The sequence below is a fragment of the Euphorbia lathyris genome, chromosome 7, assembly GCF_963576675.1.
Source record: "Euphorbia lathyris chromosome 7, ddEupLath1.1, whole genome shotgun sequence".
NCBI classification, from domain to species: domain Eukaryota; kingdom Viridiplantae; phylum Streptophyta; class Magnoliopsida; order Malpighiales; family Euphorbiaceae; genus Euphorbia; species Euphorbia lathyris.
Window position 1 is genome coordinate 4,203,209 of NC_088916.1, and position 144,179 is coordinate 4,347,387.

The 144,179-nt window shown below is 36.3% G+C and overlaps 5 protein-coding genes and 1 pseudogene across 30 annotated transcripts; 5 read left to right on the plus strand and 1 right to left on the minus strand.

Annotated features, from left to right (window-relative positions):
* Positions 1 to 14,992: 14,992 nt before the first annotated feature.
* LOC136235979 (uncharacterized) lies at positions 14,993 to 39,732 on the minus strand (annotated as a pseudogene).
* A 10,473-nt stretch (positions 39,733 to 50,205) lies between these two features.
* Positions 50,206 to 53,421, plus strand: LOC136201544 (UPF0426 protein At1g28150, chloroplastic). The gene is made up of 3 exons (XM_065992234.1): positions 50,206 to 50,347; positions 50,449 to 50,625; positions 53,158 to 53,421. The coding sequence occupies exons 1-3, from the start codon at positions 50,312 to 50,314 to the stop codon at positions 53,335 to 53,337; spliced, it is 393 nt and encodes a 130-aa protein (XP_065848306.1). The 5' UTR covers positions 50,206 to 50,311; the 3' UTR covers positions 53,338 to 53,421.
* Positions 53,422 to 64,324: 10,903 nt separating this feature from the next.
* LOC136235902 (pentatricopeptide repeat-containing protein At5g27460) lies at positions 64,325 to 68,354 on the plus strand. 6 transcript variants are annotated; one of them, XR_010691977.1, is made up of 5 exons: positions 64,325 to 64,457; positions 64,544 to 64,817; positions 65,200 to 66,471; positions 66,579 to 66,776; positions 68,217 to 68,267. XR_010691977.1 is itself a non-coding variant. In XM_066025984.1 (4 exons), the coding sequence occupies exons 1-3, from the start codon at positions 64,423 to 64,425 to the stop codon at positions 66,439 to 66,441; spliced, it is 1,551 nt and encodes a 516-aa protein (XP_065882056.1). In that variant the 5' UTR covers positions 64,325 to 64,422; the 3' UTR covers positions 66,442 to 66,471; positions 66,579 to 68,354. The 6 variants fall into 6 exon arrangements, 2 of the variants coding, with proteins under 2 accessions (XP_065882056.1, XP_065882055.1); XR_010691976.1 differs by having other exon boundaries at positions 65,200 to 66,776; positions 66,886 to 68,354; XR_010691974.1 differs by having other exon boundaries at positions 65,200 to 67,457; positions 68,217 to 68,353.
* An 818-nt stretch (positions 68,355 to 69,172) lies between these two features.
* LOC136234957 (disease resistance protein At4g27190-like) lies at positions 69,173 to 91,604 on the plus strand. Of its 18 annotated transcripts, XM_066024449.1 has the most exons (13): positions 69,173 to 69,789; positions 73,454 to 73,500; positions 73,588 to 73,629; positions 73,723 to 73,780; positions 76,990 to 77,068; positions 77,213 to 77,234; positions 77,385 to 77,566; positions 80,669 to 83,425; positions 84,794 to 85,201; positions 86,318 to 86,812; positions 87,876 to 88,319; positions 89,374 to 90,288; positions 90,978 to 91,604. In XM_066024449.1, the coding sequence occupies exons 5-12, from the start codon at positions 77,012 to 77,014 to the stop codon at positions 90,280 to 90,282; spliced, it is 5,274 nt and encodes a 1,757-aa protein (XP_065880521.1). In that variant the 5' UTR covers positions 69,173 to 69,789; positions 73,454 to 73,500; positions 73,588 to 73,629; positions 73,723 to 73,780; positions 76,990 to 77,011; the 3' UTR covers positions 90,283 to 90,288; positions 90,978 to 91,604. The 18 variants fall into 18 exon arrangements, with proteins under 18 accessions (XP_065880521.1, XP_065880529.1, XP_065880533.1 ...); XM_066024450.1 differs by lacking the exons at positions 69,173 to 69,789; positions 73,454 to 73,500; positions 73,588 to 73,629; positions 73,723 to 73,780 and adding exons at positions 73,901 to 75,626; positions 75,714 to 76,112; positions 76,342 to 76,391; XM_066024448.1 differs by lacking the exons at positions 69,173 to 69,789; positions 73,454 to 73,500; positions 73,588 to 73,629; positions 73,723 to 73,780 and adding exons at positions 73,901 to 75,626; positions 75,728 to 76,112; positions 76,342 to 76,391.
* An 11,484-nt stretch (positions 91,605 to 103,088) lies between these two features.
* On the plus strand, positions 103,089 to 113,936 carry LOC136235946 (histidinol dehydrogenase, chloroplastic). Of its 4 annotated transcripts, none has more exons than XM_066026049.1 (15): positions 103,089 to 103,328; positions 104,458 to 104,589; positions 105,390 to 105,511; positions 105,594 to 105,646; positions 106,275 to 106,347; positions 106,478 to 106,579; positions 106,664 to 106,765; positions 106,892 to 106,963; positions 107,085 to 107,147; positions 107,241 to 107,282; positions 108,428 to 108,487; positions 108,796 to 108,906; positions 109,832 to 110,002; positions 110,124 to 110,214; positions 113,338 to 113,936. In XM_066026049.1, exons 2-15 carry the CDS (start codon positions 104,463 to 104,465, stop codon positions 113,619 to 113,621), a joined length of 1,473 nt encoding a protein of 490 aa, XP_065882121.1. In that variant the 5' UTR covers positions 103,089 to 103,328; positions 104,458 to 104,462; the 3' UTR covers positions 113,622 to 113,936. The 4 variants fall into 4 exon arrangements, with proteins under 4 accessions (XP_065882121.1, XP_065882122.1, XP_065882123.1 ...); XM_066026050.1 differs by having other exon boundaries at positions 103,090 to 103,328; positions 104,475 to 104,589; XM_066026051.1 differs by having other exon boundaries at positions 103,090 to 103,328; positions 104,542 to 104,589.
* Positions 113,937 to 121,804: 7,868 nt separating this feature from the next.
* On the plus strand, positions 121,805 to 129,405 carry LOC136235559 (bifunctional aspartate aminotransferase and glutamate/aspartate-prephenate aminotransferase). The gene is made up of 10 exons (XM_066025295.1): positions 121,805 to 122,163; positions 123,922 to 124,159; positions 124,280 to 124,373; positions 124,483 to 124,586; positions 125,100 to 125,348; positions 125,429 to 125,542; positions 125,681 to 125,764; positions 127,087 to 127,257; positions 127,343 to 127,456; positions 129,070 to 129,405. The coding sequence occupies exons 1-10, from the start codon at positions 122,024 to 122,026 to the stop codon at positions 129,214 to 129,216; spliced, it is 1,455 nt and encodes a 484-aa protein (XP_065881367.1). The 5' UTR covers positions 121,805 to 122,023; the 3' UTR covers positions 129,217 to 129,405.
* The last annotated feature ends 14,774 nt before the right edge of the window (positions 129,406 to 144,179 follow it).

Here is a 144,179-nt window from a genome sequence, read left to right on the forward strand (position 1 = left end):
ACGGTTTGCATTGTCTTGGGCAAGCAAGCACCCAATTGACTCGTCGGTTGCTGATATATAGAGCTTGAGTGGAGTACCCTCCCTTGGTGGCATCAACACAGGTGGGTTGCTCAAGTAAGTTTTGATCTCTTCGAACGCCGCTTGATGCTTGTCGTTCCACTTGAAGCTTTCTTCATCTTTGAGTCTTAACAGATCTGAGAATGCTCTGGATTTTCCAGCCAAGTTTGATATGAATCGTCTCAGGTAGTTTACTTGGCCCAAGAACCGCTGCAACTCCTTCTTGTTCTTCGGAGGTTGTGCTTCTTTGATTGCTTTTGCCTTATTATCGTCAATCTCGATCCCTCTTTGATGGACTAAAAATCCGAGGAAGTTTCCTGCTTTGACCCCGAAGGCGCACTTTAGAGGATTGAGTTTCAAATTGTACTTACGCATCCGCTCGAAGCTCTTCCTCAAATGGCCGACGTGTTCTGCCTCTCGCTTGGATTTGACAACGATGTCGTCTACGTATACTTCCATGGAGGTGCCGAGTAAATCCTGAAAAATGGCATTCATTGCTCTTTGGTATGTGGCGCCGGCATTTTTCAAACCGAATGGCATGACGACCCATTCGAACGTACCAATTGACCCTGGGCATTGAAATACCGTTTTTGCAATGTCTTCTTCGGCAATGGGGATTTGGTTATATCCCGCATAGCAATCGCAAAGAGATATTAATTCATTTTTAGACACGGCATCTACTAGCATATCGGCAATAGGCATCACATAGATGTCTTTTGGCGTAACTAGATTTAGATCGCGAAAATCTACGCATACGCGTAATTTACCGTTCTTTTTTACTACAGGCACGGAGTTAGATAGCCATACTGCGTATTTTGCTGGTCTGATGAATTTAGCCTTGAACAGCTTTTCTATTTCTTCCTTCACCTTGCCTTCAACCTCTTTGCTCATCCTTCTTGTTGGTTGTTTGAAGGGTTTGAACTCCGCTTTGATTGGCAATCTATGTTCCACTACGTTTTTGCTCAACCCGGGCATTTCATCATAATTCCAAGCGAAACAGTCTTTGAACTCCTGAAGCAAAACGATGATGGCTTCCTTTAAAGTTGGTCGTAGTAAGCTACTGACGAACGTAACCCGAGGCTCCTCTTCTGTCCCTAGGTTCACTTCGTCTAGAGGGTCGACTGCCATGGAACCTTCATCTTCTAACTTCGGGTTCGCCCTTTTCAGATCTTGTAATTGGATTTCTTCTCCTTGAGGATCTAGTTCTTCTATTCCTTTGGGTGCTTCGATTTCTGAGACCCTCATGTCGTTCTCCTGGTATAGTTTCTCCGCTAGTTGTTGTGCATTCAGTTTTGATATAGCGGTTGAAGCCACCGCTTCTTTTCCGGATATTGTCTTAATCATGGAATCTCTTCAATTATCGGTTCATCACGGAATGGCCTTCGACGTGGCACGATTGCCGTTGGCCTTAGGATATTCTTAATCTCTTCGCCACATGATTGCTCTTTGTAATTGGATCCCACTCGGATTGGGCCTACAGATTCCTCGTAGAGTCTAGCCTCGACCACATCTGAGTAGGTTTCGAATGGTTTCTCGTTTTCCCGAATGACTTCCACCTCGTCTCCCTTCCAGAACAGAAGAAGTTGGTGCAAAGACGAAGGGATGCATGAGTTGGAGTGAATCCAATCTCTCCCTAACAGTGCCTGATAGCTCGCGGTTGAATTTACCACGAAGAAAGCGGCCATGGTGGTGTGAGAGCCAACGGTGAGTTCTAATGGTAGGACGTCGTATGTCTTTGCAATTTCTCCCGTGAAGGCTGAAACTGACACCTCTGATGAGATTATATCTTCCTCTGATTTCCCTAAGGCTAGGACCATCTTCATAGGCATGATGTTAACGGCTGATCCATTGTCGATGAGCACTCTGGAGATTGGTTTTCCATCTACATGAGCCTTGACGTATAGAGGTTTGATATGGCGAGTCATCCTTGGAGTGGGCTTGTCAAAGTAAACCCTCTTCATGCCCTCTTCACCCGGTGCCTTCGGTGCTGCGTCTTCTTGCTCCTTGTACTCAGGCTTGGGGAATTCTTTCTTGATGTCTTCGCTTCTAAAATCCGAAGGTAAGATTAAAGAGGTAGCTGCACAATCTACCCGTATGATGAAATCTCCAACCCGGATCTGGAGGTTCTTCTCTTGGTTTCGCATCGTTGGAGTTGACGCTGGATGACTCCTTTTGACTATTTCTCTTTTCTGCCTCTCTTTTCCTTAATCTTCTCTTTGCATTCCTGGAGAGAGGCCTTGGGAATTTCTTGTGGCTATTCAATTTCCATTGATCGACGGGGGACGTACTCGAAGGTGTCACGAAACGCGGCCGTTGTTGTTGCACGTCTCTTTTCTTTGCGTTTTGTGACTGCTTTGAGCTGTCCTCCAATTTAGATGGCGTCGCTTTTGGTACCCATATCTGTTGGGTCCTCACGTCGCCCTGTTGCTTTCATTTGCCCCCCCACACTAGTGAAGTGGCATTGATCATATTGGCTACCGGGAATGGGTCCTCGTCGATCAGCATGCTTTCCTTCTTTTCCGAGAATTGGAGTATCCCGCGGTTAATCCTATCCTGCACGGCGTTTCTAAAACCAAAACATGCTTGAGTGTTGTGGCTCCAGTTGTCGTGATACTTATAGTAGTTTCGTCCGTGTATTTCTTCTTTGGATGGGATCACATGTCTGGGAGGCAATGTGATGAACTGCTCCTTTAGCAGGTAGTCAAAGATCTCTTCCGTCTTCGAGACGTCAAACGTATATTGGGTGGTTGGGATCCTTTTAACTACCTCTGGTGCTTTGGGATTTTTTACCAACACGGGACATGTTCGAGATCCGGTGTTCGTTAAGTCGGTAATGGCTACCTCATGCGTTTGTACCTCCCCTTGGTAGCTTCCCACAGAGTTCTTCTTGCGTCGATGATCTTCCCTCATCAACTCCTCGTACTCTGAAACCTTGGCCACCAACTCGTAGTAGTCGCGGAAATCTATCCCCTGAAATTTCTTCCGATTTTCGAATTCCAACCCACGTTGGGCAATCTTCACGAACTCGACCTCGGGGATGTTGATTCGACAACGATGTCGCATCTTTTTGAATCGGTTGATAAAATTTTCAACCGGTTCTCCATGTTGTTGCGTCATTCGGGACAGCTCCGCAACACAGATCTCGGGCTCCGTTCGATAGAACTGGTTGTGGAACAGTCTTTCCATTTGTTCCCATCCATGAATGGATCCGGATGGTAAGGTGGTGTACCAAGAAAAAACTGGTCCCGTTAGTGAACCTGGGAATAGCCGCAAGCGTATCATGTCGAAGTTTGTGTCCATGCTCAAACCGCTGCACTGGAAGGTGAAGCGTGCCACGTGCTCCACAGTGGATTGCCCTTCTTCTCCTGAAAATAAAGAGCAATCGGGTACTCTAAAATTGTGGGGTAAAGGGTATAGCTGATCATAGTGCCGTGGATAGGGTTTCTGGAACTCGGGTCGGTATACTTCCCTCACGGCTGGCCCATAGATCTCTTGGACGATGTTTCTTATGCGTTGGGCCTCTCCCAAGTTGTTGGTGGGCTCCATGCGTGTGTGCGTCGTCCGTTGTGGGTGAAAGTTGGTTTGTCTCACATTGCCCCCCGCATTACGAGCATGGCTTTCCTCGTAATGTTCGGCATGGTTACTAGGTCCGGTATGAGATCTAAACTGTTGTTGAGGTGGCGGGACTTGAATGGGTTCTGGGCTGATCCTGTCACCGCGCTCATTGAACCTGAGATTCTCTTCTCGAGCTGGTGGCGGGGTATACCTTTCCCCAGCTCCTGATGTCGGCGTTTTCGTCCCACCGTCTACCGGTCCTTGAGATGTCGACCTTTGTGTGAACAGCTCGGTGCACTTTTTCAGGATTTTACTGATCTCTCCGGTTAAATCAACGATCCTTTCCTCGAGAGCCAGTCCCTTGTTGGAATTGTTCACCGTCTCGTTGTTGGCTTGCATTGCCTTGCACATATCCTCATAACTTTCTCTCATGGATTGCGAAAATCCATGTAGAAATTGGTTGATCTGCTTCTCTAGTTTTGCTAAAAATGGTGCCATGTCGAATATGGGTGGGCCTTGAGGTGGTTGTTGGTTTGCACCTCCGCTATTGTTCACGGTCTCAGCCGCACAACCTTCAAGCATGCCGGGTTCGTTGCTCTGATCCCGGTTCTGATTTTGACTCTCTTCGAAGTCCGATGGGATAGGATCTTTCCCCGTGTTCTTCCTAGGAGGCATTCTTCGTGAGTACTTATGGGTGAAAATTATAAAATTATGTTAGTAATCTAGTGCTGAAAAAGAAAGAACAAGGAAATAAATAAATGCTTATTAATGGAATAAAAGCAAGGCATAAAAACAGATGATAAAAAAAATGAGCGTGAAGAATATATACGTGGTATGAAAAACAAGTCTTACAAATTTTTGGCTAAGCCAAAAAAAAAATAAAAGGTACCACTGGGCGTGCCAAAAATTGTTAGCGATATTTTGCGAATATGCTAATTTCAACCTTGTCACGTGTGGTTAGGGTGCGGGCGTGCCAGAGAAGATTACTTCTCAATTGAAATGGTTAAGTTTATGAAATGTGCGCGCCAAAACTTGAATTCTAAACGAAACGATTGGCGAGGGAAGCAAGGATTGAAAAAGTCCCTCTTGGGTCTCTAGCGCCGTTATAGAAACTTTGCTAGATAAATTGTTTTATTTAAGCTAATGCGGGTAAATTGAAGATGAGAAAATAAAGGAATTTAAAGTGCGAAATTGACACGAAATTTGGTAAAAAATCGGTATTTTATTGATGTAAATCAAGGTTTGAATACATGTGTTTGAGGTAAGCATAAAATTAAAAATGAATTACAATTGAAGAACTTCTATACTAAACATATAGCTAATTCAATTGAAATGGAAGAACAAATCAAATACAAAGAATTGAAATGTAATTAAAATAAATTGGAATTCAACAACAAACTCGGAGCCACAATAGCTATCTCGGATTGATGTTGAATTTTGGTGTCGGCTGGAAGTTCTTGGAGAGCTGCAACCGGTCGGGCCCGTACGGTATATGATCTTGGCAATAGCAAAACGTTGGTAGGCAAATGGGGCAGATTTAATCTTCAACTTTGGGAGGCTCGTTTGGGCGTTTAAGAACACGGAATTGGACGAGTAAACAGGCTAAATTTAATTTCGGAATGTCAGGAACAAACTTCTATAAGGGATCGAAGGCTAAAACGGAATTTAAATAGACGTAATTGAGGATTGAAAATGACTAGTTGAATCTGGAAAAATCTGGAAACAGAATGTCTAAAATGATTTGAGGTGCAAAGATCAGCTTGTAAATAGAGTTTCTAGGAACAGAATTGGGAAAGTAAATACACTAGATCAAACTTCAGAACGTTAGGAACAACTTTGTCGAAGGGATTGAAAGCAAAAAATGACTTTAAATGGACAGAATTGAGCTTTGAAAAAGGATGGACGAACCTGGAAAATTACTTTAGAAAGGAAATTCTAATTGAAACTTGAACAGAGTAACGACTTAAAAACACTAATTTGAGTCGAGAAACTTGAAAAGAGGCTTTGGGACTTGAATTGAAGCTAAAGGAAGCTAAATGAGGGATTAAAACTAAGAAAAACGAAGAACGAAAAGAAGAACTTAGAAGAACCTGAAGAAATAGGAGCTAAGAGCTAAGAACTAAAAAGAGAGCATTGAGAGTAACCTTTAGAGAGGGGTTTTGTTGTGTGTTGAGTGTGTGTTTTAGTGTAGGGGAGGGGATCTATTTATAGTTTTTTTGAGTGGTATTTTGGTAATTATTGAGTGATATTTGGGTATTTTGATTTTTTCATCATCAACTAACTCAACTAACTCCAACTAACTCTAACTAACTAACTTAACTTCCTCAACTGCCGTTGACTGCTTCCGGAAGAGACGATACGCCCCGCGTATGTCCTACTACGCCCTGCGTGTTGTGGCTCCTGGGCCTTGTGCGTTTCATTGATGATTTTTACGCGTGGCGTCTCTGGTGTCACGTCCCGCGTAAAGGAGTACGCCCTGCGTATTGGCAGATACGCCCTGCGTATCCGTGCTTCTGATCTTGGAACACTCTGCGGATGCGTCTTACGCATGACGTATTGGCAAGTACGTCCCGCGTAATAAAGTACGCCCCGCGTAAAGTGAAGGACGCGCTGCGTATTTGAGTCTCTGACGTTTGATTTCTCCGGACGCCTTGTTTACGCGCTGCGTATGGAGGACACGCCCTGCGTGGTGCCGGACTCTCTCGTGGGTTGAAGGTTAGTTTACACGTGTATTATTTTCTAGAAAATATAAACTATATCCTAAAAACATGACCCAAGCATTTTATATACATAAAAAATAATTATTTTATTTTTGGGCCAACAGATATAAATCAATTTCTTTTTCTACCGTAGCTCGTCGAGCTACTATGTGCAGCTCGCCTAGCTACCTAAGTTTTTCTTGGTTTTTCGAAGGTTGACTTTTTATTCTTGGTTGACTCTAGCTTATTGCTCTTCACCGAGTTAGTGTTGCAGCTCGCCGAGTTACTTCTGTAGCTTGACGAGTTGCATGTTCGGGCCGTTTGTTTGAAGGGATAAAGGCATGGGAATAGGGATAAAAAAAATTAAAATTAGTTATCCCTTGTTTGTTTATGAGATAGAGGGTGAGATAATGAGAGGGATAAGAATTTTATCCCATCAAACTTATACCTGGAGGGGGGTGGTATTAGATCTGGGATAAGAAGAGTTAGTTAGACTAAGTTATCCCTACAAGATAGTTCAATTTAATGTATTTAAAATTGGATAAGGGTAATATAGTAAAATGCATTATTTTATCCTTGTTTCTATCCCACATAACAAACATGAGATAATTAATTTCAGCATCTTATTTTTATCCTTATCCCAATCATTTATCCGTATCCCTATCCCAACCTTTATCCCTACCCCTATCTCTATCCCCCTCAAATGCCAAACGACTCGGTTCTGTTTTATCCTTTTTGCTCCGTTTAAGGCCCGATTATACCTGAAATGACTCGAAACTCTTATCAGACCAATATGAGGTCGAAGACACTATATATCAGAGTAGATGAAAGAGAAGAGCATATAAATAGGACTAAACTAGTCTCTAAGACTATATAATACGACAAAAATAGCTTGTGAACCATGTAAAACACATATAACATTAACCAAAAAAATATTTTGAAAACATGACAAAATATTATATGTTAATAGTTATGGTGTAACAACTTGAGTATACAACTTCCTATTCATGTACATGCGATAACAAATAGCATTTTATGAGTTGAACCAGTGCTGACGGGCTACATGATGCATGAAGATGAACTCAATTTTCATACAAACCCTCTCCATATACTAAACACCACGAAAGTCCAGATGTGACCCCCATGGGTAACACCATTAGATCCAGAATATCATGTGGTCGCTCTTGTTGGGGTTGGAATCATAGGGTATAATTATGTCAATCCAATGGGCAATTATTTTATATTTCAAAATTCAATGGGGTCTGAATTTGGATCAAACGGTTATAGGAGGGAGAATATGGCCGGAATGTCTGACCGAGCCTATCGCATTCACAAACATACATCAAATGTATTGGTAGGTATTAAAAGTTCACCAGCAAAATACCTAAAACATCTAAAATCCAATATCATTTCAATTACACACATACAATGAACCATCAAAATTCCTACAAATGTTGTTGATGTATGTTTGTGAATGCGATAGGTTCGATCAGACATTCCGGCCATATTCTCCCGTTGATCTAAACCAAGATCCCATTGAATTTTGAAAAATAAAATAATTCCTCATTAGACTGACGTAATTATATTCAATGATCCCAACCCCAACAAGAGCATGTACATGATATTCTGAACCAAATCATGTTAGTTGTGGGGTCGCACTTGAACTCTCGTGGTGTCCAATATGTACGGGGGCTTATACGAAAATCGAGTTCGTCCCTATGAATTATGTAGTCTGTCATATTGGGTCCTTTTAGATAGAAAAAAAATTAATGGAAATCTATATATAATATAAAACAGTAACGATGGAACTGAGGTGTCACTTCCTCCTTTTTTAGTGATAAAAAATTTAATATATTAATTTTAATTTTATTATATATATTTATCTATAAAAAGATTATTGTATCCGTACTATATCTAAGAGTTCTACAGAATTTAAATTAATCCCTAAAATCTCTCTAATTCTCTACACATCTATATATAATATAAAATAGTAACGATGGAACTGAGGTGTCACTTCCTCCTTTTTTAGTGATAAAAAATTTAATATATTAATTTTAATTTTATTATATATATTTATCTATAAAAAGATTATTGTATCCGTACTATATCTAAGAGTTCTGCAGAATTTAAATTAATCCTTAAAATCACTCTAATTCTCTACACATCTATATATAATATAAAACAATAACGATGGAACTGAGGTGTCACTTCTTCCTTTTTTAGTGATAAAAAATTTAATATATTAATTTTAATTTTATTATATATATTTATCTATAAAAAGATTATTTTATCCGTACTATATCTAAGAGTTCTACAGAATTTAAATTAATCCCTAAAATCTCTCTAATTCTCTACACATCTATATATCTATATATAATATAAAACCGTAACGATGGAACTGATGTGTCACTTCCTCCTTTTTTAGTGATAAAAAATTTAATATATTAATTTTAATTTTATTATATATATTGATCTATAAAAAGATTATTTTATCCGTACTATATCTAAGAGTTCTGCAGAATTTAAATTAATCCTTAAAATCACTCTAATTCTCTACACATCTATATATAATATAAAACAATAACGATGGAACTGAGGTGTCACTTCTTCCTTTTTTAGTGATAAAAAATTTAATATATTAATTTTAATTTTATTATATATATTTATCTATAAAAAGATTATTTTATCCGTACTATATCTAAGAGTTCTACAGAATTTAAATTAATCCCTAAAATCTCTCTAATTCTCTACACATCTATATATCTATATATAATATAAAACCGTAACGATGGAACTGATGTGTCACTTCCTCCTTTTTTAGTGATAAAAAATTTAATATATTAATTTTAATTTTATTATATATATTGATCTATAAAAAGATTATTTTATCCGTACTATATCTAAGAGTTCTACAGAATTTAAATTAATCCCTAAAATCTCTCTAATTCTCTACACATCTATATATAATATAAAACAGTAACGATGGAACTGAGGTGTCACTTCCTCCTTTTTTAGTGATAAAAAATTTAATATATTAATTTTAATTTTATTATGTATATTTATCTATAAAAAGATTATTTTATCCCATGTATCTAAGATTACTACAGAATTTAAATTAATCCCTAAAATCTCTCTAATTCTCTACATATCTATATATTATATAATATAAAACAGTAACGATGGAACTGAGGTGTCACTTCCTCCTTTTTTACTGATAAAAAATATAATATAATATTAATATATTAGTTTTTATTTTATTATTATATTTATCTATAAAAATATTATTTAAAGTAAATGTGAAAATCAAATAATAATATTTAATTTATATAACACATTTATGTCATTAATTGTAATTATTAGATTGTATTTTTATTAATATTTATATATTAAGATGAATCTGTGCATCGCACGGGCCCAAAAACTAGTAATAAAATAAAAGAATCAACATATTCGGTTTCTGTTTTTTATTATTTGGTTTAAACTCCACCTATATATAGACCAATAAAGAAACATAAGTATAGAATATCTAGTAGCCATTAACTTATTTATTAGTTATTAATTTAGTAACCCCTAATTTATTTATTAACTATTAACTTTAATAACTCCACTCATTAAAACATATTAAATATTTTTTCATAATTCTTACTAAACTTTGAACCAAACCTAACATGTCACCAAATAAGCAATCAATTAACATTAATTAATAATCAATATAATAATTAAGTTTCTTACCCAAAAAAATATAATAATTAAGTTGAAAATTAATGAATAACTTATCGAAAGTGAGAGTTAGAGAGGTAGTCGATAGGGAGAAACGATAATTAGAGTAGCAGATAATGAATACAATGTGTCAAAAGACACTTTTTACTTTATTTTTCCAAAACACATGGCCTTTTTCTTTTTATCTTTAATAAAAGATTAAAAAATTTTAATTTTTAATTAAATAGTATATTCTATCTCACTAGATAAAGAATTCTCACTAAACGCTCAATCAGTATATATTCTATCTCTGGATGATATAGTCCTACAATATATCATATACAGTATTTTTTTTTGGTAGAAAAGGAAAAGAAAAACGAACAACAACAAACTATCCAGGAATTAGCCTAGGGAAGCTAACCCCAATCCTATCTTCTAAGAGAAGAGGAGAGATGAAACTAGGGGAAACAGGAAGGGTAGTAACGCCTAACGTCCCTTCATGGCCCGCCGCCGCCAAGCGATCAGCAACACGATTCTGCTCTCTAAAAATGTGTCTGAACTCTACGAACTCAAAGGAGGAGCAAAGCCTTTTAATAGCTTTGATGAGGTTGCGACTGTTAAGACCCATAGAATGATTTTCAGAAATCATTTTGATTGCTTCCAAATTATCAGACTCCACAGAGAGCCTCTTAACACCCAGCCTTTTAGCAAGATTGATTCCAGTAAGAATAGCCCAGAGCTCCGCAGAAAAGGAAGAACCCAACCCTAAATTCTGGGAGAACCCAGAAAGCCAGGCGCCCCCTGCATCTCTAAGCACACCTCCAGCCGCAATCTTACCGTTACTGAGGCAGGAACCATCAGTATTCAGCTTCACAACCCCCTCTCTTGGCCTGCTCCATCCCACGAGATGGACATCACAACACTGAGAGGCTCTGGCAAGGGACTCTCCTTTGAAACTATCGATAATAGAGAAAAGTTTTCTCGAGAAGAAATCAGCTAAGTTTGTCATAAAAACAGTTTTATCTCCAAAAATCTCCTCGTTTCTCCATTTCCAAACTTGGTGACAGATAATAGCAAAAATCTCCTCGTTTCTCAAAGTTGAGTGATTTTATTGAGACAACTTGAAGTTGAGTGACCATTTTGAGACAACCATATAAGTTCAGTGACCAATGGTACATTTAACTCCTCAGAAGATATTAACAATAAAAAAACTAGGGTAAATAATTTATTAGTCCCCTAGTTTTTACCTAACACACTATTTAGTCCCCCTATTTTGAAAAACACATTTTAAGGTCCCTATCTTTTACCAATATTAACCATGTGGTCCTTTTATCTTTTTTTTTTATATTTTTAACCGAACATATATTAGCTTTTAGGACACCCACAGTACAATACAAGTTGACCATGTTACTCTGTTATTTTATATATGTCTATTTATGCTAAAATATAACGGTTACAAGTCTAAAAAAACTAGACAAAAGGACCAAAGAGTTAATATTAGCAAAAATTCGGGACTTTATAATGTGTTTTTCAAAATATGACTAAACAGTGTATTAGGTAAAAACTAGGGGACTAATAAATTATTTACCCAAAAATATATAACCCATAATATTAGAAACCAAACAACAGATTAATTTAGCTGTTATGAACACGGGTTTGGGATCTTGTTATGGGACTTTGCAAGTAAAATTCTCTAGGAAATAATGCCTAAAAGTCTTTCTTCCCTTACCTATCTTGTTGAAAACGGTTAGGAGCTCGTTAAGAGAGAACCATCTATCTCAAAATTGTTAGGAGCTCGTTAAAAGAGAAATCCTTGATCTAATTGGATTTTCAACTGATGTCATTTTATTAATAATCTACCCTTTAAGTAGAAGAGACAAAATTATAAAATAGGAATATTGCTAGCTAGGGCTGCATAAGGCAGCAATTGATTAGGAATAGGAAAAAGCAACTAATTAGGAAAAGAGGATAACCAATATTAATACATGAATCCTAAATAGACAGAAACTACTGTATAACTGAAACAAATGCTAGATGGAAATTAATTAATGCACGACTCCTAATTAGGACTCTAAAACATAAATACCAATTAGGACTGTTCAAAAGCGTAGTTGTTATTGTCATACCAGGCTTGGCGCCTCGGGCAGGCGCACATCAGGTGTGCCTAGGCACGGTGATCAAAGGCACGCCATGGTGGAGTTGAATCTCTGCTTGTCAGGTTTGAGGTTCGATTCCCCACTCTGTTAAAATTTAGTCCTTATTAGTAGGTGATCTGTAAATTCCATTTTAAATCCTCATCAAGGTTTACGGTGAGAGTTAATATTCAATGTTGGATTAGACACATTAAATAAAAACAACACAACAACAACAAAGCCTTAGTCCCGAAATGATTCGGGGTCGGCTAACATGAACCATATATTTTGGTTCATGTCATAAGATGTGGCTAAGTTTTACGCTGGCCGCCACAAACCTACCGCAACCCTTCTCCTTTGTCCGGGCTTGGGACCGGCTGTAAATGCCACCAAGTGACCCTCACAGGCGGAGTTTAAATAAAAACAACACAAAAAAAAAAAAAAGATACACTTGAATTTGAAGAGACAAGCACACAACATACAGATACATAGTTCGATAAATTTTATTTTGTTAACGCGCTTTGTGTCACTCAAGCACGGCCCGGCGCTATCAAGGCTCCAGACCCTTGCGCTTTAGTGTGCCATACATACGCCTTCAATAACTAAGGGTTAAAGTTGACGTATCAAGAGATCAAAGGTTTCAAGCTCACGTCTTTTTTTCATTGTCCAGGTTACAGAAATCTAGGCATAAGCAAAAGACACTAAGACTAGCCCATTTCCCACAAAAGACGTAATATGAAATTGAAAACTCCAACATGAGTTGTTTATAATGAAATAGACAATCAGTCTCACTCCCACTTAAGAATAAGAAACACTAAACTGTGGGTTTCTCGTGAATCGTAAGATTCGGTTCAAATTTATAATCTTATCAAATATCAGTCTAGAAATGCAAATTTAATATTAAAGAAGAAATCATACCAACCAAGTACTTAAAATTCAAATCTAATGCAAATGCAATCCTAATAAAACTAATTCAAAAATCTGACTCTATTTAATAACTTAGAGGAGATGGAGAGTTTGAGCTTCTGACTCTTTTTTTTTTCCTTGTCGTCAACTTTATAATGATAGAATGGAGCTAGTTTGAGTTGATAACTTGATAAATAACAATCGAAGTAGAGGAGAGTGAGTTTAGCAGTTAGTGTTGTTGAGGTTTTTGACAAAGGGTGATGAAGATCCGGCTCGAAATAGAGCTGGTATGATTCGAATCGCGAATCAGAAGATTTGCCCTATAGATTCAGCAAGAAATAGAGCTGAATCGAATTGTACAAATACGTAAAATTCTAATAATAACAGTGGTTTCAATATAGAACCCTCAAAGTTAGTAAGGTACTATGATTAGGTAGATAGTTCAAATGTTGACAAATCAAGAGATCAAATGTTTCGAGCTCGCATCTTGTTTTCATTGTCCAGATTATAGAAATCGAGGCCTAAGCAAAAGACAATAAGAAACACTAAATTACTAATCATATAGACATCTAAAATACCATACAAAGAAAAAAGAAAGCCAAGATAGGGTACACTTGGAATCAATGTATACTGCTGATAGTTGTGAAGGGCGCAAGGTTCAGGCGTGCGTCCGAGCGACACGTAACGCACCAAAACAAAATAATGTATCAAATTACAAATAACAACACTTAATATTTCTAAAATGACACAAATAGACCAATAACAACAATTTTAATCATCAAGCAAGATTAGTAAACTCTTTAGTCTTTATAGTCCCTATTTAACATCAAAGTCACCATCGTCTCCTCCATCATCATATTCTTCTTCAAGGTTCTCAATCTCATCATCATCTTTTTCTTTCTTTTTCTAATTTAATTCGAGCCCCTTAATCCTAAAGATTTCCTATGGCCGTGATTAGAAGCTGAAACAACCCCTAAAAACCTCTACAACAGCGCCTAGGTGCACCTTGAGCCAAGGCACACAAAGGTGCGCGCCTGGCTGACATCGCCCTCCTCATACCTAAAAAAGCCCTAACCTCTACGCCTTGCATCAGGCGTGCCTTTGACAACTATGATACTGCCAGTTGCACTTGTTATTAAGTGCAGATGATGATTGCCAATTACACATGAGAATTTGCTACAAATGTAAGATTACTACACTACACCATGACCTGAAGGTTAAAAATTTAAATCATGAAACAGCCTCCTAATGATGCAAACAAAAGAGCCTATAAATAGCTCTCTCTCTCTCTAGAATAGCAGCATAGAAAAACGGTCCTTACATAACTATCATAGTCTTCAAACACACACATCATAAACAAATGACACATGAAGGAAATTGAATTTATTGAATAACAGAAACAAACCTACAATGTAGAAATCCTCATGAAAGCATAACAACCACATTAGATGGTCAACTAATCATCACAAGTATAATTGCATCTGTCCTCTAATAAACATCTCTCATACAAGCTTGGTCATAATAGGGAGTCTTTATAAATCCAGCCCTCCCAAAAACCCACAAAATATATAGCCATCAGTTACTTAAAACTTGGGGCACTTACCCCCAATGACTTTCTTTCCTTTCTTCTAGAAAAAATATAATCAGAAATTTTCAGAAATTTTGAACAATATGGGAAAATTACACATTGATTTTGATTTAATTCCCTTTCTAAAATTTTACCCCACATATACAATTTTTTCCATTGGTAACATTAAATTCTTCAACTCAGAAAACCCAGTGTAATTGACTGATTACTAAATACAAAAGAAACCAATCAAATGCTGCATCTTGTCAAAAAAAACAAAATCAGATAAACAGAGCAGAATCATGAAAATAACACAAAATCAGATAAACATAGAGAGCAAAATCATGAAAATAACACGAGAGGGGAAGTTCATAAATATTAAAGAAGGAAAAAAGGAGTGAACTGTCATATTTTGCTCTCTAAACTCAAGTCTTTTTTTCAAATTCATTAGAAAATCAATAGGGGTTAATTTACAATCAGATTTCTATATTATGACAACAATCCTATTGAAAAATCAAAACTCAGAGATCTTTCTACTTTATGCCAATACAGAACCTTAAATATTGAGGAGTATGAGCACATAACGGCAGAAAAGGGAAGTGAGCTAACCACTGAACTCTGAATAGCAGGAGGAGCGATGATCATGAATGAGTAGCAGAAGTAGCATAGACAGTTGACAAGGGTGTTCCGGTCGAATTTGGGAGAAACAATCTTCAAATTGGAATGAGTCTCAGCATTAAAACAAGCATGGCAGATCTCTATTGAAGTTGCTTCTAATGCTGATTGCAATTTCGTTTTCATTCTCTGTGCCCTTGACATCAACGTGTTTGCTCCTCGAGAACCCATTTCCTCAATCTCTCTTTAGTTCCACTTTTCAATCCGGAAGTTATTGGAGGATTTGAAGATGAAACAAGATTAAGCTACAATATCTTTTTGTGACGACCAATCTGGAATGACAATTGCAAAAGATTAAGTTTTTTTCATGATATGACAAAGCATATAAAGATCAAATTTCATTTTATGAAAGGAGCTGAAAGTGATGGGATAGTCAATTTGGTGCATTGTAACTCAAGATTTCAGATTGCATGCATATTCACTAAAGCTTTGCCAACTGAGAGGTTTGAGCAGCTAAGGGAAAAACTTGGAATTTGCAGCCAAAGAGCCAGATTTTAGATTAACGTCACTTTTTAGGATTAAACCCATATTTGCCCCTGTGCTATTCAAAATTTTGTCATTTGGCTCATGTGTATCATTTCATAACATTTGTCCCTCGAAGTGACATATATACTTGGCAATTTATTTATTTTTTTTTTCCGTATAGATTTAATATGTGGATAAATAAACTAATTTTTTTTCTTATTTATCTACATATTAAGTCTATAGAGAAAAAAAAATTGTTATATTTATGTCACGTGTCATAAATTGTGTCACGTGTCAAAAATTGTATCATGTGGCAAAAAATTGTACTCCCGGAGCATTTAGTCACGTCCCGAATGTTTTCATCCAGAAGTGCACAGTTAACACTGGTAGTGAAAGACTGTGTCCATGACAATATGCTCCCATCCAATGGGAGATCTTATTGGATGGAAGCACATGCTCCCAAAAGTATGTTAGAATTTTGGTAGAAAACATCTGGAGGCCTCTGATTCTTATTTTGGTGGATTGAGCACTTGATGTTTCATTTTAATAGCTCATTTTTTTCCATTTTTGGTCACATTAAGCCTCTAATAACCAGAAAAATGAGCTTTAAACATAAAACTTGGTTAACAGAGCATTATTCACTTCATCTACATTCGAAATTTGCATTTTTTAGCATATTGAAAGCAGTTTTTTTAACGTGTGATGTGGCTATAGAGAAACTGTAAAAACCTTATTTCGAATTGTAAAAAATACAGTTTCAGACACAAATAAAATGAGAACAAACTATATTTAAATAATAGAGTGTACCTTCTTCTACTTGCTTGATAAGGCTGCATTAAGGTCTCCATTACAAGGGTGATCCATAAAACCAGTTACTATTTTATGCAGATTTGGAGTGCTCAATAATCCATTTGAGAAAGTCTGAATAGCATTACAGCTGAAAATGCTCAAGCTTTTCAGTACTGGCAATTCAATGGCACATTTCCCACTGTAAAAGCATTCAAGTTTAGGAGAAGATAAAAAATTAATACTCCTCAGTTTTGGGAACACAATAGCTTCATCTTCCTCTTCTTCTTTTTCCTGTTTTGCAACTATTTCCTCCAACCTCATACAAAACGCTACCTCTAGTTCTTGGAGCTGTACAAGACCCTTTACCGACGATACCGAGAATACGTTTCTCAAGTTGTTGCAATTTTCAACATGTAACTTCCTTAGCTTTTGGAACCCAACAATGTTGTCTGGAATTTTAGTGAATATATGCTTGAGATTATCCAGATATTCCAGAATAATAGTGTCCAGATGAGAAAATGTTGTGACACTTTCTTCTTCTTCGAACTCGAATAGCTCATGCACTGAAGCACATCTCTTCACAACAAGTTTTTCTAACTTTCGAAACCCGTCAATTCTTTTTGGAATCTTGTTGAATATATGCTTGAGATTTTTCAGATCTTCCAGAGTGATTTCTTGAAGATGAGAGAATATTGTAATGGTTGCTTGATCTTCAGTATTTACTCTTTCATAGTCGAATATTCTCTCTACCGAATCACACTTCTTCACAACAAGCTTTTCTAACTTTTGAAACCCGTCAATTCTTTTTGGAATCTTGTTGAATATATGCTTGAGATTTTTCAGATCTTCCAGAGTGATTTCTTGAAGATGAGAGAATATTGTAATGGTTGCTTGATCTTCAGTATTTACTCTTTCATACTCAAATATTTTCTCTACCGAATCACACTTCTTCACAACGAGCTTTTCTAACTTTTGAAGACTTGTAATCAAATTCCAAGGAATGACATCCAACAATTTCTCACACTTTGAAAAGAGTAAATCTCGAATACTACTTAAGTCTTCGTGTGGCAGTTGACACATAATCATGAAATGCTCAATGCAGCACATGCTTACTTTGTTCAACATCTTCAAAAACGAAAACAAAATGTAAAACATATTTTAAAGACTGAACTTCATAAATTTGTGCTATAAAGAGCCGTAAACGTTGTTGTCGTGTGACCAAGAGGTCACGGGTTCGAGTCTTAGGAGCGGCCTCTTGCCAAATAAATTGGTAGGGGAAGGCTTGCCCCCAGTACACCCTTGTGGTGGGACCCCTCCCCGGACCCTCGCTCAGCGGGGAGGCGTAGTGCGACCGGGCCGCCCAATGAGCCGGTCCAAAGTAAGTGGCACCGGGTACAAGGCATGAGCAAGGAGAGGCTCTAAGGGATGGGGGTGGAAGAAAGAATGAACATGTCTCATTCCCTCGCTTTAAAACATGTCTAAGTGTATTGGAAACACATCTTACCAATATACCCCAGTAACTCTCTTCATTTCCAAGGTGGGATTCAGTTCATTCCTATATCATCGATATCCTTTAAGGTGTTCCTTGCGTAGGCCTTCTACCCAGAAAACACCCACTTAGGACCGGGTCGTTACACACTCAAAATTAAATATTTTTTGTCAAGTCCTTAATCTTTAAGGGTCGGGATTATTGAGCCCTTGAACTTTATAACTAGAATCTATTGAGCCTATTCGTTTTAGATCCATCACATGTCTTCCGTGGTTCACATGCACAAATTGTTCGGGTTAGAAAATGTTCAATAAGTTTCAACGATAAAGATCAAGAGTTTAATAGAATTAAAAAAGTTGTGGTTCAATAGCACAAACTTGTGTAGTTTAGGGGTTTAATATTAAGGTTTGCGTGTTTAAAGGATGAATCAGCTAACATATATTATATATATATATATGGTTTCTTCTTATGAGAGAAAATTAAATGGCTTGATATATAATTACACACCTAAATTTGTCACTTTCTACCATTTGACACTCTGAACTTATCTTGGACTTAAAACACATCTAAACTTGTCAATTTGAACACCATTATTTACTGACATGGCATCAAACGTGTTTAGGTGGAAGTTTGACTTAATTTGAAGTCTACCAAATCAGCAAAAACGAGTGCCAGAGGTCAAAAAATTAACAAATTTAGGTTCTGTGATAAGTTGACGATGTCAAACGGGAAAAAATGAGAAGTTTATGCGTGTACTTATGTATTAAATTGAACTACGTAAACTGTTGAATAAGAAGTTAGCTGATTATACCTGTTCTTTTATGGCATCATTGGTGAAATGATCTCCCATTTTTGAATAATTGGTTCCATTTATGCACATTTCCTTTAGATTCAGCGAGCATTCCAACAAGAAAATCTTCAGCTGAAAATTGGATTCATCAAACTGTAAATCTTTTAAAAATGACAATTCAACCGGATGAAGCCCACTGTAGAAACTCTGAAGATTATCTAAACCCTTTAGTTCCATTGATTTTAACTGAGGAAATGCAATTTTGTCAGCTGCTGCTTCTTCATTTCCTTTTGAAATAATCTCTTCAATCTCCTCACACATTACTTTTAAACGTTGTAGTTTCACCAAAAGTTTGGCCACATCGGAGGAGAAAAGATTAGTCAATTTCTCACAGCGTTGAACATCCACTACTTCTAGGGATAGAGATCCTTTAAATTCTGGTGGAATCTTGAATAGCATCTGCATTAAAATTGTAAAAATGGTAGGTTAATTATTCCGTCAACCCCCCCGATTCTGGGAGGAAATAACAAAAAAATGGATTTATCACGAAAAATTCTGTCGCTAATATAAAATTCTCATCCCTAATCTTGTTACTAACAGAATCTTTGACAAATTTGGCAGTACAGATTGAAGTATGATAGATTTCTCCATCAATGATTATTAATCCCAAAAAAATCTATGTTTCCTCACTCAATTTTGGTCACTAACCCTGTGTTTTTGGCTCTGCCACTAGGAAGCCCTATGAGAGCCGTGTACGATGTATACTAAATCTTTCAATGACATGTTTCAGTCTTCTTCCCTATTATTTTAAAAAAGTGAACCACTGATTCAGGTACAAAATACTATCGTTACTGCCTAGACGATAAATATTTTCTACAATTCTACTCCATGAATATATTTGTTCACTTCAAGATATATATAGAGGGAAAACCTCATCTATATCTATGGATATATATTATATCTAGACCAAATACATCATTGTTCCCTGAACTTTCAAGATCTTGAACTTACTTATTGAACTTGCATAAAGTGAATTACTAGCCCTCTAAACTTGGCTAAAGTGATACGTGCTTCAAGTTGACCAAATCTCCTCCTACTCTGCCATACAAATAGGGAGTTGATCATGTCACGTTAAGCAAGTTCAGGAGCTCAATCATTTTTTTAGCCCCGGAATGGGCTAATGCTACATCCTCAAAGTTCAGAGGGTCAATCAGTTTTTTAGGCCAAGTTCAGGGGCCCCTTGAACTTGCTCCAAAAAACCGATTGACCCCTGAACATTAAAGATGTCTCGTTAGTCCCCTGAATTAATATGACATGACATGATTAAAGCTACATGGCAGAATAAGAGGCGATTTGAGCAAGTTAAAGGGCGTAACACTTCAAATAAGCTCAAGGGGCCAATAGATCGTTTTAAGTAAGTTTAGAGGGTCAATAGGTCACTTCAAGTAAGTTCAGGCGAATCGGTTTTTTAAGCCAAGTAAACGAAACCCTGAACTATAAATCAGAACGCAAACCTCATCGATGGAGAGAAGACTTTGATCTAATGTTGAAGTGCTTTGATTTAGTGCTATTAATGTCTTCATTTTAGGACAGGAACGTACTTGTATTTCTTTCAATGAAAGCCAATTCAAGAAAACATGAGTGTCAGCAGAGAAAGTCACCAACTGCGGTAGATTAAGAATGTGGATAGATGTTAACATTGGGAAGACTAATCTATTTGTTCTTGTATGTGCTTCTTCTTGTTGTTGTTCTGGAAGAGTTGCAACAATATATTCCACTTCCTTACATACTTGTATAGTTAAAGTTTGAAGGTGCAGTAGCTGCTCAGCAACAGAGGTTGAGAATATCACTTTCTGCGAATTGCAACCTCCCAATACAAGCATTTGCAGATTTGAAAGTCGTATCCAAGATGACCAAAATAAAATAGAAACCAATTCTACATGCCAATTACTTGAACTATGGGAAGAGGAAGACTCAGTCCGAGTTTGAGATTCATTTGGTATTACCTATCACAATAAGTAATAAAAGATGCAAAAACATGTGTCAACAACAACAACAAAAAAAATCATGCTATTTGAAATGAGCCATCAAATATGGATGATTACACTCATAGTCCTTCAAGTACTTCAAGTATCTGGAATGGAATACTAATGCTACAAAAATTAATTTCTTAATATTAAAATCATCCAACTTTACATTTGATTTCTCCTATAGTCTTTTTATTGGATTCTTTCAATAACAATCACTAGAAAAGACATGTAGATAACAAGTAAGCCAGATTTTTATACATGGATTAAAAAATAATAAAAAACACATGACGCTAATTCAACCCAGTCACTTGCATGCATCCCCTCCCTTCTGATTTCTCACAAGAGAACCTAGAAAGGCCAAACTAGGTTTTTTTTTTTTTTTTGTAATCCATGTCCATTGTCTGGCTTACATGTCGTCCACCTGTCTTTTAGGTGACTGTTATTGCCACAATCTGAACAAAAAAGTTTACAGAAAAATCAAATGCAAAATTGGATGATTTTGATGTTAATAAATTAAGTTTTGTGGTCCATTCTGATATTTGGAGGACCACATGTGTAACTAACCCAACATGTAAGGGTTAAAATACACCCATGGAATCTCAACTTGGGCCTTTCTTTATGGCCCCTCAACTTCAAAACCAGACATAAAGTTCTATGAACTTTGCCCTTTACTAACATAAAAGTCAAAATGCAAAAGGCATAAATACCTCTTTGATGGAAGCAACAGTTTGATTTGACGTTGAAGGGATGATTTGAGTTTGTGCAACTAGTGTCTTCATCTTGGGACATTTATCTATCTGTATTTCCTTCAATGAGTTCCAATCCCAGAAAAAGTTACTGTCTTGACAAAAACTTGCCAGTTCTGGTAGATCACTAATGTTGATAGATATTAACATTGGAAACACCAATCTACTTGTTCTTGTATGTTTTTCTACATCTTCGCCTCCAATAATATATTCCATCTGCTTACAATCTCTAATTTTTAAAGTTTTAAGCTGAACTAATTGCTCAACAACAAAGATTGAAAATGCCACTTTTAGCAAACAGCAACGGCCCATCACAAGCTCTTGCAGATTTGAGAGCCGTATCCAATGTGACAGAAATGATATAGACATCTGTTGGAAATTCACATATAATAACAAAACATAAAAAGAGGGTTCCAAGTTTTTAATGGATTTTTGTCGACTGGGACTTCAATGATATGATAATGCAAAGTTTCGAGATTTTTATGTCAAACATTATTAAAACAGACAGACATTTTGTTCCTGTATTCTACATCAGTTGCGCATTAATTGGTTCTAATCTTTTTCGTTTTTGTAATTTCATAATAAAATTAAAGATTAATATTTTTAAATTCTACAAAATATTTGGATTTTTTCTATCCAACTCATACAGAACACATTATAATTTTTTAATTTTTTTTTAACGTGTATACATATCTTTGTGATCTATTAATGACAGGTGATTAACTAGAGTACGTATGCAGTGGAAATGACACGATTAATCACTGCAACACACAGTTTGATGAATTAGTTCTGAAGTTGACCCAACTTGTCAACGTGAGGGGTAAAATTGCTCTTGGTTGCCAACGTTAAGGGTAAAATTGCACCTTTTTAGACAATAGGGGTAAAATTGCTCTCGGCTGTCAACGATAAGGGTATTTTTGCACCTTATCCCTTTATATAATGTACAAATATGAATAATTAATAATGAGAAGATGAAATACTAGGTAGGTAAGTAGAAATTCTACAATACTCCTCGATGGGGAAAGTATATATCCCGCTTTTTAATTGATCGAGTGTATTACTCCAGGAGTTTAGTAGAAATTCTCGGTAGAAACGCACCTTGCCGGGGATAACGGATGAGTTGGTGGCTGCATTATCTATGTCTACCCACAAACCTTTGAGTTCGGGCAGACTTTGTATTCCCAACTTGATTAGATTAGGAAACTCAACCTCATCATCCTCTTCCTTCCGGTAAAACAATCCATCCATTCTTTGGCAGCGATATACATCTATACTGCGGAGTTGACTCAATATTCTAGCCATGGACACCGGAAACAAGTAGTTCAAATTGTCACATGATGATATTGTTATGTCTCTTAGGTTACTAAAACATGGGAGCTGTGAACTACTTGAGATGTGGCTTACGTTCACCAAGTGTTGTAATGTCGGACATTCCATTATTGATATCCTCTTCAACTGTGGAAAACCATCATTTTCTAACTCATGCCACACACTCTTCAAATTCCTCACACTAAACAATATCAGATTTTCAGTTTTCTTCAACAGTACACATATCCCACTCCTTTTAATCACGCTCACATCCCCTTCAAGTCTCAACCTGTCAAACCCGACCCCAAACGACATCGGGTATGAACAGAAAACAGGATAACGAACTTCTAACAGGCTAAAAGCCGAATGTATTTTCTAATAGATAAAAATTTAATCGGACTACCTAACATTTATTTAAATACTTGGCTTGGACTTGATAATTCTATCAAGCTTCCTACGTATCCCGGACGTCTTTTAATCCTTAAGTCGGGAATCAAAGCCACGTAGTTCTACCGATATTGAAGAACTATATTTCCTAATACTTAAACTAATAGAACATTCATAACCTTATCGTGATAATACAAATATTTCAATTATACATACCAATAATGTATCAAATAATGTATCCGAATTCAAGTAATCTAAAATAATTTGAATGAACTCAATGTCTCACTATGTCCATCAATTTTAACTTGACAAATATATATGAAACCTCCAAAACTCTAATATAACTTAATTTCAAAAATTAACATATTTCCTTAAATCTTAGGAATTAAGCTATTTTGAATATGTTCAAGATCCAAGAATTAAAATTACTTTACGAATTATTTAGTCTTTTTATTTTAATCATCTTCACCAGGAATCTTATAAGTCATCAGAATACTAATACCGAAAAAAAATTAAACTTACCATATGAAAGAAAGAGTGTACCAACATAGTCCTTGCAAATGTAGGAGCTCAAATATACGGTTGAAAGAAAACATTAAATCGATCAATAAGTTACTGAATCAGGAACAAATTTGGTTTCCTTCGCCCAACCTCCGACCAATAGCTAAAACACCTTGTTTACTCTGATTTTGAACCTACTCAATGGTTATTTAGCCTTTTGAGTCCACTGCCAGAATCAGATTTGAGGAAAAATACCAGAACATGCTCAAGTAGAAGTGACATCTATGTGTACGAAATCGACTCTCTCTCATAACTCTTCTAAAACATGATTTCTCCCTCTCAAAATAAGATGAGCTTGTAATATGGGATTAAGGCTTCATTTTGATACCAAAAACACGAAAAACAGAGACCGAACGGGGAAGAACGGAAGTCATCGTCGTTAGATTGGTGAAGGAGGCGTTGAAATGAGTATATGAAGAAGATGAAGTTCCCCTTCAAGAGGAAACTACATATTCCTATATAATTAGTTAAAATTCCCCCATAGTCCTCTCACATTTCTTTAATTTATAATTCTCTCTTATTTTATTTTTTTTTCTCCTTCTCCAAGTCCCTTTTTTTTTCGTTATTTATATATCAAAATTGTAGGATGAATAATCCATGAAATTATAATTTAAGGACACTTTTATCATCCATAAAAATTAAATTTCACAAATCAAAATACATGTAGCTTCATGCAAATAAAGGACACATGGCCATTATAATTTAAGAAATTAGAGATACATGGAGCATCATAAATCATAGCTTAAGGACACATGGACTCCATGCAATGAAAATTTAATAACTTAAAGACACATAAAAATTATGATCTAACAACTTGAAGACACATGGAGGAAGTATTCTTAACCTTTCATATCCTTATTATTATTATTTTTAATAAAACTCCAAATAATGCTTTGTGTCATAGTTTAAATTCATTTATCATCTAAAAATGAATAATAAACTCATTGACATTTTAAAAATAATTTAGAGTCTAACTATCATTACAGAAATATCGTAACCAGTCACCGAAAATTCATCGTTGTGATCCGTTACACTGCTCTTATAAACATAAATGTTACAAATTATAATCGGTCCACACGAAATCGTTGCTTTTGCTTGAAATCATTATTCTTTTTATCCTTAATCCCCACCATTATTTTCCTTTCCTATATTTATTCTCTTTCTCCCTTTTATATTTTCAATTTCTTAGACTTCTTTCCTTTTTTTCTTTCATTTCCGTTTTCTTTTTATTAATTAATTAATTTTATTATATTTGTTTTTTTATAAGAAGTAATATATTAATTAATTAATATATCTCCTTTCTTAGAGTTTTGATACATCCCTGGATAAATATATATCACTAGGTACCCATATGTTATTATATTGCATTACTTAAAGACATATGGCATTTTTATTCTTCCATATGTCATTAACTTGAATATACTTGGGGACATATGTCATTATTTTCAATCACTTAAGGACAAGTGGTATTTTGCATGTTAAATTTAATTTTAATTTTAAGAATGGAGAAAAAGTACCTTAATCCCTTTGTATAAGAACAAAGGCGATGTCCAAGATTGTACCAACTATCGGGGAATCAAATTAATGAGTCACACTATGAAACTTTGGGAGCGAGTGATTGAACAAAGGCTAAGGAGGACGGTGAAGATCTCGGAAAGCCAGTTTGGCTTTATGCCGGGAAGATCAACTATGGAAGCCATCCATCTAATGAGACAATTAATGGAGCACTATCGAAATAAGAAGAAAGACTTGCATATGGTTTTCATTGACTTGGAGAAAGCATATGATAAGGTACCAAGGGAAGTACTTTGGTGGGCCTTGATAAGGAAAGGCATTTCGCGGAAATATATTGACATCATAAAGGACATGTATGAGGGAGTATGCACGAGTGTACGTACTAGTGTTGGGAAGACTGAAGAGTTTCCTATTACGATTGGAGTGCATCAAGGTTCCGCACTAAGCCCATTTCTTTTTGCCATCGTTATGGATGAACTAACAAGTTCACTTCAAGATGGTATACCATGGTGCATGCTGTTTGCAGATGATATTGTGTTGGTTGAGGAGACGAAAGAAGGAGTGGAGATGAAGTTGGAACTATGGAGGCAAACTCTAGAATCTAGAGGCTTTAAGTTGAGTCGAAGTAAGACAGAATATTTGGAGTGTAAGTTTAGCGGCCGTAGGAGTAGGGAGGCAGGGACAATCATCCTAGATGGGAGAGTTGTTCAGGCCTCGGATTGCTTCCGGTATTTAGGATCTATTATCCAAACGGATGGAGAAGTAGATGGAGATGTTGCTCATAGGATTAAAGCTGGTTGGTCGAAGTGGAAGAGTGCTACGGGTTTCCTTTGTGATCCCGGCATGCCTAATAGATTGAAGGGAAAATTCTACCGGACGGCAATTAGACCAGCATTGTTATATGGTACGGAGTGTTGGGCTGTGAAACACTGCCACATCCATAAGATGTCGGTGGCGGAGATGCGTATGTTGAGATGGATGTGTGGTCACACGAGAAAGGACCGGGTGCGTAATGAAATAATTAGGACAAAAGTAGGGGTCACATCTATTGAGAATAAAATGAGAGAAAACCGACTAAGGTGGTTTGGCCATGTGAGACGTAGAGCGCTTGATGCGCCGGTTAGGAGAACCGAAGAGTGGCAAAGGGATGTAGTGGTGAGGGGTAGGGGAAGACCTAAGCAAACTTGGAGGAGGATGATCGAGAGTGATATGAGTTTATTGGGAATTGAGGAAAATATGGTAGTGGATAGGACGGAGTGGAGGGAGCGAATCTGTGTCGCTGACACGACTTGATTTTCACGGTTTTATATGATGGTTCATGTTAGCCGACCCCGAATCATTTCGGGACTAAGGCTTTGTTGTTGTTGTTTTTTTTTTTGTTGTATTATTATGTTTATTATATTTATAATAACATTATTAAGTAAGAGTATCTTATAGTAATCAATTAACCAATTTCTTCTCCAAAAAAATCAGTTAACCATTTTGATATATATTATTTAATTTACATGATATTTAATCAATCCGCCGCTTAAAAGAATAATATAATCTACTATTCGAGGTATAAAATCTATAAAATTTTGAATACCGTCATAATAAATAGGACGTGTCGTTGAGGCGTTTTAGCCAAAATTTAAACCGTTTGTCATTTGGAAAACATTTAGCAAAATCTTGGTTCTTTTGTTTCATTTTCAACCATGGATTAAGATACTTCTAATTTATAATTTCTTTTTAAACCTATCCTAACTTCTTTTAATTTTCACATAAAAATAAAAATACAAAAGTAGTCTCTAAATTATATCCATATTATTCAACCAATTATTCATCCACTAAAACATATAATCTAATCTATTATTAAGGTATAAAGACTAGAAATTTTAGACACGGATGTGACACACCCCATTCTCTGAATTCATGCTATCTAATACTGGTGTTCTTTCCTTTGCAAAAAGATTGATCATTATAACAATTCTAAATCTAGCTAGATTTGCCAAGACAGACCCTTTAGGCAAAAAGGAGGGTCCCGGTACAGAAATTTGTAGTGATGTTAAAGGCAGAGATTCTAATTCATCGAGGCTCGCGTTGACTTGGCCTCCGATACCACAATAATCTTCCTCAAATTCAACACTACTATCACTATCATAGTATACAGAGGATTCCCATTCCAAAAAGCCGTCAGAATATAGTTCTTCAAGATTGGACAGCCTTGATAATACACCTCTTGGAATGTATCTAAGTCCTGACATACGCAAGTCGAGCAACCTCAACTTTCCCATTGATCCTACTTCCTTTGGTATCATTGGAAAACTTTTGTCTCTAATTGTAAGAATTTCTACATTTCTAACATCTCCAATCTCTGCCAAATCAGAAAGATACAAGGTTCGAAGTTTCTCTAGGACAGGAAGTGAATCTGGCAGCGATGGAATATCCAAATCTAGAACTTTGAGCTCTTTCATCCCTTTAAAGAAGTTACCTGGAAGCCTTTTCGATCCTTTCTGGTATTCAAGTCGTACAAGTTCAAGCTTTGGGCAGTTCAAATCGGAAGGGTGCTCTTTCATCTGCTTACACCGTAATGAAATTGCATGGCAATCTTCATACCTATCTGTCTCTGGCCACCTTTTCATTTCATCATTGCAACTTACAATATATGACTTCTCCTTGGAGGCAATAGATATGGCCATATCACGAACGACATCATGCATTTTGACATACTGATCATGGTAACCTTTATTGCTATCAAGCAACAAAAATGATTCTTTGAGTTCATCAACAAGCGCATGAACTCTATGCCTTGCTTGTTGGATGCTTTCGATGTTTTCAAGCAAACGTAGACCTATTCCATATCTAACCAAATCTTCAACTCGAATATTATAATCTTCAGGAAACAAGCAGCAAAGCAAAAAGCACGACTTGGCTTCTTCACGTTCCAAGAGATCATAACTTAATTCAAGCCTCGAATACACTTTCCCCATCCCGGAGACGCCTTTGAGGTTAGACCTCCGAAGTTGATTCAGTGCATCGAACCAAGCACTTTTGCCCTTTTTCTTTAATGCGAAAATTCTTTTGGCTTCCCATTTTGTTGCATTCATCTTCCCTTCGCGAAGTCAAAACAATCTTGCACTTGATCTTACTCTCATCAGCTGCAGGGATTCCTATTTCTTCGAAATCTATCTCATTCCAAACATCATCCAATATCAAAAGTATCCCTTTTTCACAATTGACGATTCTTTCATGCAGCTTAAGTGCTCTTCCCTTCTCAGTATCATCTTTAAGTTCCAATCCGAGGCAAGACGCAATGTCACCTTGAATCTTTTTCATGTTAGGATTTTGGGACACAACTGACATGGCAACTTCACCAAATAACTTCTGAGTTTCAACAACTTTAACTACTTCCTTTACCATTGTGGTTTTACCGACACCTCCCAACCCACAGATACTCATCATACTCAAATTATCATCTGTCAGAGCCTTCAATACATCTTTCATAAGTGATACCCTCGAACCGAAATCCTTGATGCCTTCAGCACTGAAGGTTGATCCCAGAGCTGGTGGAGGACGTGGACAAGCAAATTCACTAAACTGAAATTTCTCAGCATCTTCGAGCAGAGCAACAATATCTTGACTCATCTTTGTAGCTTTCCTACTCAAGGAATGAAGTGATTTTGGATTTCGACATGGGCCACTGAAGCATTTTTTCTTCCTTTCAATCTCCTCATCTTCTAGAAACTCTGTGGCTTCTCCATGGACAGCATCAACCTGGTGTTGCCATGTTTTAACCTCAGGAGGAGGATCGTGCAAATTCCTTTCAGCATGATTTACTTGTAGGTCTACTCCAGTCTTCTTATCATGCAGCTTCTGTAGCTTTGTTTTCAGATTGTTGATGTTACGATCGTAGAAAATCAAGTAGCCTATCTGCCGTCCTATAGGGTCCACTGTGTATTTTGCAATTTCTCCAGCAATTGAGGTTACAATGGCAGCAAGAAACTCCATGTCTATGATCAAGACCTGAAATAAATGACAATACTGAATAAGATTTAGCTAGAGTTTTAAGCAGTTAATAAAAAGGGATAAAAGGAAGGAAAGAAAATGCATCCAACAAAAGAAGCTAATACAGTCTCCTCAGTACTTGAAAAATTGAAATCCAAATCAGAAGCCAATACATCTCTCTCGATACCTCCTACAACCCCTCACTAACTCTCTCTCTCTCTCTATCCACAACAACTCTCTTCTGATTTTGTAACAATAAAATCACTGAAGTAGCACATATGAGACATAAAGTAACTATGGCTGATAGATAGATGGATGTACTTACTTTCTAACATCAGAAGAGATTTTGAAAGTAAATTATATATGGAGATCAAGAAAATATATAAATACAAAAGTAAACTTAGCCAAAAAACACTAACTAAGCAAGAAAAATAATTGAGTATAATATACAATTTCGAAAATGATACAAATTAATTGCCGTTTCAAAATATTTCTTTCTTTACTATTATTACTAGGATAAACAATTTAGTAGTCCTTACGCATTTACATATTACAGTTGTCTGTCCCTGTGCTTTTTGAAATAATTACAGTCCCTAAGTTTTGTTTCCGTTAAATTCTGCAGTACTTCTATTAGAATCAATAGCTAAATTGGTGCTGTTTGATAAAACTGAAAATTAAGTGCTGAAAAAATAAGTACTGAATTTTAAGTGCTGAATATTATAAGTTCTGAAAATATTAAATGATATAATTGTTATAAAAATATTATTTGATAATGTTTAACTTAAAATATTAAGTTAAATATATTGACTTATCAAAATAAGTGATTTTTAACTGAATTTACTAATTTAAGTGGTGGAAAAATAATTGTTATCAAACGCACTTAAATTAAATAAGTGCTTAACATTTTAATTTAAGTGATTAAGTGGCTTATCAAACAAGACTAGGGTTGGGGCGATGGGGGTGTCTGGCGAGGCGGCAGGGGCGTTGGGAGGCGCGGCGGGCGGGCCGTCGTTGCCGATGGGAGGCCGGGCGGCGGGGATTGACGGATCTGCTGTTCAGGGGCTGGGCGGGTCTGTTGAGGTTGGTGAGGGGGTGGTTTTTGCCCGCTACAGGCGGAGGAGCGGGGAGAGGGGTGGTGATCGATCTAAAGATCTGATTCGGCCGGGTGGTAAGGATGGGGAGAGGCCGGTGGTGGGGCTGAGCGATGGGGTGGTTGGCGAGAGGGAGCCGGGTCTGCCTAGGGTTAGGAATTCGGCGGGAGAGGGGAATGTTGGGTCTCTTGACTCCGCGCGGCCCGCGGGGGAGCAGATTCGGATGGCTGGATCCGATGCTATCCGTATTGGCGAGGGCGAGGTTGCGGCTCGCGTCCTGGAGCTGGCGGCTAGGGTTTCGTCAGTTCAGACGGCTGCCCCCTCCTTGATGGTTGGCCAGGCCAATCTGTCCCCGCAGGATGCTCAGAACAAGTCTGCTTTACAGACAGTGCAATCGACACAGACATGTTTATCCATTCTAAACCCTACCTTGGGTCCGGTGGTAGGGGATTTGAGTACTTTGTTTCCTGGGCCTAGTAGGGATCAGGCTTTGTCCCCATGCCCTAATGAGGCTCAGAGCCAGCATAACCAGAGTTTTCAAAAAGACAAGGGAAACCCTTCTTGGAGGGATAAGGTATTAGGGGTGGTTGAGGAGGAACCCATGATGGAGGAAGACTCTATTGAGGATGATTCTGAAGAGTTCTTTTCCGACTCTGATATTGAGGATGGAGAGCCAGAAAATCCGCTTTGTCCCAGAATCCGTCTTTCCTCGGAAGACAAACGGGTTATAAGATCCAAATGGAAATTGGCGCTTATTGTCACTGTACTAGGGAAAAGAATTGGTTTCAATTACTTTGCCCAGAGGATCCATGCCCAATGGGCAAAGACAGGGAAGGTCACTATCACAGACCTTGAGAATGACTATTATGTCATCAAATTTACCAGTGTGAAGGATTATGAGGCTGTTGTTAATGGTGGACCATACATTATCTCCAACCATGTCTTGGCGCTGAGATCCTGGGTCCCTAATTTTGATCCCCATGATTGCTCTGTTAACAGGATCCTGACTTGGGTCAGATTCCCTGGCCTCCCTCTTGAATACTACAGTGAGAGATTCTTGAATAAGATAGGTAGCCTTGTTGGGAAGGTACACCATATTGATAAAACCACCGTTGGGGCTGTAAGGGGCAAGTTTGCCAGGGTGTGTATTGATATTGACCTCGCTAAACCCCTTCTTTCTCAATTCTGTGTTCAGAATAAAGTCTTTCATATTGAATATGAAGGTTTACACAACATATGCTATGAATGTGGGATGTTTGGCCATACCGTTGAGGGATGTCCTGGGAAAAGAAAGGTAGTGGAGGAGGTGGTCCAACCTATTATAGGAGGAGGTGAGAAAGGTCAGGGGGAGGATAAGAGCTTTGGTCCTTGGATGCTTGCCAAAAGGACAACAAGGAGGAAGCCACGTGCTAAAGCTAATACTAGTCACTCTCCGGATATCAATAGCAGGATGACTTCTCTCCAGATTGCCCCCGAGATCAGGGTCAAACCTCCGGATACCAAGAAGGGCAAAGAGGTGGGTGTGGATGTAGCTTCTGGCTCCGGGTCAAGATTTGAGATTCTGCCTATGGAGGAAGGACAGATCTCGAATCCTCCTGAGGAGCAGTTTGAATTGAGCAGGCCAGGTCTGGTTTCTTCTGAGCCGGGTTCAAATCTGGATAACTCTATTAACCCTCTCTTTGTTGCTAATGTTGAGTCCAAAGGGAGTTCACAACCCCTTCTCCCTGCAAGGAATGACTTGAGTATTGAGATTGGTAATCTGAATCCTCTTGCTGATGTTCCTATTGGAAAAACTTTAGGAGTGATGAAGTCAAATATAAAGAAACCCAAAGCAAAGCCTAAAAAGAACCCTGGTAGGTTGGATTCTTGGGATAAAAGGGGGCCTTCTGGTTCCTCCTCTAGGCTCTCCGGAGCCCCGAATAAATACCTGATTTAAGGTTTGGGCTTGTGTCAGTTGCTCTCCTTTCTTATGGACTTCTTTGTTTGGAATGTTAGAGGTGCGGCGAGCAAGGCTACCCGCATTCATGTTAATGATCTCATTAAACAGTTTAACCCATCTTGCTTTGTTCTTTTGGAAACCAAGGTTAGTGGGCCCAAAGCTAATGAGGTAGTTAAGAAATTTAAGAACTGGAAGTGTGTTAGATCGGAGGCTACTGGCCGAGCAGGGGGGATTTGGCTCTTTTGGAAGCCAAATCAAATCAATATTGATATAATAAGTATGGACAGTCAATTCATTCATAGTAAGGTGTGTTACCCTGGTAATAAACCTTTCTTTGTTTCTTTTGTTTATGCCGATCCTGTTTTGACTAATCGAAGAAGGCTGTGGGAGATTCTTCATTCTATTAGTTTAAATATGACCGAGGCTTGGTTGGTGGACGGGGATTTTAATGATATTGCCCTTTTGAGTGATCAGAGAGGAGGGGGTAATCATTATGTTAACCGGTGCCTTAACCATAAGCATAGTATGGATATCTGCGGCCTTTCGGACCTGGGTGCTGCTGGCCACAAGTTTACCTGGAAAAGGAATAGTGTGTTTGTCCGGTTGGATAAGGTTTATGCTAATGTTGCTGCTATTTGTAGGTTTCCTGAGGTCAATGTGCTCAACCTCCCTTTCCGTCATTCGGATCACTGCCCCATCCTCATCAAAATGGTCAAAGGGAACCGGCTGAGAAGTAGTAGACCTTTTAGGTATCTGGTAGCTTGGGATTCCCACCCAGATTTTAAGAGTTTTGTTAAAGACAATTGGCATCCTCAGTCTGATGTCCTTCTTGCAGCGGAGGAATTCAGAAGGAATGTGGTTGGCTGGAATAAAAATGTTTTTAGCCATATTATCATGAGGAAAAACAAGCTTTTGAGAAGGATGGAAGGCGTTCAACGTTGTTTGGAGACTCGCTTTGACCACAGCCTGAATGGTCATCTTAGATCCCTCCAGAACGAATTAGAAGCTGTCCTTAGACAGGAAGAGCTTCTTTGGTTCCAGAAATCAAGGAAGTCTTGGATTCAAGACGGAGACCGGAATACCAGGTTCTTCCACCTCTCAACGATCATCAGGAGGCAGAGGAACAGGATCGATGCTATCAAGGATACCAATGGTGAGTGGATTTTTGAGGAAGAAAACATTCGGCGCCTTGCCCTTGAGTTCTACCAAGATCTTTTCAGAGAAGAAGTGGTGGACTTGGAGAGTGCCCATTCTAGTACCTCCTTTCCTCGTTTAGGGGAGGGTGCTATTAGAGATGCTTTCCATCCTGTGGACCTTAAGGAAATTGATCTGGCTTTCTCCAGCATTGGTTCCACTAAGGCTCCTGGGATTGATGGTATTCCTGCCAGTTTCTATCATAAACACTGGGACACTGTGAAAGAGGGCATTTATGACTTTGTGTTAGGTGTTTTTGGTGGTTCTAAAGATATCAGTTTGATTAATAAAACTCTCATTGTTCTGATTCCTAAGGTCGAGAAGTCTTCCTCCTTCCTTCAGATGAGGCCAATCAGTCTTTGTAATGTGTTGTATAAAGCTATTACTAAGATTGTGGCTAATAGAATCCGGAAGATCCTTCCTGATATTATCAGCCAAAACCAAGGGGCTTTGTTCCTGGTAGACAAATGATGGATAACATTGTTATTGCCCAGGAGGTTGTCCATTCTATGAAGATTAAGAAGGGTAAGAAAGGGATCGTGGCTCTTAAACTAGACCTGGAGAAAGCTAGACTGAACTGGAGCTTTCTTCTGGATAGCTTAGGTAAAGCGGGTATCCCGAATAACTGGAGGAATTTGATAGAGAGGTGCATTTCCTCTCCGGTCTTCCAGGTGATGATCAATGGGGATATGTCTGATGAGTTCTCTCCCTCTAGGGGTATTCGTCAAGGGGATCCTATGAGCCCTTTCCTGTTTGTGATTGCCATGGAAAGACTGTCTCACATGATCCAGGAGGCGGTGAGTAAGGGGACTTTCCATCCTGTTTCCATCAACAAACATTGTCCGTCTATTACCCACCTGTTCTTTGCTGACGACGTAATGCTTTTCGTGGAGGGTAATGAGGAGCAAATTCAGGTGGTGATGGATATCCTTAATGGCTTTTGTGAGGCTTCTGGTCAGAAGATTAACATCCAAAAATCCCGCGTGCTTTGCTCTAAGAATATGAACAATAGCTTATGCAGAAGACTGAGTGAGCTCTCTGGCATCCCCCTGACTCACTCGTTGGGGAAGTATCTTGGGGTCCCTCTTCACAGTGATAGGGTTTCCAAAGCTTCTTTTAAAGACATTTTGGATAAAACTAACGGTTTGTGTGCTAGCTGGAAAGCTAATTCTCTTTCCCTTGCAGGTCGCCTTACTTTAATCCAATCTGTTAATTGTGCTGCTCCGAACCATATTATGCAGGCATGTAAGCTTCCTGAACCTGTTCTTAATGACCTTGATAAGATTAATCGTCGATTCCTGTGGGGGGAGTCTGGAAATGGAAGGAAGGTTCACCTGGTTCCTTGGAAGGAGACCTGTCAGCCTAAATGCAGGGGGGTCTTGGAATCAGGCAATCAGTCTTTGTAATGTGTTGTATAAAGCTATTACTAAGATTGTGGCTAATAGAATCCGGAAGATCCTTCCTGATATTATCAGCCAAAACCAAGGGGCTTTGTTCCTGGTAGACAAATGATGGATAACATTGTTATTGCCCAGGAGGTTGTCCATTCTATGAAGATTAAGAAGGGTAAGAAAGGGATCGTGGCTCTTAAACTAGACCTGGAGAAAGCTAGACTGAACTGGAGCTTTCTTCTGGATAGCTTAGGTAAAGCGGGTATCCCGAATAACTGGAGGAATTTGATAGAGAGGTGCATTTCCTCTCCGGTCTTCCAGGTGATGATCAATGGGGATATGTCTGATGAGTTCTCTCCCTCTAGGGGTATTCGTCAAGGGGATCCTATGAGCCCTTTCCTGTTTGTGATTGCCATGGAAAGACTGTCTCACATGATCCAGGAGGCGGTGAGTAAGGGGACTTTCCATCCTGTTTCCATCAACAAACATTGTCCGTCTATTACCCACCTGTTCTTTGCTGACGACGTAATGCTTTTCGTGGAGGGTAATGAGGAGCAAATTCAGGTGGTGATGGATATCCTTAATGGCTTTTGTGAGGCTTCTGGTCAGAAGATTAACATCCAAAAATCCCGCGTGCTTTGCTCTAAGAATATGAACAATAGCTTATGCAGAAGACTGAGTGAGCTCTCTGGCATCCCCCTGACTCACTCGTTGGGGAAGTATCTTGGGGTCCCTCTTCACAGTGATAGGGTTTCCAAAGCTTCTTTTAAAGACATTTTGGATAAAACTAACGGTTTGTGTGCTAGCTGGAAAGCTAATTCTCTTTCCCTTGCAGGTCGCCTTACTTTAATCCAATCTGTTAATTGTGCTGCTCCGAACCATATTATGCAGGCATGTAAGCTTCCTGAACCTGTTCTTAATGACCTTGATAAGATTAATCGTCGATTCCTGTGGGGGGAGTCTGGAAATGGAAGGAAGGTTCACCTGGTTCCTTGGAAGGAGACCTGTCAGCCTAAATGCAGGGGGGTCTTGGAATCAGGCAAGCTAAGGACAATAATAAAGTCCTTTTGATGAAGCTTCTTTGGAGAATGTGGCAAAATCCCTCCTCTCTTTGGGTTCGTCTCCTTTGTGGCAAATATCGGAAGGATAGAATTTTCGGAGGTCCGAAGGAGAGGGTTGTCAACTGTTCCTTCCTCTGGAAAGGGATTAGCGCGGTGTTTGATGAGTTCTGTTCGGGGGTTGGTCTGGAGGTGGGTAATGGTAAATCCACCAGTTTTTGGTATGATACCTGGGTTGGTGACAAACCTCTGATTGAAGTTTGCAGAACCCCTCCGCCTTGTGATTTCCGTCCCTGGAAGGTTGCTGATGTGGTGGACTCGGAGGGTGACTGGATCTGGTCTAAGTTCGCCTCTTTCTTCAACCTGGAGACCCTTCTGAACATTAGGGGAGTGAAGGTTAGCAACCAAGAGGAGGACAAGGACAGACATTGCTGGGCCTTAACGAATAATGGCATTTTCTCTTGTAAATCAGCCTATGAAGCTCTTTCCTCTTATAGGGCTGACCCCCCGGTGGAGATTTGGAAGTCCATTTGGGCCCTCAAAATCCCTTATCGTATCAGAAGTTTCCTGTGGCTGGGAGTTAAGGACAGGCTGCTTACTAATGCGGATAGACACAGAAGGCATTTGGCTGAGTCTGGAGCCTGTAGTAGATGCAGTGGTCATGTGGAAACCTTGTGCCATGCTTTGAGGGATTGCCCTAAGAGTAAGAAGATTTGGGAGGGGATTCTCCCTCGCCACACCCTGCCCTCTTTTATGGCTCATGCGGATGCTGACTGGTTCTCTGATGGAGCCAATGGGAAGTTGTTGGCTAATATGGAGCACGGTGACATTTTCTTCGCCATTATCTGTCACCAAATCTGGAAATGGAGGAACGAAGAGTTATTTTCTGAGAAGACTGTCCTTATTCCTGATTTACTTGGTTACTTCTCGGAAAAACTCTCTGTTATTACAAAGAGCTTTGAAGGGGAGCCCCTGGTTAGACCTGTCCCGGATAAAGTGGTCCAGTTAGTTGGTTGGATTAAGCCTAGAGAAGGGTTTGTGAAGTTGAACTCGGATGGCTCTTGCCTTAGCAATGGAAGAATTGCTGCTGGGGGAGTTCTTCGGGATGCTGGTGGCGCTTGGCTGGCTGGGTTCATCCATAACTTGGGGACGGGCTCTTCCTTTTCTGCGGAGCTCTGGGGAATCCTGTCGGGAGTTAAATTGGCCATTCGCATGGGTGTTAAAAGGCTTTTGGTGGATTCTGATAATTTGGAGGCGATCAACAGGATTTCTGATTGCCAGGCTGTTGGTCTGAAGAACCAGAATCTTATCAAGGCTATTTTGAGGCTTCGTCCTGCCTTTGAGGTTCTTAGCTTCTCCCATATCTTTAGGGAGCAAAACCGCGTGGCGGATCGTTTGGCAGTTGCTAGGCATGGGGGGATTTTAGGTGTTTCTACCCTTTCTGTTCCCCCCTCCTTTCTGTTACCCATCCTTCTCGAGGATAGGGTTGGGGTCAGCCATCCTAGACTGATCCCGGGTTAGGTTTTTGTTTTGTTTGTTTTCTTTTCCTTCCTACAAAAAAAAAAAACAAGACTAAATAAAATTTAAAAGGACAAAATTTCGCTTCACCTATTTTATAATGATAAAACATTTATTTTTTCTTTTCTTCCAGATATAATCTTAGCATCTCTAATATATATATTAATTAATTACTTAAACTTTTATATAATTGTAGACCTTTAGTTTAGCTGTATAGAACTTGTTTAATTATAAAAAAAATAAATGAAAAATATTTCAAAAAATATAAAATTAGGAGTCTATATAACATTTTAAATGTGAACTTTTTACCTCCAACAAATTTTATGGATAAAGAAAAAAATTATCAAGATTTATAATAATATTTAATATTAGTTTATGATCTGAACCACATTAAAAGAAAATAAGAAAAAGAAAAAGAAACTCACAGTCCAATCAAAGTTGATTTGATCGATGAGAAGAGGTGACTGGTATCAGAACGGACGGACCGGTGAAGAACAACTAGTCCAATCCGTGTATGAATTGATGAAAGTGAAGCTGATTAACAGATAACGGAATATAATAATTAAGTTGAAGAATATGATATTGATGAAGTGAATAACTTACTGAGAGTGAGAGTGAGAGTGAGAGTCTGAGAGAGGTAGCGATAATTGAAGAGTGAGAGTGAGAAACAATAATTGAAGAGTAGCAGATAAAGGAGTATAATAATTAAGTTGAAAAATATGATATTGAAGAGTAGCAGATAAAGGAATAACTTACTGAGAGTGAGAGTCTGAGAGAGGTAGCGATAATTGAAGAGTGAGAGTCTGATTGAGAGTGAGAAACAATAATTGAAGAGCAGCAGATAAAGCATAGAATGCCTCAACTTAAAAAGAGACTTTTACTTTACTTTTATGAAAGATATTCTCTCCATTATTATATTCATATGGGTCCTTTTCCTTTTTCTTCTTCGTTTCTTTCTCCCACTTTCTTTAATAAAAGATAAGATTTTTTAAAATTTTAATTAAATAATAATAAATACCTAAAATAACTTTTTTTCATATAAACTCTTAATTTGATGTTTACATACTTTAGATAAATACTGAACTTTAGTGCTTTTGAATATATTTGACTCATAATTTTTTTAAAATTTTATTAACTTGTCGCGTCTCAGTCACATGGATGACACATGATTGTCACGTGGCATAAATTATAAGCAAGATTTGCCGTGTCGTTAACATAGCAAATTTGACTTTTGGTTGACCCATCAGTCACCACATTAGCTTTTTGGTAGGAGTTTCACCGCATCAAGCCACGGTGACTTTATTAATACCGAAATGACGACTTTGTTGTCACAATGACTTTAGTGACAATCAGTACACATACCCCATATTTTATTAACCTCGGATGCATTTGACCATCCAAGTGACAACCTAGATATAAATAAAGTAAGCACCGAATCTCAGCTCAACGGAGAAACCGAACCTTCCATATCTTCAAGAATGGTACCTTGCACTTATGGCCACTAAGTTTAGGATCAGTTTCAAAAAGTCAATGAAATTCATTTGGTTTCAATAAAGCCATTGAACTTTTTTTTTCATTTAAGTCTTTCCAGCCAATTCAGACATAAAAGTCACTGAAATAGTGATGTGACACCCACATTGGAAAGAACTTGTTGTTACTTATAACATGACAACCACGTGGCAACGTGTATGCTACGTGACACCAAAAGGAATACGTTTTTCAACGGTCACGTAACAGTTTCAAGTTGTTGAATTAAGTAAATAAAAAAATATAATTTTAACTATTGATTAAGCTTTTGGTTCAATTGGTTCCTTAACATGGTACCAAAACTTCTTATTAGACCAAGTGATCCAGAATTCAAATCCTAACAAAAGCCTTCTAATGATACAAACAAAAGCCTATATATTGCCGATGCTCTCTACAATTACAGCATAGAAAAACCTCAAGCATTCAAAATGCTCCTTATATGACTATCATAGTCTTCAAACACATCATAAACAAATGACATGAAGGAAACTGAATTTATTGAATAATAGAAACGAACCTACAATGCTGGAAGCGTATGAAAGCATAACAACCATATTAAATGGTCAACTAACCATCACAAGTATAATTGCATCTGTCCTCTAACAAACATCTCTCGGACAAGCTTTGCCATAATAAAGAGTCCTTATAAATCCAGCCCTCCTAAAAAGCCACAAAATACAGGCATCAGTAACGTAAAACTTAGGGCAATTACTCCCAATGACTTTTTTTTTACTTCTAGAAAAAACATATCAGCAATTTTCAGAAATTTTGAACAATATGGCAAATGACTCAGGGATGTTGATTTAATGCCCTTTCTAAAAAATTACCCACATACAAAAAAAAAAAAAAATTCCATTTGGACAATTAAATTCATCAACTCTAATAAGAAATTATGCTCCGAAGACCCACTAAAGTTATAATTGTAGTTCACTGATTATTTAAAACAAAAGAAAGCAATCAAGAACTGCATCTTAATAGCATCCTCACACTTGTAAAACGAAAAAGAAAAAAACAAACACAGAACAGAATCATTAAAATAACATAAGAGAGGAAAGGAAGTTCATATGTAAAAAGGGAAAAAAAAAAGAGTGAATAGTCATATTTGTCTCTCTAAACTTCCTGTATCTTCTTCAAATTGATTACAAAATGAAAAGGGATTAATCTTATAATCAGATTTCTAAGATTTTGACAACAATGTTATTGTAAAATCAAAACTCGGAGATCTTTATACTTTATGCCAAGAATAGGAGTACAAAAGGAAAGTGAGCTAACCACTGAACTCTTTTTTTTTTATCTTACATGAGGATTAAGAAACAGCAAAAACGAAGGCAAAAGTAGGCCAAAAGGCACAGCAGCACAAAAGGAAAGTGAGCTAACCACTGAACTCTGAATAGCACGAGGAGCGATGCTTATGAATGGGAAGCAACAGCAGAAGCAGATGCAGCAGTAGCTTGTTCCTCAAGAGGAGTCTTGGCTACAATGGAGAGAGCATGCAATCCAGATTGTAGCTCATCAGAGAGTGCATCATAGACCATGCGATGACGATTGACAAGGGTTTTGCGATCGAATTTGGGAGAAACAATCTTCAAATTGAAATGAGTCTCAGCATTATCGCCTTTAAAAGCAGCATGGCCGGCGTGCTGGTGAGAGACGTCGTCGATCTCAATTGAAGTTGCTTCTAATGCCGATTGCAATTTCGTTCTCATTCTCTGTGCCCTTGACATCAACATGTTTACTCCTCGAGAACCCATTTCCTCGATCTCTCTTCTTCAGTTCCACTTTTCATTCCGAGTTAGGTATTTTAGCAGATAAAAGGGTTAATTACACCCATGGCCATTTAACTTTATACATTTTAATATTGTGGGCATTGGACTTCAATTCTTAAACGGTATGACCATTGAACTTTACAATTTTTTAACACCGATTGCCACTCAACGCTTGAAAACAACCGTTGATGGTATTAAAATAAAAAATTCGAAGAGTTAATGATATTCTAAGGAACTTTAATTCTTGAAATTTTTCGTTTTGAGGTCATTTAGATGTTGTTTGGTTAACCGATAATAAATTTTTAGAGAGAGAAAGCTCCAAAAAATTGATTTTGGAAAATAAAAAAACGTGATTTCATAGTAAATATCGTTCTAAACAACTTTAATTCTTAAATATTTTCATTTTGAAGTTGTTAACAGTCATTTTGAGGAGTTAGTTAAAGTTGAGTGAATATCAGTATTAAAAAGTGTAAAGTTCAATAATCGTATTATTAAGAATTGAAATTCAGTGGTCACAATGTAATTTACCCACAGATTAAATCATATTATGATAAATCTATATTGACCCCTAATGTTTTTTGGAAATAAAATTATCTTAAAAACTCATCACCTTTTTACTTAATACATGTTGCTTTTGGCTTTATACCCATTTAGATCCCTAAACTAAAGCTTTAAAGTCAATTAGATCTCTAAACTATCAAAATCATCAATTAGGTCCTTAAACTAAGTAAAAGTTATCAATTGAGTCATCATCATATCCTAAAATCAGAAATTGTGACTATTTAATATAGACTGTAATAATCTCTGTGTTGGTTCAAAATGAGTTTAGGGAATAGGGTCTGAAACTGTTCAACCAAATGATTTTCGATGAGGCATCAATTGATGATTTTTGTTTAAAATAAGAGCTCAATTGATGATTTTTTGTTAGTTTAGGGACCTGATTGAGGATTTTAATAGTTTAAGGTTTAATTGATTCTGAAGCCTTAGTTTAGGGACCCAAATAGGTATTATGTCGTTGCTTTTTATATTTGCTCCAAAACTTCAATTGTACCCTTAAATTTTTAAAAATTCTAAATAAGTCTCTATTTTTATCAATGGCTAATTACAAATCTAGTCCAATTAAAAGGGTCCATTTACATATCTAACCCACTTTGCTTCAATATCACCAAATTAGACACTTTCATCCACTTTGGATAAGAATACTCATATTTCTATTCGATCCATTCTTCTTCTTCGATCGATTCTTCTTCTTCGATCGATTCTTCTTCTTCTTTCTTCTTCGATCGAATCTTCTTCTTCGTTCGATTCTTCTTCTTTCTTCTTCGATTGGTTCTTCTTCTTCTTCTTCTTCGGTTCATGTTCTTCAATTTCTCATACCAATCGTTAGTGATTATTAAAGTATTATGTTTAATTTCCCGTAGAAATGGTATGTTTTTAGCTTATATACATGTTTTTCTTGCTAGTCTTGCCTCTTTCTTCATCTGTAATGGTATTGTTTCAATTTCCTCTATTTTCCACCATTTTCCGTCAATTTCCTCCATTGTTGTCGCATTTATGACGAATTTGTCACATTTCGTCACAAATGCGACACCACTTCACAAATGCAACAATCGCTGTCGCATTTTGTCGCAAATGTGACAACTGCTGTCGTATTTCGTCGCAAATGAGACAAATCTTGTCGCATTTGCGACGAATTCGTCACAAATGCAACGTCACAGCAGTTCAGTTGTTAGATTTTTTTTTCTTTCTTATTTTTTAAGATTTTCTTCTTAATCCTCTTCCGCAGACACTAGTTCTTCAAAGGTTGAACGAAACAAAATCTCTTCTCTCTATAAACCACCGTCTTTTCGCCCGTTTGGGATGACGAGAAAGACGTTCAGAATCTGAGAAAGAAGATGAATTGAAATAAGGGTATTCTTGTCCAAAGTGGATGAAAGTGTCTAATTTGGTGATATTGAAGCAAAGTGGGTTAGATATGTAAATGGACCCTTTTAGTTGGCCTAGATTTGTAATTAGCCCTTTTATCAATTGCATTCAATAACCTCTCAATCTTATCCAATCGCATCAATAACTCTAAAATCTTAAGTATTTATCTATTTGACATTTTTTAACACGGCGAGCATTTTGACATGTGACAAATTGCATCCAACAAATTCTATTGAAAAATATGATGTTATTGAATGCAACTAAACAAAAGTAGATGGTCATTTGGACCTTTTAAAAGTTTAAATGGGCAATTGAATTTTGAACTAAGTACATGGAAGAATTGATGTATTAGGCCTGTTAGAAATGTTGGTGTTTGCAGCATTACCTATCACTAGTCGAAAACTCGTGCGATACACGAGGTATGAAACTTTTATATAATTTAAATAAATAAATAAATTGACATATTTACTTTTAAATAATTTTATATCATAGTATGAAAAAAATTTATATTATGTATATTTGAAATTAATATATGTTTTTTAATGATAATTCAAATTAAATTAATTTTAAAAATAATTGACTACTTTTTTTTATAGAATTTTAACTAAAGATGAATGATTTATTTATTTTTACAAAATTCAATGATTTGTACTTTTTAGAATTTTAATAAATTTTCATATTCTAAATATTCTGTGAAACAATAATAATAAAATAGCAGATTAATTAAGAAATATATTAGAATATAATAAAAAACCAAAAATTGAATTAAACGATAATTAAAATTAAATATTATATTTACGATACAAAAGAATTACAATATAGGTTAAACAAAAATTGAATTAAACTAAAATTAAAATTAAATATTATATCTACGATACAAAAGAATTACAATCTATGTTAAAATGGAAGCAACATCAATATATTATTCTATAAACTATTACAATCAATACTTTTATAATGTTGCATATGAAAAAACTTTATCAATTCAATATGTTACATATAAAAAAATAAAATTCGTAAGAATTAGTCACAAATTCATCTTGATGATAATTATTTTGGTTGATGGAATTTCATGATCACCAAGTATTCGAATTCAATTATTCATTCTGCTACAATAACTCAATATATCTAATTGAATCAGTTTAAGATTATGATTTCTCCTATTTTCATCTCGTAATATCTCATCAAGACATTCAATCAATTTGTTCTTCATTCTTTCACTATATAGAATATCAGCCATCCTCGCAGATATCACTTATTTGACTTCATTAATATTTTCTAATAATTATATATCCTTGAATTTTGTAAGTAAGAAAAACAAACAAAAAAATTGAAAAAAATGAAGTGACGAAAAAGATAATTAGGAGAGAACCATCTTCCTCTCGGGTTTTTTTTTTTAAATAAGAGAGAATGTCGAGACATAAGCCTATAAAGAGGAGAGTGAAAATATTTTTTGCCTATTAATTAAACATTTTATTTTTTCTTAATGAAGTATTAAGTCCATAGATTAATTTTAGTTAAATAGAATTAAATCGCAATTGTAACAACTCAGTACAAAAAAAACGTTTTATAATTAATATGTGAAATTAATTATATTAATTAGAATCATTATGCTCAACATTTGAGAATTTGAAGAGATTCAAATAATAATATTTTCTTAAATAATATTTTTCAATAATTTGTCATATGATCATATTTCATTCTCATCTGTTAAAAACTCTTGAAATACTAACAATTTTATACGAACCATAATATAATAGTTAAAAATTATATAAGCCAATGTTGCAAAAGCAATTATCTCAATATCCATAATTAATGTATATTTTTAGGATTTTGAGCATCAAAATTTATTTTTATTTACCTTGATTTTGAATTCGTATCTAGCATAATCCACATTCTTCAAGAATAAACATCTTATCAAGCGTATTAGACGCTTACAATCTCCTTGTCTAGAAAATTGGGAAAAAATAACTTCTCGATAATAATAATAATAATAATAATATAACATAATTTATATTGAAATAAACTTCATTGTAAGTATAATATTCCAATATCTCTTTAATATTTTATTTAATATGTCTCAAACTTCAATGAACAACTATCGTGTGAAACTTTATATCTATTTGTACCAAAATGCATAAAAATAAAAAAATACAATCCATATCAATTAGCTAAACTCAAACTAAAAAAATGAGTGGATTTCAACATGTTCCGAATTAGAAAAATTAATCTAACTTCAATTAAAACTAAAAATTGAGTTCAAAAAAGCCGAAAATCTAAATTTTAGTTAGAGTTAACAATCAAAACGATAATACCTAGGAACATATACTAAAAAAGAATGCAAATATACAAAATCTTTATTTTAGTCATTTTGAAAAATAAATAAATAAAAAAGAAAACATGGATAAGGTAGCGAGAGGTATGGAATCTGGATAACGACAGAAATGGAATTTCATCTCTGAAAGATAAAAGTATAACAACAATTGTTTAATAAAAATAAAACAACAGCACAATTGAGAAAGCCAAAAATTGAGTTCATATAAAGCCGAAAATCTAAATTTTAGTTAAGAGTTAGCAATCGAAACGATAACGCCTAGCAACATATGCTAAAAAAAATACAAATTTACAAAATCTTTATTTTAGTCATTTTGAAAAAAAAAGACAAATAAAAAAGAAAACATGGATAAGGTAGCGATAGGTATGGAACCTGGGTAACGACAGAAATGGAATTTCATCTCTGAAAAATGAAACTATAACAACTATTGTTTAATAAAAAGAAAACAACAACACAATTGAGAACAAAAATAACTACAACATATGAAAAAAAATCGAATAATTACCTTGAGAAACATAAGAATTTCTTGTAATTTTTGACACTTTTGTGTTTTCCGGTTTTAGTTGTTCATGCATCTTCTATTTCTGTCGGATTTCTTCAATTGAAGCTATCAGTTTGAAAAAAAAAAGACAAATAAAAAAGAAAATATGGATAAGATAGCGAGAGGTATAGAACCTGGGTAACAACAGAAATGAATCTGAAAGATGAAACTATAACAACTATTGTTTAATAAAAATAAAACAACAACATAATTGAGAACAAAATAACTACAGCATATGAAAAAAAATCGAATATTTACCTTCAGAAATATAATAATATCTATCGTGACTAATGAATATAATGGTGGAATACTATCTATTATGCTTTATATATAAGTTTATTTGTGACTTTTGGATTTCCTTTGTTTTGTGTTTTTTCATCTTCCCGTAACTCTTGCTTTCTTTTATTATTTTAATTAATAGTCTAGTAATTATTTAATATATTATAAATATAATTTTATTATTTTTAATTAATTAAATATTTATTTTTAATTAATTAAATATTTTTAATCTGATTTTTTACTACGTTGACAACTCATCAAAAAGACCTCTAAAACACTTCTTCTCATTTCTCTCTACTTCCGTAATTATATATAGTATAGATTTGGACCGTGCTATCACATATAAATTTTGCGTAAAGTTAAAAAAAAATTATGTTTTCACATTTTGTCGGAGAGGTATTTATGGAATTTTTTTTATTCAAATGAGACATGCTTTTTTTTTTTGCGATTAGAAAATAACTAAGGTATTTCGTGTTGCTAAAAACAAGAACGTCAAAATTAAAATTTCATAACCAAATTTTACCTTATATTCTATTGAGGAATCCATCGACCTTGACCAACAATCACCCACCTCACTTCGGGGCAGACCACAAAAGTTGCGATGCATAAATCCCCATTCCAGCTCCCTGCTTCTTCGTCCCAATAAGCGTTGGCCTTGTTTTCAAGGTGATTAGAATAAGAGGGAGGATCAGCAAGCTCGATAAGTGGAAAGGAACTGCATCAAACATCAACCTAGAAATTTGTGTTTTATCATTATAAATCAATTTGCTCGTTCCTTTTGCAAGAATAAGAATGCGAGCAACTATGCTTCTTCAAATATAAGAAGTACAAGAGTGGAAAACAACCACACCTTCCCGATTCCTCCCATACTTAGCCCCAAGAAACCAAATCCATAAAAGCTCATTATTAACCAGTATCTTTTTGAATCAAATAGGTATAATTTGTCCTAATTGAGTGATACCTCATGCTTAATGGGGTGTTTACTTACCAAACTTCAACTTCAGACCTCCATAAGTCTAATTTAATTAATTAAGGTCATATATGTTCATTCATATTGGTCCTAACTCAATTAACTCTCATTAAACAATCGTTACACACTAATCGTCTACTAACCGCACATTAATCGCATTATGCATATGAAACTTCTAATGAAATTGAGATGAATCTAAAATGTATGCATATTAATCATGAACATATATGAATATGTGATTGAGTAGGGTTTCAAGGATGTTACACAAAATATTTGCCAGATCTTTTATATTAAAAATTTCAGCAATCACTTCTTTATCCCTTCTACCACCAATTTCAAAAAAAAAAACCTTTGATTCTGTAATTTTCGGAGGTAAGACAATAGTGGGACAGTCTAGTGGCCCATTTATAAGACAATGATCGAAACTAATTTTTAGATTATCTTCATTTCTCACTCTTCTCCTACAACCTCTTTGAAGCATAATCTAAGCTTCCAAAATACTTCTCCACGCAAAACTTGGATTACAACCTCTTACACCACTAATGAAATCGCCATGTTTGAAATATCTTGCCTTGAATGTGCTCGAGACCAGAGAGGACGATCCTATAATGAAGCGCCAACCTTGTTTACTAAGCAAAGCGATATTGAAATCTCTAAGCCTCTTGAAACCTATACCATCAGCCGACTTTGGAGCACAAAGTTTATCTCATGTCATCCATCTAATCTCAGAGTTGTCGTTACACCACCAAAAGGCATTAAAAAGATGTTCAAACTTATTGCAAAGGGTAATTGGTATTAAAAAAAAGACATTCATAGCATATGTCGGAATAGCATGAAGCACAGTTTTTAACAAAATTTCTTTACCAGCTCTTGAAAGGGGTTTAGAATGCCATTAAATTTAGCTTAGTCTAAACGCGGTCTTTGATGAATTTTAAGACTTCACATTTGCTTCTACCAATCATAGATAGAAGACTTAAATACCTATCCTGATTTAAGGTCTTCATGACCCCAAGCAGATTACAAATATCCACTCTCAATAAACTAGGCACATTGTCGTTGAAAAGAACTGCAGCCTTTTGATAACTTACCGCCTAACTTGAAGCTAACTCATATTCATGGAGAACCTCTTGAACAACTTGACTTTCATTCATGGAAGCTTGAAAAAATAAAGGCAAAAAGCATCCTGAGGCCCCTGATCTTTCATTGTTTGGTGCATTAAGCCCTCGATCTTTTATTTAGACACATTGAGCCCCTGATCTTTCACCATTTGGTGCATTAAGCCCTCGATCTTTCATTTAGACACATTGAGCCTTTGATCTTTCATATATGGGTGTATTAGGCCCTTCCGTAAATCAATTAATATATAGGTTTATTAAGGGCATGTTTGGTTAGGTTTATATAACTGCAGCGTTTCACATTTTCTCTGGACACTGCAACATTTTGGAGCTTTTCACGAAAAGCTCTTTTCATGAACAGTTTTTTTGTAGTTACTTGTTATTGATAAAATTACCCTTCTTATTTTCACAAAATGTGCTTCAATTTTAACATTATTTTTATTTTTAGAACATAATTATCGAAAAACAAGGTTTTATTGTGTTCAATAAATTTTTTATTTTTTATTTAAATTATTTTTATTAATTTGTATAATATATTTATTTTAGAATTTGTTATTTTTAGAACATCATTTGTTGTCACACCAAACATGCCCTTAATAAACCTATATATTAATTGATTTATGGAAGGACTTAATACACCCATATATGAAAGATCAAGGGCTCAATGTGTCTAAATGAAAGATCGAGGGCTTAATGCACCAAATGGTGAAAGATCAGGGGCTTAATGTGTCTAAATAAAAGATCGAGGGCTTAATGCACCAAACAATGAAAGATCAGGGGCCTCAGGATGCTTTTTGCCAAAAATAAATGATAATCGTTAACAAAGAACATGTGACTAACATAGAGAGCCGAACGAGCCACTTTATAACCATACCAGATATTCTATATTTCCTTACTCCTGATCAAAGCACCCAGGCCCTCAACACAAATAATAAACAGGTAAGGGGATAGAGGATCCCATTGCTGTAAGCCTCTAAAAGGAATTATAGGATCTAACTCCTGACCTTCAATTACTATTTTATACTGAACATAAGAGATACAAATTAAAATCAATTCAACCCATTTTTTACAAAACTTAAACTTAAAAGGCATAGACATGATAAAACTCCATTGCAATCTATCATAGCCTTACTCATACTTAAAGCTGTCACACCATTGTGCCCTTGGGGTTTACGTTTGAGAAAATATGTGGTTTCAAAAGTAATTAAGATATTGTTTGTAATTAATTTTTCAGGAATGAAAGTACTTTGAGGATCTGAAATCATAGAATTCAACATAGGCTTTAATATGTCAGCGATAATCTTGGCAGTAATCTTATAGATGGCGTTACATAAAGAAATTGGTTGAAGATTAGACATAAAAACCAAATGCTAGTTCTTAGGAATTAGGACTATATTAATATTATTCAAACCCGGAGGCAAATGGCCAAACTGAAAAAAGTCTTTACACATTTTTATCACATCGATCCCCACCACAGACCAAAAATTGCGAAAGAACCCCAGATTCATTCCATCCGTAATAGGTGCCTTATCTGTGTGCATACTGAACAATATTGTTTTGCTCATCAGTAATAATAAGTTCGATGTTTTCTAACACCTTAAAAGAAAATATGTTAGAACATTGAAAAAGTTTTTAAAAATAATTTATCATAACTTCTCCCAAACATCTACCATTTTCATCAATGGGCTCGTCAATTCTATTACATCCTTTCCTCTTTGATGCAAACGAATGAAAGAACTTTGTATTGGCTTTCGTTGTTTTAAGCTGATGAGCTTTCGATTTTTGGTTCCAATACAACTCCACTATATTCAAAAATCGAAAAAACTCCTCGTGCTTTTATCTAAACTCCTTAATTCCCATTGTATCTCTACCGTCCGGCTACGCAACGAACTCAACTCTTCTTTAATTAGTTTCACCTTCTCTTTAGTATGAACAATACATCTATGCCTCCAACCAGCGAGCGTCTTACTATGCGCAATAATTTTTCCAATCAAATCACGAGAAGAGAAGAGAAAAGACTCAAACCTCCTCGACGATTTCCTTACATTTGGGCATTCATTTTTTTGTTATGACTTAAGTATTTCATTTTATAAATGAAAATAACTTTAATATAGAATTATTATTATTATTATTATTATTTTTTTTTTTTTTTTTTGAGAGTATCTACTTGTTTTTAGGACATGGAAAGAACGACGAAAAGAATGAAGATATTTTTCAAATTTTACTTCATAGTTCTCTTCTTACATAGAATTTAGACGGATAACATCCGCAAAAACAGTAGGGGTAACTTAAGGGAAAAAAGAACTGATGGCGCTCTGCGTGACTGCTCCATCATCCGCCATGGTAGAGATGCTTCTTCCTCTTTCATTTCATCACTGTTCTAAGCAATTTTTGATTCGTTTGAACAATAAGTTTTGCATTTAATTCTCAATTTGAATTTCCAGAATCTAAGCAAAAATCGTTTACCGCGATTATCGTCTCCATTATCTGGTCTGAATCGCAGCGATTTTGGAGGGGTATTGGGTTTTGGTATCAGAAATAGGGCTGGACCTTCTTTTCAAGTTAGAGCTACGTGCTCCTTCAACTCCATCGATCAACCTATCCTCAAAGAAGCTCTTAAGGTTAGTTTCAAGTGTTTTTTTTTTTGTGCTATTTGATTCTCATCTGTTGATTTGTAATTTGAAGGTCCGAATATGATTTGATTTTGTTTTAGAATTTAGGTGATTGCTTTATAATTGCTTTTACTTGTTGATTTGTACCAGAATTTATATGTGGATTGCTTTGTAATTTCATACTTGCAGAAGAAAATGATAAAAGAGTAGAAAGCTGCTTTCAATGTCTAAGTGTGTTTCTTTTGGATAATAGCAGTATTTTGAAATAGACGAGAATGCATAATGTTGCTTTTGTACTTCCAGACTATACGGTTAGTAGAGAGAAAGAAGAGTCGAAATGAGATGACATAGTTTCATATGGTTTGGTTGGCCTTGCTTCCAGACTGGAAATTCATATTTTAAGAAGGGATAAGGTTCAAATTTACACAAAATATTGCAATTTTACCCCTAACATCGCCAATCAAGATCGATTTTACCCCTACTCAACAGAAGAAAATTTGAACACACCGATTTGACAGTTATTCGACTGTCATATGTATCTTCTAAACACGTTTGTTCATAAATTGAAGCATTTGTTTTGTATTTGAAAGTTGTTTAAAACTGTTTTTAATAACATAATATGCTTAAATTTTCTGTTAGGTATGGGTAAAATTGATCTTGTTAGAAAACCATATGGGTAAAATTGTATCATTTCTTTAAGTTAGAGGGAAATCTACACTTCTTGAAAAATTGATCTTGGTAAGAATTATGTGATTAACATAAACTAAAATCCTTACTTACTCGACATCCCCATTTTGATTTCATTAACATTTTTAAGTGCATAGTGCTTTTATCTTATGAACAAAGTGTGTCTGATTGTTGGGTTTCTGGTTTTGTTCTTCTTTGATATCAATTCACTTGAGTCATTGAGTGGCACAACTTGATCTCGTTCCTTGCTCTGCTTCTTCTAACAAAAATCCAAGATAATCAAATGCTGTAACCTTGTATGTTTTCCTCCATATAGGAGATAAGTTTTAACTTAGGAATTTGAGATGCATCTTTTCTCTGCTTTTATACAAAACATGAGCACAGGAGAATCAAAAGTTTTGTTATATATCTAACCTGCACATCTAGAAAAGGAGAAGAAATGGAACTCCACATTGACTCAAGATGCTGAACTAATTTTAGGAAAACAAAGTGAAAGGGCTTTGTGAAGGAAACATATATTACTGATATTGTTATGAAACTTTATCTTATAACATTTTCTTTTAGCTTTGGGCTGAATAGTCCCTGGAGGGAAGCACCATTTCATTCCTGTTGAAAATTGTGTTTGTTTCTGGTTCTCCAGTTATTTTCTATGAAAGCTATATGTAGTTTCTTAGACCTGTTGCAAAAAAACTTTTGTCAGATTTTGTGTGATGTTTATCTGAAAATATGCAGCAAAGTCTACAATTTCCTTATTTTGTCAATGATTTCCATGTCACAACCACCTTTCTCTTTCAAAACTTTAGACCCTCTCCCATTATCTTCTATTGTCTTTCTAGAAGTACATAAATGCAGTTTTCTTTATTTTATGAAGATTTCAAAGCCAAGAACAAATATTTCTTCTAAAAGCCTAGTTCTTTTCTTGTCTTCTCGCCACAAGGATTATTGTCGTGTCGGAGAAGGTATTAGTTTCTGGTTCTCCTTTTACTTTTTGTTTTTATTTCCTTTTTAGAAAAACAAGAAACTAAGGAAACATTTGTTTGTGCTGGTCTATTTTCAATTTCTCACACCTTTGTTTTGTTCTCTTAAAAATGTGCTGTAGAGTCTAGAAGTCTCAAAAGTAGTTTCCATATTTTCTTAATGATTCTAAAATCAAGATGAACTCTGTCTTTTAAAGATATGACGCCTCTTCCTTAGTCTCTGTCCTCATCTACTAGCCAGCCTTATCTCACATTCTGATAAAGCTTGATCCTTTTATCAAATGGACAAGTGAGTGTCAAATCAAGATTCGACTCATGAATCGAAATCCTCATTTTGTTAATCGTGACTCGTGAATTGTATCGAATAGTAAGATTCGTCAAATTCATAATAAAAAAAAGGGCGGCCCGGTCGCACTACGCGACTCGAACCCGTGACCTCTTGGTCACACGACAACAACGTTTACCGTTGCGCCAAGTCGGTTCAAATTCATAATATTAGAAAAAAAAAAAATTTACCATATTGAACTTAAAATATTATCAAATATTAGTCTAGAAATGCAATTTTAATAGCAAAAAACAAATCATATCAACCCAATACTTATAATTCAAATCTGATGCAAAATGCAATCCTAATAAAACTAATTCACAAATCGGATTCTATTTAATAATTTAGTGGAGATGGAGAGTTTTGAGTTTCTGTTTTCTTGCCTTGTTGTTAACTTGGAATGGAACTAGTTTGTGTTGATAACTTCATAAATAACAATGAACTAGAGGAGAGTGAGTTTAGTAGTCAGTGTTGTTGAAGTTTTTGATGATTGGTGATGAAGATAATTTGCTTCTGATCTCTGTTGTTGAATATCGTTTCTTTCGCTTATAGGAGCCAGTCGCTTTCATGGGAGGGATGTTTGCGGGGCTGTTACGGCTTGATTTGGAAGAAGAACCATTAAAAGAATGGGTAACAAGAACAGTGGAAGCCTCTGGTGTTACAGTAGAAAATGCAGATGGTGGTGAGGGATTGAACCCAGAAGAAGTTCCACAGCAGATAGAGATAGAATGACTTGTTACATAGAAAAACTTAATCTCTTTTGGTAATATTTGTTGTATGTATTCATAGTCTTATATATGCATTAAGTTGCAATTATTTGCTGTGGTTTCATTTTTATCTGTGTTTTTTTTTTCTTGGCTTAATACATCATTTTTGTTCCCTGGATTTGTTCAAAAAGCTTGATTGGCCCATAGACTTTCAAAGTGTCTCAATAGCCCCCTCAATCTGCATAAAATATTCAGTTAGCCTTCTGAACTTGCATAAAATATAATCAATTGATCACTTGGTTGTAAGATGTATTGCACGTGTTTTAGAATGTTATTACATAATTCATAAAGTAGATTAGAAAGGAACTTCTTATTTATTCAACTTTAAAACTTATATTCTCTAATGTTAGAATCACATACCCCGAACTTGGTCATGTTATTTTTTTAAGACGCGTGCAATACATCTTCCGTATTTAACCTTTTTTTTTAACAACCGAGTGATCAATTGATTATATTTTATGCAAGTTCAGGGGGTTATGCAAGTTGAAGGGGCTATCGAGATACTTTGAAAGTTTAGAGGGCCAATCGAATTTTTTGGACAAATTCAAGGGACAAATGATGTATTAAGCCTTTTTTATTTAAATGATGTTCATGATGGATGGTTGTGCTTGTGGTTAGTACTTCAGAATTTGAAATATATATATAGATATATATATATATATATATATATATATATATATATATATATATATATATATATATATATATATATATATAATCGCCTTGACGTTGCAGTGTGTACAACCATCCCACCATGTGTTTTTAAAAAGCTGTGAGGCTTAAAGTATTGAACTCAAATCAAAATAGATAATATCTACATGGTATTGTGTTATAATGCTACAAGGTATTAAAGTCTACTATCCACGTACGATGTGTGGTTCGGGGATGAACCAGGAAGGGGCAGATACACCCGAGACCCTCCGGCCGCCGGAACCATCATGACCACGAGTAGTTTTGGCCCCCTATTTGCATAAAATTTGAGACTGTGATGGTTCCAACCCCATGTTTTCAAGAAATTTAGATCGGGTGCTAAATTAGCACCACAAAATTGGTTCAGGTCCGGTTAGGCCATTCCTAAATTCTAATTTTTTTTAGCACCACGATTGATTCCCTAAAACTTTCATGTTGTCCCGAAAGCTCCATCAACTTATCTAAAATGCAGTCAATTGATTTCGAACTTAGGTAAAAAAATTTGATTAGCCATCTGAACTTTCAAATTATCCTGATAGCCATTTCAACTTGCTTAAAATGTAGTCAAATTGATCCTTGGTCTGATGTGTCATCAATCGTGCAACACACAACAAGCTTTTTGGATAAATTTAAGGATCAATCGACTATGTTTTAAGTAAATTGATGAGGCTATCAGAACAACATAAATATTCAAGAGTAATTAATTTTTTTTTGGATAAGTTCAATGATTATTGATGTGTTAAGCTAATAATAATTAAGGAGCAAGTACCATAAGTATTATTGGATAAAGGAAAACATTTTTTTTGTATTAGAAAATAAAATATTTTTTGGCGGAGAACGCGATAGGGTTTTGTTCGCCCAGAATCGTTAACTAAATGACAGTTAGACGATGAGGGAGGCGTTCGATGTGATCGAAGAGCCTGATCGATGAGCATTTTGAATGCTTAACTGGCGGAGAACACGATAGGGTTCTGTTCGCCCAGAATCGTTAACTAAATGATAGTTAGACGATGAAGGAGGCGTTCGAGATGATCGAAGAGCCTAAACGTTGAGCGTTTGAATGCTCATTTGGCGGAGAACACGACAGGGTGCTGTTCGCCCAGAATCGTTAACTAAGTGATAGTTAGACGATGAAGGAGGCGTTCGAGATGATCGAAGAGCCTAAACGTTGAGCGTTTGAATGCTCATTTGGCGGAGAACACGACAGGGTGCTGTTCGCCCAGAATCGTTAACTAAATGATAGTTAGACGATGAAGGAGGCGTTCGAGATGATCGAAGAGCCTAAACGTTGAGCGTTTGAATGCTCATTTGGCGGAGAACACGACAGGGTGCTGTTCGCCCATAATCGTTAACTAAATGATAGTTAGACGATGAAGGAGGCGTTCGGGATGATCGAAGATCCTAAACGTTGAGCGTTTGAATGCTCATTTGGCGGAGAACACGACAGGGTGCTGTTCGCCCGAAATTGTTAACTAAATGTCAGTTGATGCATCCAATATATTGTGAAACATAGTCCGCGTATTATTGATAATATCTTTTTAAAGTTTGGACATTCCAGCTATTGTCGTAAACTACCCCCTCCAGAGAGGCAATTTTATAAGCTCCATTGTGGAGAACAGTGTCGATCTTGTACGAACCCTCCTATGATTGGCCGAGCTTTCCTTGAGCTAATGGGGACTGCGCAGCTGCGGCGTCTCTGAGCACAAGGTCCCCGACCTGAAAAGTGCGTGGGCGAACCCTTCTATCGTGATACAGCGCGATATTCTGCTTATGGGCCGTAATGTGTAATAGAGCATCAAGGCGCTCTTCTTCAAGTCGGTCACCGGCTTCCTTCAGCTCTGCACTGTTGTCGACTTCTTCAAAATTGGCCTGTCGAGGGGAGCGGAGAATGACTTTAGATGGTGCCATTGCTTCCGACCCGTATGCGAGGAAAAAGGGGGTGCGCCCTGTCCCTGTGTGCGGGGTAATGCGGTATGACCATAAGATTGCCGCAATGTGTTCGGGCCCTGCCCTGCCTTGATCGGTTAACCGTGCTTTGATCCCTCGAAGGAGCGTTCGGTTGCTTACTTCTGTGAGACCGTTGCTCTGAGGGTGAGCTACCGATGTGTATCGGCCCTTGATACCCCAGTCCACGCAAAAGTTGCGAAACTGACCACAGTCGAACTGCTTCCCATTATCGGTGATGAAGGAATGGGGGACCCCGAAACGGTAAATAATAGCTCGCTTGAGAAAGTTGATGACGTTGTCAGCAGTTATCTTGGCTAGGGCTTCAGCCTCGATCCATTTGGTAAAATGATCGACTGCCATAACCACGAAACGCTTTTGCGCTAAAGCCATTGGGAAAGGGCCGAGTAGGTCAATGCCCCATACTGCGAAAGGCCATGGTGTTATGATCCCCTTGAATGGGGCCGCCGGGGTATGATGGGTATTGGCGTGTAGTTGACATGCCTGACAACTGTGGACCAAACGCGTTGCGTCGGAATCCATGGTCTGCCAGTAAAACCCCTGGAGCCGGGCCTTTTTTGCAATTGTTCGGGCTCCCTGATGCGAGCTGCAAACACCTTGGTGAATTTCCTTCAGACAGTGATCTCCCTCCTCCTCAGATATACAACGCAACCAGGGATGCGTGGCCGATTTACGGTAAAGTAAGCCATTTTGTAATGCATAACGCCAAGAATGCCGGACAACTAGGGATGCCGCTGTCCGATCTGCTGGAAGCGTCCCATCCTGAAGGTACTTGATAATCGGGCTTCTCCATCCTCCCGCCGCGGCGTCCGCAGAGTCGATCTGTAGCAAATTCTCAGTGCGAAAAGCCGGGGCACTCGCAACCTCAATCAAGGTGAGCGGGTCACTAGACTGTTCGCCTGCCGCAAGAGCAGCGATAGCGTCTGCATCCTCGTTCTCTTCTCGCGGGACTAATACCAGATCCAGGGTTACTCCTTTGTTTTTCAGATCATTGAGTAGGGATGTGGCGAGGGTCAGGTATTGACACATTGTGGGGTCCTTTGCTTGATAAGCTCCGCTGATATGGCTAACGACCAGTTTCGAGTCCGAGCATATTGTCAACTTGCCAGTGACCATTGCTTTTGATAGTCGGAGGGCGGCGATTAAGGCCTCATACTCGATTATTGGTAGTCGGAAAATTCAATCGGACGGCGTAACGTAAACAGAGGTTGTTGGGTCCTTGGATGGCTACACCGGCGCCTGCCCGTTCGGGAGCACATGACCCGTCGATGCTCATTGTCCAGACATTTCCCGGGCGAGCTGGCATTGCCGTAAGCTCGGCGGTAGCACGGCCGGAAAACTCGACGATGAAATCGGATAAAGCCTGAGCCTTGATCGTCGTTCTGGGCTCAAAACGGACGTTAAACTGGGAGAGACGAACGGACCAATTTGTGATGCGCCCGGAAACCTCTGGCCTTTGGACAGCCTTTTTTAGCGGATAGTTCATCCTGACGATGACCGTGTGTGCTTGAAAATATGGTCTCAGGCGTTCTGAAGCTTGTGTGATGGCGAATAGAGCTTTTTCTACCTCGGAGTACCGGATTTCGGCTCCCTTTAGCACTCTGCTCAGGAAATATATCGGAAAGAGCTCCGTCCCTTCCTCCTGAGTTAAGACGATGGCCACTGTTTCATCCGTGATAGTGAAATACAAGTGAATATCCCGCTTTGGCTTTGGCGCCGAGAGTAGGGGGGAGTTGCGAGGAAAGTTTTTATGGTGTTGAACGCGGCTTGGCAGTCAGTCGACCACTTAAAGGGGTGCTCCTTCTTGATTGCTTTATAGAACGGGAGACATCGTTGAGCCGAGCAGGAGATGAAACGTCCCAGTGCGATGATTCTCCCATTGAGCCTTTGCACGCCTTGTAGATCGCGTGGTGGCTCCATTGCTAAAATGGCCTCTATTTTCGCGGGGTTAGGTTCGATGCCTTTCTCCGATACCACGCAACCCAGAAACTTCCCGCTGCGAATTCCGAAAAAACACTTCTCTGGGTTCAGTTTGAGGTTATAGGCTCTGAAGATTTTGAATACTTCTGCTAAATCTCGCGAATGGTCGTCCTCTTTGGTGCTTAGGACCACCATGTCGTCGATGTAAACCTGAACGGTCTTACCGATGAGGTGGGCGAACATCCTATCTACCAAACGCTGGTATGTGGCCCCTGCGTTTTTTAAACCGAAGGGTATGACATTATAGCAATATGTTCCCTCGTGCGTAATGAAGGAGGTCTTTTCGGCATCGGCAGGGTCCAGAGGGATCTGCTGGAAACCTGCGATGGCGTCAAACTGCGACAAGATCTTTCGATCAGCCGTCTGATCTAGGAGTTGATCTTTGTTAGGCAGCGGATAAGAATCCTTGGGGCAGGCTTTATTGACATTCGTGAAATCTACACACATACGGTACTTTCCGCTGGCTTTCTTTACAAGTACGACGTTAGAAAGCCAGTCCGGATAGTTGACCTCGCGGATAAATTTTACAGCTAGGAGTTTGTCAATTTCTTCCTTTACTGTCGCCTGCTTGTCTTTCGCCTGCACTCTCATCTTCTGCTTGATAGGTTCGACGGAGGGGTCGATATTCAGCTTGTGCATCGCTCTCTCAGGTGCGACCCCCGTGATGTCCTCGGTGCGCCAGGCGAACACATCTGAATGCTCTTTCAGGACGGCCTTGATTTCCTCGGCTAGCGGGGAAGCGAGCTTCGTTCCCATTTTCACCATCATGCCATCCCCGAGGATACAGTCGCCGACTGGTTCAATGGGTACGGGATTGTAACCCCTCATGTCCATCAGCCCATCCTCTAAGTAGAGCGTTGTTCGAGGTTGAGTCGCCTCCCACTGCAGCTTTTTGGCTAGCATACGGTCACCCCGGACGGTGATCCTTCCACGGGGGTAGGGTAGTGTCAAGCATAACTCGGAGATATCCACCGTGGCTCTCAGGGCGGCCAGGAGAGGCCTCCCGATAATGGCATTGTAAGCTAGGGGGATGTCGACCACTACCCATTCCGCGGCCTGCTCGACCTCTTCCATCTCTTCGGCCAAGCTAGTCGACAGTGTTATAACTCCTCTCACTGGTACCTCGATCTCTGAAAGGCCAACCAGGGGGAAAGTCCCCGCCCGGAGGGCAGTACGAGTATTTTTCATAGCGCGGAGTGCCGCCCATGTGAGCAGGTTTACCGAACTCCCGGTGTCGACAAGCACTCGATGAGTTTTAAAACCTGCGATGCTCATGGTGACCACAAGGGCCTCCGAGTGACTAGTCTGGAGTGGGGGCTGTACTGTCAATGTTTGTCCGATCGCCTTTCTCTTTCGGGAGCAATCGGGCTGTGCGGAAAACGCCGGCGCTCCCTCCCTGATCACGTGTATCTCTCCATGGTACCTTGGCTTCTTCGGTTCCTCTGCTCGCCCCGTCTCCCGTTGCTTCGGGCTTTGCTCTTTTTGCCTGCTCATCCTGGGCGGCGCCCCCTGTTCCGTGATTCGCTCGACCTCTTTTTGTAGCTGAAAACAGTTATCCGTAGAATGTCCGGAGGATCTGTGGTACTTGTAGCACTCCTTTTCTGCTCGGGTTTTGCCCTTATCACTGATCGGAACCTGCTGTGTAAACCGACGAGGCTGATGCTGAGTGGCGTAATGGACCTCCTTGCCCCTGGACCGGTCCCCCCTTCGCTCTGGGTTGGTGCGCTCGGCCCGGGCCGGATAGGGCATCGAAGCCTCCCTGCGGACTCGGATATCCTCACGCGATTCCGGGATCGCTCTACTTCTTTCTTGCTTCTGCGTGTCACCCTTGGCCTTATCCTTCTCTGTTTCCTCATATCCGGCTGGTCGGTCACAGTCATCGTATCGGAAAAAGGTTTGTGCCATGGTCATCAGTTCTTCGAAGGATCTAGGCATCTTCCGGAAACACTTCTGCTTGAGAGGCTCGCAGCTGGTCCCTTTTGCTAAGGCGTCGTGGGCCACCTCCAGGTTGAGGCCCTTGACTTGCGAAGCCATGTGATGAAACCTTGATAGGAAATTGCGCAGAGGCTCGGTCGTTCGCTGCTTAAGGCCGTTGAGGTCCGAACTGATTTTCCTAACCTTTGCCGCTGCGGCAAAACGAGAGAGAAAAAGGTCTTTTAAGAGATCAAACGAATCGATAGATTCCGGGGCAAGTCCCCGATACCATTCCTGCGCGCTGGAGGAGAGAGTGGTGGGGAAGACCTTGCACATGATGTCTTCGTCCTTTGAGTATAAATTTATGGTGCTCATGAATGACGCCACATAATCATTAGGGTCCTCGGTCCCTGAGTATTGGGCCAGTCGAGGAGCTTTCCAGTCGCGCGGGAACCTCCTTTCGATAATCCTCTGCACCAATGGTGTTTTGCTGGATGTGATGCTGCCTCCCATTACGCCCCCGAGTGCCCTTTTGTCGAGAAAACGCTGAATTTTTAGCTCCAATAACTCTTCGCTATTTGTGGTCGTGGCTCCCGCTCCTCGCTCCTCGCCTTCTCTGGTGACTCCGGCTCCAGCTTCTCTTCCCGTGATGATCGCTGCCTCCGGGGCCCGCTCCTTCCCTCTGTAACTCTGCTGCTTCCTTGAGGTATTGCCAAATTTTGGCATTTTCCTCCTGCAAACTTCTCTGCTGGTCGATGATCTTCATTTGAGCCGCCGTGTGTACTGCCTGCGTCGTCTGAAAACCTTGTATTGCGCTGAGGAGTTGAGTGGCGTTAAAGGCCTCTTCCTCCTCCGGGCCTACTTCCTCCATCAAAGGCCCAAGGTTTCTGGGAGATATCGGAAGGCTCTGGACCACGCCTCCGGCGTGCGTCATGGAGCTGGTCGCTCCAACTTCGCGAAGCACCGTTGGTGCCGAGTCATTAGGGGTTTCCATCTTGTCTGAAGATCCGGAGTCACTTGTAGTCCACGATCACCGCACCAAATAATTAGGTATGCGAACACTGTGATCCTGGTCTTCGGAGAAGTGCTTTAGCTTGTCGATGGCTCGTCCCTGCGCCGGGAATGGTCCCTGCGGACACTCCGACGAGCAAGACAGTTAGAGGTTCAAGATAATATATTTAATGTAAGGTGCAAGTGATTCAAGAGATTACCCCCCTTTCCTTCCAATGTGAGTTGTGTATTTATAGAGGGTGTTTGGGCCCTGCGCCTCTCTGCCCGCTTGGGCCTTCTTGGGCCCTTTATTCATATCCCGAATCAATGTGTAAAAATACCTTTAATGTTTGCAGCCAGGAGTAATTTTACCCTAACATCTAAAATGGTGCAATGTCGAAATAATTTGAGAAATAATTCATCAAATAGTGTTTCCGATCATAAATCTTGTTATCTACACTTCACATATTAGTCATTTTGTAATATATTATAAACATATGATTTGATATGAATTTTTTTTAAAAAAAAATTAAAAAATGTACTGTCTATTATTAAAATATTCCACAAAATTTATTAATCTCAAATTCTATTATTAAATCACAAAAAAATATGATTTTTTTTAAACAAACTGACAAGTAATTAATGCAGAATAAAGAACAAAATATCATGTTTATAATAATGTCTGAAATTGATCAAACTTGTCAATGTTAGATAAAAATGCTCTTTGCTTCTAATGCTAGGGATAAAATTGTACCATATTAAACGTTAAGAATAAAATTGCTCATAATTGTAAATGTTAGAGGTATTTTTCCACCTTATCCCAATATTTTTAGTATTGGGCTACAACGCATAGAAATAGAAAGAAGCGGGGTTTAGCTATTATTTTTGTCATCTCCTAATTCTCTAGTCAGCAGATCTACAAAGCCAAATATTACCCTGACGGGGTTTTTTGGAATGCACGTTTGGGGCATTCACCTAGTTATATATGGCGGAGTATCTGGAGCTCTCAGCTTTTGCTTCAAAGGGGTTATCACTGGAAATTTGGGGACAGTCAATCGATTAATGTCTTGCGGAATGATAATGCAATGTTTATTACCTCTCTGATTGTTCCAGGCCTTGAGAATCTGCGGGTCAGTGATCTCCTTACCCCCTATTCCATTGATTGGGATGTAGAGTTATTGCATGAACTGTTCAATTTGGATGATGTAAGGGTTGTCTGTAAAACTGTTATTCGCATTCCAAACCGACCCGACAAAATCATTTGGAATGGTACTTTAGATGGATGGTATTCGGTAAAAAGCGCATACAGGTTGGCTAAGGAGAACTTTGAGGATAATAGTGACTTGTGGAAAGTTGGAGATTGACAATTTATCTAGAAAGCGACCATCCCTTTAAAGTGAGGTACTTCTGTTGGCGATTGGCACGAAATTGTCTCCCCACACGATTTAAATTGCATACAAAGGGTATTGATATCAGTGACTCTTGTGTCATATGTTCTGCGGATATAGAGGATCTATGGCATCTGTTTGTCCTATGCCTGAAGGTTCAAGAGCTATGGCGTGCTGCGAATCTGGCCCGGATTGTTGATCAAGCTACTGTTACAGCTTTGAAATTCACATATTTATTTTTTAATATTTGCAGGAACAGCAGTCCAGTTAACAGGGAGAAGTTTATGATGTTGCTATGGGGATGGTGGCACACACGGAACTGTCATCTGTGCCAGCAGACAGTGGTTCGTACATCGGATGTAATCGCCTCCTGTCAACGATCACTCTGGATTGGCAGCCGGCACAGAAACGAAAACACATTTTGGCGGGTAGGAGATCTTTGCTGCTGACGGACAATCCCAGAACCCGCACCTCACTTTGGCACCCTCCAACACAAGGATCCTTATCGTACTATACATACATTGGGCAATTCACTCACGTTGGCACGACGAGCTTCAGCGCTGCCCTCCGTGATGCAGAGGGGAATTTTATTTCAGCCAGAACAGTGACGAGTACTGGAGATATATCAACTCGTGAAGGCGAAACCTTCGCGTTGCTGTTAGCAATCCAATGGACGTCGGCACAGGGACTAACTAACGTCACATTCGAGACTAATTCAAAGCTTACACGCGATGCGATTTACTCATTGGATACCGATCACTCGGAATTTGGCGATGTTATTCAAAGCTGCAAATCGGCAATTGCAGTAAATAACGGCTTCTCCGTCCATTTTATTCACAGACAAGCAAATAGTCTGGCCCATGCTTTAGCTAGGTCGGCTCCTCAAAGTGCTTGTCTAGTTACTTATGATTTGTTTTCGGGTTCTTTACCGATTTCATTGTTAAACTATTGTCATTCTTTGATTCATTAATAAAGTTTGCTTTCAAAAAAAAAAAAACCTTAATATATTATTTGGTTTCTGAACTTGTTCAAAAAGCTTGATTGGTCCTTTGAATTTTTAAAAGTGTCTCGATAGCCCCCTGAACTTGCATAAAATGTTCAGTTAGCCCCATGAACTTGCTTAAAATGTAAAGATTGCAAAAAAAATTAAGTTAAAAATGTAAGATGTATTACACGTGTTTTAAAATATTATTACATAATTTAAAAATATATTAAAATGAAGTTATTACTTACCCAACTATAAAACTTACATTCTGTACACTGATTTGTTTTTTTAAGACACATGCAATATACATTTCGAATTTAACTTTTTTTTTTGCCTAATGCTTCCACACCCACTTAACTTGTCCAAATTGGTCATTTTACCCTCTCAACTCATCGAATGTCCTATTTACCTATTTAACTCCATAAAAGTGGTATTTCTCACCCCACAACTTATCCATTTAGCCCCCAACTCATAGAATGTCCTATTTACCCCATTAACTCAATAAAAGTGGTATTCCTCACCCCTTACAATCCGTTATCGATGCTTAAATTGATACCATTTTTTAAACATTAAACCTATATTGGTACTATTTTTGTAGGTGGAACCTAAATTGATACTTCTCCAAAAACCATAGGCTTATTTTGGTACCTTATCCCTACATATAATGTCTTTAACTTGTTTAATAAAATAAAAGTTGATATTAAAAAAATATATTTTCAAACTCATTTGAATAAGTCCTATTAATTTTGCACTATAAAGTGGTAAGAAATACCATTTTTATAGAGTTAATGGCGTAAATAGGATTATAAGGGGTGAGAAATACCACTTTTATGGAGTTAAGAGGATAAATAACACATTCGATGAGTTGTGAAAGAGTAAAATGATTAATTTGAACAAGTTAAGGGGGCTGAAGTAGTATTAGCTTTTTTTTTTTTTTCTAAGTGATTTATATATTGATTATCTTTGTTTGGGAGTTTGGAGGTTAATGGAGATGAGAGTTAAAATGTGGTAATGTTAAGCAACTTGAGCGAGTTAAAGGGGTCAAATGATATATTAAGACAAAAAAAAAAAACCAAAAAACAAATAGACGACTAGTAATTTGAAGGAGAGTGAAAGATCTGAAGTAGCTGTTGCTTCAATGGCGGTTCGCAGGCTCGGTTCCAGTCTTGGACGGTAATTTCGCTTCTATATGCTCGTTCTCGTTTTTCTTGTGTGAATAGTTTCGATTTCTACATAATGATTGTGATATACGATTGCAGTTGTAGGCTTAATTTTGAGAGAAGCAGTCTCTTGATGTTCGCATCTTCACTGGCTTCGCCGTTTAAAGATGTCGACGAATCGTCTTTGAAAAGTGTAAATACCACTCCCAGTCCCAACCTAAAAAATCAAATTCTAAGACTTAAACTTCCTGGAGAAAGTGCAATCTCCGTGCTTCAAAGTTGGTCCGACAATGGCTACAAGGTGACATTTGACCAGCTCAGATACATCTCCGCAATACTCATGAAATCCAAGCGCTATAAGCCCGCACTCGAGGTTCCTTCCTTTGTCCTTTTTTTACTCCTAATTCAGTATTGTTGAGCCGCCAAATTTACTGTTTCTGATTTGGGTAATTTTCTGTTGCTATGCAATTCCTGGAAGTTCATTTCATTGCTTTTATTTTCTTGCTCATTTTTCATATGGAGGAGAGCTTCGAGTCACACTTTATTTTTTTCCGTGAAATTGCACAATTTAATGGTTAAAAGAGAGCTTATATATGCATATTTATCCTTTAAATGTTGTGTATGGCTAATTCTTGAACTGGAAGTATTGTTCATGGTTTTGCTTTACTTTACTTTGAAATTGTACCTATTGTTTGTTATTTGACAAATATCTGATGATAAACATTTTGATGTCTTCTAAAATCTAATAATTTTAGATTTTCACATGGATGGAAACTCGAAATAATTCCCGCATCTCTGCAGCAGATAAAGCAATGAGATTAGAATTAATCATTAAAGTGCATGGCATAAGAGAGGCTGAAGATTATTTCAAACTTATGGCTGATTCGGCGTCACGAAAAGAGGCCTTTCTTTCTCTTCTTCGCGGTTATGTAAAAGAAAGAGACACTGTGAAAGCTGAGGGTCTCATGATGAATCTAAATGACTCAGGGTTGCTTGTAAGCCCTCATCCGTTTAATGAGATGATGAAACTTTATATGTCCACATCACAGCATGAGAAAGTACCCTTTGTGATCCTACAAATGAAGCGCAATAAAATACCCTTAAATGTTCTCTCCTATAACCTTTGGATGAATTCGTGTTGTGAAATGTCTGAAGTGACCAAAGTAGAAATGGTTTATAAGGAAATGATGAATGATAAAAATGTTGAAGTTGGGTGGAGCACTTTGTGTACTTTGGGAAATGCTTATACAAAGGCAGGCATGGTTGAAAAAGCTCTTTGGGCCCTTACAATGGCTGAGAAGAAGCTTTCCACTAACAGTCGTCTTGGTTATTTTTTCCTTATTACACAATATTGCTCATTAAGGAATAAGGAAGGAGTTCAGAGGCTTTGGGAATCTAGTAAAGGAGTTGGTGGAAGAATCACATGTGCCAACTATATATGTATACTCTCATGCTTTGTTAAGGTGAATAACCTTGTAGAAGCTGAGAGAGCGTTTATGGATTGGGAGTCTAATTGTCGGAATTATGACACTAGAGTATCCAATGTCCTTCTTGGTGCATATGTGCGGAAGGGACTGATAAACAGAGCTGAGTCGTTACATGTCCGCACATTGGAGAGGGGTGGACGCCCGAATTTTAAGACATGGGAGATCCTTTTGGAGGGTTGGGTGAAGAGTCAAAAAATGGATAAAGCCATCACTGCCATGAACCGGGCATTTTGTTTGCTGATGCGTTGTGATTGGAGACCATCACCTGGTAATTTGATAGCTATTGCAGAGCACCTGGAGAAGAAGGGGAGTTTTGAAGAGGCAAATCGGTACATTCGGGTTGTACATCATTTTGGTCTTGCAAGCTTACGGTTATATAAAATATTTCTAAGAATGCACCTCAGTGCTGGGAAAACCGCTTTTGACATCCTTGAAATGATGGGAAAGGATAAAATTGGGATGGATGATGAGACTTTTGCCCTTGTTGAAGCCTTGAAGTCATATGCATAATCAACTAGTGTCTTTTTCATTGCAGTGATGGTATACTACCAATTTTTTTTTTTATCATTGCAGTGAATTCCACCAGAGACTAGTGGACAGAAATTAGTAACATGCCTAATTCTTGTTTTGGGGATGAATATCTTTAGCAACGAAGACTTGGTGGCAGAAAATGAAAGAACAGGGAACTCCTACTGTCTCGTCATTGTTTTGCAAAAATAAAAATAAAAAAGAAGAGTCTACCAGTGTTTGCAGATGCTGGCAGATGGAAGTGTTGATTATGGAGATTGCTTGCCGGCACCTCAAAGCATTCTAAATTCAGAAGAAGTGCTAAAACCACTGCTTTTGTAAGTTTATTATGTGTTAGTAATTTGTGGAGCATTTTGTGATTTTTAAGAAAAGCGTGAAGCAAAAGAATGTCTCTTCTCTCATTCACAATTGCCTTTTATGTATCAGCACAGTAATTCAGTTCCCACTAATGTCCAAAAGAATTGCTTCCCCTCCTTTGAAATGACCTTCCAGAATACTGAGATCTCTTTAGCTTCTTTTGCACCGGTCTCCCTTGTTGCGGCTTCCACGTCAGCACATCACTAGTCAATTTTCACCGCTGATTGAAACAACATGTGACTATCACCTAAGTGACCAAAATGACACGTTGCTTCCACCTAGCTAACATGTGTTGTTTCGGTCAGCTAGATGACAGACACGTGTCATCTAGGTGGCAGTCACATGTTGTTTTGATCAACAGTAAAAGTTGACTACAGTCATGTCACTTTTCCAGTAGCTTTTTGATTTTGAAGTCGCCCGAGTGACTTAGTTGAGACAAAATCAAAATTGAATGATTTTATTAAGACAAATTAAAGTTGAATGACTATTTTGATCGCTTACCGCGATTCTCGTCTCCATTATCTAGTCTGAATCGCAGCGATTTTGGAGGGGTATTGGGTTGGGTTGGTCCTACTTTTCAAGTTAGAGCTACGTGCTCCTTCTACTCCATCGATCAACCCATCCTCAAAGAAGCTCTTAAGGTTAGTCCCAAATCTTTTTTTGTGCTATTTTTGATTCTCGGCTGTTGATTTGTAATTTGAATTGTCCGAATTTGATTTGATTTTGTTTTAGGATTTAGGTGATTTCTTTATAATTGCTTTTACTTGTCTATTTAGTGCAGAATTTATATGTTGATTGCTTTGAAATTTTAAACTCGCAGAAGAAAATGATAAAAGAGTCGAAAGCTGCTTTCAATGTCTAAAGTGTGTTTCTTTTGGATAGTAGCAGTATTTTGAAATAGACTATGATGCATAATGTAGCTAGATCTGTAACCGAGACGAACAGAGCTTTAGCCTGTTCAGGCTCGGCTCATGAGCTCGAGCTTAACATCCTGTTAACGAGTCTGTTCACGAGCTTTGCTCACGAGTAGCTCATTAATTCAGTTCATGGGCACGAGGTCAAGGTGGATGGAAATCCAAAGCCGTTTTTTCGTTAAGAAAATTGTTCATTACTTGTATTGATTTGGATTAGCACCCATTGTCGCCGGAACACTCCGTGGAAGCTGTGTACATAGCTGTTATTTTTTTTTTTTTGTAAAAGCACCCAAAAAAAAATATCAATTATACATATCACCATAGAGCCCTCAGGAACCACTATCAGTGAATACTAGATCCGTCACTGTTTCGTTGATCATAAATACTATTCATGTAACTTAGTTACATAGTTTGTATTAGTGATAATGTTTGAACATCGTTAGCGATTAGTGATACTGTTTGATTATCGTTTCTTCTATAAGCCAGTCGCGTTCATGGGAGGGATGTTTGCGGGGCTGTTACGGCTTGATTTGGAAGAAGAACCATTTAAAGAATGGGTAACAAAAACTTTAGAAGCCTCTGGTGTTACAGTAGAAAATGCAGATGGTGGTGAAGGATTGAACCCAGAAGAAGTTCCACAGCAGATAGAGATAGAATGACTTAACTTAATCTCTTTTGGTAATATTTGTTGTATGTATTTATAGCAATAATATAAGCATTAATTGCAATTATGAGCTGTGGTTTCATTTTTATCTGTGTTTTTGTTCTATTAAAATTGTGAACCAGGTTTGACAGAGAGGGAACTTGAGCTTTTGATTGTGCACATTAAAACCGAACACTACAAACCAAGTTTTAAATAAAATTTAAATATATAATAATTTATAAAAATATGTGATAAATAAAATTCAAATGTGTAATAATTTACTTGGAGAATACACTTGTTTTGTTACTTATTTTGTAATTTCCGGTCATTATACATGATTGGTCCAGTGGGGATACACCTCTGTTTTTTTTTTCCGTATATATACATGTTATCATTTAAGTGGTTCAGAACCAGTTTTTCTGCATCAATGTAAAACATTTCAAAAATTAAGCTAGATTTGCACTATAAAACTAAGATTATATCATTTTGAACAAACTTAGAGAAATTTACTACCTATCATATATTAATTAAGTTGAATTTTTTAATTAGACAGAAACTAAATGAGCTAATTAACTATAATGGCCTTAATTTGTTGGAAATTGAAAGACCAAAACCATCCACAGTAGAATAGAATGGGTTCAGGGCCAGGGACTAAAACCATCAATAGTAGAATATTTGTGCACGCACGCTTAAAAGCTCAATTTTGCGACTAATGTTTATCCACGGTAGTTCCGTCTAAATTAGGAGTGACAATTTCTAACACGAAAACACGATTTACATAAACAATCTGACCGACACTACACGATTTACAAGAAAATCATTTTTTTAGTATTTATAACATATAAAAATAGAATATATATATATATATGAGATAACACAATTTTGAGATGAAATTAACACCTCTAGTCTAAATAATGTTTGTTAGTCAATTTTATTCCCAAAAACGTTAGGGGCGAATATGGATTTTATCCCAATATTATTTAATCTGCTAAAATACCTAACTCGAAATGAGAAGTGGAACTGGAGAAAAAAGATTGAGGAAATGGGTTCTCGAGGAGTAAGCATGTTGATGTCAAGGGCACAGAGAATGAAAACGAAATTGCAATCGGCATTAGAAGCAACTTCAATTGAGATCAACGACGTCTCTCACCAACACGCCGGGCATGCTGCTTTTAAAGGCGATAATGCTGAGACTCATTTCAATTTGAAGATTGTTTCTCCCAAATTCGATCGCAAAACCCTTGTCAATCGTCATCGCATGGTCTATGATGCACTCTCCGATGAGCTACAATCTGGATTGCATGCTCTCTCCATTGTAGCCAAGACTCCTCTTGAAGACCAAGCTGCTGCTACTTCTCCTTCTGCTGCTCCTTCTCATTCATAATCATCGCTCCTCCTGCTATTGAGAGTTCAGTGGTTAGCTCACTTTCCTTTTCTACTTGTTTTGTACTCCTATTCTTGGCATAAAGTATAAAGATCTCCCAGTTTTGATTTTACAATAGCATTGTTGTCAAAATATTAGAAATCTGGTTATAAGATTAACCCCTCTTCGTTTGCTAACTAATTTGACAAAAAAACAGGAAGTTTAGAGATCAAAATATGCCTATTCACTCCTTTTTCCCCTTTTTAATATATATGAAATTCCTTATGTTATTTTCATGATTGTGCTCTGTGTTTGATTGCTTTCTTTTGTTTTAAATAATCATTCAATTACAGTTATAACTTTAGTGGGCGTCCTGAGCAAACTTTCTTACTGGAGTTGATGAATTTAGTTGTCCCAATGGAAAAAATTGTATGTGGGTAAAATGTTAGAAAGGGCGTTAAATCAAAATCCATTTGTCTATTGCCATATTGTTCAAACTTTCTGAAAATTACTGAATATATTTTTGCCAGAAGAAAAAAAGTCGTTGGGGGGTAAATGCCCTAAGTTTTATGTAACTGAGGCCTATATTTTGTGGCTTTTTAGGAGGGCTGGATTTATAAGGACTCTCTATCATGGAAAAGCTTGTTTGAGAGATGTTTGTTAGAGGACAGATGCAATTATACTTGTGATGAAAGGAGTGTTTTGAATGCTTGAGGTGTTTGAATAAATTCAGTTTCCTTCATGTGCCATTTGTTTATGATGTGTTTGAAGACTATGCTAGTTATGAAAGGAGCGTTTTGAATGCTTGAGGTTTTTCTATGCTGTAATTCTAGAGTGAGTTGACTATATATAGCTTTTGTTTGCATCATTAGAAGGCTATTTCATGATTTAATATTTGGACCTTTCAGGTCATGGTGTAGTAATCTTACAATTACAGCAATTTCTCATGTGTAATTGACATCATCATCTGCCATTAACAACAAGTGCACTAGCTGTGTACATTGATTTATTATTTGTCTTGATATCCCTATCATGGCTTTTATTTTTTATTTTTTCTTTTAGATGTCTATATGATTAAGTAATTTAGTATTTCTTATTCTTAAGTGGGAGTCATAGACGGATAATCTATTTCATTATAAAGAACTCATTTTGAGTTTTCATATTACTATGTCTTCATATACTTTGTGGAAAATGGGCTAGTCTTAGGGTCTTTTTCTTAGGCCTAGATTTCTGTAACCCGAATAACGAAAAAAGAGATGTGAGCTTGAAACCTTTGATCTCTTGATATGTCAAGCTTTGACCCTTCTACCTAATTATAGTACTTACTTTGAGGATTCTATATAGAAACCTACACTTCCTCCATCTAAAAGCTGCTTCCTTGCTCCGTAGACCCTGAGCTTAGCTAGGTCCTTCCTTCAATCTCTCTATACTCTAAGTATTAGTTGCAAAATACTCCAACTCTTTCATCTTGACAATAACTACTATGAAACCTTCACTGAAGCTAAATTCAAAATCATAGTTTCAGTTTCGTGTAGATAGAATCTTCTTTCTTGCATCTGTCTCTAGTATAAAGTTTTCAAGCATTTGCGTTATGATGCAATTTTTTCCTTCTTAACATGGTTTTTTGATAAAAGCAGTCCCTGAATGTCCATGAAGCTTTTCGATGAGAATAAATGGCCAACTGCACATAATTGGGTTAAAATCATGGACTTGATTGCTTGGAGAACACGTTCCCATCATGTCTTGGTCAATTTAAAAATGGGAGTTTTTTTCATGAGATTTCCTACATCTTAGATTATTTTTATCAGGATTAAAGCATCTCAAGTTCTCTGAAATTTGCTATATTTACACATCGAGTCCTTGATCTTTTGTTTTGACACATTGAACCATTGTGCTTTATAAAATTATACATAGAGCCCTTAATCTTTTATTTTTACCATAAAAAAACCAATTGAACCAAAAGTTTAAGCTAATAGTTAAGGTCCAATGATAGCTTTTATTATAATCTCGGACACACCCTCTCACGTGAATGCTCTCGAGCTTGAAACGTCTACAATACAGACCCAACTTACTATGTGTTGATATTCTTTTTAATAAATGAGAGTTTTCAGGATTTGAACTCTCGATCACTTGGTAGGTTTTGATATCATGTCAAGGAACCATTGATACCTTAATTAAAGGACTCAATTAGATTTTCTAAAGGATTTAATTTATAGACTTATAACTGATCAGTGGATCAATGTATAATAATAAAAGATGGGGATCTCAATATATTTATATAAGTTTCTAAATGATCAATGATTCAATATGTCCAAACAAGCTAAAACATATTAAAGATTAAGAACCTGAAGATGCTTTGTTCCTTTTTTATAAATAAAGTCATTGAACTTTTATTTTTATTTTAATAAAATCATTCCCTTCATTTCAGACAAAAGAATCACTAGAATAGTGACGTGACAGTCACATTGAAAATGACTCACTCTTATGTATGCCATGACAACCATATGACAACAACAACAACAACAAAGCCTTAGTCCCGAAATGATTCGGGGTCGGCTAACATGAACCATATATTGTGGTTCATGTCAGAAGATGTGGCTAAGTTTTACGCTGGCCGCCACAAACCTACCGCAACCCTCCTCCTTTGTCCGGGCTTGGGACCGGCTGTAAATGCCACCAAGTGACCCTCACAGGCGGAGGTGACAACCATATGACAACAAAAAGTAAAAATTATATTTTTTTATTTACTTAATTCAACAACATGAAACTGTCATGTGACAGATAAAAAGCATATTTCTTTTTGCTGTCACATAGCATACATGTTGCCATGTGGTTGTCATATTATAAGTAATAGTTAGTTCTTTTCAACGTGGGTGTCGTATCACTATTTCAATGATTTTTTATGTCTGAATTGGTTGGGAGGACTTTAATGAAAAATAAAAAGAAAAGTTCAACGACTTTATTGAAACCAAATGAACTTCATTGACCGTTTTGAAACTGACTGTAAACTTAGTGGCCATAAGTGCAAGTTACCATTCTTAAAGCTATTGAAGGTTCGGTCACTCTGCTGAGCTGAGATTCGGTGCTTACTTTGGATCCAGGTATCTCACCTGAGGGTCAAAAGCATCCGAGGTTAATAATATATGGGGTATGTGTATCAACAGTTACTAAAGTCCTTTTTGTGACAATAAAGTCATTAAAGTTTTTTTTCCGTATTAATAAAGTCACTGTGGCATGATGCAATGGAACTCCAACCAAAAAGCTAATGCGGCGACTGGTGGGTCAACCTAAAGTCAACTTTGCTATGTTAACGACATGTCAAATCTTGCTCATAATTTAGCCACGTGACAATCATGTGTCATCCACGTGTTTGAGACGTGACAAATTATTAAATTAAAAAAAATATGGGTCAAATATATTCAAAAGCACTAAAGGTCAGTATTTTATGCCTTGACGGTCACTAAAGTATGTAAAACTTCAAATTAAGAATTTATATAAAAAAAAGTTATTAGGTATTTATTTAATTAAATTTTAAAAATCTTAATCTTTTATTAAAGAAAGTGGGAGAAAGAAACAAAGAAGAAAAAGGAAAAGGGCCCATATAATAATGGAAAGAATTACTTTCAGAAAAGTAAAGTAAAAAGTGTCTCTTTGTAAGTTGAGACATTCTATCCTTTATCTGCTACTCTTCAATTATTGTTTCTCACTCTCACTCAGACTCTCACTCTTCAATTATCGCTTCCTCTCTCAGACTCCCACCCTCAGTAAGTTATTCAATTCAATATCATATTTTTCAACTTAATTATTATATTCCTTTATCTGCTACTCTTCAATTATTGTTTCTCACTCAGACTCGTATAGCTACCTCTCTCAGACTCTCACTCTCACTCTCAGTAAGTTATTCACTTCAATTATCATATTTTTCACCTTAATTATTATATTCCTTTATCTATTAATCAGCTTCACTTTCATCAATTCATACACAGTTTGATTGTTCTTCACCGGTCTCCTCTTCTCATCGATTGGATCAACTTTGATTGGACAGTGAGTTTTTTCTTTCTCTTTTTCTGATTTTCTTTTGATGTGGTTCAGATCTTAAACTAATATTAAATATTATTATAAATCTTGATAATTCTTTTCTTTCCTCCATAAAATTTGTTGGAGATAAATAGTTGACATTTAAAATGTTATATAGATCCTAATTTTATATTTTTTGAAATATTTTTCATATATATATTTTTTTTATAATTAAACAAGTTCTATAACTCTAAAGTAGAGTTCTACAATTATATAAAAGTTTAAGTAATTAATTAATATACATTAGAGAGGTCAAGATTATGTCTAGAAGAAAAGAAAAAAATAAACATAAAATAAATAAATAAATGTTTTACCATTATAAAATAGGTAAAGTGTAATTTTGTCGTTTTAAATTTTATTTAGTCAAATTTAACTATTGACCCTTGTAATTAATATAGTGCATGCCTATGGCTGCTTAGGGTGCTATTTGTCAATGTAATTAATACAAAGTGTGCTCAAGGCTGCTGTAGGGTAGAAATGTTTAGGCTACTTGTGGGGTAAGGATAGTTGACTGTCTGTAAGATAACTAGCTAGTTGTGTATATAAATATATGTCATGTGATACAGAAGAAATTGAGATATAAGATTACAGAAGTTTACATGGTATCAGAGCTTTAGGTTCTCTGTATTCTTGGGTTTGTGTGTTCTGGGTAGTATTTCCCAGGTTTGTGTGTTCTGGTAGAATTTCCAGGGTTATCAGTGAAGGGCTTGAGTCCCTTGTGTATATTTCCAGACTTCAGTTTATCTCACCACCCATCTCAGTCCTCCTTTCCGCCTCCGACCGGCCTGCCTCCGAAATCCGACCAGGTACCGACCTGCGCGTAAGTCCCACGCGCCTCCGTCAGAGAATTTCTCCGCCTCCACGTGACGGCGCGTGCCGCCTCCTTCTAACCTCCGCCTTACCTTTCCGGCGTCGGAATCTAATTTCCGGCCATCCTGTGTGCTCGTCGGCATCAGGCAAGTCCCTTCTCAGAATCAGACTTCCTGGTACTCTTCCTTTTACGCCGTAGTCTTTTTTTTTCCTCCTGGCAGTTCTGTTTCTTCCTTTTAGGGTTTTCCTTTTTAAGTGTACTTTAATTTCAAGTGTATTATTTTTATATTAAAAAAAAAAAAAGAAAAAGAGAGAAACAAAAACAGAAGACAGTAAAAGAAAAGAGAGAAAAGAATTTTCTTTAAAAAAAAGAAGAAAAAAAAGAAAATATATATATTTTTCCATCTAGTTTCATGGCGGAAGGAATTGAAAAGAAAATTGTGACGGAATTTACGTTAGGGTCCTCCAAAATTACGGATAGACAATTAATTGGGAGTCAAAACTATACTCAGTGGCAACGCACTATCCATAGATTTGTCAATAGTGTTGATTTAGAAGACCATTTAACTGGTAATCCTCCGCTTAAAACAAATGCTGATGCTCGGAAGAAATGGTTAATGGAGGATTATAAACTGTTTAATCAAATTCAAAACACTCTCGATCCCACTGTTGATGATGTTGTGACTCATTGTGAGACTGTCAAGGAGTTATGGGAATATCTGGAGTTTCTGTATGCTAACAAAAAGGATATGTCTCATCTTCATATGTTACTGTTAAAGATTTATCGTGCAGAACAAAAAAATCGATCTCTTCTGCAATATTACACTGAAGTGAAACAGGCATACGAAGAAGAGAACAGTATGTTTCCTATTGTGTCTGATGTGAAGCAAATGCAAGCACAAAAGGAGCGCGTTGTTGTTCAGTGTTTTTTGGCAGGTTTAGGTCCTGAGTATGATGTGCCCCGTACACAGCTGTTGACTAGTGGGACACTCCCATCTTTCGCGTAAGTCTACTCTCGTTTACTTAATGTATGTAAGGATGGCGTAATGGCTTCTGGTACGTTGTCTTCTGACACAGTAGCCTTGGTAAGCAATGCTAATCCAGGTCGGCGAGGTGGAGACAATACTCTTCCTAGTGGCCACCGTAGCTCCCCTCGTACTTGTTATCATTGTTGGGGGAGAAGGGCATGTTAAGAAGCATTGTTGGAAACTGCATGGTAAACCACCCCAACACTCGGGACATCACCCTCTCCGAAGGTCGGCAAATGTGGCAACTCAAGGTGGCATCCTTCCAACTCCGTCCTCTGTCACCATTTCTGCCGATGAGTATGCTCGGTTTCAGCAACTTTCTGCGACTTATGATGCAGAACAACCGTCAACTTCAACCTCCGCTTTGGCTGATACAGGTAATCATGTGGCATGTCTCTCCACCTCCTCTCGTAGTTGGGTGATTGACTCTGGTGCTACAGACCATATGACTGGCAACATAGGTATTCTTTCTTCTTTTCAACATCTGGCCAATTTTCCATCTGTTATGTTAGCTAATGGCTCAACTGCTTCTGTAATTGGACAAGGGACAGCTCACCCAACATCTAATATTCCTTTATCCTCTGTTTTATGTTTACCCAATTTTCCTCTTAACTTATTATCTGTCAGCCAACTTACTAAGACTCTTAACTGCTCTGTTGTTTTTTTTATCCTACCTATTGTCTTTTTCAGGATCTTAGGACGAAGAAAATTATTGGTAGAGGGAACCTGGTAAATGGATTGTACGTACTTGATTCAACTTATCGACAAGTGTCAAAATCCATTATCTGCACAAGCACGTCTCTTTTGCGACTTCACTGTCAATTTGGACATCCGTCCTTTCCAGTTTTACTAAAGTTATGTCCTAGTCTTCCACGTGATTCTACTCTGGAATGTGAAGCTTGTCAATTTGCTAAGCATCACAGAGTTTCGTATCCACCGCGAATCAATAAACGTGTCGAGTCTTCCTTTTATTTGGTGCACACTGATGTATGGGGTCCGTGTCCTGTTGTGTCCAAACTTGGTTTTCGTTATTTTGTAACCTTTGTTGATGATTATTCTCGTGTTACTTGGCTTTATCCTATGAAAAATCGTGCAGAATTATTTACTATCTTTTGTGCCTTTCATGCTGAGATTCGCACATAATTTAACAAATCTATTTGTATTTTGCGAAGTGACAATGCTAAAGAATATGTATCTTGCACTTTCCAATCGTATCTTTCCCAGCATGGTATTATTCATCAGACTTCTTGCATTGTTACCCCTCAGCAAAACGGTGTTGCCGAACGTAAGAATCGTCACTTATTAGAAGTCGCTCAAGCCCTGTTGTTTCATATGCAGGTTCCTAAAACCTTTTGGACAGATGCCGTCTCCACTGCCTGTTTTCTCATCAATCGTATGCCCTCTTCAGTCCTTAACGGTCAGATTCCATACTCCCTTCTGTTTCCCTCCTCTTCTTTATTTCCTCTTGCACCACGTGTTTTTGGATGTACTTGTTTTGTGCAAGACATGCGCCCACAAGTCTCCAAACTTGATCCTAAATCCATCAAATGTATCTTTGTAGGATATTCTCGGACTCAAAAAGGGTATCGTTGCTATTCTCCTTCTTTGGGTCGTTATTTGGTGTCCGCTGATGTTACCTTTTTTGAAAACACTCCTTTTTATGGTCTTGAATCAACTCTTTCTGTTGATCCGGCAAGTCCGTCTGACGATAATTATCTTGTTTATACTGTAAGTGAGCAGGTGGTTTCTGTTCCTTCTCGACCAGTTGTCCGTCACGTTTATTCTCGGCGTGTACGTCCTTCAAGTGATGCACCTTCTAGTGCTCCAGTTGCCAGTGTTCCCCCTGCAGTTTCGTCTCCAGATCCTTCCCCATCTTCGGATCCTAGCATTGACCTTCCTATCGCCCTGCGAAAAGGTACCCGAAAATGCACTTACCCGATCTCTTCATTTGTATGTTATGATGCATTATCACCTTCCTCGAAGTCTTTTGTAGTTTCTTTAGATTCAGTTGTTGTTCCTTCCTTCCTCTCTGAAGCACTGAATCATCCTGGTTGGCTCCAAGCAATGAAAGAGGAAATGTATGCCCTTGAACAAAATCATACTTGGGATCTAGTGTCTCTTCCATCTCACAAGCGTGCTATTGGTTGCAAATGGGTGTTCAATGTCAAGTTCAATTCAGATGGTTCTGTTGCTCGGTTGAAAGCTCGTTTGGTTGCAAAAGGTTATGCTCAGACTTATGGCATAGACTATTTAGAGACATTTTCCCCTGTTGCCAAACTCTCCTCCATTCGATTGTTCGTTTCTTTGGCTGCTACTTACAACTGGCCACTTTATCAACTTGATGTCAAGAATGCCTTTTTGAATGGTGATCTACGCGAGGAAGTTTACATGGAGCAACCTCTTGGTTTTGTTGCTCAGGGGGAGTCTGGGAAAGTTTGTAGGTTACGCAGGTCCTTATATGGATTGAAGCAATCTCCTCGTGCGTGGTTTGGACGATTCAGTGCTGCTGTCATTGAATTTGGTCTTCGTCGAAGTGCATATGATCATTCTGTGTTCTACTCATCATCTAGTTCTGGGTGCATTTTACTAGTAGTATATGTTGATGACATTGTAATTACTGGAAATAATGAAACTGACATTATAAAACTGAAAGAATTCCTCGGTACTTGTTTTCAGACAAAGGACCTAGGACAATTGAAATATTTTTTTTGAAATATTTTTTGGGGATTGAAGTTTGCCGCAGCCGTAAAGGGATTTACCTCACTCAGAGAAAATACTGTCTAGATGTGTTAAGTGACGCTGGTTTGATTGAGGCAAAGACTTGTGATGCACCTATGATACCAAATGGGAAGTTGAAGACCGACGATGGAGATTTACTTCCGGATCCTGAAAGATATAGACGAATCGTTGGAAAATTGAACTACCTTACAATCACTCGTCCTGATATTTCCTTTGCGGTAAGTGTTGTAAGCCAGTTCATGTCATCTCCAAGAACTTCACACTGGGATGCTGTTAGTCATATTCTGAAATACCTAAAGGAGACTGCGGGGCGTGGTATACTATATCAAAATCATGGTCATCACACTGTGGAAGGTTTTACAGATAGGCGTTCTAGTACGGGTTATTGTGTATTTATCGGAGGCAACCTAGTATCTTGGAAAAGTAAAAAGCAGACTGTTGTATCTAGATCCAGTGCAGAATCTGAGTACAGGACTATGGCACAAACTACGTGTGAACTTGTCTGGCTACGCAACCTTCTTGGTGAGATTGGATTTGCTCAGATGAAACCCATGAAGTTATGGTGTGATAATGAAGCAGCTATCTATATCGCCAATAATCCTGTATTCAATGAAAGAACAAAGCACATAGAAGTTGACTGCCATTTTACTCGAGAAAAGCTAGAAGATGGCACAATCACAACTCGAGACATCAGAACAGGGGAACATCTATGCTCCAGCTTGAGGGGGAGTGTAATTAATATAGTGCATGCCTATGGCTGCTTAAGGTGCTATTTGTCAATGTAATTAATACAAAGTGTGCTCAAGGCTGCTGTAGGGTAGAAATGTTTAGGCTACTTGTGGGGTAAGGATAGTTGACTGTCTGTAAGATAACTAGCTAGTTGTGAATATAAATATATGTCATGTGATACAGAAGAAATTGAGATATAAGATTACAGAAGTTTACAACCCTAATAGAAACACTAAAGAATTTGACGGAAACAAAATTATTTTGAAAAACACAGGGACAAACAAGTGTAGTATGTAAAATCTAAGACTAATAAATTGTTTATCCTAGTAATAATAGTAAAAGAAAGAAATATTTTGAATCGCAATAATTTGTATCATCTTGAAAATTGTGTATTGAATTTTTTTCTTGCTATTAGTTAGTTTTGCATAAGTTCACTTTTGTATTTATATATTTTCTTGATCTCCATATATAATTTGTACAAATAATAATAATATAATTAATTCAATCTGAATGATCTACAGTTGGAAATACATGAATTGTTAAGTTTTATTTACTTATTTATTTATTTAACACAGATGGAAATTTACTTTCAAAATCTCCTGTGATGTTAGAAAGTAAAAGTTAAAACTATAAAAATACTTATTGGAATTCAAAACAGGAATCATGAGAATTCTCCTGAGAAGATGAGTTTTAGGAATTTGAAATACTTATTGGAACTCCTTGAGAAAGGGGGGTTTTGAAGAAGTGGATTCTCCTTTCGCATCTTTTAAAATTGTTGGGAAATCTCAAATTTAGGAATTTCATGTTGAATTAGAGCTATTTGAAGCTCTAGTGATCTTACAAATGTTTTGACTAACCATTTTTGGAATTTTGGGTCCAAAGATGGTGAGCGGTATCATAGTTTCGTTTTCTTCTTTTTTGATAGCAACATCTCTCCATGTCTTTGCTTTGGAATCTCTCCTAGTAGTTTCTCTTCCTTCATTTTTTTGTGCCATTGGCTTGAATTTTGAAGGTTTTTACGTGTTAGGAAATCAAGAGTGCAAGTTGTATCTCATTTTTAAAGTCAATATCAAAATCATAAATGCTCAAAATTGCTTGTCATCGCGCAAAAATCTGTTTAGATGTAAAGTTTCTAAAATGCCTAGGAAATAAATTATTTTCACAATGATATTCAAAATAAATACACCCCTTGGCCCTTAGGCTTTGATACCAAGCATGCTCATGAATCTAAATATAGGTTTTATTGCACTTTAAACCGATCCTATATGCTGAAATTTCTTTTTTTTTTTTCATTTTATATTCAGTTATTCACTTTCTGAAAACAATTGTATATATTTTCATGTTCTTGATTAATAGCTATAGTTTGTTCTGTTGTCTTTATAAAATAATTTGCTAAAAGTTCAAAAATATCAATAGAATAGATACTTCTGACATTCCGTTCGCGTATAGTACAATCTAGCATCTTATTTTCTATTTTAGCAATATTTACTTTCATAGAATTCATATGTAATGAGTTACTATCAACTAAACCTTTTGTCATTTATTTCAGGTCTTGGTCATAGACATGGAGTTTCTTACTGCCATTGTATCCTCAATTGCTGGAGAAATTGCCAAATATACGGTAGCCCCTATCGGACGGCAGATAGGCTACTTGATTTTCTACGACCGTAACATCAACAATCTGAAAACAAAGCTACAGAAGCTTCATGATAAGAAGACTGGAGTAGACCTACAAGTAAATCATGCTGAAAGGAATTTGTACGATCCTCCTCCTGAGGTTAAAACATGGCAACACCAGGTTGTTACTGTCCATGTAGAAGCCACAAAGTTTCTAGAAGATGAGGAGATTGAAAGGAAGAAAAGATGCTTCAGTGGTCCATGTCGAAATCCAAAATCACTTCATTCCTTGAGTAGGAAAGCTACCAAGATGAGTCAAGATGTTGTTGCTCTGCTTGAAGATGCTGAGAAATTTCAGTTTAGTGAATTTGCTTGTCCACGTCCTCCACCAGCTCTGGGATCAACGTTCCATACTGAAGGCATCAAGGATTTCGGTTCGAGGGTATCGCTTATGAAAGATGTATTGAAGGCTCTGATGGATGATAATTTGAGTATGATAAGTATCTGTGGATTGGGAGGTGTCGGTAAAACCACAATGGTAAAGGAGATAGTTAAAGTTGTTGAAACCCAGAAGTTATTTGACGAAGTTGCAATGCCAGTTGTGTCCCAAAATCCTAACTTGAAAAAGATTCAAGGTGACATTGCGTCTTGCCTCGGATTGGAACTTAAAGACGATACTGAGAAGGGAAGAGCACTTAAGCTGCATGAAAGAATTGCCAATAATGAAAAAAGGATACTTTTGATATTGGATGATGTTTGGAACGAGATAGATTTCGAGGAAATAGGAATCCCTGCAGCTGATGAGAGTAAGATCAAGTGCAAGATTGTTTTGACTTCGCGAAGGGAAGATGAGTGCAACAAAATGGGAAGCCAAAAGAATTTTCGCATCCATGCTTTATCAAATGCAGAAGGTTGGGATCTATTCAAAGGGATAGCATTCGCAGATGATTCCGTTGATAACCAGGATTTGCATCAAATGGCAAAGCAGATTGCTGCAGAATGTGATGGCTTACCTATTGCCATTGTTACTATTGCAAAAGCATTAAAGAAAAAGAGGGAAAGTGTTTGGTTCGATGCACTGAATCAACTTCAGAGGTCTAACCTCAAAGGCGTCTCAGGGATGGGGAAAGTGTATTCGAGGCTTGAATTAAGTTATGATCTCTTGGAACGTGGAGAAGCCAAGTCATGCTTTTTGCTTTGCTGCTTGTTTCCTGAAGATTATGATATTCGAGTTGAAGATTTGGTTAGATATGGAATGGGTCTACGGTTGCTTGAAAACATCGAAAGCATCCAACAGGCAAGGCATAGAGTTCATGCGCTTGTTGATGAACTCAAAGATTCATTTTTGTTGCTTGATAGCGATAAAGATGACCATGATCAGTATGTCAAAATGCATGATGTCATTCGTGATATGGCCATATCTATTGCCTCCAAGGAGAAGTCATATATTGTAAGTTGCAATGATGAAATGAAAAAGTGGCCAGAGACAGATAGGTATGAAGATTGCCATGCAATTTCGTTACGGTGTAAACAGATGAAAGAGCACCCTTCCGATTTGAACTGCCCAAAGCTTGAACTTGTACGACTTCAATACCAGAAAGGATTGAAAAGGCTTCCAGATAACTTCTTTAAAGGGATGAAAGAGCTCAAAGTTCTGGATTTGGATATTCCATCGCTGCCAGATTCACTTCCTGTCCTAGAGAAACTTCGAACCTTGTATCTTTCTGACATGGCAGAGATTGGAGATGTTAGAAACGTAGAAATTCTTACAATTAGAGACGAATGTTTTCCAATGATACCGAAGGAAGTAGGATCAATGGGAAAGTTGAGGTTGCTCGACTTGCGTGGTATGTCACGACTTAGATACATTCCAAGAGGTGTATTATCAAGGTTGTCCAGTCTTGAAGAACTATATGCAGGCAGCTTTATGGAATGGGAATCCTCTGTATACTATGATAGTGATAGTAGTGTTGAATTTGAGGAAGATTATTGTGGTATTGGAGGCAAAGTCAACGCGAGCCTCGATGAATTAGAATCTCTGCCTTTAACATCACTACAAATTTCTGTACCGGAACCATCCGTTTTGCCTACAGAGTCTGTCTTGAAAAATCTAGCTAGATTTAGAATTGTTATAAAGATCAATCTTTTTGCAGAGGGAAGAACACTAGGTAGTATGGATTCAGAGAATGGGTTGAGACTTGAAGGGGATGCGAGCGCGATTAAAAGGAGTGGGATATGTGTACTGCTGAAGAAAACTGAAGATCTGATATTGTACAGTGTGAGGAATTTGAAGAGTGTGTGGCATGAGTTAGAAAATGATGGTTTTCCACAGTTGAAGTGGATATCAATAGAGGAATGTCGGACATTACAACACTTGGTGAACATAAGCCACATCTCAAGTAGTTCACAGCTCCCATGTTTTAGTAACCTAAGAGACATAACAATAGCATCATGTGACAATTTGAACTACTTGTTTCCAGTGTCCATGGCTAGAAGATTGAGTCAACTCCGCAGGATATATGTATATGGCTGCCAAAGAATGGATGGATTGTTTTACGGGAAGGAAGAGGATGATGAGGTTGAGTTTCCTAATCTAATCAAATTGGAATTAAAAAGTCTGCCCGAACTCAAAGGTTTGTTGGTAGACATGGATAATGCAGCCACCAACTCATCCGTTATTCCTGGCAAGGTACATTTCTACCGAGAAATTCTACTAAACTCCTAGAGTAATACACTCAATCAATTAAAAAGAGGGATATACACTCTCCCCATCCAGGAGTATTGTAGAATTTCTACTTACCTACCAAGTATTTCATGTTCTCTTTATTAATTATTCATATTTGTACATTATATAAAGGGTTAAGGTACAAAAATACCCTTAACGTTGACAGTGGAGAGCAATTTTACCCCTGACGTCTAAAAAGGTGCAATTTTACCCTTAACGTTGGCAACAAACAACAATTTTACCCCCACGTTGATAAGTTGGGTCAACTTGAGAAATAATTTATCAAATTGTGTCTTTACAGTCATAAATCGTGTCATTTCCACTGTACGCGTACTCTAGTTTATCACTCACCATTAATAGATCACAAAGATATGTATACACAGTGAAAAAAATTAAAAAATTATAATGTGTGCTGTATGAGTTGGATAGAAAAAATCCATATATTTTGTCGAATTTAAAAATATTGATCTTTAATTTTATTATGAAACTACAAAAACGAAAAAGATTAGAACCAATTAATACGCAACTGATGTAGAATACGGGAACAAAATGTCTGCCTGGTTTAATAATGTTTGAAATTGACCCAATTTGCCGATGTTTGGGGTAAAATTGCACAATTTTAGATGTTAGGTGTAAATTGCTCTTGACGGTCAATGTTAGAGGTATTTTTGCACCTTATCCCTTATATAAATTAATTATCTATATGATCTTATTGCACATAAAAGGGGTCATTATGTTACTAAAGTGCAAAGTTCAGGGAATTTAAAGTCCGGTTTTGAAGTTTAGGGATTATAAAGAAGGTAAGGGAAAAGTTGAGGGACCATGGATATAATTTACCCCCACAAAAGTTAAACCGTCACTGTTTTTGCTGATATCAAATTTTCAATGTATACCAAATGGTTTTATCATTTTAAAATTTTAGTTTTATATGATTTTAATTTTATAATTCAATTCTTAGTTGTTTTATGTATACTGGAGTGTTCACATGGACCTTAATGACCATCTAGTATTTGTTTTCACATATAGATCTAGACTTATTAAATTCTAAAGCTTAGTATTTGCTCTTTATACCTGATCATTTATACTTTACATTAATAATTAAAAGGGTCAACACAGATTAAATTGAAGTGTTATGATGATTTTTTGGGTAAATTACATTCATTGTCCTTGAACTATAGGGCTATTGACAACATAGCCCCTGAGCTTTATTTCTTGACATAAAAATCTCGTAACTTTGCATTATCATAGCATTGAAGTCCCAGTCGTCGAAAATCCATTAAAAACTTCGAACCCTCTTTTTATGTTTTGTTATTATATGTGAATTTCCAACAGATGTCTATATCATTTCTGTCACGTTGGATACGACTCTCAAATCTGCAAGAGCTTGTGATGGAACGTTGCCATTTGGTAAATGTGGCATTTTCGATCTTTGTTGTTGAGCAATTAGTTCAGCTTAAAACTTTAAAAATTAGATATTGCAAGCAGATGGAATATATTATTGGAGGCGAAGATGTAGAAAAACATACAAGAACAAGTAGATTGGTGTTTCCAATGTTAATATCTATCAACATTAGTGATCTACCAGAACTGGCAAGTTTTTGTCAAGACAGTAACTTTTTCTGGGATTGGAACTCATTGAAGGAAATACAGATAGATAAATGTCCCAAGATGAAGACATTAGTTGCACAAACTCAAATCATCCCTTCAACATCAAATCAAACTGTTGCTTCCATCAAAGAGGTATTAGCCTTTTGCATTTTGACTTTTAGGTGAGGGGCCTTAAAGAAAGGCCCAAGTTGAGATTCCATGGGTGTATTTTAACCCTTACATGTTGGGTTAATTACACATGTGGTCCTCCAAGTAGGGCTTGAAATGGGCCGAGCCGCTCATGAGCGGCTTGGTGTTTGGCTCGATTTATAAACGATCGAGCTTGAGCACGGCGAAGCTCGGATCGAAAGCTCGTGAACACGCTCGATTATAGGTTCATGAACAAGCTCACAAGCTAGCTTGGTTATAATGTTCATGAACACGCACAAGCTTGGTTTAATTATATTTTTAATAATAATATTTTTATTAAGGGTGAAATGTAAAACAACTTAGTATTATGTAAACTTTAGTTTTGTAGATTTCAAAACTATTTAGTTTTGTGTTAATGAAATTTCAAATCAATATAATTAATGAGTTGATAATGAGCGAAGTTCATGAACTGAATTAACGAGTTTAACGAGCTGCTCGCGAGCAAAGCTCGGTAACAAGCTCGTGAACAGCTTGTTAACAAGCTCGCGCACAGCTCGTGAGCAGAATGTTGATCGAGCTCGTGCTGGTCAATTTTCTGAAGAGCCGAGCATGAGCAGGTCAAAGCTCAGCTCGACTCGACTCGATTACAACCCTACCTCCAAGTATAAAGAATGGGAACACCAATGCCATAAAACTTAATTTCTTAACATAAAAATCATCAAATATTAAAAAAACAACCTAGTTTGGCCTTTCTAAAAACAAAATGGAAGGTGTCTAAAAGCAAAATATTAAAAAAACAACCTAATTTGGCCTTTCTTGGTTCTCTTGATATGAGAAATCAAAAGGGAGGGGATGAATGCAACTGACTCGGTTGAGTGTTGGTGACATGTATTTTTTTATTATTTTTTAATCCATGTAAAAGGACTACAGGATAAATCAAATGTAAAGTTGGATGATTTTAATGTTAAGAAATTAAATTTGGTAGCATTAGTATTCCATTCCTGATACTTGAAGGACTGGGAGTGTAGTTATCCATATTTGATAGCTCATTTCAAATAGCATGATTTTTTTGTTGTTGTTGACACATGTTTTTGCATCTTATATTACTTATTGTGATAGGTAATACCAAATGAATCTCAAACACGGACTGAGTCTTCGTCTTCCCATAGCTCAAGGAATTGGCATGTAGAGTTGGTTTCTATTTTATTTTGGTCATCTTGGATACGACTTTCAAATCTGCAAAAGCTTGTATTGGGGGGTTGCAATTCGCTGAAAGTGATATTCTCAATCTCTGTTGCTGAGCAGCTACTGCACCTTCGAACTTTAACTATACAAGTATGTAAGGAAGTGGAATATATTGTTGCAACTCTTCCAGGACAAGAAGAAGAAGAAGAAAAACATACAAGAACAAGTAAATTAGTCTTCCCAATGTTAACATCTATACACATTTTTAATCTACCTCAGTTGGTGACTTTCTCTGCTGACGCTCGTGTTTCCTTGGATGGGCATTCATTGAAAGAAATACAAGTACATTACTGTCCTAAAATGAAGACATTAATAGCACTCAATCAAAGCACTTCAACATTAGATCAAAGTCTTCTTTCCATCAATGAGGTTTGCGTTCTGATTTTGAATAATTTTTATAGTTCAGGTTCCGTTTACTTGGCCTAAAAAACCATTTCGCCTGAATTTACTCAAAGTTACACCTATTGACCCTCTAAACTTACTTAAGTTAATTTCCTTAAAGTGATCTATTGGCCCTGAACTTATTTGAAGTGATGTGATACGCACTTTAACTTGCTCAAATCACCTCTTACTCTGCCACGTAGCTTTAATCATGTCATCTTAAACAAGTTCAGAGGACTAACGAGACATCTTTAATGTTCAGGGGTCAATCGGGTTTTTGGCCCCCCTGAACTTGGACTAAAAAACTGATTGACCCTCTGAAGTTTAAGGATGTAGCATTAGCCGATTCAGGGGCTCAAAAAACTGATTGACCTCCTCCATGATTAACTCCCTATTTGTGGGGCAGAGTAAGAGGTGATCTGGTCAACTTAAAGCGCGTATCACTTTAGCTAAGTTTAGAGGGCTAATAATTCAATTTAAGCAAGTTCAATAAGTAAGTTCAGGGAACAATGATGTATCCATAGATAAAGATGAGTTTTTCCCTCTGTATGTATCTTTGTTTTTATATCATTATATCTTGAAGTGAATAAAGATATTCCTGGAGTAAAATTGTAGAAAATATTTATCGTCTAGGCAGTTATGATAGTATTTTGTACCTGAATCGGTGGCTCACTTTTTCTAAAATAATAGGGAAGAGGACCGAAACATGTCATTGAAAGATCTAGTATGTACCATACCTGGACAATAGTTGGAGTCAACGACTCTCATAGGGCTCTGTAGTGGAAGAACCAAAAACTCAGAGGGTCAGTGGACCAAAATTGAGTGAGAAAACATATATTTTTTTGGGATTAATAATCAGTGACGGAGAAATCTATCGTAGTTCGATCTGTACTGCCAAATTTGTCATAAATTCTGTAAATAACAAGATTAGGGACGAGATTTTATATTAGCGACATAATTTTTGTGATAAATCCAATTTTTTGTTACTTTTCCCTGGAATTGGGGGGGTTGACGGAATAATTAACCTACCATTTTTACAATTTTAATGCAGATGCTATTCAAGATTGCGCCAGAATCTAAAGGATCTCCATCTCTATCTGTAGAAGAAGTGGATGTTCAAGACTGTGTGAATTTGTCTAATCTTTTCTCCTCGGATGTGGCCAAACTTCTGGGGAAACTACAACGTTTAAAAGTAACAACATGTGAGAAGATTGAAGAGGTTATTTCAAAAGGAAATGAAGAAGCAGTTGACAAAATTGCATTTCCTCAGTTAAAGTCAATGGAACTAAAGGGTTTACAAAACCTTCGGAGTTTCTACAATGGGATTCATCCGGTTGAATTGTCGTTTTTGAAAGATTTACAATTTGATGAATCCAATTTTCAACTGAAGATTTTCTTGTTCGAATGCTCGCTGAATGTAAAGGAAATGTGCATAAATGGAACCGATTATTCAAAAATGGGAAATCATTTCACCAATGATACCATAAAAGAACAGGTACAATCAGCTAACCTTTTATTCAACATTTTACTTAGTTCAATTTAATACATAATTACACATAAACTTCCCACTTTTTCCTGGGAACTTATATTTGGATCTATATCACACCTACATTTGTCAAATTTGGACATCTGACACTCTTATTTGCTGATTTGGTAGACTTCATATTAAGTCGGCATGGCACCGTCAAGTCAAACTTCCCTTTAAACATGTTTCATGCCATGTCAGTAAATAATGGTGTTCAAATTGACAAGTTTAGATGTGTTACAACTTACAAGTCCAAGATAAGTTCGGAGTGCCAAATGGTAAAAAGTGACAAATTTAGATGTGCAATTATATATCAAGCCATTTAATTTTCTCTCATAAGAAGAAACCATATATATATATGTTAGCGATTCATCCTTTAAACACCCAAAACTTAGTTTTAAGCCCCTAAACTACACAAGTTTGTGCAATTGAACCCACATTTTTTAATTCTATTAAACTCTTGATCTTTATAGTTGAAACTTATTGAACTTTTTCTAATCCAAACAATTTGTGGAAGTGAACCACGGAAGACATGTGATGGAGTTGAAAAAAATAGGCTCAATAGATTCCGATTATAAAGTTCAAGGGCTCAATAATCCCGACCCTTCAAGATTAAGGACTTGACAAAAAATATTTAAGTTTTGAGGGTGTAACGAACGAGTCCTGGGTGGGTGGATTTTGGGTAGAAGGCCTGCTAAACGAACGACCTTAAGGATAGTGATGGTATAGGAATGAACTTACTCCCACGTTGGAAATGGAGAGAGAGTTAGTGGGGTATATTAGTAAGATGTGTTTCTAATACATGCAGACATGTTTTAAATGGAGGGAATGAGACTTGGGTCAGAGCGGACAATATCTAAGTGACGCATTTTACTGGTTGTTATAGTTCTTTCTTACTTCCACCGCTATCCCTTAGAGCCGCTTCTTGCTCAGGCCTTTTACCCGGTGCCACCTACTCTGGACCGGCTCGTTACAATAACAAATTTATGAAATTCAGTCTTAAAAGTATGTTTCTTTTTTGAAGATGTTGAACAAAGTAAGCATATGCTGCGTTGAGCATTTCCTGATTATGTGTCAACTGCCACATGAAGACTCAAGTAGTATTCGAGATTTACTCTTTACGAAGTGTGAGAAATTGTTGGATGTCATTCCTTGGAATTTGATTACAAGTCTTCAAAAGTTAGAAAAGCTTGTTGTGAAGAAATGTGATTCGGTAGAGAAAATATTCGAGTATGAAAGAGTAAATACTGAAGATCAAACAAGTATTACAATATTCTCTCATCTTGAAGAAATTACTCTGGAAGATCTGAAAAATCTCAAGCATATATTCAACAAGATTCCAAAAAGAATTCTGGGGTTTCAAAAGTTAGAAAAACTCGTCGTGAAGAGATGTGCTTCAGTACTTGAGCTATTCGAGTTCGAAGAAGAAGAAAGTGTCACAACATTTTCTCATCTCGACACTATTATTCTGGAATATCTGGAAAATCTCAAGCATATATTCACTAAAATTCCGGACAACATCGTTGGGTTCCAAAAGCTAAGGAAGTTACATGTTGAAAATTGCAACAACTTGAGAAACATATTCTCAGTATGGTCGGTAAAGGGTCTTGTACAGCTCCAACAACTAGAGGTAGCGTTTTGTACGAGGTTGGAGGAAATAGTTGCAAAACAGGAAAAAGAAGAAGAAGAAGCTATTGTGTTCCCAAAACTGAGGAGTATTAATGTTTTATCTTGTCCTAAACTTGAATGTTTTTACAGTGGAAAACGTGCCATTGAATTGCCAGTACTGAAAAGCTTGAGCATTTTCAGCTGTGATGCTATTCAGACTTTCTCAAATGGATTATTGAGCACTCCAAATCTGCATAAAATAGCAATTGATTTTATGAATCATCCTTGTAATGGAGACCTTAATGCAGCCTTATCAAGCAAGTAGAAGAAGGTACACTCTATTACTTAACATGGTTTGTTCTCATTTCATTTGCGTCTGAAATGGTATCTTTTACAACTCGAAATAAGGTTTTTACAGTTTCTCTATAAAAATTCAAATGTAGATGAAGTGGATAATGCTCTATTAACCAAGTTCTATGTTCAAAGCTCATTTTTCAGAAGCTTAATGTGTTAATTTGAAAGATGAAGGGCTCAATCCACCAAAATAAGAATGATTAGAGGCCTCTAGATGTTTTTTACCAAAATTCTAACATACTTTTGGGTGCATGTGCTTCCATCCAACAAGATCTCCCATTGGATGGGAGCATATTGTCACGGACACAGTCTTTCACTACCCCTGTCAACTGTGTACTGCCGGATGAAATCATGCGGGATGTGACAATATGCTCTGGGAGTACATTAGTCAGGTTTTGCACAACTAATGCACCATAGTTGGTACAAAAGTATGAATATATACCATCTTATGACGATCAATAATTTATCACCTACAATCAAAGAATTAGGATGTAAGAAATTATTTACCTATAAAAACGCACGTTACATGTACATTTCATTGGACAAAATATTTATATTGGTTTCAAAAGATTTGATGTTAAGCAGTTAACTAAACTTACCAAAAGAGCTTACAGCTACAATTAAAACCTCAAAGTTAACTGATGTCTATAATTTGTGGCTTTTTAGGGGGCTGGATTTATAAGGACTCTCTATTATGGAAAAGCTTGTCTGAGAGATGTTTGTTAGAGGACAGATGCAATTATACTTGTGATGATCAGTTGACCATTTTAATGTGGTTGTTATGCTTTTTTTTTTTTAAATTAAATAATTATTCTATTATTAATTTTTTTAATGAAAGATTGGGACGCGATTAAGAGGTTAGACATCCCAACTAGGTTGGCACCCCTAACGCACTTAACCAATCCTGAATATTATTAAAAAAAAAAAAAGAAAATTACAAAAGGGGAGAAAATTAAAGGAAACGAATATGAGCAACATTACAAAGGTCATCGAAAACATGAAATTGCAGTGGTCTACATTGTAGATTTGTTTCTATTCATAAATTCAGTTTCCTTCATGTGCCATTTGTTTATGATGCGTTTGAAGACTATGATAGTTATGTAAGGAGCGTTTTTCTATGCAGCTATTCTAGACAGAGTTAGCTATTTATATAGGCGCTTTTGTTTGCATCATTAGGAGACTTTTAAAATTTTGACCTTCAGACCATGCTGTAGTAATCTTACATTTGTAGCAACTTCTTGTGTGTAATTGACAATCATCATCTGCCATTAATGATAAGTGCACTAGTCGTATGCATTGATTTGAGTGTATAACATGTTATTTGTCTTGATAACCCTATCACGGATTTTCTGTTTTCATTATATTTTATTTTAGATGTCTATATGATTAGTAATTTAGTGTTTCTTATTGTTCGGTGGGAGTGATTGACTGATAGTCTATTTCATTATGAAGAACTCATGTTTGTGTTTTCATATTACTATGTCTTCATATGCTTTGTGGAAAATGGGCTAGTCTTAGCTTCTTTTGCTTAGGCCTAGATTTCTATGACCTGGACAATGAAAACAAGACGTGAGCTCGAAACCTTCGATCTCTTGATAGGTGGGTAAATTACATACGTGGTGTATAATGTTTGCTCTCTTTCATAATTTGGTGTATAATCTTCAATTTTGCACACAAAGTTGTACAACCTTTTGGTAACTTTCCACTAAAGTGTAAACCGGTCAACGCGTTACGTCAACAATTTGACCTCCATAAAAGTAAAAAGTTGACCAGTCAACGTGCCACATCAGCAATTTTGACTTTTATGAAGATCAAATTGCTGACGTGTCGTGTTGACTTCGCATTGACCGGTCATAATTACCGACTGTAGTCACTGTATATTTTAGTGGAAGGTCATCAAAATGTTATACAGTTCTGTGTGTAAAATTGAAAGTTTTACATCAAAATGTGAAAAATGACAAAGATTGTACACCACCACATATGTAATCTATCCTAGTTCAACCTTTGAACCTTTTGAATAATCATATAATCATAGAACCTTTCTAACTTTGAGGATTCTATATTGATTGAAACCTACACTTCCTCCATCGAACTCCTGATTATATTGAGATCTAATCATAGTATCTTACATCAATTGTTGTTGCATGTCCTTCCTTCAATGCCTCTTTGTACTCAAAGTCTTAGTTGCAAAACACTCAACTCTTCCATTTTGACAATAACTACTTTGAAACCTTCACTGAAGGTAAGTTGGCAATCATGGTTTCAATTTGATAGTAGATACTCTTCTTTCTTGCATAGATTTATTTTTCCATCTTAACATGATTTTTTTTTTTTTTTTAATAAAAGCGGTCTTGAATGTACATGCAAGATTTTTGGTGAGAGTAAATGGCCAATTGCGCATGATTGGGTTGTGATCATGGACTTGATTGCTTGCAAAATATTGGCTTAATACATCATTTGCTCCCCGAACTTGTCAAAAAAGGTTGATTGACCTCATGAACTTTCAAAGTGTCTCGATAGCCTCGTGAACTTGCATAAAATGTTCATTTAGCCCTCTGAACTTGCGTAAAATGTAATCAATTAATCGTTCGGTTGCAAAAAGTAAGTTAAATGCGGGATATGTATTGTACACGTCTTAGATTGTTATTACATAATTCATAAAATATATTAAAAAGGAAGTTCTTAATTGCAAAACTATAAACTTTGTTTTCCCTAATATTAGAACCGTATATCCCGACCTTCATCGTTTTGCTCTTTTAAAGACGTATTCAATACATCTTTCGCATTTAATTTACTTTATTTTGTGCAATTGAGTGATTAATTGATTACATTTTACGCAAGTTCAGGGAGCTAATTGAACATGCAAAATAACACGACAATCAGTTTTGACACACTTACTTGTAATTCAAAATGGATATTGACCATAAGATTCTAATAAACCTAGTTCTAAAAATGAATTTGTTTATTCAGGGTTCATGTAAATATTATTGATGAAGATCAAATAATAAGATGATAAGATGATAATCCGTTTTGAAGCACTTGCCTACCGTCCAAATGGGTATTCACAATTTATAAAAAGACAATCTTTTGATACGATCCATTTGATATATATAGAAACATGAGGGAAACATATTTAAAGCATGTTTGTAGTCTAATTAGTTTCAATGTGTCAACCAGAACTACTTATGGAAGGATTCTAAATTTGAGTTTATTTTGACGCATATGGATGATACGATGGAAAGACTTTTTTTTTTCTTAATGTTAAATGCAGTAGGAACGTGGTAGCTTATAAAAAAAGACTTTACACTAATATCAAATAAATAGTAAAGATTGTTTTTTCAGACTTGCTCTTTGCTTTATTACAATACTAGTTTTTGGCCCGTGCGATGCACGGATTTATCTTAATATATAAATATTAATAAAAATACAATCTAATAATTACAATTAATGACATAAATGTGTTATATAAATTAAATATTATTATTTGATTTTCACATTTACTTTAAATAATATTTTTATAGATAAATATAATAATAAAATAAAAACTAATATATTATATATTATATTATATTTTTTATCAGTAAAAAAGGAGGAAGTGACACCTCAGTTCCATCATTACTGTTTTATATTATATATAGATAGATATGTAAAGAATTAGAGAGATTTTAGGGATTAATTTAAATTCTGTAGTACTCTTAGATATATGGGATAAAATAATCTTTTTATAGATAAATATACATAATAAAATTAAAATTAATATATTAAATTTTTTATCACTAAAAAAGGAGGAAGTGACACCTCAGTTCCATCGTTACTGTTTTATATTATATAGATATATAGATGTGTAGAGAATTAGAGAGATTTTAGGGATTAATTTAAATTCTGTAGAACTCTTAGATATAGTACGGATAAAATAATCTTTTTATAGATAAATATATATAATAAAATTAAAATTAATATATTAAATTTTTTATCACTAAAAAATGAGGAAGTGACACCTCAGTTCCATCGTTACTGTTTTATATTATATATAGATGTGTAGAGAATTAGAGAGATTTTAGGGATTAATTTAAATTCTGTAGAACTCTTAGATATAGTACGGATACAATAATCTTTTTATAGATAAATATATATAATAAAATTAAAATTAATATATTAAATTTTTTATCACTAAAAAAGGAGGAAGTGACACCTCAGTTTCATCGTCACTGTTTTATATTATATATAGATTGAATTTCTTTATTTCTGATTCCTTTTCTTATTTACATACAAATTCTTTCAATTGAATAACACTAAAGACACGCTCATAAAAAAAAAGTTCATAAATAACGAATGTCAACCAAATGCACGACCATGCAATACAAGATTGTTGGGCTTTTGGAGATTAAGAGATAGGCTCAACTGCAACGATGGGTCCAACTGCAGCGATCCAACTCCGTGGGCGATTAAGGTTTCTTGAGGAGTATAAATGTAACCTCTTTCTCTGTAATCCGTATCTCTTTCATTATAGTGAAATATCCTGGTTTGGTAGTGCCCCTAGACGTAGTCATTCATATTGAGTGGCGAACTGGGTAAACAATTCTTTTGTGTTTGCTTGTTTTTTGTTTATCTTAATTTCATTTATTCCTAACAAAGATGTAGTATAACAATGGAACGCTTTTACGATGATATTAAGATAAAAGGAAAGTTTAAAGGAAGCTATCAATTTTGGGTTATTAATACAGAGAGATGTGAACTCCATTAATTCATCCTAGCATGGAAAAAAAAAATACTTCAATCATCCAATATATTATGACTAGAACTAGACCAACCCGTTACTTATATATACACTTGCAACATGCTTAGTTCTTGTCCGATACAATTTTGCAAACAATATAACGGCACTGTCCCGCCTATTACTTTGCTTAATATGTCGTTTGCAACGGTTGTAGTTCATGCACGTGACAAATAGTCAAGCAGTCAATCTAATATGACCGGCCAATTTGTATTTGTATTAGTTTGATTAACGAACCGTTACAAATTCTTGGAATGCTTAAATTTTGTAATAGGGCTTCAAAATAAACCGATATAAATATACAGAAAGATCAAATAATATCGAAAGCTAATGTTGCAAGCAACTAATTTTACAACTATGTTATTTGATTATATATACAATAATGCATAAACTAATCCAACAGATAGAACATTTCAAACGAAAAAAATAATTTTATTAGTTTTTTCGCGGATAAGGAAAGATGACACAGCTGACAATAATCATACAAAATAGAAAACTTATAGCAAATATGTACTTAATGAATTTTTGTTTAATACAAAAACACCATTCTTGCGTAAATTAATTCATGTAATGTAAAATGTCAAATATTAGTAGATTTTAGACCCGTTTGTTTTACCTACTGTTTGCTGTTGGAAAAACCTGATTTTCCAAATACTTAAAACTCATTTTGAAGTGGAAAGACAAACAGTAGCATGAAAATGAGCAATCAAACACCTAATTCTTATAAGTAAGAAAATGCTTAATACATCGTTTTTCTTTTGAGCTTGTTCAAAAAAATTGATTGACCTCCTGAAATTTCAAAGTATCTCGATAGTCCTATCAATTTGTATAAAATATTCAATTAATCATCTAAACTTGCGTCAAATGTAATCAATTTATTATTCCATTATAAAAAAGTAAGCTGCATGTAAAAATGAGTTATACGCATCTTAAAATGTCATTACATAATTTATAGAATAGATTAAAAAAGTTCTTATTGCTCAACTATAAAACTTGTTTTCTCTAATATTAGAACCGCATGCCCTATCGTCTTACTTTTTTTTTTAATGTGTGCAACACATTTTCCGCATTGAATTTTCTTTTTTTTATAATTGAATGATTAATTGATTATATTTTACGTAAGTTTAGGAAGCTAATTGAAATATTTTAAAAGTTGAAGGGCCAACCGTTGGACAAGTTCATAGCAAATGATGTATTAGAAAAAAAAAAAGTACAAGCTGAGGGTATTTTTGAGAAACCAACCCTTGGTATCTCATTCTGTTCAAGGCCTTATATGTCAGCAGGTACTCCAACTTGTCCAAAATAGCATATTGGCTCCCTGAACTTTAAGAAGGTCTCATTAGGTCCTTCAACTTGCTTAATCCGTAACGTTTAAACACAAAAAAGTCCACCTGTCATATATTATCAGAACGTGTGTCTCTCCATCAAAGACGAGCGCGTGAATTGTGAAAAAACAAGCAATCGTAATATTTTGTAATCCCCAATTTAAAATCCCAAACTCCATTTACAATTTTCGATGTTTCCATATGGATTCTTCCTTCCATTTTGCAATTTTTTTCCTTCTTTGTTCTCAATCTCTAATTTCTTTCCATTTTGGATTTAGTTTCTTTCAACAATAAATTGCTGTGATTTTTTCATGCTGCGAGTTCTTCTTGCCGATTTCGTCAGCTCTAATCAATTTCTTCATCTGCGATTTCTCCTTGTCGATTATCAGCTCTAATCCAATTCTTTATCTGCGATTTATCCTTGCCGATTATCAAGTGCGATTTCTCTTTATCCATTATCAGGTGCGATTTCTCCTAACCGATTATCATCTGTCATTTCTTCCATGACTGAAATTTTATTCTTGAGCAATATATCTAGTTGTTATTGTGGTGAAACTGCTTTAGAGCAGACCAAACCCAGGAAGAAGATTCTTTATTTGCATTAAGCATTGGGTAAGTTGCATTTTACATAATCTCTATTATATTTGATGCTTCCCAATTGCTCATTCTATTTGAACTGCAATTTCAGGGGAAGGAAAAACAATTTCAGGGGAAGGAAAAAGACTGTGGTTCTTTCACATGGTTTGATCCTCCTTTGAGTGAAGGTTATTTGGGGGTTTTGAACAAGAAAAAAAATAGAGATGGTGATGAATTGGATGGCAATGTCAAAGGGTCAAATACTCAATGCAGCTCACAGAAGAAATTGATATCATGATTGGGTTTCTATGTGGGATGTTGCTTATGTGGGGTTGATAGGTTTGGAGTTATTTGATTTTAGTGTAATGTTTTTTGGGATATATTGGTTGTAATGTAGGATTATGGTGATTCTGTAACTTGGAAAATTGTTTGGGGGCTTATTTAGCATAGCTTTTAGTAAACATTTGGATTGTAAATCTCAATTATGATCAATGAAAATAGCTAATTGCTATAACCTCATGTTCTTGTTCTGTGGAAAAATTGCATAATTTTGTTAGACAGATTTTCAAATAATTGTTTCTTCCTTCGATTATGTCTCAAAATATAAAAGCCATATAAAGCAGATATAATCTCTACTAGTTGGTGGAAGTGTAAGTAAATTGTCCAGAATAGGAATCTGGAAAAAATCTGACATGAATTTGCATAATAGGCATTGCTAAGCAGAAAAAAAAAACTGGCATCATTCTGCAGCAGAAACAAAAAAACTGCTGGTATAAATTTGGAGAATAGGAATTGACAAAGAGAAAAAAAAAACTAGCATAAATTTGCACTTATATGACCCTGTTCAAAAAAGAAAACTGCAGAATAACATATAACAACAATAAAACCAATCTATAAAAGAATGCATAAGCTTAAAATCAATTCCAAAATGACACATTGATCACAAGCCTAAAATCAATTCCAATTGTTTCTTAAGCCTATACATCTAAATCCAGTTCAAAATTGATCAAAATGATCACATAAACATTCATTACAAACATGTCCAAAAAACATTAGTGTACCACCACTGCATTACTGTCCTAATTACTACCATACCACCTCACAACGGTAGGATTTGAGGTGGTTTGAGAACTGATTGGTTGACTTGAAGTTGTGTTTTGAGGTTGGCTTTCCTCTTGTTGCACTCAAACTTACACCTCCACTTGTATGTTGACTTGTACTCAGGCTTACACCTCTGATTGTAGGCTGACTTGCACTTCTAGTTGTAGACTGACTAGTTCTAAATTGCATCTCCCTATTACCTCTTAGCTGTTGCATTTGGTTTGAGGTCATAACTTCTTTTCCTTTCCATTTCAGTTTGGGAGGGTGGTATCCAATATCTCCTGTCACCTCTGCTGAACTTTTAACATTTCGTGCACCAGTTGAAATAACAGTTCCACCGAGTGTACCAGACTACATAAGCGCATAAAAGAGATCCCAATATACATTTCAACTCCATAGGCTTCAATAAATGTCAAAAACATAAATGAAAACCAAATTACCTTCTGGACTGTAAAACATGTTCTTTCTGATATTAAAACACCATAGCCACCCATGTTATTCTTATTTTGATTTGCATTTTGTTTCGTCTGTGAACCGGTAGCTTTTCTTTTTCTTCCATTACTATTTTCACCCTACAAAATTCCAATTAAGATGGTAAATACGTTAAGCTATATTACATACCAAGATTTCAGATATGTTAGTCATACCGGATTTTGGCTTTGTGATGCTGCAGATTGTGAGGTAGCAGGAACTGCATTTGAACTAGAAACCTATAAAGTTTAAATTGTAAGAGTCAATAAACATTTCAACTAAATAAGCAAAAAATAAATACAAATTAATTGTCAATTATCTCTGTTCCTCCGGATTTTCTCAAACTACAACCTTTCTTGTTATGCCCCTCTTTTTTTACAAAAAGAACAAGTCATTGGTGTCCCTCTACGAGAATATTTTCCAAACTTCTTGGGCTCATCCCTAGATTTCCTCCTATTTTTTTAGGCCTGCCTGGCATTCGCTTAACCTGAGGTGGTTCAATAGGCGGATTTGTTGACACAGGCCACATTTTCATGTTCAGTACAGGCTGGATAAAGTTTGCATAAGCCTTGCTATAAGTTGCCTTATGATACCAATGAGCAATCAAGCTCATAGGCTCTAATCCTAGCTTGTGACATGCAGCAATTGCATGGGGACATGGAACTCCCTTAAGACCCCATGCTCTACGAGATCAAATATTTTTCTTCATATCTACAACATGCCTGTAAGCTGCCTCTTGAACTTCAAACCCAGAATCTCCATTCCAATTTATTATACATTTCATTGCCGCTGATGTATTCTTTTGCAAAATTTCCATAGCCATTGGCGATATATCAGATATCCATTTATCCATAAATGCTCTCATTTGAGTTATCCTAATCATCATTTGCAACCTAATCTCTTCTAGCATGCTAATTATGTTCTTGTGTCTTGCAGCCAATATCCACCCATTGAATGACTCTGACATATTATTATCAACCACGTCACAACTAGTTGCCATTGACATATATGACCTACACCATCTTTCAATATTGTAACACCTAAGTTCTTGTACAATATTTGTACCTAACTTGCTTAAGGCATCCAAATTATCCTTCAACTCTGCTTCAAACGTGGACTTAGCAACTCTCCAGAAACATTGTCTACGCTCTACACCCCTCCATTTCTTCGCCCAATTTGCTAATACATGTCTTCCACACATCCTATGTTCTGCATTGGGTAGTTCTTCCTGGATTGCTGGAATTAAACCCTACATAGAAACATATTGTACAGTAATATTAATGTAATAATAATTCAGATAATGCCAACTAGTGGCTAATATTAGTTGTGTATAATACTAATTCAGATAATGCCAACTAGTGGCTAATATTAGCTGTCAGCAGACACTTCTAATTGAATACAGATAATGCCAACCATTTCTAGCTCAACCAATTACATGTCACAGGTACTCCAAATTGAATAACGAGATACGCATATGTGAAAAGTAAGATTAACATTGTTGTCTGTGACCAAGATTAAATTAAAAAAATACCTTCTGCATGTCTGTGACAACACATGAACCATCTCCATTGCCCAAGCCTAAGTCTTGTTGCAGTAAATTGATGAACCATTTCCAGGTCGCCTTGGTCTCTACATCCACAACTGCCCAAACGATTGGGTAGATTTTATGATTCCTATCCTTACCAACAGCCACCAACATTACCCCTTTGCATATTCCTTTCAAAAAAGTGCCATCTAAACCTACACATTTTCTACAGCCTTCTTTAAATCCCTTCTTCAGTGCAGCAAAACAAACATAAAATCCCCTAAATTGACATTTGGGAGGTATACCTTTCATATCTACATGCACAACACATGTAGAACCTGGGTTAGACCTCAATATCTCATCTCTGTAATCATAAAGTCTTTCAAACTCCTTTCTATAGTCACCCATCAACTCTTTCATGATATTAGTCTTGACTTTTCTGCAAATAGTTTTTCCTACATATATCTCAAGTTCTGTCTTCACATGTTCTTGTAGCTGCCATATTTTGACTCCAGGATTATCAACAACCTTTTTCTTCAAGTATGTTGTTAAGAACTTTGTATTGCAGTGTCTATTTCTATTAGTCCTATAACATGTGTGCACTGGGTAATATGTTTTGATTAGGAAATTTTGGGACCTTTTTTGCTTACTTGCAAACAGATGCCATGTACAAGTTTTCAAACATTTAGCCCTAACCCTTATCTGGTCATTTGGCCTTAATGTTAGTTGAACACCTTTCTTCACAGCATATTTCGTAATTGCTTCTCTATATTGCTCCACATTTTCAAATATCATCCCTAACTCCCATAATGTCTCCTCACAGTTAGGATCATAATGAATTCTTTTATTTCTCCTTCTGCTTGGTAATTCTATCTCACCGTCAACTCCTTCTTCATCATCCGAAGCAAAACTGTCAGCATCAGAACTCCCTATATAATCTTCATCACCCCCTAATAAACCACCGTAGTTGTTTCCTTTCTTTAACCAGTCATCAAATCCAATATCGGGACCAGCTTCCCTCAATTCTATCTCCTTTTGGCCAACACCTCTATTCCTCCTAGATCTTTCCCTTCTATGCTTTGAGACTGTGTTTTTAATCTCCTCTCCCTCTTCATCCCGTTCGCTGGCTTCATCATCTTCAACTTCTGCATTATATAGTTCATCATCTGTAGTGTTAGATTCAGCTTCAGATCTAGAACTAGAGCCATCTTTATCATCTGATTGTAATGGTTCATTGTGATCATCTACACCGTTATAGTCAACATCAATGCCTTCTTCGTTCAGTTCTTCAACAACTATGTCTTCTATATTCAAGGCATCAATAACATTTAATTCCACAGTAAGTGGTTGGCCTTCTTTATTTACATTTACAACATTAGAGCATGTAGTAGATGATGTCTTAATAACCATGTTTCCAACACTTGCCAAGTCATCAGCCTTGTGGGACCCATCTGCCATGTTTTCCCGTCCATCCAAAGCAACCGAGTCCACAAATACATCAACAATATCCCCCTTTTCAATCCCTTCATCATATCCTATAAAGAAGCATCATCCACAATCTCAATGAAATCTGTTTTGCCCTCCTTTTGGTAGTAAAGAGGACCACATACTTGGTACTTAAACTCTTCTCTAATAATCCAAAGAAGATCTATTCGAGAAAGTTTGTCTGAATCATAATTATCTAAAACCTCATAACTGCCCCCAATGTAATTTATACACCCTCCATTTTCTTTTACATTCCCTCCGTGATGCCACCCAATACTGAATAATGATTCATCCATGTTTTCCACTAAAAAGCAAATAAAAACACACATGCTATGAGAATCTTGCAGAATAAAATAATAAAAATAACTTTAACATTATAATGAGGTAAAGATAATACTTTAACATTATGTAAGAGATAAATACTATTTTCACTACCAAAAAGAGAGGTACAAAATGCAGACAAGCTATCTAACCCACATGTTTTCAATTTCCTAAAGAATAAAATTGCCCTTACTTTTGAACATTATAGCAAAAATACTTTTGCAAGTCGAATAAAATAGAGAGAATAGACTTACCAACTGTACGTCTTGTTATTGATTTTCTACAAACACAGCAACCTTCTATTTCCTTCTCTTTATATCAGACGTTGAAAACCAGATGTTCAAAATCTAAGTTAATCTCTTTTTACTTAAATCAGGGTCACTTACTCACGTTTACTGATTCCCTCACCGTTTAAGAGTGATCGATTTCAGCGATTAGGGTTCAACTCCATGAATTGAGAGAATAGACGGAGAGATGATGTATGGATTTTCAGAAATTAGGTTTTTTACCATTGACGGATCGACTATCCCGTAGAAAAATAATGTGTCGTGCTATTTTTCCACATCACCGCGCGTGAAATACAAACAGCAATGACCTGATGGAATAGAGAATTTTGTGTTTAAACGTTACGGATTAAGCAAGTTGAAGGACCTAATGAGACCTTCTTAAAGTTCAGGGAGCCAAAATGCTTAATACATCGTTTTTCTTTTGAGCTTGTTCAAAAAAATTGATTGACCTCCTGAAATTTCAAAGTATCTCGATAGTCCTATCAATTTGTATAAAATATTAAATTAATCATCTAAACTTGCGTCAAATGTAATCAATTTATTATTCCATTATAAAAAAGTAAGCTGCATGTAAAAATGAGTTATACGCACTTTAAAATGTCATTACATAATTTATAGAATAGATTAAAAAAGTTCTTATTTGCTCAACTATAAAACTTGTTTTCTCTAATATTAGAACCGCATGCCCTATCGTCTTACTTTTTTTTTTAATGCGTGCAACATATTTTCCGCATTGAATTTTTTTTTTTTTATAATTGAATGATTAATTGATTATATTTTACGTAAATTTAGGAAGCTAATTGAAATATTTTAAAAGTTGAAGGGCCAACTGTTGGACAAGTTCATAGCAAATGATGTATTAGAAAAAAAAAAAAAAAACGTACAAGCTGAGGGTATTTTTGAGAAACCAACCCTTGGTATCTGATTCTGTTCAATCTCCATTTGCTGCTGCTTCTCCACTAGACGACCACCAGGTTTCCCTGTGCTCCGGCCACTGCTCGAAAGGAGAACAAGACGATCAGCTCGGAAGGACTACTGGCTGCGATTCGAAGTATCAAGGGAAAACGAGAATCGCCTGAGCTCCACCGTGAGCTCACCTGAACTCTGTGGAAGTCTTCACTCACCACCACGATTTGCCTGAATTCCGCCACTGTACGAAAACCGTTAGCTTCTGCGTTTCCTTTTCTATCTGTATCTCTATTTCATGGCTGTTGAATGTCTAATGTCCCATTATAAGTGATTCAATAGTATTTTAATGGAAATGTGAATGCCTAATTGCTTCCTTTTTCCCCCTTATTACTGTATAACGCGTAAAACTCAATATTGCTTAACAGTTACTGCTACCTGACTTTGGAATATTGAAAATGTTGTTATAATCCTTTCACTATTAAAAAATTCTATCAGTAGATGATAACTGTTTATCTGAACTTGTGACAAGAGTCCAAATAGGTTAGAGAGGAGCCGGAAGGACTCCGCTCCTATGCCTAAGTACAGTAGCTTGGAAGGTTTGAAGAGTAAGGACAGTGTTAACGTGTGTGACCATATTAAGAGTCTGGTTTAGGAGAAGTCCTTCCTACTGTGAAGTCTTTTAACCTAGTAGTATTGGGGTTTCCCTCTAAGGAGAAACGTTCCACGGAAGCTTCCTGATTGATCCGAAGGTCCAAATTGCGACACTCAGCAGTTGATCTGAGGGCCCCTATAATGCCGCGTGTCTGATTTGTTTTATAGGATATCAAGTAAAGTGTATTGATTGCTGTAGTAAATGACATCTGGGAATCAAAAGCCCTTTTCATTTTTTTTTTGGTATCCCAACATAAAGTTGGCTTCTCCAACGTTATACCTTTCAAGCAATTTGAAATACTGTTGATTTTCTTATTAGGTTCTAGTTCAATAATAACAGTTTTTACTTTTTTACAATGAGTGTAGAGTTTGTCTATTTATCCATGTGCAATTGGTGGCAATGTAGACTTGATTTGGTAAAAAAAAAGCAGCAATATTATAAGCTATCTGACATCATTGATATTTGGTTGCATTTGCGTCTATAAATGCCCGTGTTCCTCCTTTTTGTTAAGGTTCAAGCAATGTATGATGTATGAATTAATTGGGACTCTAGGTTTGTTGGTTATGGTCCTTATGTAAATAGGCACATCCTTACTACTCTATCTTGAAGTCAATTATTTAATACCACAGATTTAGCACATAATAATCAGCATGCATAATCTTTTAGTTGTATGCACGTGTTGTCGGTTATATTTTCATTTTCTCATTAATTCGATTGAAGGTGTGATGGATTCTCAGCTTCTATGCTTTCACCAAATCAACTCCTTGAGTAAACCACATTTGACTCATCAGTTTCAATTGCTAGGTGCTCCAAGGCACACATATCTACCTTCTCAACTTTATTTTCCTAGAGGTATAATTGTTCAGTTTTTTCCTGTCATCACTTGCATTCTCGTTCTCTCTTTATCTCTTACATTTTGTAATTGGTGTGGTTTTTACTCTCTCTCTAGGGAAAGAAAAATGCAAAATCCATAATTTTGGAAGGGAAAAGTCACAAAGCCAAATATTTGGGATTTTGATTTATATGATGATACTTGAGTTATTTATTAGAAAATGAGGGTGATGGGCAGTTGTATTAGCTATATGTTTTACAGTAGTTTTCACCTGGTCAGTTTGGTCGGTCACGTTAGATCTAGGCTTATAAGATCTAAGCCTTAGGATGGTTTTAATCCCCACCATAGGATTCTAATGAGCCTAGATCTAACGCCAGGTGAAAACCAACTATATGTTTTATCTCTTATAGATATAAATGAATACATTGCTTATAGATATGGACGTAATGTTGCTTCTAAATATATACATTTTGATATGGGTTGACTAGTTTTGATTATATCAAATAACTTTTTATTTTTATGTCATATTCTTGCTGCAATGGTAAACGTTGTTGTGTTCGAGTCTTAGGAGCGGCCTCTTGCCAAAAAAATTGGCAGGAGAAGGCTTGCCCCTAGTACACCTTGTGGTGGGACCCTCCCCGGACCCTCACTTAGGGGGGACGCATAGTGCACCTGTCCGCCCTTTTATTCTTGCTGCAATGGAAAGTGAGCCATTGATTATCTCTGAGGCAGACAAATTAAAATCTTGTTATTTTTCTTTTCACTTTTTTTTTTTAAAAAATTTGCTTGTTAATTTCCTGTAGTTCTTTTGTCTTGACAGGGTCAACTTTTAACAGAATAAGGTGTGCAATGAAGTCTTATCGATTATCAGAACTTTCTCATGCTGAGGTTAATAGTTTAAAAGCTCGTCCTCGAATAGATTTCACTTCAATTTTCAACATTGTAAGTCTCTGGTTTGTAATTTTCTTCTACAATTTTTCATCAAAGTACTTTTGATGATAAACAATTTTTACAAAATTTTCAGGTCAATCCCATTGTGGATGATGTGCGCAACCGAGGTGATGCTGCAGTTAAAGAGTAGGTGCTTATTTTTTTTTCTCTTGTTGTTATTCTTTTATTATTGTTATTGTTCTAAGAGTAAACTACAAAACTGCCCTAACTGTTATCTCTCTATCTCTCTTTAGAATGATACTTTGCATCTGCATACATTCAATTACTCCTTAACATTTAGAAATTCGTACATTTGACTCTTCCAGTTACAAGTTAGTCCCTCACCTTTAAGTACAATAGCATTATTACTTGACGTTAATAAAATATTATGATCATACACCTTTATATATTTTAAGAATGAAGCTATTGTTTTGAATAAAGGTCTGAAATTGCTGCAGAGACTGAAACCTTAGCAATTACAGAGTGTATTATTTTAATGTAAAGACTTTGGTCAAAACTGTTGTAAAATAAGTTGACAACCATTCAATTCTTTTCTTTCAAATTCTAACTATCCAAATTCTAGTATTGCCAACATTGAGGGGAATATTTTAACCTTGTGTTCCTTAGCATTTTGTTTACTCTCCAACTTCGAATCACCATCTCTTCTATAATCTCTCTCTCAAAACTCCATGTAGTGAGAAATTGTTTTTCGGTCAGTTAACCAATCTTGGTGAAAAGGTCAAGCCCATAACTATTATATGTTTCTGTTGTATAGCTATACTGCAAAATTTGACAAAGCCAAGTTGGAGAGCATAATTCAGCGTGTATCCGAGCTTCCTGACCCACAGGTATTTTCTTGAAACAATTTTCCGAAGAATTAAGCCTTGAATCTGTAATTTGTCTTGTTGAACCATTTGTATAATTTGCTTTCTATGAAATTTTCATGTTTTATCCTTTTGTTCATTTTGCGCAATGCAGCTTGATTCAACTATTAAAGAAGCATTTGATGTGGCATATGACAATATATATGCATTTCATCTTGCTCAAAAAGTATCTGAAAAGTGCGTTGAAAACATGAAAGTAAGTCAATGTTTTGGTGCTTGGTTCATGGTTTTATGGTATTTTTATAATCACGAGTTCATAGTTTCTTTCAAAGTATTTCAGGGTGTTAGATGCAAAAGAGTGGCCAGGAGTATTTCTTCTGTAGGTCTTTATGTTCCAGGGGGTACTGCAGTTTTACCTTCAACAGCTCTGATGCTTTCAGTTGTAAGTTGATTGGATGCATTATACTAGTTATTTTGGCTCGTTCAGGTTGGTTTAGAATTTTATTATAGATTTTCATTGTCTGGGTGATCTCATTTTGCTGACACTTTTTTGTATTCTATAAATCAGCCTGCACAAATTGCTGGGTGTAAAACAATTGTTCTTGCAACTCCGCCATGTCAGGATGGCAGCATATGCAAGGTCAGGATTTCATTTGTGTATTTTTTTTTTTCATGTTTCTTACAATTTGAAGGAGAAGTGAAGGGGCTATAGAGATGATTCAGAGACAAATTTACTAACAGAGTTTATTTACGTTATATAGGAAGTATTATACTGTGCTAAGAAAGCTGGTGTCACTCACATTCTTAAAGCTGGAGGAGCGCAGGTTCGAGAACCTAAACTTGTTACAATATGTGTTGCAGGTTTTGGATTTTCTCAGTGTTCATAGAAGTTATCTACTATGAATTTTAATTTGCAGGCTATATCGGCCATGGCTTGGGGAACAGAATCCTGCCCTAAGGTGCTTGATTTTTCTCCATTCTTCATGTCCTAAGACGCTGCTATACTTCTGTATGACATTGCTTCTTTATGCAGTTTTCTCAATTTTGTGAGATGTGAGACTAACTTTTTTTATTTTTAATGGCATCGAACTTCTAGATTTATTTCAAAATTTCAGAACATTGTATTTTCATGTCTTTAATTTCAACAACAACAAAACATTCCGTTCTAGTTTAAAATTTGAAAAATTTGAAAATAAATGAAATTAGCAAAGTAAGAAAGATGCCATTATGTTCGAGAAAATTTAAAATAGAATGTCACATTTACCTTGTTATTTGGTATTTTGAAGAGACAAAATTGAAATTTTATTTTTGTACTAAATTGAAATGAATTTGGAAGTGTAGTAATCTATATGATAAAATGTTTTATTTGTGCTGAAACTGAAGTGAACCTGAAAGTAGAGTGCTATTTATTATAATTCTTGTGCAAAAGCTGGAAAATCATGTGATGGTTAGGATACTTGGGTAATTAGGCCTTTCCTTGACTGAAAGATAGGCCTTTACTTGATACTAAAATGATGACAAAAAGAATGAAGTTATCCTCTCATTGTTCATTTCTACCATCAATTTATGAAAGAAAAAAGTATTTCAGATTCCAATTGCAAATAATATGAAAATAATTGTAGAAAGAAACACAATATTAATCAGAAATTCTAGTCTGTGTAAATTACTGTTCAAAGTCTTTTCCTTGTTGTTACAAATGATGAATCGGAAAATCTCGATCTCAAATTGTTCATTTAGGCCATTTATTTATAAGATATGGTAAATTTCTATTTCTAATATTTAAGTTCTGCAAAAAATGGTTTAGCTTAGCTTCGGAGGTTTGTATTTCTGTGGATATGGAATTGTAAAATCTCAAACATAGGGGGACCATGATCAATTGATCATATAACTAGATTGCATCAATGATTTTGCTTATGGAAAACAAACATTTAAACAGAAATTGGGTACAAAAATAAAGTCTTCAATACTTTTTAATGACTTAAGGAGTTGAGGTTGTCAGGTTTCAAGTTTGATTATGAGATATTGTCAGGTTTCAAGTTTGATTATGAGATATACTCCCTTATTTTCTTTTGGTTATACAAGGATTTATTATTGTAGTTTTCAGGTTGAGAAGATCTTTGGTCCAGGAAATCAGTATGTTACTGCTGCCAAAATGATTCTCCAAGTATGTCTCTGTTCTACATTGATTACATTTATGATATAGGAGGCCACTAAGGCCGTTAACATTTTCTGTGCCCAATTCAATTCATGTTACTGAGAAGGAGAATTTGGTTAACAATCCTACATATCCTATTCTACGTTTCTTTTTTCATTACGTTGCCATGCTGGTTTCAAGAATGATACATACTTCTCTATCCCATTGAATAAAATATATATATAAGGACATGCAAAAAGTTGCAAACATTTTATTTGAATCGGGAACTACTTATTTCTGGATTGCTGCAGTTGCTCATTTATTTTTCTCTTAAACAGAACAGTGAAGCAATGATCTCCATTGACATGCCTGCTGGACCTTCAGAAGTTTTAGTCATTGCTGATAGACATGCTAGTCCCATTCATATAGCTGCAGATTTACTATCCCAGGTGCCTAACCCTTTCTTGTCACTGTTATGATACAATTCCTGAAGTGCTCAGTTCCTGTGGGGCACATAGACAGACATTTGTTTCTCATGCAGTGCACTTGATTACTGTAATTCAATGGCTTATACATCATGTTGAACTTTGTTGAAAATAAACGCCATTAGACAACCACCACCACTACCAAGTCTTAATGTCGATTAGTGGGATTGGTTAATGTTGATTAGTGGGATTGGTTAATGTTGATTAGTGTGGTTAATGTCCAATCGGTCCTAGCAAAAAAGCAACTGAAGTTAAAATAAGTTCATAATGCTTAGAAGAAACAAAAGGTGATCATATTTTGCAGCTTTTATGATATGATATCCTCCACGTTTTCAACAAAGATTTGAACATGCTGAGGTGCAGAATGCTAGAAGTCCTTATTTACCTACTAGAAGACGTCAACATGTTTCAACGGTTAATTAAATGTGAAACTCTAAGCTTTTTTTTTTCTTTCTGTGTAATGTATTTATCAAGATCACGGTCTTGCCCACTAGGATCAATCTGCATGCCTTAATCATTCATTTTGAGAATGCATTAATTTAAGTGCATAGAAAATGCATATTACGTATTCATGTTATGTTTGTTATTGTATTCAACGTTGTGAAGGAACCAATTGAACTAAAAGCTTAAGCTTATAGTTAAGGCGTAATAATAGCTTTGATTATTATCTCTCACACCCCCCTCAGGCAAATGCCGCCTGAGCTTGAAGCGTGTATACCACAGACCTATCCTACCAGGTGTTGAAATTCCATCAATATATGGGGTTGGCAGGATTAGAACCCTCGACCACTTGGTCTGAGAGGCTCTGATATCATATCAAGAAACCAGTTCAACTAAAAGCTTAAGCTTATAGTTAAGGCCCAATAATAGTTTTTATTGCATGTTCCAGGCTGAGCATGGGCCTGATAGCCAGGTTGTTCTTGTAATTGTTGGGGACGATGTTGATTTGGAAGCTATTGAAAAGGAAATCAGTAAGCAGTGTAACAGCCTACCAAGGGGAGATTATGCTTCAAAAGCACTAGGTCACAGTTTCACTGTGCGTGCTCGTGATATGGCTGAGGTTGGTCCTCTGCCCTTAACTGACTGTAACATCTTGCTTATTTAAAGTTACTTTATTTGTACTATTGCTGTTTCTATCCATAGTGGTAACTGTGAAAGCTGCTGTATTGTTTTTTTTTCAGGCAGTTTCCTTTTCAAACTTATACGCACCGGAGCATCTGATTATTAATGTAAAAGACGCAGAAAAGTGGGAGAGTTATATCGAGAATGCAGGTACTGTCTTTACGTAGGATTGCTTCTATTGCTTCCTTTACTTTTCTTTCATTGTTATCATCATGTTTAATCCTTCTATGGCTATCAATATCAATGCCAATAATTGCCCTTTCAGTTCCTTTCTGCTGCTATGATTATTTCTTTCCTAAACCAGTTCATTTGGTCATTAAGGTGTCCCACATAGGATTTAGATTATTCTAAATCAATTAAGATTACATGTAGACATGTTGTGGATATTCTGTATTCATGCTAGATATATCTCAAACAAGCTCAAGATATGAATTGCAACCAGCTACTATACTACTGCTATTGTGCTAGTTTTTATTCTAGCTAGTTTCAATACACTTAGTCTTGAATGCAATGACACGAGTTCTAGATATCACGCTGTGCCCAAATTCTTGTAATGAATTGACTGTTGGGCTTCTCTCTAAGGTTGAAGCTAATCAAATGCTTCATGTTTTTTTTTTTCTTTCTTCGGGATAAGTTTATGCTACTAAGCTTGTCAATTTTAGTCTAAACTAGTTGGGGAAATAACGCGTGGTGGTTGTTATTTCTATTTTAACTTTGAAAATTGACAACTATTTGACCAATTTAGTAAAGAAAAACTGAACTGTATATATAGACTACTACTACAGGAATTGACAAAATTGTATACTTACTATACTTGTTTATAATGCTAGTATATTGAAGAAATCTTTATATTTGTTGTAGACTTCAAATGTGTATTTGCAGTTAATTTTTACTGAATTTGGCTAAAGTCATTGTTAATAAACTCAAGGCGAAAAGCATCCTAAGGCCCGTGATCATTGGATTGAGCCCTTGATCTTTTATTTCAACCTATGTTGCACGGACACGGACACGGATACGGTATCCGACACGGACACGGACACGGGAAACGTCATTTCTATAAAACACAGGACACGGATACTTGGGGGACACGTGTAAATATTAAAAATATTGGGGCAAATTTATAAATATTAAAAATATATTTTTATATATGATTTTTTGTAGAAACAGGAACGTAAGAATTTAGAATGTTAGCAGCCCTATTTATATAGATGGATGGAGAAGTTTGAGAGTTTTTGTATTAATGGCATATTAATTCCCCCTGTCCCTGTCCTTTGGAGTTTCTGACTCTCCAATGGAATAAGAATCAATCGGTTATTGAAGGAGATGAACGGAATCGGAAAGGATTTTTCGGTTTGGAAGGAGATGAACGGAATAGGAAAGGATGTAATCGGTTATTGAAGGAGATGAACGGAATAGGAAAGGATGTAATCGGAATCGGAAAGGATTTTTCGGTTTTGAAGAATTAGGGTTTTTTTCCTGGGACACGCGTATCGTTCACTGATACGCGTGTCCAACTTTCCGAAATTACGGACACGGCCCCGACACGGTGTCCCTGGCGTTTCCGGCCGTATCCGTGTCGGAAACGTATCGGACACGCGATACATGATGATTCCGGCGTGTCCGTGCATCATAGATTTCAACACATACCCCTGATCATTTATTTTCGGTCACATTAAACCCCTGCTTGCTAAATTAGTTGGTTTTGAACATCTAATTAAGTTAAAAGAGTGTTACTCATGTTACTCATTTCAACAGCGTCTGAAATTATTTTTTTACATTTCAAAGTAAGGTTTTTACAACTTTATAAATAAATCCAACATGAAAAAATTACTTTCGAACTCTTAAAAATGCAACTTTGGAATGCATATGAAATGGATAATGCTCTACTAACCGAGTTTTATGTTCAAAGCTTACTTTCCTAATCATCTCCGGCTTTTTTTTTTTTTTTTTTTGAGAAGAGAGTCATCCCCAGCTTAAACTTAAAGATAAAATCGATAAATTTAAAAGGCGGGCGGGGACCAAACTGAAAAGGCATGCAAATTTTGAATTTATTTGATAGTTAGTCCTTAAGAAAGATTCTTCTGTCTTAATGAGAACTCGATCTGTGCATGTTATGTTTTGAACTTTGTTACATTTGAGTCCTGAAGCTTTCACATAGGATCTTGAATTCATGCCTGCCTGCTCTCTATTATATAGCATTTCTGCATTTTGACCCAAAGTGCAAGGAAATAACTATAAAAACTGTTCTCCAATGCACAGGGTAAATTACACCCATGGCCCCTCAGCTTAGATCTGACCTTCTTTATGACACCTTACTTTCGAAACCGGACATAAATGTCCCTGAACTTTGCCATTAACTAACATAAAAGTCCGTTATAAAAGTCAACGACCTCAAAATAACCGATGACGACGTCGAAACCAAAAAATTCAAGAATTAAAGTCCTTTAGAATATTATATCCATCAGCTCTACAACAGAGGGTTACCTACTATTGGAGTAGTCAAAGGTTAAGGGGCTTCTATGTTAGTGAAGTCCAAAGTTCAAGGACATTTTATGTCCGGTTTTGAAGGTAAGGGGCCATAAAGCAACCAAGCCCTAAGTTGAGGGGTCATGGTGTAATTTACCCCCAATGCACAATACACCATAGAAAAGAGACTATCTGTTCATGGAGTCCTTCAAATCTCAATTATAAAATGAGCTTAATTTTTTTGAATTATTGGCTATGCAGGTTCTGTTTTTCATTTGGGTTTGGAATTGTATTGATAAATTTAAAAGCGGGGATGAAACTGAAAGAAAATCCAAAATTGAGATTTATTTGACAGTTAGTCTTTAAGAAAGATTCTTCAATATCTTAACGGGAATTCAATCTGTTCATGTGAAATTGGGAACTTTCAATGTTGGATCCAGGATTCATTGACACGGGTGCTTGTGTTGGTTTCTCGTGATTTATGGGTGCTAAATTGATATTTCTTTTGTGTTATTACATAAAAAAATTAAAAACCTGTACACAATTTCGATAGAATCTTTAGCGTTTTTCGACGACCAGTGGATGCTCAAACGCTCCTCTGGATCTGTCACAGGGAACTTTGTTATTTGAGTCCTGAAGCTTTAACATAGGATCTTGAACTCTGTATATGACGTTTCTGCATTTTTGCTCAAAATGCAAGGAAACAAGTACAAAAATTGTTCTTGAAAAGCGATAATCCAGTCATGGATTGCTTTAACTCTCAAATTATAAAACGAGCTTAAATTTTTCCAATGATTGGCTATGCAGGTTCTGTGTTCTTGGGGCAGTGGACACCAGAGAGCGTTGGAGATTATGCAAGCGGGACAAACCATGTCTTACCCACATACGGTTACGCAAGGATGTATGGTGGAGTGTCCCTTGATTCTTTCCTCAAATACATGACCATACAATCTTTGACGGAGGAAGGCCTGAGGAAACTTGGTCCATACGTTGCCACAATGGCTGAAGTCGAAGGGCTGGAAGCTCACAAGAGAGCCGTAACGCTACGGCTTCAGGATATTGAAGCAAGACAAGTTCATAATGTGAGCTAATATTGGTGAGTAGCTCACAAGTGACTGCCTAGATTTCCTTAGATTTTGGAGCTATTTTTTGTGTTGAAGTTATGTATTTGGTTGAGAGTTTGTTGAATCTTCCACTTAATGTTAGGAATTTTGCCTTCAGTTTTGGCATTGTGTTTTACTTGGGAGGTTGAAAAAGTTTGGATGCTGAGTTATGCTCCTAGTCTTTTATTTCAACATGGAGTTGTGAACGTCTAATTTAGCCGAAAGTGTTTTATTGGTTTCATCTGTATTTGAAATTGTATTTTTCTTTACGGTTTGAAATAAAGTTTTTTAATTTTCTTTGTAGCCACATCACAAATAAAAAATTTGAATGCAAATTTTGTACTCAACTGAAATGGATAATATTATGTAAAGTTTTTTCAGTTTCTTTATAGCCACATCACAAATAAAAAAAAATTGTTTTTAAACTGTTGAAAATGCAAATTTGGTACTCAGCTGAAAATGGATAATATTTATGTTAATGCAATTTTATGTTCAATCGAATATATTTTCAAAAATATTACGTAATTTAACAGAATATTTGACCAGATTGATTTGATAGTTATTCGACTGTTCAAACAAATTTGTTTTTATAAAGTGATAGTTTGATGTATTTTGGCAGGTTGTTTATAACTGTTTTTGAGGTAGATTTTTATTTTTTTGTGTGATTAACTTGTATTCTGACATATTTGAATATTGATATTTTAAGAGATTGTTTGTAACTATGACAATAACAAAAAGTATATTTTAAAATAATTGATATTTGAAAGGTATGATTTAACAATTAAATAATGATTAAATAATAGTAAATAAGTGTTTAAAAACAGTAAATAAGTCTGTTTAAACTTTTTTTTTTATTAAGGGAAGATAAAATTAATATTGTTTAGAAACGTTAAGAGAAAACTATTGGTAAATCTCTACTTTACATGGACAAAATTTAACGTTATCTCATACATAAATTATGATACGATGCCGTTTGACACCCCCACTAGATTATTGATAATCGAAAGAATGAGAAAATGAATGCTTCGTCGTTCTTATTTGAAGAAGATATCACCAGCTTATATAGAGCTGGTACAAGGGTAAAAAAGGAAAGTAACAATTACAGCTGTTGACAGTTGTCTAACAAACTAACAAACTAACAGCTAATTATTTGTTGACTGGTCAATTATAAAACTAATTACTTCTTGCAAATACATTCGTGAATATACTTCAACATCCCCTCCTCACGAATGCAATACTGGTTATGGCCGTGTGTTCTTCTCTTCTTTCACCTCTGTCTTGAGTTTGTGAAATACCACCATTCCCATTTTTTCAATTGCAGGCAGCATTTGTCTGTATGTGAGTGGTTTAGTAAATATATCAGCTAACTGATTCTCTGAACTCACAAAAGGGGTGCTTAGTAAACCACTCTGTAAATGTTCTCTTACAATGTGACAATCTATATCCAGGTGTTTAGTTCTCTCATGGAACACCGGGTTTTCTGCAATGTGGATTGCAGCTTTATTGTCACAATACAATGGTATGGGTTTTAGCACATCCAATTGTAACTCTTTCATTAGGAAAGTAATCCATTTTACTTCACATGATGCTATTGCCATGGCTCTATATTCTGCCTCTGCAGAGGACTTGCTTACGGTAGGCTGTTTTTTTGCCTTCCAGGAAATCAATGAATTTCCCAAGAAAACACAAAACCCACCAACAGATCTCTTGGTTTCCTTGCATCTGGCCCAATCAGCATCACTAAAAGCTGATAACCTCGTCTCATCTCTTTTGAGTTGATCATCAAAATCGTTTTTGCAAAAAGCTCTTAAAGCCAAACTAGATTGCTTAGGATATAACAATCCCATCCCTGAGGTCCCTTTTAGATACCTCAACACATGAATAGCTGCATCAAAATGCACCTTGGTAGGATTTTGCAAGAACTGGCTCAGCTGTTGGGTAGTGTAGCTTATATCTGGTCTTGTAAATCCCAGATAAAGCAATTTCCCAATTATTCTTCTATATTGATCACAATTAGTGATCAAAGGGCTTTCAGCTGTTAACTCTATTCCAGCAAGTAGTGGACCGGATGCTTCTTCTGCATCTTGTAAACCTGCATCATTTAACATGTCAGTGATATATTTGTGTTGTGATATCACAAAACCTTTTTCTGATCGGCTTAACTCTACACCTAAGAAGTATCTTGCCACTCCCAAGTCTTTGATTGTGAAAGCCTCATCCAGTGCCTTCTTTACTTCTTCTATTTGCTTAAGAGAAGTTCCTGTGAGTAAGATATCATCTACATAGACCACAAGGACTATCAAGTCATTCTCCACTCTTTTGGTGAACATACAATAATCATGCATAGACCTATTGAACCCATGGTCATTAATGTATTAGTGAGCATTTTGTTCCACTGCCTTCCAGCTTGCTTCAGACCATAGATGGATTTGTTGATCTTGCAAACTTCTCCTGGTTTGACATTGTACCCTTCAGGTGGCTTCATATACAATTCTTCTTCAATGTAACCATGCAAATATGCATTGTTAACATCGATTTGATAGATTTCCAACTGGAAATGAGCAGCTAAAGCTATGATCATTCTTACTGTCACAACTTTTGCCACTGGTGCAAAACTGTCATGATAGTCAATTCCCCACTTCTGGTTGTATCCATTGGCTACCAGCCTTGCTTTATACTTGTCTAATTATCCATCAGCTTTATACTTCACCTTCAACACCCACATAGATGAAATAGGCTTTTTTCCCTTCGGCAATTGACACACTGTCCAAGTTTCATTCTTTTCCAATGCATCTAACTTCACCTTTATTACCTGCACCCAATTGGGATCTTTGCTAGCCACAATATATGATTTTGGTTCAGGTATCTTAGATATACTAAGCATGAAAGCAGCATGATCACTTGTGAAAGGGGGCATTTTCATTTTTTCTGCATATGCTACATTAGTAACAAAATATGAAGTCCAAACTGGAGGTTTGGTACTTCTGCTCGATCTTCTTAAAACTGGATCTTTTAATGTGACTTCAGGTATCTCCTCTTCTGTAATGTCTGCTGCTGAATTCTCAGGAGTTGCAGAATTTGTATTGATAGGTTCAGGAACTAAACTATCTTCTGTGTTGCTGATATCCTCCAAGTCACATGCACTAGGATTATCATTAACAATTGCATTCTCTGCATTTGAAATGACTATGAACTCAGAAACAGGAGATGCATCATCAAATGTACATTCAGTTCCTGCTGTATATCCTCCATTATCTTGAGGAGCTGTCAAAACAGAAGATTTATTAGAGAAAATAAAGTCTGTTTCAGTGAAATGTACATCTCTTGATACACATATTTTATGTGTTTTCAAGTTGTACAATTTCCACCATTTCTGACCTGGTGATTCTCCCAGGTAAATGCATCGAAATGCTCTATCATCAAACTTCCCTTTCTTATCATTTGTATTCAATGCATATACTAGGGCTGGGCACAGTTCGGTCCAAGTCGGGGATTCATGAATCTCCAGTATTGGATTGAAATTCGGAGATTAATAAAAGGAAATCTCCAGGATTGGATTGAAAGAATAAATCTCCAGAATTGAATTGCCCTAAAATTTCAGTCCAGTCCAATTCGGGGATTTGGAGATTCGGTTCCGGTCCAATCCAATATAATTTTTCGGTGATTCGAATAAATATCTAATAGTTTAAGTCCTAAAAAATAAATTAAAAATTTAATTTACAAGATAATAAAATATAAAATTTTATTATCTTACTTAACGGTGTCCGCTATTACCTTAACTTGAAATAAATGATATTTTTTAAGGAAGTAAACAACATTCATTAAAAGTTACAGTAGACAACAAGGCTAAAAAACCCCACAAAATCAAAGTATTAAAAGTTACGGTAGACAACAAGGCTAAAAAAACCCACAAAATCAAAGTTACAAAATAACAAATCCATAAAAACAAACAACTTTTAATTCAAAAAAGACAACACTTCAAAGCAAGATCTCTCTAATCATCATCCCAATTTGTAATTGAATATTCTTAACACAACAAATTCCTTGTTTTCCAAAGCAAAGGCAGTAAAAGCCAAACATCAACCTAAACATATAAAATTTACCATATTAGTGAATTAACAAATGTTAAATTAATTAGTTTTCACTTCAATAAAATTAATCAACACACTAGCAAAAAGTAAACGGAAAAAAATATGCTTACCAAAGTGCATTTGATTCGGTTAAAAAAACCTTAGATATCCAATTGAAATATGGATAAAAGAGATGATGCAATTTCAGGATCAGAACTAATATCTACAAATTAAATAACATTTATATAGTTAGTATTCATAAATATTTAATTAAAATAAAACTATGAAATATAATTGCTAAGTAAATATTACATTCTTCAATAGCTTCAAGATCTTCAACTTCTTCTTCATGCTTGAAAGCTTGAGTTGAAGTTTTTAACAAATCTTGACAACAAATCAAAACCGCAGCTGTAGCAGGAGTTAAAGAACTCCTAAATTGATCCAAAGTTCTACAACTTGTGCTAAACATAGATTCAGAAGCCACAGTTGAGCATTGAATTGTAAAAACATCTTTTACAACTTTGGATAAAGCAGGATATCGCATAGCATTAACCTTCCATAACAATAGAAGGTCAAACTCAATTACATATTTTTCAGGTGCCTCATTGACATATCTTTCCCATTCTCCCTCAATTGACATATCTTTATCAATATTCAAAAAATAATCATCAATCTCATCATCAATGTCATCATCTGCTTCATCCAAACTACAAGAATGTGCTCCAAGATTCACATTTTCTTGCACATTTGCATTATATACTCATCTAACAATGCACTAATAATCTTTGTGACTTGTGCCACCAACTCATTAGCATCGTTCTCACTATAAAATTCAGTGTACTTAGCCATCAAGAAGTAGAATTGGTTAATAAGAAGTAGAATTGGTTCAAATGGTTAAGGCGATTAACAATGTTCCATTTGGTTAGGTGTTTGATTCTCCATGTCTACATTTTAGGTAAATATTTTTTATTTCATTTTATAAACGGGAATTAATCGGGATAATTTTTATGACTATATTGTTATACTTTATTAATAAATTATAAATTTATATTATTGTAATTAGTTTACCAAACCTTACAAAATATATAACTATATATTATATAATATTTCTCTTTATATAAAGTTAATGTATGAAATATAAATTTATTATTGCTAAACTTTCGGTTATTTCAGTTCGGTCCAATCCAATCCACTCCAATCCGATTATCGGTCCGGTCCTGGATAAATTTCGGTCCAATTCGGTCTAGTTCTTTGACAAAAAGTCAACGGTCCAATCCAGTTCGGTTCTCTAAAAAAAAGTCAACGGTCCGGTCCAATTCCGGAGTTTTTTCCTCGGATATTCGGTCCGGTCCAGTATCTCCAGGATCCGCGCCCAGCCCTAGCATATACTGTACAACCAAATACCTTCAATCTGTTGTATTTGGGTTTCTTCTGATACAGAATCTCATAGGGGGTTTTCCAATCTAATACTTTAGATGGATATAGGTTGATCAAGGTGGTTGCATGAAGCATCACTTCTCCCCAAAATTTCTGTGGTAGATTGCTTTGCTTCATCAAAGCTCTTGCTACAGTTGTCAGACTCCTGTGCCTCCTCTCAACTGTGCCATTCTGCTGTGGAGTATGCACACAAGATCTTTGGTGTATAATCCCCAAATTTCTGAAAATCAACTGAGTTCTTTGACCAGTGAATTCAGTTCCATTATCAGTTCTTATAACCTTGATGGACGTTTCAAACTGATTTTTCACTAGTTTTGTAAAACTGTCAATCAAAGTTGGTACTTGATCCTTAGATTTGAACAAAACAATCCACAAAGCTCTAGAAAAATCATCCACAATGGTTAATATGAATCTATCACCTGTTAAAGAGACTTTCTTGTAAGGCCCCCAAACATCCATGTGAACCAATTCAAACAACTTTATTGATTTAGTGAAGCTTTTACAAAATGATTGTCTCACTGTTTTGCTTCTCAGGCATACATCACAATGCTCAAAATCTAAAGATTTACTCAACATATTTTCCTGTATAGAACTCACATGCTTCATACTACTACTTGACAAATGTCCTAGCCTTTGATGCCAAACATTTACATTCAATCATGCTCCTTAGCAATCAAACTACAATCTATATCTTTAGTTTGACTACAATAAGCCTTTATTATAGCTATATTAAAAGATCTTCTAGTGGGTAAGTATAATCCTTGCTCCATAAAACCCACAGCCAATACCTTCTTACTTGCTTGGTCCTGCAAAACACAGTATTTAGCAAAGAATCTGATGCTAATATCAATAGCCTACCCACAGAAAGTAAGTTGTAATTGAATTCTGGTATATACAACACATTTCTTGACGCAAAATTTTTCCCAATTTCAACATCTCCTTTTCTGGTTACCATTTGAGAAGCACCTGTTGGCAGAAAAACTTTTCTGTGTTGTGTTGGCAACTTAGACACATTACACATAGACTCTATATTGTAGGACATATGAGTTGTGGCACCAGAATCTATAATCCACACATCATTTTCATTTTCTAAGGAAGATTTGAATTTAATGCTTTTACATGCAGAACTCATGCCAGCAAATGCAGAGAATTCATGACTTTTTTCCATCAGAATGACTTTTCCCTTTGTTCTTCAATGCTTTCTGAACATCTCTGACTATGGTCTGTATTGAATCTTCCTCATCACTGTCTGAATCAGACTCAATCAAAGGAGTTGACTCTTCTTTAGTCATGTGAGCCTGCTGTTTGTAATTGTTTCCCTTCTCCTTTTTCCCTTTATACCATTCTGGATATCCCACAATTTGGAAGCAATCTGCTTTCTCATGTCTAGATTTTCTGCAATGCTTGCAGAACTTATCATCTTTATCACTCTTCTGATTCTTCTTGTTTCCATACTTATTCCCTGACTTGTTGCTTTAGGACTTTGACACAGTGACATTTACAAAATTATGGCCTCATTGCCAACGTTTCTCTGTCTCTCAATCCTCATCAACATGGAATACGCTTTGTTTACTGCAGGAAGTGGCTCTATCAAGAGAATATGTTCTCTTATGTGATCAAAATCGTTATGCAAACCAGATAAGAATTGCATTAATTGCTCTTCTTCAAGTTGATCTTGAGCCTATTTCCTGGCTTCTCCACAAGTACAATTGAGTAAAGGCTTAATCTCAGCCAACTCATCCCATTTCCTCTTAATCTTGTTAAAAAAATCCACCAGACTTAGACTCCCCTGATTCATACTGCTAATCTCTCTTCTTATTTGAAAAATCAGAGGACCGTTACTCTCACCATACCTCTGCTCAATTTCTTTCCATAGAGAAAAAGAAGATTTTGCAAATAAGAAGACATCAACAAGTTCTTTAGTGAGAGAACTACGAATCCAATAGAAGACAAGATCATCATCCCATTTCCACTTGATGTATTCTTCAGATCTCTTATCACTAGGCTCAGTATTTTCCTGAATAAACTTCAGTTTGCGCTTTGTACTTAAAGCTAAAACCATAGATCTTTTCCAAGCTATGTAATTACTTCCATTCAGCAAATTACTAACTAAAATCATGCTTGGATTATCGTTAGAACTGATTACCTGTTGATTTACAGCCATATTCTGATTTCTTTGCTCTGAGTTGATGTTTCGATTCCGGCGAGTGTAATGAAGTATCTCCAGTCTCCGATCTGGATTCTGATCGGAAAAGTCGTCGGAATTATCACCTGAATCTTCCGATTCAGAATGTGATATTAAAGCACTTACAATTTCTGCAAAACTCTTTGATTTCGTTTTTCCTGGACGCATTCCTTCCAGAAATCGATCGAAGAATTAGCCCAGGCAATTATGCCCGCTCTGGTACCATGATAATCGAAAGAATGAGAAAATGAATGCTTCGTCGTTCTTATTTGAAGAAGATATGATCAGTTTATATAGAGTTGGTACAAGGGTAAAAAAGGAAAGACAACTGTCTAACAAACTAACAAACTAACAGCTAATTATTTGTTGACTGGTCAATTATAAAACCAATTACTTCTTGCAAATACATTGAATATACTTCAACAATTATCCATCCCTTACAAATTACATCGTAGGCCCAAAAAGAATTGAAACAGCCCAAACACAACCACCCCCTCCCCGGCTCTGTTTCATTTCCCACCAACCACACCAAAAAATTTCCGTTCAAATCAAATCGTCGTTTTCCCGGTGGTAAGTAGTCATGGATTTAATTAATTTTAAGATTCAAAAGCATCACCCACCAAAAAAGCTCTATATATTACTTTGGATCTCACCTACTCCATTATAATTCATACCCAAAGCAGCCTTTTCTTTCAAGCATGGCTGCTGCTTCTCTCAATTTCTCCAAATCCAACATTGTTCGCAAGCCTTTTACCGGTCAATCTGTACAGCTTGATTTGAGTTCATTGGGCTCTCAATCGCTATCCTTCCCTTCTCCCCTTCGTAATCTCAATCTTAAGTAAGTCATTTTCCTTATTTCTGTCGCTTATTGCTAATTTGGGTCTTTTTTGCTTTTTTTTTTTCAAATTCAATTTATCGTTGTTGGTTTTGATCCTTTAGTAGTATGGTCTTTGGGCTTCTGAGAAAACTGCGCTTTTGAGTGATTTTTGATTGGTTCAGTGATTTAATTTGAGTAAGGATTGATCAAATTACTAATTCAGTTCAATACTTTTTTTGCTTGCTCACTTGTTGGGTCTAACTGTCTCAGCTACTTTTTTTAATTGTTGAATTGCTTTTCAAATTGTGTCTTTTATGCCAATTGTGATTGTTCATTGATTAGGAAAGGCGTCTAGGTTTAGTTCTAACAATGTCAAGGCATTTTTTTTGCTTGGAGTTCATCTAGGTTTGATTAGTTCACAACTATCTTGCACAGAAACTCTTCTTCATTAGCGTTTCCGCGTTTCAGTTTCCATTACCTTTTCCTAGCTAATTTTCCTGGTATCAGTTTCCTTTTCTCGTTTCCGTGCAACATAGGTTCACAATCAATGTGATCATTGTTGGTTTTGATCCTGTAGTAGTATGCCCTCATTGTATTTAGAAGTTTGTGTTTGGGCTTTTGAGAAAATTGAGCTTTTGAGTGATTTTGGATCGGTTCAGCAATTTAATTTGAGTTCGGAACGATCAAATTACTAGTACAGTTCAATACTTTTTTTCTTGCTCACTTGTTGGGTCTAACTCTAAATGATTTGCTGAATTGCTTTTCAAATTGTGTCTTATGCCAATTGTGTTTTTTCATTGATAAGATTGTGGATACCGAGTTAGGAAACGCATCTAGGTTTAATTCTAACAATATTAAGGCATTTTCTGCTTGAAGTTCATCTAGGTTTGATTAGTTCATAATCAATGTGATCATTGTTGGTTTTGATCCTTTAGTAGTATGCCCTCATTGTATTTAGAAGTTCGTGTTTGGGCTTATGAGAAAATTGAGATTTTTGAGTGATTTTCGATCTGTTCAGCAGTTTAATTTGAGTTAGGATTGATCACATTGATCAAATCAAATTACTAGTGAAGTTCAATGATATTTTGCTTGCTCACTTGTTGGGTCTAAGTGTCTCAACTTCTTTTAATTGGAAAAAAGTATATAAAAAACCCCTTTTAATTTCATGATTTGAAAGTATTGTAGATTTTTTTGGTGAGAAGGTACATTGTTTTTCAATTTTAGCAACGAAAGGAAAATTTAGTAACACTATTAAAGTTGGAGGAAATTTTTAATATCACTATTGAAGTTGATGACGGAGCATATTTCTTTCCAGAGAAAGAGAAATTTCAAACTACTAGCCTAGATTGAAACCCACTGTGCTTTTAATTGGCAATATTTTCCACTGAAGCGACTTGAAGTGATCTGGGTTATCTACAAAAACAACGGAATGGAATCCTAGTGAGGAAAGTGATGGGACAAAAATGCCCAACTTTAACAGTATTACTAAAAATTCCTTTGTTTTTTGCTAACTTCCACAGCTACATGTGCCATTTTGCCACAAAAAATTCCACAATCCTCAAAGTCTCAAAGGGTGAAGCCACGGAAGTCTTTTTTTAATTGCTGAATTGTTTTTTACATTTTGTCTCTTATGCCATTTGTTTTTGTTCACTGATAAGATTGAGGATACCCGATTAGGAAACGCATCTAGGTTAATTCTTAGAGTATTAAGGCATTTTCTGCTTGCTTCACATAGGTGGAATAAACATTTTAGCTTGATTTCAAATTATAACTTTGTAGATCACTCGAGGCTACAGTACAAGTACAGTCATCCAGAATAAGTGCAGTGGTGAAGTCAGAAAGTGGTTCTGAGGAGATGGAACTCGATATTTCTTTAAGCCCTAGAGTGAATGCTGTAAAACCTTCAAAAACTGTAGCCATAATGGATCATGCCACTGCTCTTTTAGAATCCGGAGTTCCTGTTATTCGTTTGGCTGCTGGGGAACCTGATTTTGACACACCTATTCCAATAGCAGAGGTGAATTTCCTTTTTTTAGGGAATTTTCAGTGACATTTTCTCCATTTCTAAAATGGAAATGTTCACTTATATTTGGAATCTATTTTTTTCTTGTTAAAATAAAAAATCTGGAAAAGATAGGCTGGGATCAATGCAATTCGTGAAGGCTACACGAGGTATACTCCAAATGCTGGTACATTAGAAGTTCGAACAGCAATTTGTCATAAGCTGAAGGGTTAGTATATATTCGTAGTGTTCCTCTCTTACCAAACTTTTTAATGTGATTGATGCATTACGGGTACTGTAGTCCTTACATGCTTTTTTATTTTTTATTTTTTGTGCAGAGGAGAATGGTCTCACATATGCACCTAATGAGATATTGGTTAGCAACGGAGCCAAGCAAAGTATCGTTCAAGCAGTGCTTGCGGTTTGTGCTCCAGGAGACGAGGTGAAATTGTTTATATGAAACATAAATGTAATATTAGGTTCCTATTCTGCTGAATTGTTAGCGGAACATTTTCTTTCATCATTTGATAGTTGGGGATTTGTAGATCAAGCATGTCATACATGATTTGAATCTGCTTGAAAGTTCTTAAAACTCGTCTGCTGCTGTTTATGCAAAATCAAAGTATTTCATGTAAGAAAGAAAGTATAGGCCATCTGTCTGAAATGTAGGCCGCAAAAATCATTTGTAGTTATATTTAATTTATTATCATGATTTGCTTGTTCTTCAATTTGTTAGATGAATACCAGTCTCCTATTTGGCAAGAGAAATCAAATTGTCAATTCTATATCTCGTCTTTACCATTATACGAATTTCTGAACATCATTTTGTTAACTAAAATCATGTGCATACTGAATAGAGCAGAGTATCTGATGATTACAGTTCTGTTTGCTTTTTCTCTTTCTTCCCTTTTTAGGCGAATGAATCTTATATTGGCCGAAAATTCTGTACCTTCAGGTTATAATTCCGGCACCCTTCTGGGTCAGTTACCCAGAAATTGCAAGAATGGCTGATGCAACACCCGTGATTCTTTCAGCATCTATCTCTGAAAATTTTCTTTTGGATCCAAAGCTTCTTGCATCCAAAATTACTGAAAAATCAAGACTGCTGATTCTTTGCTCCCCATCTAACCCAACTGGATCTGTTTATCCCAAAGAATTGCTTGAAGAGATTGCACGGATCGTGGCAAAGCATCCCAGGCTTCTGGTACATTTACTCGTAGTAAAACTGCAAGTCCTGTGGTTATGTGTTCACGGAGTGCTGAATTTTGTTCGTGTTTTACCCAGGTTCTATCTGATGAAATATATGAACACATTATATATGAACCAGCTACTCATACGAGTTTTGCATCATTGCCAGGCATGTGGGAAAGGACTTTGACTGTGAATGGATTTTCAAAGGTAATTATTGGTCAAAAAGCGTATAAATATTGCCTTCTTAACACTCGGAAAGGGATTTTTACATATAGTTGTTAACAGTAATTCAAATTGCTAAGCATCATATTGAAGATTGATATTTTGAAGATGGAAAATTTATAGGCTTTTGCTATGACTGGTTGGAGACTTGGATATCTTGCCGGTCCTAGGCACTTCGTTGCAGCATGTAATAAGATCCAGAGTCAGGTAATGCATTGTATCAAACTCGAGTTTATTGTTTGTATAAGTTCTATCCATCATACATTCTGAATTCTTTATGCCGCTTCGTTTAACAAAAACTTGATTTCGCAGCTAAGGCTTTCCTACATTTCATCTTTATTGATTTATTTATTTATCCGCGTTTAGTTTTATTCATTGTGTTTCATAATTATCGAAATCGTTCACCATATTTTGCAACTCAGATGAAATGAATGCCATGCATTCATTTCGGATTTGAGATATACATACATACATGTAACTCGAATTTTAGAGTTTGACATGATAAAAGTTATCAATATCACACTTCATGTACAAAGCTATGTTATGTTTGGGCTCATCAAATGTTTGGACTTATTGGAACTAGTTAGAGGTGGCAACTCGACGGGGATTCCCCGGAACTGGCAGGAATCCAAACTGACGGCGGCTGGGGATCCCAGCACCCCCGCCCGCGCGCGGAATATAGATGATAAAGGTCATAAACTTGGCTTTATTACTAAGCATTCTGGATTCTTAGGTTTCTGTTGCCAAATTCAATGCTAAGATAGATAAATTGTTGGTTATATTGCATTTTCCAAGAAGCACATGCTATAGTCCGCATTGAAAACCTTCCATTGGGGGACTTGCGGATTGGGAATGTTTGGTTCAGGTGTTGTTGTTTATTGTTTGCTATTGCCGATAGCTAGTATATATTAGCTGATTTTCCTTACAAAAGAAGTCGTTTCTCATTTCTAACCTAACATAGTTTAGAGTAAAACAACGGAAAGGAGCTACACAAAGGAGAACCAAACTGACCCTAATTCAGAGTCAATATTTGACATTTCTTGTATCATTTCCCTTGCCTATTTTCACTTGGTAGAATAATAAAATGATTATTTTTTGTTCGATTAAGTCTAATATTTTATTTGGACACATTAAGCCCTTCATTATATATTTTTGGTCGCTTGTTTGCCAAACTAGTTAGTTGTGAACATCTAAAAGGGCGGCCCGGTGCACTACGCGTCCCCGCTTAAGCGAGGGTCCGGGGAGGGGTCCCACCACAAGGGTGTAGGCATTATTCATTTCATATGTGTTTGAATTATATTTCTTACAATTTGAAATGAAGTTTTTTCAGTTATCAAAAACTGCTTTCAAACTGTAAAAAATACAAATTTCGAACGCAGTTGAAATGAATAACATCCTGCTAACCGAGTTTTATGTTCAAAGCTGACTTTTTTGGTTATCAATATTCCCATTTTTCATTTTTATCATTCAAAAAATAAAATAATCTTCTTATGAACTATAATTGATCTCCGAGATGCTGTTTTTTCCAGTTCACTTCAGGTGCGAGCAGTATAGCACAAAAAGCAGCAGTTGCTGCATTAGGACTAGGCTATGCTGGTGGAGAAGCAGTGGCTACCATGGTGAAAGCATTCAAAGAACGAAGAGATTTTTTGATTAAAAGCTTTGGAGAAATGGAAGGTGTTAAAATGTCAAAACCCCAGGTGCCAACTCACGCTTACTTATTCACGAACCTCTGTTTTACGCACTTGTATTCTGTTTTCTTATTCATGTAGTTTCTTGTTTCAGGGAGCTTTTTATCTCTTCATTGATTTGAGCTCTTACTACGGAGTAGAGGTTGAAGGTTTTGGTAAAATTGAGGATTCCGACTCCCTTTGTCGATACATCCTAGATAATGCACAGGTACGTGTTCTTCGGGAATTTTCGTGTTAAAGTTGGTGTCGTTGGTCAAACTGTTTTCACTTGACTTTCATCAATAATACAAATTTCGTTACACGGTATTTTGATTTAAGTTAAGGTGCAAATTTACCCCCATGTTTTTTTTCGAAAAAATGAGACTAATCCTGATTTTATTTTGTGTGCGCGCTTGCGTGGGTGTGTTTTTTCTTTTTCTAATGTGGCTTGCCCTAGCTCAGGTTTTCGTGTTTTCGAGTAACTACTGATGAAAATTACAAGTAATTGCGGATAGAAGAAAGGGAAACACAAGGCAGCTTTAAAAGGAAAAATTTTTATAGCCAAACAAATCAAACACATACATCAGGAAGATGCGGATACGACAGAAACCTGTTCTCCCACCATAGCCAGATACCCTATTTGTCTAGCAAGGAAATGGGCACTATCATTAGCTTTTCTGCTATCAAAGACTACAGAAACGTCCTGAAGTCGTGACAGCAGCTTTTTTCATTCTCCCATAGGCCACTAAGCAAAGAACTTGACAGTCCAATTCCAGAATAACATGACCCCAACCATTCTCCCATAGGCCGTATCCAGAGCCCTGCCCTTAAACCAAAAGTTTCAGCGAATAAGGAATCTGTAATTCCTGGAATTGTTCCCTAGTTCGAAGCTATGGTAACCCCCAAACCCAAATGATTCCTCAAAACACATCCAAAAGAACTGAAATGATTAATCCCCAAACATTGGGACGTTAGCCTATGGTTGTCTCCAAAAACATTGGGACCTTAACCTTTAGTTTGAATCATAGTTATGCACGCCTCAGGCACTGGGCCTATCACCTGAGAATGCAATAGGCAAGTGCTGTTCAGTAGGCGCTCGCATCAGTGCGCCTGTCATGGGTGCAAGAGGCGCGCATTGTCACAGGGCCCAGTCTGAGCCAGGCCAAAACCCTGTGCGGCGCCAAGACTTTTCCCGAGTCTTGGCCAACCAACTCCTACCGAAGGGTCTATCTCCTATTAAGCGTCCTGTCGATGCATCTGTTTTCCGTCCCGGAGGGTCTCCCAGTATTCAAACCTCGCCCTAAAAGGGCACGCACTATGGGCTATCTAGGAGCCCATAGTGTCCATAAAGTTCCTTTCTATGAACACATCCGTCTCCTTTCACGAAGGACGTATGTTCGACTCTCATGTCCTAAGTTGGCTAGGGTGGATCGCTTGAGACCGACAACTAACCCAGGGTTGGTGGAGATCCAACGCTAGATATACCCTGTTTCTTATACCAACTCGGCCTCTACCATACGTCGCAATGTAGCCTGAGTATGCCTATGGCTATACTCCCTCTTACACTCTCCCCCACTTAGAGGATCAACGCCCTTGTTGATCGGGCTCCCCCCTTACACATAGGCGACAGTTTTTTTTTTACTCTGCATCTTTTTATGTTTCAAACTTTAAATTAGACGTTTTAATCTCTACCCATTCTTATAAAATCATGTATGGTCCAAAATAAATATGGAAGGAAACAAAAGAATAGCAAAGAAGTCAAGACTTTGAATTGGAAAAACATGACATGAAGTGGTATGGCAATTAGTTAGAATCTCCATTGATGACAAGGTTGATTTGCAGGTAGCAGTAGTCCCGGGAGGTGCTTTCGGAGACGATGACTGCATACGCATTTCGTACGCTGCATCTCTGACCACCCTACAGGCAGCTGTAGAGAGAATTAAGAAAGCACTTCTTGTACTCAAGCCTGCTGCTGCTGTCCATGTATGAGTATGACTTCTCACTCATCCTCATTCTTGTAATCTCTGTAACTGTTCTTCACATTTGTGTTTTTTTCTCAATAATTATTAATAATGGTAGATAAAATCCCACTCCTACTTTGGGTTTGCATTAGCCTGTATTAGTTTGTGTTATTAAATGTCTCAATTTTATTTTTATTCTATGAAATCCTTGAACCTATTTAGTTCTCGTTTCATTTTCCTTTTTGTAGTTTCCTTTTTGTGGTTTCGTTTTTCTGTTTTAGTCCAAACAATAGAATAAAAGTATTCGGTTAGGATTGTGAAACAACTCAAGATAGCTATTTGGAAGAAAAATCGCTTAACTTTTACCAACAGGGTCAAACAATAAACAATTAATATCAACAAACTGACCGTGAGTTTTAAGTTTTTTTTTTTAAAAACTTTGTTGACCTTATTATGTGCTTTGGAAAATGTTTGTGTTAAAAATTAGGGTTAATTTAAAAAAATCCCGGTGGTTTCACGTTTTTATAGATCACTACTTTTTGTTTTTCTCTGTTCCAAAAATAACAATGTGGTTTCTGCCGTTAACAAAATCGTGTCAAATGGCTTGACACCGTTAAAATGCAGGGGTATTTTTGGAATTTTTTTTCCAACCTTTTGACTTTTAAAAGTCAACGTGCATAATGCAGAGCTATTTTCAGAATTTTTGTTCTAAATTTGTGACTTTTAAAAACACTTCTTCCTGATAGAATAAAGATCATGACGTTTATTTTCGTCATAACGTTGTGACGGAAAAATGTCCATGAATAACATAAGGATGTCCTAACGTTTATTTCCGTCTCAAATTTCGTCTCCACTATTGATGGAATTCTATCAGCGCTCCGTCGGATGTTTTGTTTTGAAAAACGTATGTGAAATCTGTGCGACTGATGTAACTGCAGTTTCGTTCCGTAAATTCCATCCTAAGATGATTTAGGGGTGGAATAATATGATTTCAATGACTTTTTTTTATCCAGTTCCACAATTTTCTAATAGTGATAAATAACAAGTAAGCTAAAGGAGGAAACAAAGCTAGATTATTGATACGGTGTATAACGAAGAGTGGACCCCAAATGGTTCTCAAAGGCCCACTAATCCATACTTTTGGGCTGGCCCATTTGGGATCCTCAAAGGTTCTTAGAAGAAACGGTAAGTATAATGGCTTCGGACCTCAATCACACGCTAAAACCATTTAGTCCGGGAATTAGAATTTACGTAGAGTAAGGGTAAAACATGATAATGCATTTACGTAGAATATATATATACACACGAAAGTGAGAGAAAGAGATGAAATTATCCAATTTGAATCATATGTTATTGAATAAAAGCGGCAAGATTGCCCACTTTTGTCGAGATCTATCACCAAAAGGCGAAACAATGATAATGATTTCCGAGATCGATAATAGAGTTAATGACTTCCATATTGGTTCTGGAATTCAAAATGGTGGCATGATTGGTGAATATGCATTGTTGGCTAGACGGAGCAAGTCCACAGAGAGGACAATGACTTTGTTATCTACAATATTATCATAGCTAAGGAATGCATTACCGTTATGTTCCGACCTTATAGTTAAGGCATGCTAATGTGGAAAGCACGTCATATTTTTTTTATGTCTTTTGCTCTTGAATTCGTCAGAGTTATTTTATTGAGATAAAATTCAAAGTTGAATGATTTTATTGAGACAAATTGAAACTGAGTAACCATTTTAAAATAATCACGAAAATTCAGTGACCAATGCATTTAGCCCTTATATTATGAGAAATTAAGAAAGAGAAATTAAAAAGGAACGGGAGTGGTGAAGTTCTTAGCCTAGTGGTTGAGAGCTTACCTATGCTTTGGAAGGTTATGGGTTCGAATCACATCCGGGTCTGATGGGGAGTTTTCTTTCTTCTTTATAATGTAAGCGCATTGCGCAAATTTAAAAAAAAAAAAAATTAAAAAGGAACGGATGAGGGAGTGGTTCGATCTATTTTTTTCTTTTTCTTTTTTATTTTAAATCTTAAAGATGAAAAACGACATCGTTTTCAATCTTTAAGAATTAAAACAAAATTAGAAGAAGATGGAGGATCCTGCGAGTTTTAATAATGCAACATTTGTTGAATATTGTTGCCATTTATATAAGTTAAATAAGTTAGACTCTGTTCTTTTTTACTGAAACAACTGAACTAAATACTACTGAACTGAACTTAATTCTATTAAAACTGAAATAATAATATAATCCTTTAAAAATAGTAATAATTAAAATAAAAAACTTATAAAAATAATAATAGTTCTAATATTAATAATAATAATAAGGTAAAAAGCATCATTAGCTCCGTGATCTTTCATTTTTTTGGTTCATTAAGCCCCTTGATCTTTTATTTGGATACATTAAGCCCTGATCATTTATTTTTGGTCTCATCAAGTCATTTATAACAAAAAAAAAAAAGAATTTTGAACATAAAATTCGGTTAACAGACTCTAATTCATTGCACCTGTATCCGAAATTTATATTTTTACGCTGTTTGAAAGCAGTTTTGGATGTGTAATGTGACTGTAGAAAAATTGTAAAAACCTTAATTCAAACTCTAAAAAATATATTTTTAAAAAAAATTCAAATACATATGAAGTTAATAACGTATTTTTAACAGATTTAGATGTTTATAACTTACTAATTTGATCATAAAGGGCTTAATGAGACAAAAATAAATGACCAGAGGCTTAATGTATCCAAATAAAAGATCAATGACTTAATGAAATAAAAAAAATGAAAGATCAGGGTCTAATGATGCTTTTTGCCTAATAATAATAATTATTATAATTATAATAGTAATTATAACTAATGAACTGAACTGATTGATATTGAAATTAAGTAACAAAGAACAAAGCCTTAATCCTATACTACAACACTTAATAAACATTATTGCAATAGACCAAAGTTAATCTTATCTAATGCAACACAATGGAGGCAACCCGTTCATTTTGGATTGCATTAGGCCATTTATGGTGTAGTGTGTTACACTTTCTTCTTGTGAATCTAAATATGTTTCACCTACTTTTTGTGCTTTCGCCATGCTATTCAGTCGAGGAGACTTTCGAAAGAAGTTTATTCATTTCGAGCAAATTAGAGAAACAAAGGTCATGATTATAACAAGCAAACTCAAGTTTTTGGTAAAGAATATTGCGTTTCATGATAAGGGTAAGCATATAAATTTTGTTTTATCCGAGAATGCATTTTTGAGAAAGAAATTGATTTGATTATTGTTAAGTCACACGAGAAACTTGCTGATATTTTCACTAAACCTCTCTCAAGTATGATGTTTCAAAAAACCGAGATAATAAATATAAATTTGAGGAACTTCGAAGAATAAAATATTATCAAATTAGCTAAAATAAAGAAAAAAAATTAAAGATATACAAGTGTAGTTTATAATACGAACATAAACGATACTCTCTTGTAGAAAACGTAGTATTTAATATTGATGGAAATAACACATTCTAAGTGAAAAGAAAAACAAGAGATACAAAAAAGGAGAAACAAATACCGCTATATATTATTTAAATACATTTATTGTTTACTATACGAGAAAAGATGAAACATGATAAGACATGTAGGTACAAAGGATAAATATTGCACATAAATATTTATGACACAATATATATATATATATATATATATATATATATATATATATATATATATATATATATATGATTAATATAACTTGACGGTCCACTTTTGATCAGGATGGTCACTAGGAGACGAAACAATGATTTCCCTGTTAAGAACTTCCATAACTAAATTGGTTCTGGGATTCAAAATCATAGAATTCGCGGTGAATATCCATCGTTGGGTAGATGGAGCAAGGCCACAAGTGAGGACAATAACCCGTCTATTGATAGGATTATCATAAGTAAGGCAGAGATTGAAGTTTGTGAAAGGCCTTATGGTTCCATCTGGATAGAGACCAAATATTTGTCCAGCGATAGAACTATTACGTTCCGCTAGCACTACTGCATTATCGGTTGCTTGCATGATTATCAAATAGTCACGGTTTCTAATTTTAGGATACGATATGGATTCAATTAATGATTTTTTATTAGTTCAATGACCTGATTGATGATTTTGATAGTTTATGGTTCTAATTGACTTTAAATCTTTAGTTTACGGAGCCAAATAGGTGTAATGTCAAAATATTTTTCTCTCTCTATATATATATATAATCGGGCCCTTTTGATCTTGGACGGCCACACTCATGGCCCATGTCCAGAGCCGGTTCTGATAGATAGATTATTGGATGTATATAAACAAGTTAACTAGTGGAAGATGTATATGAAAGAAAATAGACAAATCTAAGTGCAACGGAAATATAAAATTTTATCTATTTCCCTTTTCCCAAGATCTGTTCTGATGATCTATCTACCGTTACAAACGAAGTGCCCACAAACTTCTTAACCGTTTTTCACCAACAATGAAAACAACAGAAAAGAAAACGGTTAGTAATCAACCAATGAATATCAATCTAAATTGATTGCCTCTAAAGGAATCGACACGAGATCAAAGAGAGAGTAAACGAAAGGAGTAATTAGAGGAGTGGAGTTCGGAAGAATTTCTTCCCTTTTGTCTTAGCTTGGCCGAATTCTATAGCCCTTATGGGGTATTTATAGTCTCTTGAATATTAACCCATTAGGTTAAAACTCTTAATTAGAATCCTATTCAGAATAGGTTTACTAATTAGATAAATAAATACATATTCTCCACTCTCTCAACTACTATTTCATCCCCTGATTCCAAGTCCATGTGTGATCCAATAGGTTCTTACCGCTACTAGCTGTATATATTTATTGGAATTAATTCAATCTGATTAATTTCAACTAAATACCTCATGGAATGAATTCGAAGACTGTTACTAGCAGAACCATAAACATTCCCTCAGAGCGATAAGAAGCCAGATTGATATACTGGTGTTTACCTTTCTACATTAGTTCCAGTATAATTCGATCCTTCATCAGCTAATCCTTAGACGAATCTGTAACTATGGAATATGTCAAGTTTATATATTATTTAAATATATTTTGCCACAAAATGCCTTATAATGGTGAAATTTCAATATTTTGTAGGAAAAGTTTTCTCCATAAAAATCTGTTTTCTTGTAGTGAACACAATGGAAGCAACCCGTTCATTTTGGATTGCATTAGGCCTTTTATGGTGCAATGTGTTACACTTTACGTTTCACCTACATTTTATGCTTTCGTCATACTATTTGGTTGAGGAGACTTTCAAAACAACTATATTCGTTTCGAGCAAATTAGAGAAACAAAGGTCATGATTATTACAAGCCAACTCGAGTTTTGGCAATGAATCTGGCGTTTCATGATAAAGGTAAGCATATAGGCACGCAATTCCATTTTATACGAGAATGAATTTTTAAGAAAGAAATTGATTTGATTCTTGTTAAATCACATACGATGATAAACTTATTGATATTTTTACTAAACCTCTCTCAAATATGATGTTTCAAAAAACTGAAAATGATAAATATAAATTTGAGGAACTTCGAACCATAAACTATTATTAAATTAGCTAAAAAAACAAATTAAAGATATATAAGTGTAGTTTAATACAAACACCATAGAAAAACTCGTTTTTAATGTTTATGGAAACAACACCTAATCAAATAATCAACGTTCTTTTATTATTATTATTATTAGGGTAAATTCTAAAAAAAAAACCCTGTGGTTTCACTTATTGATAAAAAAAGATCTGTGTTTTTTCTTTTGACAAAATGAGAATTGTGTTTAAGACTGTTAACCAAAACGTGGAAAAACAGTTAACCCCGTCAATTGGGCTGACGTGGTAGAGAGTATTTTTGTCCAAATTTTTTTTCTTGGATAAATTCCAAAAAAAACTCATGTGGTTTCACTTATTGACAAAAAAAGATCTGTGCTTTTTCTTTTGACAAAATGGAGATGGTGTTTAAGACCGTTAACCAAAATGCGGAAAATAGTTAACCCGTCAACTGGGCTGATGTGGTAGAGGGTATTTTTATCCATTTTTTTTCTTTCATATAAAAGGCCTCCCTTCCCATCAACAATCAATCATCAATTCAATTTGGGGGTTTTCCCCAATTTTTTCATAGATTGGAATACCCTAGAACTCAAATCCTTAAAACATTCATTCTACTGCATTACAAACCAAGATCATGAGTGCAAGCTCTAATTCATTCCAAGCACTCTGTGGATCAAGGGCATGAAATTAAATGTTTTTGCAGCTTCAGAACTCCAATACGAACGATATGGACGAAGAAGAACATCGAAAGAAGGTTCAGAGGATGTGCAATGTATCCAGACTCAGGTTCAAGTTGAAGGGGGGCCTTTTATATGAAAGAAAAAAAATGGATAAAAATACCCTCTACCACGTCAGCCTAGTTGACGGGGTTAGCTATTTTTCCGCGTTTTGGTTAACGGTCTTAAACACAATCTCCATTTTGTCAAAAGAAAAAGCACAGATCCTTTTTTTGTTAATAAGTGAAACCACATGGGTTTTTTTTTGAAATTTATCCAAGAAAAAAAAATTGGACAAAAATATCCTCTGCCACGTCAGCCCAATTGACGGGGTTAACTGTTTTTCCGCATTTTGGTTAACGGTCTTAAACACAATCCTCATTTTGTCAAAAGAAAAAGCACAGATCATTTTTTGTCAATAAGTGAAACCACATGGTTTTTTTTGGAATTTACCCTTATTATTATTTCTAAGCAAACACTAAGATATCTCGTGGTAGAATTGAAAAGAAAAACAAGAGATATAAAAAGGAGAAACAAACACCCCTATATATTATTTAAATATATTTTTCTTTATTATTAGAGTAACGGTAAAACAATATGATAAGACATGTAGGTACAAAGGATAAATGTTGCACATAAATATATGTGACACAATCAGAAGAAGGTGAATCTGACCCGATCTCCATTTGGATCATATATATGTTATTTGAATTAAACCGACAAGATGGTCCACTTTTGATCAGGATGGTCACTAGGAGACGAAACAATGATTTCCCTATTAAGAACTTCCATAACTAAATTGGTTCTGGGATTCAAAATCATCGAATTCGCGGTGAATACCCATCGTTGGGTCGATGGATCAAGGCCACAAGTGACGACAATAACCAGCCTATTGATAGGATTATCATAAGTAAGGCAGAGATTGAAGTTTTGTAAAAGCCTTATGGTTCCATCTGGATAGAGTTGAAACAATTGTTGTAGAAGGGTGCCAGAGCTACATTCCGCTACCACTACTGCATTATCGGTTGCTTGCATGCATAAACCATTCGACCCAATTATAGATACTAACCTCGGGTATATAAGGTTGTCGGCACGCCATGTTTGGAATGAGGAATCGATGTTAGTATCAAGGGTGAGTACAGTCCCATTCTTTCCACTAACCGCAGTTAAAACTAATCCACTTTTCGGATTCACAATTTCTCCACCATTTCGTATTTCCCAAACGATTCCTCCGATGTCGCAAAAATCGATGAAAATGAAGGAACCTTGAGTATATGCATCAGTGCTTAAACACATACGAGTTCCGGATCGAATTTTCCCTTCACTACCAAATGTCCAAATGAAATCCGGAGTAGATTCGCATGGCGATAGAATTACGTCATTTCCACGAGTATAATCTCCGTCTTTTACTTGAACACAGTATCCATTTGGACCGTTAATTCGAAATGTCGTTTCGGGGTCTAACTCGTGAACCGCAACCGCATCATTTCTTAACAATGACTCAAACCCATGCCTTGAAGCTGATGAAGAACTCCAAATACATGTTGATATCACAAACCATAAGAACAATTTCATCATTTTAATTTTGATTAATACACATATATTTTGATTAATCTTTCAGTTATTTATATGCATACATGCTAGATAAGATAACTACAAAAAAATAAAATAAAATCAATTAGGTCCACAAAAAAGAGTACGAGTTCAAATTGAACATAGGTAATGGAATATAATTAAAATTAACATATGTTAATATTGAATGGTGATGCATGTGAAAAATATGCAATAGCTAATTGTTATTTTTTTATTTGGGTAATTAATTTATTAGTCTCTGTATTTTGACAAAACACTGGGTAAGATCTCTAACCCTTTTCTCGATGAACTGTTTAGTCCCTGCCGTTAGACTCTCATGAAGATTCTGTTACTCAATTTGGATTAGCAAAAACATCTTTCGTCATCACTGAAGCAGTTGACAGTAAACATGAGTTGAGAATATGGACGAAATTAAACTCACCATTGAGAGTAAGAGGATTTCCACCTTCAATTCTAACAGAAAGAGTAAGCGAGAGAGATTTGAGTCGATTTCTACCTTCAATTCAAACAGGAAGAGTGAGCACGAGTGATTCGATTATGGGTTAGAGATTCAATCCTTTCTCCATAATTAAGTAAAGGGTAATTTAGACATTTCTGAATTCATAAACGGTAAAAAAATCTAACAAACAGATGGAAGGACTAAACAGTTCACTGAGAAAAAGGTTAGAGACCTTACCGTGTGTTTTTGAAAATAAAGGGACTAAACAATATATTTTGTCAAAATATAGGGACTAATAAATTAATTACCCATTTTATTTTATTTATAATTTGTCATATTTCTCGGTTTGAGACACGTCGGACACCATTTAGATGGTTCTTTGTTGGACGCTTAAATTAAAATTTAAGGAGTTTGGGCTAAAAAACCATCTCCAAAAAACTCTTACGCCATGTTCTTTATCACTTAATTTTAGTATCAGTAATATCATTAACGTCCCAAATCACTAACTCTCACTTCACTCTCTATTATTGATGAGTCTCTCTCCACTCCTAGTCCACTCCGTATTTTATTTTTCTTAATTATTTATTATTGAAAAGTCTTTCTCATTTTATTATGGGTAAATATGATAATACATAATAATTACAAAAAACTACCCTGTGGTTTGGCCGATTTGCGATGTGGTACCTGTGGTATTTTTTATTGCAAACAGGACCTCGTGGTTGTCACCGTTAGCAAAATCAAGGAGACAGTCAAAATTCTGTTAAAAAGCTGACGTGGCACAAGGGTAATTTAGGGAATTTGATTTTCTAATTTTTTTTTTAATTTTTTCTTTCTCTCTCTCTCACCCCTTCTCTCTTCTCCATCGATCTCTTCTTCGTCTTCTCCATTGAACTCTTCTTCTCCATCTTCTCCTTTCTTCTTCTTCTTCTCCTTTCTTTTCTTTTCTTCTTATTTCTTTTATTCTTCTCCTTTCTTTTCTTTTCTTCTTCTTCTTCCTCCTCTCTTCTTCTTCTTCTCCTCTTTTTTTTTTTATTTCTGGTAAATTCCAGAATTCTGGAATTCCAAAATGGAATTCCAGAATTCTGGAATTTACCAGAAATTAAAAACAAAAAAAAGAAGAAGATGGGGAAGAAGAGAAGAAAGGAAGAAGAAGAAATGGGGAAGAAGAAGAAGAAAAAGAAAAAGAAATGGGGAAGAAGAGAAGAAAGGAAGAAGAAGAAATGGGGAAGAAGAAGAAGAAAAAGAAAAAGAAATGGGGAAGAAGAGAAGAAAGGAAGAAGAAGATGAAGGAAGATGAAGGAGAAGTGGACATGGTGAAATGGATATTGAAGAGAGAAGAAGAAAAGAAGAGAGAGAGAAAATCGATAGTGAGGAAGAAGAAGAAGAGGAGAGGAGGAGAGAGAAAAGTCAACAAAAAAGTAAAAAAAAATTGTTTCCGAAAGTACCCCTGCGATTTAATAGTCAAACTGACGTCTCCTTGATTTTGCTAACGGTGACAACCACGAGGTCCTATTTGCAACAAAAAATACCACAGGTACCACATCGCAAATCGACTAAACCACAGGGTAGTTTTTTATAATTAATCCTAATTTTAATGATAAAACAATAAATAAGGATTGCATATGAGGAGTTTTGTTGGAGATGATATGAATTAATGACTTTTTAAATAGCTTAAAGCATTATTTGGTCCCTGACCTATCCAAAATTTTATCATTTGACCATTGATCTATTATTTAGTCACATTTGGTCTCAATCTATCCCAATTAGTGAAATTTTATCTAATTTGTATGAATATTTAACGGAATCATTATCTCATTGACAAGTAACAATATTTTGCACTTGAACTTGACACGTGATATTTTTTAAACTTTTTTACCATATTACGTGGAAATAATTAATTAGATTAAAAAAATAAAAAAAATAAAAAACAAATCCTAAATTAAAATATATTAAATTCAAGTGTCAAAATATCGTTATTTATCAATGAGATAACTATTCGGTTAAGTTTTAATACAAATTGGATTAAATTTCACCAATTGGAATAGATTAGGGGCCAAATGTGACAAAATGATAAAATTTTGGATAGATCAGAGGCTAAATAGTGCTTTATGCCTTTTTAAATCACTAAGTGTCAATTGTTTATGGTATCTACAGAGAGTGGTCTAAGAGTCTTTTGGAGATGCTCTATTCAATTAATCACTCGATTACAAAAACAAAAAGTATGTTGCAGGTAGAAAGTGTGTTTCACATCCTTTAGATTGTTATTACATAATTCACTAAAATATATTAAAAGCTTAATACATTATTTGCCTCTTGAACTTGTCTAAAAAACTTGATGACCCCTGAACTTTTAAAGTGTCCCGATAGCCCCCTCAATTTGCATAAAATGTTCAGTTAGCCTCCTGAACTTACGTAATTGATCACTCGGTTGCAAAAAAATTAAAATAAATTCGAAAATATATTTCACTCATCTTAGAATGTTATTACATAATTCAAAAATAGATTAAAAAGGAAGATATTACTTATTCAACTATAAAAATTGTCTTCGCTAATATTAAAACCGTTATACCCCCGATCTTGATCATTTTACTTTTTTTAAGACATGTGCGATACATCTTCCTTATTTAACTTACTTTTTTTTCTTTTTGCAACCGAGTGAGCAATTGATTACATTTTACGCAAATTCAGATGACTAACTGAATATTTTATACAAGTTGAGGGGCTATCAGAACACTTTAAAAGTCCAGAGAAACAATTAAGCTTTTTTTGAAACAAGTTCAAGAGGCAAATGATGTATTAAACCATATATCTATCTATAAATTTTTTTTTCAGATAACTTTTGACCTTATAAAATTACATTTAATGACCTCTTAAGATAACTACTGTTACCAAATCTGATATGATTTTACATGTATATTGATGACAAGTAGAGAAATTCTAATCAACTTCCGTCCCTGTGGGGGCGTCGTTGGGTTCGACGGGGGAAAGCTCCAATGCCAAAGTCAGTAAGGTATATCAAGAAAGCGAACTGAATTGACAAAGAGTAAGTGAGTAGGTACCTTGGTAGCCTAAGGATGTAGGCTATATATAGCTAGGAAGTTTGTAACCTTCGGTAACTAGAAAGTCTCCATTAATGTTCCATTAATGGTGGTTACAAGTTATCCTTAAGCTGACGGTTAGCTAATTGATAGCTCATTAATGGTCTTTATGGCCAGGTCGGCCCAGCCGTTATAGTGGCGAATGAGTTGTTCAAGGAGATTCGCCTCATGGGTTCGCCGGCGGGTCTCCTTTGATGGATCTTTGGAGATCCGGTGATCCGCCAGGCGGATCTTGTCAATATGCGGCGCTTTCTTAGGTGAATATCCTCCTTAGTCCTCGGGATAATATCACAATGTTATCAGAAGCCCCCCCTAAGTTCCCTTAAAGTCCTTTAGGGCTTTTGAGCTTCTGCGCGCCGTCATCTCTACCCACATTAATGAGCACTCTGTTCGATGCCAATCGCAGAGTGACACGTGTAATAGGCGCACTGCCCAAGGTAAGAGAAGTCATCTTTTTCTCCCTCCTCTTTCTTTTCCTTTCACTTTCTCATTTCGTACTCGTTTTCTTTCTCGCTGCTCGAAGCTTTTACGGGGTATTTTCAGAGTTCCGTTGAAGCTTTCCGCTTACATGTAAGTCCATCTTCCCCATTCTACTTTTCTGAATGTTTAGAAGTTCTTCATCATCTTCTAGATCATCCTCCGAACTTTTTAATTTAACCACTCCTCCTGAAATTGAAGTTAGTTTTAGTTGGACTACGTCGTCATCGGAAAACTCCTCCTCCTCGGAAGATACAGCTTGTTCCGATTTAGCCGAGTTGCATAACTCGGCGTGTAATCGCTATCAAACTCGTTCCACTAGAAGTCACATTCTTTCGGGCACTAGTGCCACACCGGCCGTAGATTCTAGGCATTTCTGGGGAACAATGGCCTCTTCCTCTTCCCGGCCTAGGAAAAAGAATCCTCGAGAGGAATCCGTTTCGTCTCGCATGAGTGCCGCGGATCTGGCGGATCTAGCGATTCGCTTCCCCTGGATCAATAATTATGAGACTCAATTAGCGGCGGCCCATCAACGCCCCTCTTGCCCGCCAATATAATTATTTCATTACAAAAACATGTTAAATTTCATATCCTCATCTTCTTAATAATTAATCATTCTCTCTTGTCTTAATTATCACACATGGTATATGTACGTGGAGAGGTTATTCTATCAAAAATATTATACCCGAGAATAGAGAACACGTGGTGTCACACCATAGAAAAACGGCTTAATATGACTCCGTCTTAAAAGCCTTGGTTAAGGAAGTCTCAGAAAAACTCTGTCAAGGATACACTTGTTACAACAATCACGTTTGATCCCGTGAATCACAAACCTAGTAGGCTTGAAAGATATCGGGCCTTGATATATGGGAATATTCGCCTATCAACAGGTGGCACGTAGCATGTCCCGCTCCTAAGATTATAACCATCTTCTACAGCTCGATCATAATATAAATAGAGTAAGCACAACTGAAATACATAACTTCATTCATTTATTAAGCTTTCATCTTAGATTTGATTGACTGTTGTGTCAATCCTTAAGTCTTCCCTCAAATTAACTTATGCATCCGAGCGGATTGGCCTAACAACGCCTCCCTTTGACATTGTTTCTATTCAATTGCAGGTTTATAAGTGGACTTAGAGGGTTCAACAACTTGAAAATGGTGCAGTGAGCGTGCACAAAACATAGTAATGACTCGCTTAAGCAGTTCCAGCCAACTCTCATCCTCTAGTGCACTCCCTGCATCCGGAGTCTAGAGAGCGGTGGAAGAAGAAGCACACCAACAATTTTAGGTCGACCATGACCTATCTCTGAAATGGCATAAAGTACTGATGCCTTAGATGCCCAAAAGAAAGGCTCTTAGGCATGATCTCTCGACAACTAGCAGAGAACGAGATCGTTAGTGTTATGCGACAAGAGCATGCCACTCAAATGGCGGAAGTCAAAGAGAACCTAGAGATAACAAAGGAAACTATCAAATATATGAACAAATCTAAGAACATGCTCTACCGGGCACCACACTTCCCGAAGTTATCATCATCATCGGGATGGATCGCTGATAAACCAACAAACGGATCTGGCGAACAATCAAGAGGAAGAGAATACTCCCTAATAAGGTGCTACAGATCCAAAAGTCTCCCTGAATGAAGCACAAAAAATTCCAGCAGGCTGTCCCCCGAGAGATCAACTCGGGTTAGAGAAGAAAGTGACCCTCCCCAAACAAGAGGATCTTAGACTCCAACCGTAGGAGGAACTTACACAGATTTGCTGAGACTCGATACGTTAGTAAGGAAAAGGTGGTCCAACTTAAGACTCACGATCGATGATTGCCTAAGGGAAAGGAACCTCCTAGTAAAGAGTGAGGATTCCGAAGCTAAGTTTGATGTAATCCAAAAAGAATTTGACAAGCTCAAATATACAATCGCTGAAGTAGGGATCACCTCAAAATATCCTAACATAACAGAGGTAAAAGTACTATTATGCCAGAAGGTCCTGGCCGAGCCCATTGAGAGGGTTCAAGTACCCACTATTGATAGAGTATAGCAGGACATGAGACCCTACTGCTCACTGATGAGTGTCCGGTAGAGCTCTAAATATATATTATGATGAGGACGTTACGACTATGGATGTGATCTTCCTAAATGCTCTATCTCTACTAGATGCTACTACTTAGGGGCAAGTGTACCCCGTCGTATCAAGTAATAATCCCGTTAAGACCGGGTATCGAATCCACGGGATTTATAACCACAAGTATTAAACGACTCGGTTTTATATGTTATCTAAGCGGTGAATACTTTGGGTTGATTAGGGAAATAACTACGAGCTACTCCTAACTACGGGTGAGACATATTTATATAACGAAAACTCTACGAAGTGATACGGATGGTGATAAGTTATAAGTATGACAAACAATGACTCCGAATATATACAGTTGATGATTTACTCTTGCAATGACGACTACGTGTAGTTGGACCGACCCGTGAAGTACTTAGACTACGTGGTTCCTAGTCAAGGCGTGTCTAATACTGGGGATTAGAAACTAGGGCCCGTAAGTTCCGTGGCTTGTCAATTCCTACGGTTTCCGGTGCGTCACTTCCGGTAAGGCAACACCTATGTGAATCCCTAAAGATAGCCCGAATGGCGTCGGAAATCGCGCTCCCCTACACAATGATCAATTATGAATATCAAAACAAGTAGCAAACATCAACATGTATAGAGAATCAGAAATTGTAAATCATATATTATAAATATGGAAAGCGTAAATACGGAATACAACCAAGCCTAGTACATAGGAAGAGTACAAGCTAATTAGCAAGTGAAAAGGGAAGAATCCGCCCTCGGAACTAGCTAACCGGACTCAAGACCATCTCTTAGAACTTGGAGGTGGAACTCTCGAGCTTGGTGAATGGGGATGGAACGGAACCTTTACGTGGTAACGAAATACACGAACAAGCTCTCAAGGTGATAAAGTTTTGCTATGTAAAATCCGAATGACTAAATGAGTGCTAATCACTCTTATTTATACACATCAAACTAGGGGTAGAATTGTAAATTTACAAGATACAAGCATGGAGATACATTA

Bases quoted from the DNA above. Each gene is read 5' to 3' on its own strand.
- LOC136201544 (XM_065992234.1), top strand. From the start codon at position 50,312: ATGGCGCTCTGCGTGACTGCTCCATCATCCGCCATG. The intron at 50,348-50,448 runs GTAGAGATGCTT...TTGAATTTCCAG, and splicing joins CTGCTCCATCATCCGCCATG to AATCTAAGCAAAAATCGTTT. The intron at 50,626-53,157 runs GTTAGTTTCAAG...TTTCGCTTATAG, and splicing joins TCCTCAAAGAAGCTCTTAAG to GAGCCAGTCGCTTTCATGGG.
- LOC136235902 (XM_066025983.1), top strand. From the start codon at position 64,423: ATGGCGGTTCGCAGGCTCGGTTCCAGTCTTGGACG. The intron at 64,458-64,543 runs GTAATTTCGCTT...ATACGATTGCAG, and splicing joins CTCGGTTCCAGTCTTGGACG to TTGTAGGCTTAATTTTGAGA. The intron at 64,818-65,199 runs GTTCCTTCCTTT...TAATAATTTTAG, and splicing joins GCTATAAGCCCGCACTCGAG to ATTTTCACATGGATGGAAAC.
- LOC136234957 (XM_066024449.1), top strand. From the start codon at position 77,012: ATGCCGTCTCCACTGCCTGTTTTCTCATCAATCGTATGCCCTCTTCAG. The intron at 85,202-86,317 runs GTATTAGCCTTT...TTATTGTGATAG, and splicing joins CTGTTGCTTCCATCAAAGAG to GTAATACCAAATGAATCTCA. The intron at 88,320-89,373 runs GTACAATCAGCT...TCTTTTTTGAAG, and splicing joins ATGATACCATAAAAGAACAG to ATGTTGAACAAAGTAAGCAT.
- LOC136235946 (XM_066026049.1), top strand. From the start codon at position 104,463: ATGGATTCTCAGCTTCTATGCTTTCACCAAATCAACTCCTTGAGTAAA. The intron at 106,348-106,477 runs GTATTTTCTTGA...TGCGCAATGCAG, and splicing joins CCGAGCTTCCTGACCCACAG to CTTGATTCAACTATTAAAGA. The intron at 106,766-106,891 runs GTAAGTTGATTG...TCTATAAATCAG, and splicing joins CAGCTCTGATGCTTTCAGTT to CCTGCACAAATTGCTGGGTG.
- LOC136235559 (XM_066025295.1), top strand. From the start codon at position 122,024: ATGGCTGCTGCTTCTCTCAATTTCTCCAAATCCAACATTGTTCGCAAG. The intron at 124,374-124,482 runs GTTAGTATATAT...TTTTTTGTGCAG, and splicing joins AATTTGTCATAAGCTGAAGG to AGGAGAATGGTCTCACATAT. The intron at 125,349-125,428 runs GTACATTTACTC...TGTTTTACCCAG, and splicing joins CAAAGCATCCCAGGCTTCTG to GTTCTATCTGATGAAATATA.